At 39.6% G+C, this 126,764-nt stretch overlaps 4 protein-coding genes across 17 annotated transcripts; all 4 read left to right on the top strand.

The window, feature by feature from the left end:
• The first annotated feature begins 5,583 nt into the window (after positions 1–5,583).
• On the top strand, positions 5,584–17,856 carry TAGLN3 (transgelin 3). Of its 7 annotated transcripts, none has more exons than XM_068180821.1 (6): positions 5,584–5,602; positions 6,809–6,924; positions 7,355–7,536; positions 8,391–8,565; positions 13,689–13,791; positions 17,309–17,856. In XM_068180821.1, the coding sequence occupies exons 3-6, from the start codon at positions 7,357–7,359 to the stop codon at positions 17,448–17,450; spliced, it is 600 nt and encodes a 199-aa protein (XP_068036922.1). In that variant the 5' UTR covers positions 5,584–5,602; positions 6,809–6,924; positions 7,355–7,356; the 3' UTR covers positions 17,451–17,856. The 7 variants fall into 7 exon arrangements, with proteins under 7 accessions (XP_068036922.1, XP_068036926.1, XP_068036923.1 ...); XM_068180825.1 differs by having other exon boundaries at positions 5,586–5,602; positions 7,307–7,536; XM_068180822.1 differs by lacking the exon at positions 5,584–5,602 and adding an exon at positions 6,536–6,704 and having other exon boundaries at positions 7,307–7,536.
• A 6,563-nt stretch (positions 17,857–24,419) lies between these two features.
• TMPRSS7 (transmembrane serine protease 7) lies at positions 24,420–87,882 on the top strand. 5 transcript variants are annotated; one of them, XM_068180766.1, is made up of 18 exons: positions 24,420–24,589; positions 59,866–60,058; positions 60,785–60,915; positions 63,238–63,305; positions 64,333–64,526; positions 65,363–65,401; positions 68,167–68,395; positions 69,774–69,904; positions 71,090–71,202; positions 72,784–72,890; positions 78,269–78,405; positions 79,526–79,633; positions 80,244–80,354; positions 81,457–81,573; positions 83,555–83,732; positions 83,907–84,175; positions 85,413–85,549; positions 87,647–87,882. In XM_068180766.1, exons 2-18 carry the CDS (start codon positions 59,887–59,889, stop codon positions 87,815–87,817), a joined length of 2,412 nt encoding a protein of 803 aa, XP_068036867.1. In that variant the 5' UTR covers positions 24,420–24,589; positions 59,866–59,886; the 3' UTR covers positions 87,818–87,882. The 5 variants fall into 5 exon arrangements, with proteins under 5 accessions (XP_068036867.1, XP_068036868.1, XP_068036869.1 ...); XM_068180767.1 differs by lacking the exon at positions 24,420–24,589 and adding an exon at positions 24,818–24,899 and having other exon boundaries at positions 60,857–60,915; XM_068180768.1 differs by lacking the exon at positions 24,420–24,589 and adding an exon at positions 24,818–24,899 and having other exon boundaries at positions 85,413–85,447.
• Positions 87,883–87,975: 93 nt separating this feature from the next.
• LOC137468764 (suppressor of tumorigenicity 14 protein-like) lies at positions 87,976–112,797 on the top strand. Its single transcript, XM_068180782.1, is given in 18 exon segments — positions 87,976–89,636; positions 89,957–90,119; positions 90,775–90,899; positions 91,750–91,817; positions 92,797–92,975; positions 93,073–93,111; positions 93,880–94,099; positions 96,800–96,936; positions 98,389–98,486; positions 99,394–99,506; positions 100,200–100,333; positions 104,708–104,815; positions 105,847–105,966; positions 106,525–106,590; positions 106,593–106,707; positions 107,405–107,676; positions 108,889–109,025; positions 111,738–112,797. Coding segments are annotated over 18 exon segments (2,331 nt in total). The 5' UTR covers positions 87,976–89,558; the 3' UTR covers positions 111,897–112,797.
• A 974-nt stretch (positions 112,798–113,771) lies between these two features.
• On the top strand, positions 113,772–123,995 carry C2H3orf52 (chromosome 2 C3orf52 homolog). 4 transcript variants are annotated; one of them, XM_068180722.1, is made up of 7 exons: positions 113,772–114,155; positions 115,252–115,482; positions 118,387–118,510; positions 119,073–119,206; positions 120,038–120,108; positions 121,518–121,708; positions 122,645–123,995. In XM_068180722.1, coding segments are annotated over exons 2-7 (702 nt in total). In that variant the 5' UTR covers positions 113,772–114,155; positions 115,252–115,302; the 3' UTR covers positions 122,647–123,995. The 4 variants fall into 4 exon arrangements, with proteins under 4 accessions (XP_068036823.1, XP_068036821.1, XP_068036825.1 ...); XM_068180720.1 differs by having other exon boundaries at positions 113,781–114,155; positions 115,150–115,482; XM_068180721.1 differs by lacking the exon at positions 113,772–114,155 and adding an exon at positions 115,027–115,045 and having other exon boundaries at positions 115,150–115,482.
• The last annotated feature ends 2,769 nt before the right edge of the window (positions 123,996–126,764 follow it).

Here is a 126,764-nt window from a genome sequence, read left to right as displayed (position 1 = left end):
ACTTATCTTTGCAAGCATAAGCATTTTCCCTGTGTTCGTGCTGGAAATTACCAGAGTTTTGACAGTTGGCAACTTGGCATGTTCAGATGCCTGAAAGAAGGGGTAGTGATAACTAGAGAGATTTACATCCTACCTCTGAGCAGCTGTTGACCTACCAGGAAGTTTTGGCAATCTGAAATAATGTGGTATTCACATATTACAGTGTCATTCCAAATTGGTACTTTCTGTCCTCTGCGTTAATGCCTGGGGCAGTGCTTTTTTCTTTGCCAGTAGATGCCTACATAGTAATTATTTTCTGTATTAGTCGTGTTTAAAAACTAGTATTTCATTCCTCTGTAAAGATACTGTATTAAAATAGGATATTACACACTTGGAAAGCTCTGCATGACGCAGATTTTAAAAATCCTTTGTAATGAATTATGTTGTGTTTTGGGGATTTTTTAAACAAATTCCTGATTTGTTGACAAATGAATATTCTACTTGTTTTGTCTCTCCTCTTGTTTGGCTTTGTATTACACACCATATGGTTTGGGTTTTTTGGTTTTGGGTTTTTTTTAACTTAATTGTTGTTAAGTGTTTCATGTAGTTTCAGTTTAGCTAAGCTGTTTTCTCTTGCATCAACACTAAATGCAAAAAAGGCAGTGTTCACAAAAAAAGCCTGGCTGGATAGGACTTAGAAGAACCAACTCCTGCTGTTTCATTTTTATGTTAATTTTGGTTACATGCTCTCTTGGACATGCTGTTATTCAATGGGCCTAAAAGATTTATGGTACTATACTTCTCATATAAAATTAAAATGTGCTTAGAGAGGAACATTCAATGGGTGACTTGTCTGCAGCTGCTCAGCTATCTTCAGTGCTCCAGTCATGATGCAATACAGAGTTGTAACATCTTCTGAACCAGTGCTGTGGTCAGAGTTTCTACATTAGGTTTGTGCTTGTAATTTCTTTCTCCTCTGTCAGGAAAAAAAAAAAAAAAAAACCAAACAAGTGGGAGGGAAAACCGTGTCCTGGGGAGTAATGAGATTTGAACTTATTTTCTAAGCTACTCAGTTGCGCTGTTACAAAGAGACCTACCTTACTCTTTCATATTTTTTTAGTTTTCTTAAATGCTGAAAAGTGACGTTATACTACAGGCTTCCTAAGGGAAATAGAAGAGGGTTCTGTGTTTGACCTGTCTTTGAGATGAGCAATCTCTCTGCTTTGTATTGATGACCAAATTCATTAAGATGTGTATGAATGTAAAATATCACCAAGGCTTGGTGAAAATTCATCAGCTGTGTAAGGAATGCAGACAGAAATACCAAACATCAGTGTGCACTCTCACCCTTGCAAGTTTGTTCTCAAGCCCAGCAGGGACAGGAAAGGTAGATGGAACTCAGCCATTACATGAAATAGCAGCCAGCTTGCTGAGCATGAGGTTTTAATGCCCCTGTCACTGGCACTTTGCTCCTGGCAGGTATTTCCTAAGGGAAGATTTTACTGTTGGGAAAGTGAGGCAGAGATGAAGATCACAAATGCACTGCTCATAGATTTACTGCTTGTTGGTCAGTTTTTATAGCTCACATTTGTTTTGTGACTGTAGCACCTCATCTCTCTTCAATATGTATTTGCCTAGAACAGAAAAATGTTGTAGGCTTGGTCACATAATATGTAAAAGGAGTTACTGCGGTCTGGTTGTAGGCTTGACCTTTTATTTCTCTCTCAAGTCCTGCATATATATATGTTATGTGGTCCAGTGCTTCTTTTCCATTAAAGAGAAATGGGCACCCTCCATATGATGCAGTAATTGCAGCTCACAGGTAGACACATTTTCTACCTGCTACAGTCTCTCGATTTGTGTCTGGCAAGGAGCTTCAGGGAGCTCTGCATTTATATTTGGAAGGAAAAGCAAATGACAGTTCCTAAAACTTCCAGTGATTTGGTTCTGAAATTAAAATACATATTTTAAATCTTTCTAGGCTAGCACGTGAAAGGTTGTGTTCTTTTTCGGCCTTGTGATCTGCACCATGCTGTCCACTTGCCTCCCACTTGGCAACACGAGAAGGTCACTGCTGCCAGCTGGGGTGGAAGCAGGTGCTCGTGTCAGTGGCAAAGGTCTGCTGAACAGTAGCATGCTTAGGGATTGGAGTGATGCAAGTGGGCTGCCCAGACTGTATCCTGGGAAAAGCATTCCCTGAAGCCTGCCTAAGATCAGATCTCGACCATACAAGAATCCTCGGGTTTGGGCTTTAATTGATTATGGCTTGCTGGCAGAAAGTGTGCCAGAATGTGCTAGTCCTTGGGACAGTACCTCTTGAAAAAGTTCCTTAGAGCAAAGCTAAATCCCTAACCATAAGAAGCAGCATTTATGTAGTTAGAGGATTTGATCTTTTAGGGGGGTTTTGTCTGTAAATTCTGCTGTCTATTTTGACCTCTATTTCAGTGAAATAAAGATGTTACTTACTTTCTGTTCTACCGTGAATGTGCATTGCAATGTATCATTTTCAAACCAAAGTCATTCTCAGGAGGTACTGTTCTAGTTGGGGAGAGATAAGCAATTGATATGAAACCTTCTGGGTTTCTTTCAAAGGAGTCTGTCAATCCAGCTCAAAACTTAAGAGGTCCTGAGAATTCAGATGCACAATTTACCTCCAAGGTCATCTTGAGTACTGGGAATGCTGAGAATTACATGCACAGGAATTGGTTTCCAGTGCTAAGTGGTAACTGTTTCTGCTGGCAAGCTGCTTGGAAGGTGGTCAGTGACTTAAAAATTCCAAAAACACTCCTGTTCATGGCAGCCTTCTGAGCTGCCTTGTTCTGCAGACTGGAGTATTGGTGCATTCTCTATTGTCACACACATAGGAATGTCCTTTTTTTCCCGAATTACTTTTCTTTTAAACCCAAATTTGAGGTGTTCCAAGTATGCACTTGCTCGGGGTGTAATATGAGCTGACAAAGATACAGAGCTGATAAAGAAACCTTTTTGCAGGTGGAAGATACTTGCTTAAGTTAGCACGTTTTGTCTTCGAGGACCTTAGACTTGATCTTAGACTTCAAAGTAATGAGGAAGTTAGAATTTCTAAAATTCGTATTGTCCCCTGGTTCTGATAACTCTGCCACCTGTTTTTGCACAGTTAAAAGGAGGGCAATATTCCATTATTACCTTTTTCCTCTAGTCTGACTAGTGCTCTTGTGTAGAACATCTACAGCTATCTTATGACAAAGGCCATGCATAAAACCAAGGCTCTGCAGAGCACTTTCCTGCCTTGAAGCTCCCAGAAAAAGGCCCTGTACTTGAGCTGAGCTTGTACTGGACCTGAGCATCCTCTCCGCAACTCTAGAAAACCTGACATCACACATGGACATTCATGCAGGGAGGATGTTTGAGAGCTCTTTGGAGGTTTCCTTTTGAAGGGAGGTGCTGTAAACTTAAAGTTTTTGAAAACACTCTCTTTTTGTTTTGTTTGTTTGATTGTTTGTTTTACTTAATAGTAAAAAGTCCATTATTGTACAGTGGCATACCAGGGAAATGGAGCCTGGGCTTCACAATTATTGCTGGACAGCTTTGTGTGATGGGGATTCAACCCACCATTCTTTGTGCTTGGGATAGCTGAAATACCAGGCTCTTTCTAAGGAATTAATTGCCAAACAGTGACTCTGACAGAGGTTAATGATTTCTCTGTGGTAGGATAGGTTTTACATTTTCTTATGTATTCTAGTTGGAATACATTGAAAGCTATTGAGTTACCCTGGATCTACACGTGGGTAGTGAGCTAGTTAATATCAGTTGTTGGTTTTGGCAGCATTTATTTATAGCCTTACAAAGATTCTTTTAAATTTATAGGATAATATTGTGATTATCTGGGAGCATAAGGGGAGTCATGGTGCTTACAGACATTAAATGCTTCTTCAATTATTCAAGCTTCAGCCCTAGTTTTTAGTCATAAATTCTAGTCTTGTGTTGCCAAGAAAAATAAGAGGACAAAATCCATTAGAAGCAGTAGGTGAAGTGTTCTAATGGTAGTACCTTCGTGCTGTAAACCTGTCCCTTTCTTCCACATCCCATTTCTAACCATCAGGCTTTAATCTGCCTGTGTCTGACATAAGGAACTTGAGCTTCTTCAGTTTTTCTTAAGTTATAGGCACATGTGCTTGCCATTTCTTAACTTCTGGTTTTGGTGAGATAAACAGGTAATCTTTCTGATGTGATTACTGTAAAAGCTCTAATTTTCAATCTTCCAGTTACTGGAATCACTATTTAAATTTACTTTACTCTTCCACTCATTTTTATGAAGAGTAATTATCAGAACTGGATATGATATTCCCATTGCTGTTGGTGCACCTCTCATGTTTTATTCAGCCAAGCCCTTCAGTCATAGTGTCTTACCCAACATCTTCATCATCCTCTGCATTTTTTTTACATCTGTTTTGTCATAGGACAGAGTGCTGCATTCTTAAAAGTACTTTTTCAGTGATGGCTGGACTTTGGCTGCAATAAGACACTTTTTGTTTGCTTTCACATAGACTGCTTTCAAAGAAGTTTATATTTTTTGCTTACTCACATGAGCTGGGATCTTCTTAGGAGCGTGGGGGTTTTCATTGACGTCTAATAATATTAACTAGTTCAGGCCTGGGAACATATTCTTGTACAAACTGAATAAAATATACACCATCATTAATGATTTTTCAGTTGCAGTCATATTACAGGATCTACGAGTTAGCCAGCTTTAATCTCTCTAATGTGTCATGTTGCTTCAGAATTGGTTTAGTTCCCTGATCAGCATGTCATAGAGTAGCCAACCCTAATGTATTACAGAGCATTTAGTAAATTGCATCAACATTATCCCTTAAAAAAATTATTCCATTGTTTTCTCCAGGACTGATAGCACAGAAAGCAGGCTTATGATTTGTTTGGTGGTACTTTGGAAAATATTGGTGGGGAGCTGGCATTTTTCCAATCCTCTGCAGTTTCCCAGTTTTTCAAAGCCTTATTAAAAATTGATATTAATGGGCAAGCTTTTCAGCTTTCCCAGTGTGGAACAGTCCCTTGAGAACAGGTTGCATAGCCAACATCTGTGAAGGGGGAGACCTCTGCTCTGCAGCTTAGGAGAGTTAAATTACTCATCCCTGCCCCAAGTTAGGAAACAGAGGCTGATGCAAAGGTAGGTGACTTTCAAGAAATCTTGTTGCCAGTGAGCACTCAGCCCCCTGGTGTCACCAGAAACAGCCAGGCACCCTAGGTAGCTCCCTTCTAAACAGAAGAACACAAAAAGATCTGAAAGTGCAAAATAAAGCTTACTGTTTGTGGGACTGGCCAAAGAGAGTGAAGCCCAGCCCTTAACAGCTGCTTGAAGAGAAAGGATGTCAAATTCATATTCTGCCTCTTCCTGTTGCAGCTGCAACCTATTCCTTCTCTGATCTCCAGGCTTGCAGCCTTGGTTCCTGCGCATCCGCTGTGCCTTCAGCCTCATGCTCACTGAAACGGAAAGTGCTCAAGTGGTGGCCCTGTCACGTAGTGTGCTCTGAGTTATGTAATCAAGTGCTTCATGGGGTTTAAAACTACCAGTGCAGAGAAGAGAAAGCACTAAATGAAATGCCTGTGGAGGACAACAATGAATTAGGTTATCTATTAAATTTTTTATCTCTTGAGTCTGTTCAAGCCCAGCAGCCTCAGAAGCAGTGTAAGTCTGAGAATTCAGAATCTTAAAATGAGAAAGTAATGGATGAAGAGCCCATTATGAAACAGATACACAAGGAAGTGGGGGGATTTCCCCCCTTTTTTCCTTTTTGAATGCAGCAGAAGGACTTTTTTCGCCAAACTGATTATGTGTCCACCTTGGGTTTATCAACCTCCTTGCATATCAAGCTGAACATTAATCATTTGCCAAAAGTAAACTGTTTCATACCAGGGTGGATAATGCAGCATGAATGAAAGATATTTTACAGTCTCATGTAACTCGGAAAGAAGCAAAGTGATTTTATTTAATATAGGATTAAATCAGACCACAAGAAAAGTCTCATCTTAACTCTTCTCTCCCCTTCCACATTGTATGAATGGTATAATCAAAATTTAAATGACTGTACATGGGCATAGCTCCCTTCCTTTCGCTGGAGGTTAGCTGACTCATAGCAGCAGAAAGTAAAATCCTTATGCTTTATAGTAGATTTGCTCCTTTTAGTGATTTCCTCTTGTTTTCCGTGGTTTGAGTTGTTTTTCAGGACAGCATTCCACTATTTGATAGCCTAATATATACTGATGAGAGGGTGATAATAATAGTCTACTACCTGCCTCCTCTTCCTTCATTTTTCATCCTATTGTCTACTTGTTCAAACTTTTTATCAGCATTTGAACAGGGTAAAGGAGAAATTATTTGTCACACCCTTAGCCTATTATTGAGGTGCAGAATAGGGAGAAAAAAGGCTTGTTTCTGGCTTATGACTAAAAATAAACTAGATGTGTGATAATTTCCGTCACCTGTATTTAACAGAGTGCCTCTATTTGTGTTTCTGCCTATCTGTCACTGGAATGCTTGATGCAGTTTGGGTTGATGCAGACTAGGTGGAGTAAATCTGAGCCGGTGGGGTGAGCAGCACAAGGCTGAGGAAAGATGCATGAAAACAGACCACAGATGGGCGAAATAAACAGGATCCCTGGGCTGTGACTGAGGAGGCAGGTCTCTTTAATGGCTCTTAGCAACGCCCCTGCTCTGACCCTCCTCATATGTGAGGAAAATCAAATCAATACACTGTTCTTCAAACCACAATGCTGCAGCAGCAGCAGGGCATTGTGGCAGCCTTCATCTCTTAAATTCATCTTCGCTTTTCAGTGTGCTGATCTCTGGATATCCATCCTTGCATCTCTGCTGAGGAAGACTCTGACTACATCTTTAATCGGATTGCTTGAGCTCCCATGCACAACCTTCTTCTTACGAGCAAGTATTAGGTAGGCAATTTTAAAGTGCTTTTGGATTTGCAGGCAAATCAGCTGTACAGCAATCAGCTGTAACATTGATCTGACAACCCTATTGTATTCTCTGTAAACATAGCAGAAGCCTCTCTTTAAAACCTACTGTGTTTTAAATCTGGTTTTTCTTCTGTTTTTGTGGTTGGGCAGGGGGGACTGCTGTTTTTTCCTTCCTTTTAAAAAAGATGTATCTGATTTGTGCTTTTGGAAAAGGATATTCCCTTGTTGATCCCTCCCCTGTTCTGTGGAGCTATAACTCAGTGCCATACAATTACTTGCAGTGTTGATGAACATCTGTTCAACTGTCTAACGTTTAGCACAGGTTTCTTACTCTTTTAATTTTCCTGTGCATACTTCAAAGGTGTGGACTGGGACTCTGCCCACTAAGTTAGTTCTCCCTTGTTTCCAGAGATGGCTAACAGAGGACCAAGCTATGGCTTAAGCCGAGAAGTTCAGGAAAAGATTGAACAGAAATACGACGCAGAATTAGAGTCTAGGCTGGTGAACTGGATTATTGTACAGTGTGGAGAGCAGATAGAGCACCCTCCTCCTGGAAGGCAACATTTTCAGACCTGGTTGATGGATGGAACAGTGAGTGTTTTGTCCAGTTGCACACTTTCATGTTTTTATATGCACAGTGCTCCTGTGCTCTGTCTTCATTTAGATAAATTGATCAGAGCTCATCGTCAGTGCAGAAATATATGTCTTAGTATCTGATTTATTTCCTTTTGACCAAGACTCTTAATCTCAGAAGATAAATTATCCTACTAGTGCACAGAGATCAGTAGAATATTTATGATTCTTATGAGTCATGCATGTTTTATATATAAGTATGACTCATTCCTTCAGCATTTTTTCTCATGCAGTTAAATGAGATCTTTTTTAAAACTAGATGTATGCTTTTATTTTAAAGAAATAATCAGTGTACACAATGAAAGGCAAAGAGATACAGCAAATTTGAATTATAGGATTGTGTCATAACTGTCTTCTTGGGAATAATTCTGTAGCTAAAACATTGTATTCCATTGGTTTATTGAACAACAGGCAGATGCTGCTGTTTGCAGTAGCTGTAAGACTATGCTAATCATTGAATCTCTGCCAAAGTGACTTTAACAACATTTCAATTGACATTGCTTATTTTTTGGCTTGGACATGAGGCTTCTTCTCTGTTAGTTGTTATATAACCTCTACCAGTGATTGCTTTGTTGTTTCTAGCAGATTAGGATTTCTATAGTTAGGCTTTTGCCTCAGTTAATGAAAGCTTTAATGCTTTCCTAATATACTTTGATTATTATCAATTCACTTTTTTGTTTTTAACTGTAGAAATTATGTCCCTGACAGAAACTGGCCAGGTCAAAAACATTATGCAATATCATTTCATGTGCAGAAATTGCCTTCTAGTTTGGTGCCTGCTTTCTAATTTTGTTTCTGTCTTTATCTCTTAGCTCTTATGCAAGTTAATAAACAGTTTGCATCCAAAGGGAAATGAGCCTATTGCAAAGATCTCTGAATCAAAAATGGCTTTCAAGCAGATGGAACAAATATCTCAGTTCTTAAAAGCTGCTGAAATCTACGGAGTAAGAACAACAGATATTTTCCAGACAGTGGATTTATGGGAAGGTAAAAATAATAAACTGAAAGTCAGTTTACAGTCTTCATTTTACTTTGCTTTGATGTGCATTTGTCTAGGCATATTTTCTAATGTAATTATCTTTTGTTTCTGTTTGCCTTACCTCATTACCATGTTCTTCCAGTGCTGCATTATTTCCTCTGAGAGATTTATATTACCCTGAGGGCATAACAGAACCTTTCCAAGCTCATGTGTTATCCAAAACCCCATCATTCTTATAGAAATTCACAGGCCCAATAAAGCAACTATTCTCTCTGCTAATTATTTCAAAGTAAATAGCTCCTAATAAGAACATGGAAAACCCTGATTTTCTGATGACAAAATTTTATTGCAGATTTCAAATTATAAGCAAAGCTTAAATTGGAGCTAAGAAATTCATTCCCAGGAGCATATATGCCTCTGTGAAGCTTATGAGGGTTCATTTATGACTAGTGAGAAACAAAACTCACAGCTTAATGCCATGTTAGGTGACCTTCTCTCTCTAAGGAGACAGTCTTTAAAGAGAGGTCACTATGGCAACAGCAAAAAAACTCAGGGTGCTCCTGTGGTTTTACAGTAAGGCAGGTGAAGTCTGTCTTCATCCCAGGCTCGAAATGGAAACTGCTTGTTCTAGTTGCTGAAGAGCTGAGTCATTTGTGTATTCATGGGGCTGGTTTTGCCCACTTCTGTGGTGGTACATCCCATCCTGGTGCTCTAACCAAATACACACTGTATATCCTGCATCTCCCTGGACAAGGTGATGCAATGCTTTGGCTGAGGGCTCAGAGCAAAGACAGCTGCAGAGCAGTGAAAAGCACATATGAAAGGGCCAAAAATCTGGCCAGCACAGTTTGTGTAGTGCGGGGATCGGTGGTGTCCAGGACGGTTGAAGTTAGAGATCTCTGAAGTCGGGTTGATATATGCTGTTTATTAGAAAGGGCGTGGGTGCAAGGGCCCTGCTTGGAGCTGCCAGCTGCAGCTCGTGGCAGGCCCAGGGGGAGAGGGAGAGAGAAGGATGGGGAAGCGGGACAAAGGAGCCAGGGCAAGGAGCAGGGACCAAGAGAGAGGGGGGGAGAGCAGGAACCGAGAGAGGAAGGTCCAGGAGAGAGAGGGGGAGGAGAACAGGGACCAAGAGAGGAAGGTCTAAGGGAGAGCAGGGGAGAACAGGAACCAAGAGAGCGTCCCGTCCGGTCCCTCGGGCACACCTTATCAGGGGGCTTCAAGGTGGGCTGGAGCAGGACTTGGGCCAATGGGGTCACAGATACCTGATACTTCAGGGGAGGGCCACAGGTGTGGGATGAACCATACATTGGGGGTGAGACAGAGCATTCCATCTGACCTTTGGACCTATCTGCAGGTAAAGGGCATTGTTTAATCAGAAAGGGGGATCGCTTTCAGCCTGGCTATACTATTGTTTTCCAGTTATTCAGTAGTCAAAGTTTGCTATTTCAAATCTAGTTCTCATCTCAATGTCTGTATTTTCCAAATCTTTTGCCAGGCAATCATATTTATAAGGTTTTCCTATTTCATCTTCCCCAACAGTGTAGGAGTACACATCAAGAGAAAAAAGTGGGGTGTGTTTTCACAGACAGTAGGAATATATGTGGAAGAGATCACTAGTCTGAAGGACAGCTGGAGAAATGAAAGACTAGGGAGCTCTTCATGAATGGCTTAGAGGGAAAGGATATACTGACAGCTGGAGTTACTGGGTTCTGTAAATGTCTCAGAGTGCCAGATTTGCTTGACAAATCCTTTGGCACAAGGGCAGGATTGTTTCTTCCAGTTCAGTCTTTAGTGTTTTATGCACTCTATCTTTACATATCTTAAATGAAGGGATTTTCACTTCCCTGAAGTAGCACCTTCCCACCCCTCAGCCTAGCAGACTGTTGAGAGAGAAGCTCCATCTAACTTGTAAGGGATGATAATAGCTCATTTCAGACGTTGTTATTTACAGTCTTTTGCAAATCATAATGGCTTCCCACCATGCATGTGAAAATACAGTACATTGCTCCTTACCAGGAAAAGGACTTGCTTTGAAGACATAATGCTCTTAATGCTAGTGGCTGTCTCCTGATTTCCTTTCACTCACCACCTTTTCTCAACAGACATCAGGTGAAAAGATAGTAACTTCTGGAGGACAGGAAGTCAAAACACAACTTGCAATCTAGGAGGAAAACATACAAGGCTTTTCTTCACTGCTATTTTAAGCCTTCCCAAAGCTAATCTGTGACTCGTCACTTTCCCACTCCCTTTTCATCCTTCCTGCTGCTCATTTCAGTGCTGGGATGAAACAGTATGTCTCTCCAGCAGTGAGAGCTCTTTGTGTCTCACTGTAACTCTGTCCTCTGGCATCTGTGCTGCTTCAGGGCTGAATTGTCTGAACAGGGATGCCTTAGCTGGGCAGAAAGGACAGTCTCTATTTCACTGTTTCATAATTGCAGTACACCTACACTTCACACCATAATCTCTTTAGAAAGAGAGATGTCAATCTATGTTTATAGGGAAAGAAAAGTGTGTGACTGAGAAACAGCTGTCCCCTGGCACTAAGTGTTTTCCATGAACTTTTGCTTTGAAATTCTTAGCAATGATTAATGAAAATGTTTAAGGATATGATCTGCTGTTGGCTGTTTCAAACTCACTCAGTCCATCTGTTGCACTTTTCTTCATCCCTTTGGCTTCTTGATCCGGGGAAAGTATCACCTGTCTTTTGGCCCCTTCTTACACAAATGTACTGTGCTAAGCAGCTTTTTCTGATCCACACCCAAGACATGCTCACTGCCTTTCACAGATCCCTCCTTGATATATTTCCAGGCAGGCAAGAGGCAGCTGAACCACTGGGTATTTGTTCAACATTTACAAAAGAGCATTTCAGGAGTACTCTGCAGAGCAGTTCTCCATCTTTGTGTTTGAACCTTCTCCTTTCTGGACCTGGAGAGGAGGTCCTTCCAGATAGGTTTCTCCTAAAGAGAAAGGCTTAGCACAAGAAGTGAGCAGAGACCCCTTCCCCCTTGTTTTAAAAACAGTGCCAAGTTCCTCTATAAAGCTGTGCTATTCAAAGCACCCTGCAGAGGACACTGAGATGCAAGAGTGTCATCAGTTTGGGTCCCTGAAGAGAGGCTGAAGGTGTGGGCCAGGTGGGCAGCCCACATGGCTGTCAATAAACAAGTACTGGAGCTGAGGGAAGGTACTGACTACAATTTGCTGCAATACCAGAGTCAAACCTGGCTGTAAGGTGATTGCACTGGAAATTTAAAATGTTTCCCTGTATTTTTTTGTTTTTAATGCTGTCCATCAAGCCCTTTGTATCCTTTGCTGGAGGAGGGCAAGTGACACGAGACCACTTGGATTAAGGTCTTCCCTCACCCACAGCACTCCTCATATGCAACAAGGAGTCTCTGAAGAGCAGAGCCGTGGCTTTGTTTTGTCACGTGTCATTCAGCTCCCACTCACTCAGTTTTCCCCTGCAGCATCCCACTCGTCACTGACAAATAAAGCAGAGCTGAGCACAGAGAGTGGGGGGGCTGCCAGATGGCTCTACAGGGCTGATCATCATATTTCACTGTCTGCTTTTGTTCCTTTTGCTTTTTTCCTTCGCTTGCCATCATTATTCAGCTTTTAAATCCTTCTCCGCATCTCTTTTCATCCCAGGCAGTCACTGCTCTCCTGTTATACGGGAGGCATCCCAAGGACGTTGTATGTGGTATCTGTTCCAGCATATGGTACATCTGCTGCCCCGGGAGCTCCCAGGGCTCCTGCCTCACGGAGCGCCTGCGGACGTGCGCGGGGAGATGTCGGCTCTGCAGCCGCCCTCCCCAGCAAGGACCCCTCTGATGCAGTTCGCCTTAAATACAGTAAAGTACATCCGTTCTGGAGAGCTGACAATTTATTTTATGAGCAAATGGTCCCCTGCAGATAGGATCTTTATAAACTTTAGTAGTCTGTATGACAGCCACAGCTGGAAGCTGATAGATGTTTTCAGCTTTAGTATGCTGTCCTCACTTCAGCCACTGTGTTACAGAGCCCTGGACTGCATCTGCCTGCAATCAGGGTGAAGCACTACATAAACACAGAGTGTGCAGGGCTCCCTTCCCTCTGCACTCCTGCTCATCTACAGTGATGCTCATTAATATTGGTCCACTGGAGGTATTTCTGAATTCTGTTACCATCATATCTCTGGTGTCTCCTTTTTTCTGAATTGCTTGTTTTCACATGTGACGAGCCAGAATCAGATCTGTTAACTAGATACATTACTTTAGGAAAGAGGAAGAACTGCAGTGAAAGAGGAGAGGGGAGTAATAGAAATGCTTATGGAAGGATTCCATAAAGGAGAAGCAAAAGGCAGATTTCCAATAACTTACCACCTCGCACAACTGGAAATTCCTGCTGCAACTTATTTTTGCTAGAAAGTATTCCAAAAAGTAGCATGTCTGGATTGGGTAATGAATTATGTAACTTTTAATTGGTTAAAGCTGAGACAAGCCCTGACTTTCTGAACTGAGGAATGAAGTAACATAGCATAGGGAGAACATGGAAAAATAATGGACCAAATGAGAGAAATTAAAGGTATGAAACTGAATAACATCATAGTAAGTAGGAAGGTTTGGGAAGGTGCTTTGATGGTTAATTTGGGAAGGACTGATAAAATTTATCTGCACAGGAGCTCCCAGAACTGCTGTGAGCTCTGTTAGAACAGGATCAAATTAACTGTGGATAAACTGAGACACAGCATTGTTATTTAACATACTATTCTCCTTCAGCCACGTTTTACTGAGTAAATTACCATTATTTGTATAAAAAAATATTCTCTTCTTAGGAGAAAATTTTGTTAAAGGGATTCTATAGACTTAAAATGGTATGGAAGAAGGCATTAAAATAATCAAAGGCCTGGAAACCTAGAAATATCAGAGAAATTAAGTTTTGTTTTAACTCTATCCCTTTGTTGACTTTTAATAAGCTTTTGCATGTCAGTACTTCCATTTCAGCAATGCTGAAATAGCATTTATAATTCTATTAATGCACATCTTCAGGGACCTGGAGGAGTTAGTTAATACATGGGATAAAACTGGTTTTCAGTGTGCCAAGCTATTTGTTGTGCAAGGATTTCCTACATTAATTTCACTGTCTGGCTTTCTAGGGAAGGACATGGCAGCAGTGCAGAGAACCTTAATGGCTTTGGGCAGTTTGGCAGTCACCAAGGATGATGGCTGCTATAAAGGAGATCCATCCTGGTTCCACAGGTAAAGTCCAGAGCTCAGCTGCTCAGAGCTGTCTTCTCTGAGAAGCTGGTAATATCATCTGCCTTTAGACTTTAAGGAAATTTATTGGGAAAGGAAGGGAAGAATATTTCCCAAGTTTCCTTGTAATAGGGAGGTTTTTCTTTCTGGAGGCTAGAGAAGGGAAGCAGGAGAAGTGTACATTTGTCATCAGGTTTGCTCTCTCACATCAGATAGCAGACAGAAAGACTAAGGAAGACAAGGCTGTTAAGGATGTCTGTGAACCCCCAAGTAGCAACCCCTTCATGGAGCAAAGAGAAGGCATGAAGTCTCTTTACTTTTCTCATCAAACCAAAAATGATTTAATTTCCTAGGCTTCTTTATTCTTGGGGAGCACCACTTATCTGTGAAGAATTCTCTGTCTTGGCAAAGCTGTTTATTTGTTCTGAAATTCCATTTGTTCTGGCTAGGGAGGCTGTAAAGCAGGGACAGGAAGAAAAGGAAATCCTCCCACAGTTACTCTCCTGCCCTGCGGGCATATTATTGACATGAGTTTCTGCCATCCAAGAGTATCTCTTACAGAGAAATGTTGAAGGCAGGTTGGCAAAAAGAGTTCTGACTGCTTGCCTTTTCTTTGCTTGAATTTTCTGATGTCTAGGTGAGGTTCTGCAAAAATAAAGCAAACCTTACTTTTTTTGCCTTAAACCCTGAGCTGGTTAAAGTGAATCTGAGATTTGAATTTTAGATTAATAAATGCAAACTCCTATGCATTGTTTTTATGAAATCGGGTTACATTAACTTAATACACTGCACAAATAGAATTATATTTATGGAATATAATTACATTTTAAATTGATTTCAAATCCAGTTACATTATTTAATATAAACCAGACATGAAATCACTATGGCCCAGACAGACTTATTTGTTTTATGTAACTAAAACAAAGTCCCACACGGAAAAATTAATTTTCATCTGGACTCTTAATTGTGGGTGGGAACAGTTTTTGTTGGCATGGATGAAGATGTGATCACCTCCCTTCTCTTTTAGCTGTCTGTCCAGCCCATACTACTTGGATAGCCAACCCATATCCATTGCAGTCCCTGTGAAATACCGTGTCGCAGTTGCTGCCTTAAGGAAAGCTGGTGTTACAGCATGTTGCCAGCCAGGAGCTGTTTTCTGAGTAGCTTCCCTATCCCTTCAGGCAGACCAAACCCTCTCACTGCCACCCAGTGTTACTCATAATTCAGGGCTTTCAGGCTGATTCTTAATCACCTTAAGTTGAACTGAGAGACCAGTATGAAACAGCGTAAGAGTATCCGTACAGGGATCTACAGTGATTAGGATAATGCCACACTCGAGCTAAGCCATTGCCAGTGCCTCACATTCCCAGTGCCATCAGACTGATGTCCCTGTCCTTGAATAGCAAGATTCATGGATCCAGAGCTGTTTGTTATCCTGTGGCTTGGCAACCACAAGCACTAGTGTAAAGTTGGCACAAAAATTTGACAGATCTGGTGGGCTCAGTTTTGGGTAAGAGTGTTGCCAGACAGGCCAAACAGAACTTGACACAGTGTGAGACATGGCGGGTGAGTAGACTTGCCTTCATCTCTTTTCTTAGTCTCAGTTAAGGCTGTTTCCACTCACCTAAAAACAAATCTTGTACATATTATCTGTAAGACCACCATATACTAAATGTGGGGCTTGTGATGGTAAAAATAATACTATATGATCCAAGCCATATATGTAATCAATTTATATTAGCCTATCCAGGCTATCCTTTAGTCTCTCCTTTTATTTCTTCTTTGCAGTTCTATTTTTTTCCCGGTTTAATTACTTTTTTACTTTCTGTGGAAGTACTCATCAACATAGCAAAAAATTCTAGGAGGAAAGAGAAAAAACAGTAGAATGCTTTCCTGTTTTTTAAATTAAAATAGAGGCAGACACAGTGAACCTGAGATTCAATTAGGTAATAGGAATTGTTCTAAAAACTTCCTCTCATGGAGATCCTGGCAGTAGTTTGCTGCCTGTGTAAGTGTTCTGGAAAAGAAATTAAGTAGTAGTGAGAGGGGCCTGCTTTCTGAGGCACTGCAGTTCTGTGTGCCTCCCCCAAAACAGTGAGTTTTCTGGCAAGAGCTGTGGGATCTGAGAGCCTGTGGTGGGCCTCTATAAGCCCTCCTACTAGTCTGTACTTCACCACTTGAAGACTCATTCTGGAAAATGACTGGTCAGTCCTGGTGTCCTGTGGATCTCTCTCCCCCTTCCACTTTGCTGGGCTTTCACCTGGACATGAGTTCGTCTCCTGCAATTTCCTGAACACCCTGAGCCTAGCAGAGCATTTAAGTGCTTTTTTCGGACTTGAGCCAGGGTTTTCAGCACAGTGCAGGATCTGACCCTCACAGAGAGAATCATGTTGATGGTTTTCAATCACAGCACGTACCTAACCTAGTATTCTCATCTAGTGGAGGGGAAGAAAGGGGGAACTGTAACATGAAGTTACATTGCTGTGTAACCTGTAACCTGATCACAGGGCAAACAGACACAGCAGGGAAATAGATTCTACCCACGTGGGAGTAGGGTCTGGTAGATGGAAAGCCTCCCTCAGTCTGGAACTCTGCCAATTCTTATGGCTCATTTGATAACAACAGACTGATCCTTCTCCATCATAAATTGCTTGTTTTCCCCACCTAGTAGAAATGAAAGATGAATCCAAGATGAACAGTTTCCTGCAAGGCATTAGATTGGAAACTTTTCTTCTTCTTAGCTGCCACTTTGGCCTTCAGTGCTATTTTCAGGGAGAAAAAGGCTCCTTTTATGCTCCAACAAAGGTTCATTGATCCAAAGGTCTTTAGAGACCAGGGACATTGAACAAAAGTGATCAGTATGTTTTGACAGAAGATAAAAATCTGTCATACAGTTAAGACACGGGTGCAAAGGGCAAAGCCTATTGCTTAGGAGGTGAGAGATCTGGCAACAAAGCAAACATTCTGTCCTGCAGGCAACCAATGTCCCCTCTGCAAAAATGAGCAAGTCCCTTCTCTGACCCACTGCTGCTCTGGGTACACTCAGCTTTTATTTACTCCACTGAGTTAAATTATACCAGTTTTTACAGTTGCTCTAGATGGGTATCCACTTGTAGTACAGCACACGTAAGTGTCTCATGGGACAGATCCCATGGACTGCAGCTGTTAAGAGCTATAGGGCTCAACACAAAGTAACCCTTTTTTGTGTTTTATATGCAACACTGTAAATCGTTTACCTGTCACAGCTTCTGGCAAGTCCCTTGGGGTTCTGCAATAATGGGGACATTGAAAGTCTAAAGTATTGTAGGTTCGACTGGAGCATTACTTCTATCTGCAGGAAAGCAATTAGCCCAGACAGTATTGTCCAGCAGATGGGATGGTGCAAATGACTTATTGCATTACAAGGGATATGAGCCAATTTCAGATTGATTTTCATAATCATGATCCCTGTGTGATTTCATGATCATACACAGAATGATGGTATGTATGTATGTTGCTTATTTTTTGTGTATCTGGACAGGAAAGCACAGCAGAATCGACGAGGATTTTCAGAAGAGCAGCTTCGGCAGGGACAGAACGTAATAGGCCTTCAGATGGGCAGCAACAAAGGAGCATCACAGTCGGGTATGACAGGCTATGGGATGCCAAGGCAGATTATCTAAAAGCATCTCTGTCTGTGGAGAAAACACTCTTTCTGCAGCATGGTCTGTTAAAAAAAAAAAAAAAAAAAGATAAGAAAAAATGCTTCTTAGTTCCCTTTCTGCCTGGTTTTTAATAGTTAGTGCTCTCTAAGGTTTGAGGTACTTTTGGTTTGGTTTGTTTTCTTTGCAGCTGCAAGAGTTCACCTAGGAACTTGGGTTTTTGTGGTGGTGTGTGTCAGTTCACAGCACGTGCGCACTGCTGCCTCCTACTTTTCACTTCTGAACTATGCAAAGACAATTATTCTGTATTTATTTGCAAAGTGTTATTTTCCATATTTGTCTCACGCTGCACTTGTATTTCAACGAGTAACCTCGTTCTTCAATTCAGTGATTATATTGACTGAAGAATAAAGACAAAATAAAGATATCTCAAAGACTCATTATTTAAAGGAGGTAAAAGCCGAAACCAACAACCACATGGTACAGTGCAGATGAGTTAAATATTTTCAATGGTCAATCTCTCTTATCTCTAACCCAGAGCACTCTCTGCTATAGTGTTTACAGTCTGTGTTACATGTTCAATTTAGTATTTGTCTAAAGGCACACCTAAAGTATTTTCCTAAAAAGAAGAAAAGATTTATTATCCACAGAGTCTGATTCATGTAGTCCCAGCCACTTCAGCTCAGATTTTTCTTGACCTAGTGTGCTGAGTCATCTGCACCCCTCAAACTTGTGAAGCAAGCTAAAATCAGTTTTATAGGGAAAGCAAAAGCTGTGTGTGAAAACAAAGCAAAATAAGGATTAATTCATTATTTCTCATCAGCAAGTAGGCACTTGGCCACTTCCTGGAAAACACGGCCTCAGCATGCATGATGGTTACTTGTCACCACAGTTATTCCCTTCCTCCTCTTCCCTGAGCTTTTGCTGCTGACTATGACACAATTTGTATGGGATATCCTTTGGCCAGGTGGGGTCAGCTGTCCCAGCTGTGCATCCCCCATCTTCTTTTCCACTCGCAGCTGTGGGGACAGAATGAGAAAGAGAAAAGACCTTGGCAGTGTGCAGGCAGTTTAGCAGTAGCCACTACTGGTCAGTTATCAACTTCTTTTGTCCCCTCTCCAAAGCACAGCACCCAGCCAGACTCAGTACACCCAGCAGCAGGTGAGTCTCCAAACTTAGGGAATTCTCCACTGTGAATTAACAGTCTGTCAGACAGAGGTGAGAACAGGCTTCATCTTGTGATAGTTGCTACAATACCAAGCAAAGCACAAAAAAATGTTGTGTTTCAAATGCAAAGCAAGAAATAGAACAAAAGTACCAGAATGCTTCTGACCTGAAAAACACCCACAGTTCAAATTCAAATAATCTGTTATGCTCATTTATGAAGATGTGGCTAGTGGTTCATTTGGAGACAGTTTGCTGGAACGTCAATAGAAAAAGTGGCTGACAGAGTCACCTGGCCACCAAAGGCTACCAGAGCATTCTCTGAGTACTTGACTTGCCAGTCAGCACAACTGTCTTGGGGCTGTGCCCCACACAAACTTGAGGCATGCACACTATTTTCTATGCAGGTTTCCTTGCTATTGACTCTCTCTGGGCTTTCACTCACAAAGCCCATTCACCTCTTGCCCACAAGAGGGAAGGAAAACATGACAATTGTGAGTTTTTTCTTTTTAATTCATGACATTGTTCCAAGAAGGCCTGAAAACATACTATCTAGGCAGGTAACAAAGATTAATCAGTTCTGACAGCTCTCTGAGTGCCTATATACATAGATGGGGTGATTTCTCTCTGGCTTTGAATCCAGAGACACATGCTGACAGCTAGGTGTTTACTAAGTAGCCCTAGGGCCAGCCAGAGGTTCATGTGGCTTCAAAAATTTCAACCACCAAGTAAACTGAAAGGATGGTTCCTTCAACCCATGGGAAGCTCTATCTTCCCTGTCAGGAAAAGAGAAAACATCTCCCCACTTCAGCCAAGCACTGCAGAGAAAGTGATGTGAAGGTCACGTTACATCATTAGCTCTGAGTGCATCTGCAGTAGCTGCCACTGAAAAGGTCCTGTCCCCACTTGTACCTCCTCTAACAGCTGCCAGGGCATCTTGGCTCCTCCACTGTCCTACTGTCACACTGCTTTGTGTTTACTACCTGTTCAGGGCTATTCTTCTGTTACTTAGATGAATTAGCTCAGCAGGGGAGCAGATGACAACTCCAGATGGTGCACCTCAGATACGGGAGCTCACATTTTAGCTGTGGTAGAGCAGTAGCTCAGTGCAAAGTAACTTCCCCCTAGATATGACATTAGTTGTAGCATGAAGAGACTAACAAGTTTTCGTACTAAAAACAAATAAGCTGATTAAAGAAATCTGGGCTGATGGCAAGACAAATACCTGCCACCAGAAATTTCATGTTGGTGAATGTGAACAGCAGCCACCATCCTTTAATAGAAACTACAGTCATAGTCACAATGGGCGAAATGGTTGGATGGGAGGAGCTGGAAGAACTGCCTTGCAGGTAGATAAGAGGTCTGAGAGGTCCTAACCTGACCCTCTGCCCTACACCACCCTCACAGGGGACAGAGCCTGTAGGCCCCATCTGGAATTTGGTGATCTTGGCCTTCCCTCTCTAGCTGCAGAATTTTCATTCCATTTTCCATTCATATGTCCTCTCTGAAAACAACATTTTTAAGAGCTACATGACAGTTAAATTACCAGGATATATTACTTTACTCTATTTCTGATGCTAACAGCTTCATTGAAGTTATAGAAAACACTGTGTGCTTGCATATTAAAAAAAAAAAAAAGAGTTAAAAAAAAAATTTACCAACTGTATTAGGGAAAACCAGCTAAGTGCTCAAGGAAAGAAAATCTATACCATGTAGCTCCAGATACAGAACCTGGTTGGTGTGGGAATAATGGCCAAAAATACTGATTCCCCAGGATCTTATTTTTGGCAACCAATCCCCAAGATCATAACATATTCTTTCATTACCTTAATCCATCAAACTAATCTAGCTGTTAGTATCTGGCAGTCAATGCTGCAAAGTATACTTTATTCTGGAAGTTCACTTTATCCTTTTATATTCCCATACAACACATATAGAAATATTAATATTATTGTTAATTAAATGCTAATATGCCCTGGCCTACTAATATTCTTCTATTCAAATATCCTTACTACTAAGTTTACAAACATCCTAAGCCAAGAAGTAAATTAATACAGTACCATGTTAGTTGCAACCAAGTTAACAGAAAACATCATCACTTCTCTTATATTAGCAATAAGGCATTGTAAATTTGCTTTTACTGCATCAAAAGCATCTATGCAGGTTTCCCAGAAGGCTAATTAATTTATGTGACATCCTTGTGTATTGTTACTAGTTAAAAGCCTTGATATTCATTAGATGAAAAACGTACAGGAGCTTTGAACACTGAGGGGTAGATTGTGTGTTTGGGAGGAGGGGTTTATGTGTTCCCTCTCCTAGCTCTCTAATGCTTAGGGCAGGGTTCCCCTGCAGATGATGAACAGCATCTCACTGAAGGCTTTGGACTCAGTTTGACAGCAAGGGTAAGCTAAAACAAGATTTCCCACATGCTGCCTATAATCCTGTTTGAAGACTGGTTGTAACTCGATGAGCTATCTCAGGAATAGAATAGAATAGAATAGAATAGAATAGAATAGAATAGAATAGAATAGAATAGAATAGAATATTTTTGTGATTAAAAATAAAAAACATTGTAATATCATCCCCCTTCAACATCTGTCCTAGAGAAAGCCCCATCAGAGCAGGCTGGACCAGAAACACCTTAATTATTGTCACCCTTGAGCTTCAGTTTGCCATACTTGTAGACAAGTAAATGACATTTATCTGCCTTTATAGAGGTTTTGAGACGGTGACCTCATTATGGACAATTGCTAAATAACTTCTTTTTAACATTAAGTTGGCATCTAATGCCCTTCTGAAAGGATGCTCAACAGCTGTGTGAGGGAGGAAGAACTGCATACATGAGTATGGGATCCAACTTTATCTCCATGTATAAGAAGAGCAGAAAGAAAATGCAGTGCATAGAAAGCCAGTATTAAGTTCAACCAGTTCAATTAAGCTGGAGTTTGAGGCCTGTCAGGCTAACATAACAAGATCTCCTTAAAATAAAAACTATGAGGGTGAACAGCATGAAGAGGCTTCGCTCTCCAGTAAATCAGCCTGCAGCATCACTTTATAAGATACCTGTGCTAAACAGCATCTCCCACACTCAGCAGGGATGAGAGGAGAAGGAAGGTGCTCCTTGTGGCAATAAGCAGCAGCAGCCCTGTCCCTTTCACCTGGGAGCTGTCTGTGTGGGCTGTTCACAGGCCACAGTGCATTCAGACCAAGCTTTCTTGTTTTACTGACTTCTTACGTCAAAACAGAGCCCCCAAGGAGCAAGGATAAGGACTCAGGACATAAAAGTTTCATTTATATGTCTGTAACTGATTGCATTTGGCTCTGGCTGCACTGTTGGGATTGGCTACCTCTATTCCTCTAATGGGAAATGCTAACAATAGTTGTGGTTTGAACAGCTCAGATATTAATAGCATCTCTGATATGGTAATGTCTCCTAAATAGAAATAAGCTTTAAATATGTTGAGAAGGGAAGTGAGCACCTTTAGAGAAAGAAGTTAATTCATTTATTCTTTCTATTCTGTGATTGCCAAGGTAGGTCCTGAGCAAGGGAGGGAGAGGTTACCAAGGGTACAGATAAGCCTGTGTACACAGACTTCCAACAGCTATTTTCTATAAACTATTTTCTAGTCTTCTATAAACTTTAAGAGTAACATAAAAGCTGATAGTTCTAATGCATGCATGAGCTACCAAAGGAAACAATCTGCAACACCCTAAATTTAAGGCTGTCACCAAACAGAGTAACAGACAATTTTGTCAGCATGAGTTTTGTGCACAGTATGCTCTTGATGGGAAACAAAATATTTTCCTCTTCTATGGGGCTTGTAATCCTGCAGGAAGGGCAGGAAAGAAGACAGCACAAGCCACCAGCAGGTAAACATTCAGAAGCAGCCACTACTCCACACCCTAAAAAACTGATGTATCTATTTTAACTTTGCTGAGGTGGTTCTGCCCACATGAATCTCCAAAATAAAACCACCACAGTTCTATAACTAAGGCTAAGCAGTACAAAACCATGAGATAAAATGGCAGAGGGGGACAAAAAAAAAAAAAAAAAAGAATTAACTATTACCACAGAGGGAAAATCACTGCCTTGGATGGAAGGCAATTCTTCTGCTTTCACCTGCATTGTTTGCACTGCCACACAGTGTGTGTTGCTGTGCCATTCAAGTGAAGTTATAATGCCATTCCTCAGATGTAGAAATTGATTTGTCTGTGGTACTATTGGATTTATAGGGGATAATAGAAAGGTGACCTTTCTCCCTAATGAAATTTCTGTTAAAGGGCTCACTTAGGTAGAAATGTTACTCTGTTATTGGGCAGCAGTAAATCTTATGCTCCAGTGAGCCAGTGCTCTGCAGACCATGTGTCAGCTTCAGTGTTTATGTCTAGGTTCAGAAGAAGGGATGTCCAGAAACTCAGGAGTGAGTTCTACTTCCTTGAGATCTGCAGGGCCCAGCTTGCTGGCGAGGGGAGAGGCAGTGCCAGAGGGAAGGAGCAGGCAGCCCCAGGCACATGGCTGTCGGGGGCTGGAAGCAGCATGTCTGAGATGGGCTGGTGACTGCTGTTGCCTAGAATCAAAGAAAAAAATTTCCAAACAATATTAAAAAGAGTGCTTATATTAAAAGCAGATCTTTAATGAAATCTTTCAGATGCACAAATATGGCAAATTTTATAAGGTCAATTAATTAGTACATCTAGCAGATACATCCAGTAAGAGACCAGTTCCCCCAGCAACCCACCCTTGGGGTCTGCACCTTGGAGTTGTTCCAGGGACATCTTTGCCCTTTTTCTGGTTATGTCTTCTAAGTTCTAGTGCAAAACAGTGTCCTTGTTAGAATCCCTCTTACTGAAAATAAGACTAAACAGAATTTCAGGAATGTGTTAGACAGGGTAAGCTTATTTTTCTAAAATGTGAGACAAAGGGCAGGAAAAGTACTAGAAGCTATATAACTATGTATTAACAGTCTACAAAACTACAAGTATATGAAGAATATATGAAAAGCAAAAATCTTCAGGCATCACTGCTGCGTACTTCCAAACTGAATTTTAAGAAAGGGCATGCATTGTCATCCTGTCAGCAAAGATGTGAGGTGGATAAAAGCTTTTTTGTTTGCACAAGTATCTAAATGCTCTGTTTCTCTTATTTCTTGTCAAGACACGGAAAGGCCAGCAAAAATGAACAGGGCTTGTTTTTAGGAGCACATTTTGCATTAGTGTCATTATGAGTCAACGCTTCATTCTAAGTTTCTTTGTGTTACCTCTCACACATAATGTAAATGTAAGGGTAACTCTGCTGCTTCCAGCTCCTTCCAGCACTCAGCCCAAGCACTGTTTTGATCAGGTTCTCAAATGTGCTGGAGGAGTGCATGCACCCATGCATATGTCCCAGCATTCCCAGAGCTGCTGAGCACCGGACGTGTTTTTTGTTGGTGTTGTTCTTGGTTAAAGGGGGCAAATCCCCCTCCTCATCTTCAGGAAAAGTCACATAAATTCAGGTCTGGCTTTAAAGTGCTGGGATACTATGGCAACATTAGTTTTCCAAGAGAATAGGAAAACCTTTTGATTCAAGGAGGAAAAATCAGCAATTCAGGTTTGGAAGGTGCAAGTGGGAGATCAAGGGGCTCTGTGCATGTGCCAGGAATGTTCATCATCTTCTGGCATTCTTAAAAAGACTTTTTTGTGGATCTGCCACAACAGCTCTGACAGTGCTGTTAAATCAAAGCAGTATTTCTTAGATTCCTCTACCTCAGAAGTGTATTTTGGAGTATGGATAATGGTCAGACTCAATTAAAGTTCCCAATATTAGGGTGTTTTCCAACCTAAATGTTGGTATGATTCTTTGAAGATGAGCTACAGCTGGGTCCCCACACAAGTAGCAGCTGAAGAAGCTTTGCTACTGAAAAGCAAGAGCTTAAGCTGTAGCCAGGTGAATTTGGTAGCTGGAGTGCGTGAAGGATCTGCAGTGGAAGGTTCAGGCCTTCCTGAGCAGAGAGAAGGTGAGGTAAACAACACCCAGCCTCATGTGTGTAAGCTGGAGTGAACTTTATGGGGGATTTTGCTCTAGGGAACGTCCCTAGAAGGGCTCAGCAGGGGCAGGCACTGCTGGGAATGTGGAAAGCAGCTGCTAATCCTCCCTGGCTGTTTGTTACCAAGTGTGTTTTGTTGCTGGAGCTGTTGTTAACCAGGGTAGTGGCGCAGCTGAAGATGAGCCCTGCAGGTGGCTGTGCCAGGGGTCAGTCCCAAGAGCTGAGCTGGCTCCCTTGCACCAGCCCAGCCCATTCACAGTGCTGGCCTGCCAACATGAAGGTCAGTGCAGTGAGTTTTAGGGAACAGACCTGCAGCTTCTGAGTACTGGGAATTTCTTTTTTCTTGAGGCTCCTATGCATTCAGTTTCATTTTTCTACCTTTTTTTCTTGGAAATCTCTTTAGGGCTTCTTACTGCAATTAAAAAGCATTTCTGCTCAGGTCCCAAAAATCCACTAAAATCATACTGCGTTTTGTAAGAAATTCACTTGGCTCTTGAAGTCTCGTTTAAAAGCATAAATCTTTTTGTGTTGTGACATGTTTAATTATGTAAATCCTTCCCCCTGATGCATTGCCATAATGTGAGCTGGATCATGAGGTGTCAAATACAGTGGTTAGAACATAGAGATTTTGTTTGTTTGTTTGTTTTTGTGGTGGTGGTGGGGAGAGTTATGCATTAGTAAGTCATGTTTTTCCATAACCTTTCAAGAAAGAATATGAAGAGAAGTATTATGTGAAAGTGATTGTTGTGGTATATTTCTGTGTTTTCTAGATGTGAGACACCTGTAACCCATTGAATCAAAGTAAGTAGAAAAAAAGAGAATGCTTTTACAATAAGTACCTATTTTTCTTAACTTTTTTCTTTATTAACTTTGTCTTCTTCACTTTCTTTATACTTGGTGTAGGATGAGAATTGTTATAAACGCCAATCACTTGTTTTAAAAATTTATAAAAGTTTACTAAAAATAAAATGGAAAAAAAATTAATACAAGTATAGTAGTAAAGATTAAACAATTAGAGTTAGGACAATTAAAGAGACAATAACAGCAAAAAGTTACAGCCCGGGCTGGGTACCTCTCTCTGGACAAAAGTGAGCCAGGAGAAGGACCCCGATAAAAAAGAATTCCCTCCTTAAGAGGGGTAACCTGTTGCATACACAAATCACTTCATTAATATGCATGTATTTATTTAAAACAAGAAGTTCGTCCGGTACTTGTTGAGGAATTCCTGTTAATCCCAGGCGCCTTGAAGTCTAAGTCGAGTTTGGAGAAGTTCGGTTTTTTGTTGATAAGGAAAGCCATAAATTCCTTTCCTCTGGAAGATTTAGGGGTTTTTGTAATTGTTATCTCTGTGTGAAGAATTTCTTGATTATCTTCTCCTTCTCTTGAGCAAAAAGAATACCACACACACATATTTTCTATTTTAACTACTAAAGCTTAATTTCATTTACAAAACTACATTTACTATATTATTAAAATGTTACTACAGCATAACTTTCCAACCTAGCATAATACATATAGTAAATATCTGCGTAGAGCCATATAATCTGCATTTTTCACAATCCTTCCTCTTTCTTTTTATAATTACTTTGGCTCGAGCAATATTTACTGCTTTCTAGCCTTCATTTTTCGTTCATTTTCTTCATAAATCAATCTAGCTTCTTGAAAGGGGTCTTCTATATTGTTTCTTTAATACCATAATCTTTTGCACCGTTTTTGTTGTATCCAATTTTTGATCCATGGTCACTAATTGCATGCCTTGAACTACACTGGTGATGAGTCGAATGAAACAGGGGATCAAACAAGGAAGGAATATTAGACCAGCTGTAGCGCATAACAGGAAGAAATCTAGCTTTTTCCACCATTCTATTCCCAACACGTTATCCCACCAGCTAGTATTTAGCATTGGTTCCCACCTTTGAACTGGTACATGGGCTATTTTTCTGCTATCATTGACTATATCTAAGACAGCATCCCCGTTATCATCTATTTTCAAACAGCAATCTGATGTATTGAATTTTCCACAAACACCCCCTTCTTCCTCTAATAGATAATCCAAAGCCAGCCTATTCTGATACACGGCTGCTCTGATTTGGGTCTGTTGTCTTGACATTAATGCCATTGCCCGACCAGTCTTGTTTGTTATTATTTCTACAGCGGCTTGGAGTCTTATAATGCGATTTAACATGTAAATTGGGGTTCGATATCCCCAACTCCCATCTTGTGCCCAGGTGGCTGGCCCATATGTTTCCAATATACGTTCAGGGGGCCATTCCTCGTCTCCCCATGTTTGGAACCCTCCAATTAAGTCTCTCTTGTTTCTTTTTAGATCCTCATAAACTGGTATCCCTAAGTGATCCCCTTCAGACCCTGGCAAAAGAAAAAATCCTGGCTGTATGACTCCCAGAGTACAACTCCCTTTCCACTGAGAGGGAAGTTTTGGGTATGCCTTTTTTCCACATATCCAGAATAAGCCATCTGGAGCTTTCCAATAGTCAAATGTTTGCTCATCTATATTCTCCCAAAATTTAGAAATCTCTGGGATGCCAACGTAAGGATTTTTTCCTGTATCATTACACTGAAAAAGCCTGATTTCATTATTATACTCACAATTTCCTTTTTTTACTTTTTTCTGGGTCCAATACATGGTAGGTTCTTCTGGGACCCACCATACAGAAGTTCCATTACTGACCTTATATCTTTTACAGGGAGTTTTTCCTACTTCATGAAGGAACTTTTTCCCATTGCGCCAAAGACATTCTTCCCCTATGACTACTGAACTCAAAACCCACCCCTCTGGTCGGTTTTCTCCCCTTATACTTGTCTGGTTCCACTTAAGGAGCTCAATTGGGCCTAAGCTGCTGCCTTTCCATGGCCATTCTTCTGACATCAGAGCCCCTCCACAGACCCAACAATTGGTTATGTTAAGTTCCTTACTTATTCTTTCTCCCAATTCTACAAACTGATTTTTACCCATCCTCGAAATATCTATCTCTTTTTCTAATTGTTGTTCCAGTTTTGTATACAAATTGTCAAGTGAGATTGGTACAGGTTTAGGTAGTGGTGCCGGCTTAGCCTTTTTGTTTATCAATTGCTCTTTTACCAAATCCTGTGCTTTATTCCCAATAGTGTATGTGAAACAAATCCATTTTTCCCCTTTTGGGCATCCACTTCCCGCCCTGTTACCACTTATTCCTAGATTCTCAGTAATCCAGTACTTTTGTCCATTGTGCATGCAGTTTCCTAATCTGGATGGGTTATAACAGTGACTGTTGACATGAGTGTGCGAGATAAAAAAGGAGCCTCGGTGTCTTTCCATATACAGCTTCTGGTAACACCTGTAGCATGGCTTTGTCAATATCCCAAAAGGGAAAAGACAGAAAATGAGTGACAGAAAAAGGAGAGGTCCAGTATGGCTTATACTCCCACCTCCCATGCCTATGGGGTTGCAACCCACAGCAGGTGTATGTGATCTTCTTGGTGGCGATTATAGAGGCCAATCTGGTCTTGCCCTCTCTTCTTTTGTCACTTTCTCTTAGCTAATTTCCAGGCAAATCGTTTTTGACACTCCTTAACGGTGGTCTCCCACTGTTCCTCAGCTATTTCCCATTCAACAGGCACTAATAATTCCCATCCACAAAATAAAGTTATTATTTCGGTTGTTTCGAGCTCTGCTTGGATAGGGGATCTAGTTGACACTCGACACTTCTTGCAATGGGGGCATCGGTTGTGTGAACTACAATACCAATTATTCCCACAATTCAAACATTTACATTTAACCCAACTAACATGCCCAGTATTTGGGTGAATCAAACAGGGTATATTACGTGGCACAGATTGAGGTTGTAATTTGCCTTCCTCTTTGTATAAATCACAGGCTAAGGCCAAAATACAGGTGTTTTCTGTCCGAAACAGTCCTGATCCTCCTGTCTGTGGTGGCAGTATTCCTTCCCCAGGAGGATATTGGAGGCGCCTCAAAGTTTGTCCACGCGGTATTTGAAACCACTGATGTAAACTCGGTCTTACTCCCCAGTCAGGTGTGATCTTGTGTATATTTCTCGGATCATTTGGGTCTTCCCAGTTCATTACCACCCATTCCCCGTTTAAGAGTCAATTTTGTATCACCCGGTTCAGATGTTATTGTCCACTCCTTAGGTTCTTCCACAGGTCCTTTGATTCTGCTGGCGTGGATCCACCCTCGTTCCCTGGTCCGCATCGCAGCCTTGGTCGTCAGCAATACCTGAAAAGGACCTTCCCATTGTGGAGTTAAAGATTGTTCTTTCCATGTTTTTACCAACACCCATTCTCCTGGGTGAATATTATGGATTTTAAAGTCTAAAGGTGTGGTTTGGGGGATTATTCCTTTTAACCTTAAATTTTCAAGAGTTTTTGCAATAGTGTTCACATATTTTTTAACATTTTCTTCCCCTACCTCATGGGTAGCATTTTCATGTAGAGTAGTCAAAAAAGGTAATCCAAACATCATTTCATAAGGTGACACTCCCAGGTCTGACCTGGGTTGTGTTCGAATCCTCAGTAAGGCTAAAGGTAGGCATTGTACCCATGACTTTCAGGTTTCAACTATTAATTTAGTTAAAGTTCTTTTTAAAGTTTGGTTCATTCTCTCTACTCGGCCAGAACTCTGTGGATGCCATGGGGTGTGTAATTCCCATTTTATCCCCAAGGTCTGAATTAATTGTTGTAACACTTTTGACGTAAAATGTGTTCCTCTGTCTGAGTCTATCCTATTAACCATTCCATATCTTGGAATAATCTGTTCCAAAAGTGTTTTACTTACCATGTTGGCTGTAGCCGTGGCAGTGGGAACCGCTTCCACCCAATGAGTTAGATGGTCTGTTATTACTAATAAATACTTCCATCTTTGAACTTGAGGGAGTTCAGTAAAATCTACTTGAATACTTTGAAATGGCCTAAGAGCTAATTCCCGACCTCCCAATGTGGTTTTCCTCATTACCTTTTTATTTATCCTTTGGCAAGTTATACATTTTTCAATTACTTTTTTTGCTATCCCAAAAATCCCAGTATACCCATAGTTCCTTAGAAAGTGATCACACAGAGCCTGAGTACCCCAGTGAGTTTTTTTATGCATGTCTTCTAATATTCTTCTAGAAAGTATTTTATTAAGTAATTGTCTTCCATCAGGAAGTTTCCATTTCCCTGATTCATCTTGTTCACCTCCTAGCTTTTTTAATTCTTTTTCCTCTGCTTCACTAAATTTTGGAATTTCCAGTTTCTCCTCATTTGGAGTTAATATTAGCATAACTCTTTCAGTTCCATTTTCTGCTGCATCCTTAGCTTCCTGGTCTGCCAAATTATTTCCTCTTACTTCTGGAGTCACTCCCTTTTGGTGACCTTTAATATGTACTACAGCTATCTCTTCTGGTAATTTTAATGCTTCTAAAACCTCTAAGATGAGCCCCTCATGTACTAATCCTTTTCCCCTTGAATTAAGCAATCCTCTTTCTTCCCAAATTTTCCCAAAGATATGTACTACTCCAAAGGCATACCTTGAATCAGTATATATAGTTCCCTTTTTGTGTGCTAAATATTCCAGTGCCCTTTTTAGAGCATATAATTCACAGGTTTGAGCTGACCAGTTTGAAGGTAATTCCCCTTTTCAATGGTTTGCATGTTTTTCCCATCCACTACTGCATACCCTGACATTCTTTTTCCTTGTAGACACCTGGAGGAACCATCCACAAAAATTATCTCCCCTTCTGAAAGGGCTTGTTCTTCAAGATCTTCTCGAACCTTTGTTTGGTATTGGATAATTTCTAGACAATCATGTATTAGATTATCTGTTGGTTCCCCATATAAAAATTGAGCTGGATTTAAACTTCTGTTTACTTCTAGTGTTAAGTCATCACTGTCTATCAAGATTGCTTCATATTTTAACATCCTAGAGTCTGTCAACCATTTTTCAGCCTTTTGATTTAACACATTTCGTACTGCATGAGGTGTGCACACAATTAGTTTGCCCCCAAAAGTCAGTTTACGACTTTCTTCCACCAGGATTGCAGTAGCTGCTATAGCCTGAATACATACTGGCCAGCCATGACTCACTGGATCTAACATCTTTGATAAATAAGCCACTGGTCTCTTTACTCCCCCCCACTCCTGAACCAGAACTCCATGAGCCACCCCCTTTTCTGCATTCACATACAGATGAAAGGGTTTTTCTAGTGAAGGTAAGCTTAAAGCAGGTATTGAGGCCAGTTTTAACTTCAGTTCTCCTAATTTATCATCATCTTCCTTGGTCCATTTTATATCATCTCCCTCTGTTAATTTTTCATACAAAAACTTTACTGCCTGTGTGTATCCCTCAATCCATAATCTACAATATCCCAATAACCCAAGTAGTTTTCTGATCTCCCTCTTGGAAGAGGGAGGGGGAAGGGATAAAATTCCAGCAATTCTTTCTGGGTTAAGCTTCCGACTACCTTTACTTATTAAGTGTCCAAGATATTTTACCTCTGGTTCCACAAATTGTAGCTTCCCTTTTGACACCCTTAATCCTTTTTCCCCAAGAAAATTCAAAAGTTTTATAGTAGCCTCCCTGACTTCAGCTTCAACTTCCCCCGATAGTAAAAGATCATCCACATATTGGAGAATTTGTATCCCAGGGGGAGTGGGGAAAGCTTGTAATATTGTTTCTAAGGCTTGTCCAAATAAGTTCGGGGACTCTGTAAAGCCTTGTGGTAATTTCGTCCATCTTAATTGCTGCTTTCTCCCAGTTTGTGGATCCTCCCATTCAAAGGCAAAGATATCTCGGCTCTCTTTGGCTAATGGGCAAGCCCAAAAAGCATCTTTAAGATCCACCACACTAAACCACTGATGCTGGGGAGAGACCTTACTTAGGAGAGTATAGGGATTTGGTACCACTGGGTAGCGAGTCCGAGTTCTCTTGTTTACCTCCCTTAAATCTTGTACTAATCTGTAACTCCCATCAGACTTCTTTACGGGGAGAATAGGGGTATTGTGAGGAGACATACAAGGTTCTAATGTCCCATCCTCTATTAGCCCTTCTATTACTGGCTTCAAACCTTCCCGTCCTTCTAATGAGATAGTATACTGACGCACACGTATGGGACAATCTTCTCTCTCAATTGTAACTTTTATAGGATCGATATTTAATCCTCCCCTATTTCCTTCACCAGCCCAAACTTCCTTTTTAATTTTCTTTTCATCCTCCTGGTCTAATTTTAGCACTTTAGCTGTCATCCTCCCATCTTCTGGTATAACTCCTATCCCTAATTTCACTTGAAAATCTCGTCCCAATAAATTACTACCTGCTCCTGGGACTAACAAGACATCCCCCATCCAAAATCTAGTTTCTCCCTCCATTACCACATTTTTGATGACAGGAACAGTGAAACTCTCTCCTTTTGCTCCTGTTACTTTTACAGTATCTTTACTTACACTATAACCTTTTGGGATATTTAACAAACAGATTCTTTCTGCTCCTGTATCTACTACAAATTCCAATTCTTCTTCTTGGGGACCTACTTTTAAAGTTATCACAGGCTCCAGATGGTATCTGTCCCCTAGAAAATAGAGCCTTGGACACCCCTATTCTTCTTCGGTGCTCATCTCTTTGAAGATTTTCAGATCTTTTGCCCGCTTAGGACAGTCCCTCCTATAATGTCCTTCGCCCTGACAGTAAAAACAGACATTCCTAAAATGCTCCTGAGGTTTGGTTTGTATTGGGGTTTTATTCTTTTCTGTTCTTCTGTCTCTATGACCGTTAGGAGTAGAGTCTGTGTGTTTTTGATTTTTCTTGTACTTGTTTTCTCTCATGGTGACTGCCATAATTTTTGCCTTCAGTTTAGCTTTTTCTTCATCCCTCCGGACATAAACTTTCTGAGCTTCCTTTAATAAGTCATTTAATGGTTTATCATGCCAATCCTCAATTTTTTCTAATTTCTTTCTAATATCTGGCCAAGCATTCGTTACAAAGTTAATCCTTAACAAAGCTTTCCCCACATCAGTTTCAGGATCTATTCCTGAATATTGTTTTATATTTTTCCTAAGTCTGTCTAACCATTCAGTTGGGGTCTCTTCTTTCCCCTGCTGTGCCTCAAAAGCTTTTTTAGCATTTTGCCCTCGAGGTGCCGCCCGTTTTATTCCCATGATTATTGTATTGCGATAGTCATTCATAAGTTTTCTCCCCTCTTCACTATTTTGACGCCACCCCAGAGGTTCAGTTGCCATTATGTCTTCTCCAGAGGGCCCCTGTGGATGTTCTTTATTCCAGGCTTTTATGCCTGCAACTCTTATAATTTCCCTTTCTTCCTGAGAAAATAGTATCTTCATTATAGACTGCATTTCTTCCCAGGTATAAACATTTGGACTTAAAAATTGGTCAAGTTGTTCAGCTGTGCCGATGGGATCCTCTAAAATCCCTTTGATTTCCTTTTTAAAATTTCTGACTTCGGAAGAAGTCAGGGGAGCATTCACAAATCCAATCCCACCCCCTCCCATCGGGACCTCTCTTAGTGGAAATAGACCAATTTCTTTATTCCAATGTTTTTCTGCAGCCTTATTTTCGTGTGGTGAGGAAAAATCAGGAGAAAGCTGCCTCTTAACTGCACCTCTAGTATTTTTATAAGGAGCATCTTCCAGGGACAGGGAGTTCCTTGGAGCCGGAGCTGCGGTTTCCAAGGGAACGGAGCTCCGGGCAGGAAGGGCGGTGTGAGGAGGACATACCATAGAGGCCCGGTCCTCCAGAGGCGGAGCACGGGCGGGGTTTGCTGCCGGAGCTGCTGAAGGGGGGAGCATGTCCGGGGGATACCGGATGGGAGTGTGGTCAGCCTCCACATGGCTCACGGCGGCTGAGCCGGCCGCTCCCAGCAGAGGCAGGGCAGCGGCGGCAGCGCCCAGTGTAGCCGGAACGGGCAAAACCGCGGGGGATGGGGCCGAGAAAACCGCTGCGGGAGAAGCGGCCAGAGACGGGACAGCCGGGACTAACGGGAGCCCGCCGGGCGCGGCCAGCGAACCAGCCGCGGACAAGCCGGGCAGGATGGGGGAGGGGGTCGGTCGGGCAGCCGCGAGCAGCGAGGCGGGGGCCGGTACCGAAGCGGCAGGCGGCGAAACAGGGACCAGGGGGGTTGCTGCGGGCAGCGAGGCGGGAGCCTGCAGAGCCGCCGCCGCGGGTACGGGAACCGGGGCAGGAACACGCGGCGAGCCAGAGCCCGGGGTGGGCGCAGGCACCGGGACAGGCACCGACACCGGGGCTGGCGGAGCTGAGGGGAGCAGCTCGCTGGGCCCCGAAACCGGTGCTGGGGCCGCAGGTGGTGCAGGCGCGAATGGGAAGGGAGGAGGTAACATTTCTAAAGGATCCCATTCTTTTTCTTTTCCTCTTTTTTTCTCTTGCTCCCCTCCCTTCTCTTTCCCTTTTTTCTTTTCTTGTTTTGTTTCGGGGATTTCTGATACCTTAAAGATTTTTACTTTCCTAAAATCCCCTGTCCAACACGTGGCATATTCTCTTTCTTCTGAATTAAACGGTTCCTTTGAGTTTACAAATACATTTAAAGCCTGACAAATCCATTTCTCAAAAGAACCATATCTAGGCCAATAAACGTGGTCAGATCTTATTTCCTTTGTTGGCCATTCAAGCATACAAAATTGTATCATCTTTACTTTGTCCTTATTTCTTGTACAAGGGTTTTTTTCCCAGTTGGCTAATATAACTCCCAGGGGACTATCTTGGGGTATCTCTGTTGATAATTTCTTACTGGATTTCTGTCCCATTTTTCAAGATTTTATCTACTCACCCCCTGCCTCTGTTCCACCTTCCTCCCCCTACCCAAATATCACTTTTCCCTCGACTACACTCTCAAAAAAAAAAAAACCTCCTTTTTCTCACACCACCCCTCAACACAACACACTTTCCTCCAAGGAACTACAACAAAGCTTAAAATAAACAATCTGCATTACGTATACTTTCATTTGTCCCCATTCGCTCAAGTTTATTTTTCACTTACACACACAACAAAACAACCACAACAACAAGGTACCTTTTATTTTTCAACACACCTATTACACCTTTAGGTGTCCCTGGCCAGTCCCGGTGTTCTTGGATACCCCTCGATGTGGCTGAGTTGTTCCCAACCCCAGATTCTCTCGGGTGTACCCTCACTCCGACAAAATTTTACTCAGTCCTGGATGCTCTCGAAAATTAATATCTCAACCCAGCAGACTTTTATTCAACCCTGGGTGCTCTTGAGGATTAATATCTCAACCCAGCAGCAACCCTGGGTCCTCTTGAATATTAATCCCTCAACCCAGCCCATTCAATTCAACCTCCCTGGGGGGGATTCTCTCTTTTATCATTCGCTTCGTCTCTGTACTGGCCGCTTTTCTCGCGAAAAAGGCGAAAAAGACGGAAACGCAGCATGGGAGACTACAGCACTCACTTAGCAGGTCTGGGGTAACCAGCCCGCCTCTCATTCACACACATTCATCCCCCCTTATCCACCCCATTCACACACATTCATCCCCCCTTATCCACCCCATCCCAACAAATACTTACCTATCCCTTGTCCTTGGGTCTTTGTTCTTCGTGTACACTTTGGTCTTAGGGGCTAGTTACCGCTGTTTAGGAATTCTTTCCCTTTTCTTTGCTTTATTGTCTCTTTTTGTCCATCGGATCGTAACCTGCAGTCTGTGGTCACACCAGGGGAGCAGAGCGAGGCTGCCTAATCAGGGCAGGACGCGTCTTCTCACTCTAATTCTCCTACAGCACCCACAGCGAGGTATTAAGAACCATCCTCTGCTACCATTTGTTATAAACGCCAATCACTTGTTTTAAAAATTTATAAAAGTTTACTAAAAATAAAATGGAAAAAAAATTAATACAAGTATAGTAGTAAAGATTAAACAATTAGAGTTAGGACAATTAAAGAGACAATAACAGCAAAAAGTTACAGCCCGGGCTGGGTACCTCTCTCTGGACAAAAGTGAGCCAGGAGAAGGACCCCGATAAAAAAGAATTCCCTCCTTAAGAGGGGTAACCTGTTGCATACACAAATCACTTCATTAATATGCATGTATTTATTTAAAACAAGAAGTTCGTCCGGTACTTGTTGAGGAATTCCTGTTAATCCCAGGCACCTTGAAGTCTAAGTCGAGTTTGGAGAAGTTCGGTTTTTTGTTGATAAGGAAAGCCATAAATTCCTCTCCTCTGGAAGATTTAGGGGTTTTTGTAATTGTTATCTCTGTGTGAAGAATTTCTTGATTATCTTCTCCTTCTCTTGAGCAAAAAGAATACCACACACACATATTTTCTATTTTAACTACTAAAGCTTAATTTCAATTACAAAACTACATTTACTATATTATTAAAATGTTACTACAGCATAACTTTCCAACCTAGCATAATACATATAGTAAATATCTGCGTAGAGCCATATAATCTGCATTTTTCACAGGAATCAAAAGCAAAATTATTGTTTACAGCCTGTGCATTCTGTAAAATTAATCCATGAATGATTAAACAGTTTTTGTGCTGCTTGCTTTTTAAGTGGGAGCTGTGAAATAAAGCAAGCCATAGTACTGCCATGTCACTGAAGCAGGCTGCATGAGTGTACCTCACTCTGGCAGAATATGTTCTCTATTTAAAATGCCTGTCTCCGAGTAATATGATGAGTCCCTTAAGAACTACCTTCTGCAGCTGCTCTGTGAATTGCACCCCTACTGGAGTCAAGTATATCCAGGCAAATTGGATTATTAGCTGGGGATAAATGGGCCCAGGAAGAACTTAACTGCAGGAGCAATGATGCTCTTGCCCTTTAGCTAGGTATAAAAGCTGGCTCCTACAAAAGCAGGAGGGATTAAGGAAAGAGGTTTTAGTTCTGAACATTGTCCTCTTCCCATAAGAGGCTCTGTACTAGTTGTAATGTGTGAAAAATGCATATTTTATGATTGGCTTTTCGCAAATATTAAATTGAATACTATATGTATTATGTTATATTGATTAGAAGTGCTGTATTAACATTTTAATAGTATGGTATATGTAGTTTTGTAGTTAAAATAGAACCTATGTATGTGGGGGTTTTTTTACTAACTCAAGCAAGAGATAAGATAATGAAGAAACTCTTCACACAGAGATGACAATGAAGAGGGCCCATAAAGAATTATTGCCTCCTTATTAGAAAAGACAAACATTCTTCCACCTTCTCTCCGTCTTTATGGAACCACCAGGATTAAGGGGAAGAAGTTGACAAAAACCAGAAAAGTTCTTAATTTACAAGGAATTTATGCATCATGTATGAGATGTATGAATATGCAACAGGCTACTGCTTTTAAAGATTATTGCTTTGTTCACAAGGCATGCTTATTGGGCTTAAGTGCCCAAGAGCATCCGGACGTCCGTAATTCTTTGCTTTTTATTGTCTCGTAATTGTCCTAACTCTAAATTTTCATTACTCTAATTGTATTACTATTTTTATAACCATTTTATTATTATTAAACTTTTAAAATTTTAAAAAACCAAGTGATTGGCGTTTATAACAAATGGTAGCAGAGGATGGTTCCTAACACCTCCCTGCCGGTGCCTTAGGAGAGTCAGAGTGAGAAGACGCGTCCTGCCCTGATTAGGCAGCCTCGCTCTGCTCCCCTGGTGCTGCTGACAGATGCAGGTTACGATCCGATGGACAAAAGGAGACAATAAAACAAAGAAAATGGAAAGGATTCCCTAAAACCGCGGTAATTGGCCCCTAAGACCAAAGTGTACACGAAGAACAAAGACCCAAGGACAAGGGATAGGTAAGTATTTGTTGGGATGGGGTGGATAAGGGGGGATGAATGTGTGTGAATGGGGTGGATAAGGGGGGATGAATGTGTGTGAATGAGAGGCGGGCTGGTTACCCCAGACCTGCTAAGTGAGTGCTGTAGTCTCCCATGCTGCGTTTCCGTCTTTTTCGCCTTTTTCGCGAGAAAAGCGGCCAGTACAGAGAGGAAGCGAATGATAAAAGAGTGAGAGAATCCCCCCGGCGAGATTGAATTGAATGGGCTGGGTTGAGGGATTAATATTCAAGAGCACCCAGGGTTGCTGCTGGGTTGAGATATTAATCCTCAAGAGCACCCAGGGTTGACAAAAGGTACCTTTACTTGTTGTGTACGCGACGGTGGGTCCCGCACCAACAAGTCCCCTGAGGGTGGGGGCTTAGGCAAAACCCTGCAAAACTCAGGGCCCTTCCCAGAGGCCCAGCGGTACTGAAACCCAGAGAGGCTGCCCCCCAAGCAAGGATGGCTCAGTATCGTAGGACCTTTTAGCACCGCGGCTGCGTAGTCGTCTAACCCATTCCCCCTGGGGGAGGGGGTGTGGGGAGTCCAGATCGGGCAAGGTACAGAGGTCCGAACCCCTGACTCTGAGGCTATCTCTAGGGAAGAGGGATAGCCAAACCTCGGGGAGGTGGAAGGGGTCAGGGTGGGGGCTTACACGATTCACGATTCTCTGGCAACAGAAATCCCTTTGTGTAAGTCTAAGAGGTTTGCTAACGTTTCCTTCCTCTGCGCAATAAAATAAAGGGAAATGTAGAAGTATGAATGGACAGGCCTGAGGGTGTAGATGTGTGTGTGCGAAAGTAAGTGGAAAATAAAGGTGAGTAAATAGAAATTAGTGAAAGATATGCAATGCAGATTGTTTGTTTTGAGTTAAATAAAAGTGAGTAAGTGTGCACGAATGAAAGTATATGTAACAGTATTGTGAAGTTCAGAAGTATGAATGAACAGGCTTGAGGGTGTGAATGTGAGTGAGAGTGAGCGAGAGATAAAGGTGAGTAAATGGAAATGAGTGGAAGATATGTAATGTAAATTATTTTGAGCTTTATTTTTTTGAGGGAGGTGTATTATGTTGAATGGTTTGTGAGAGAAAGGATTTTTTGCATGGTAGTTGAAAGAAGGTAGTATTTAGGTTGTTAGAAAATGTGAGGAAGATTTTGGGAAAAAAAAAAAAATTAAAAAAAAAAAATAAAAAAAAAGGGACAGAAAACCAGTAAAAAGGAAAAGGGAGTGGAACAAGAGAGAACCACACCACTCGCAGTCGAGCCGCTTGTCCCGGGCCCTGGCTCGCCGCTTGTTTCAGCTCCGCCTGTCCCAGTCCCAGCATTTGTCCCAGGTCCCAGCGAGCCGCTCGTTTCGGCTCCGCCTGCCCCGGTGCCGGCGCCTGTCCCGGTGCCTGTTTCGCCGCCCGCAGCCTCTGTACCAGTCCCCGTCTCGCTGCTCGCAGCTGCCCAACCGGTCCCTGCCCCCATCCCGCCCGGCTGGTCCATGGCCGCTCTGCCGGCCGCGCCTGGCGGGCCCTCGTCCGTCCCGTCTGTCCCATCCTTGGCAGCTCCTCCTGCGGCTGTTTCCTCTGCCCCATCCCCAGCGACTCTGACCGTGCCAGCTGCTCTGGGCACCGCCGCTGCTGCTTCGCCTCTGCTGGGAACAGCTGACCCAGCCGCCATTAACCACACTTCCGGCTGGTATCCCCTAGAAATGCCCCCTCGTTTGGCGGTTCCAGCAGCGAGCCCTGCCCATGCTCCCCTGAGCTCCGTTCCCCTGGTAACCGCAGCTCCAGCTCAAAGAAAATCGCACCTGGAGGACGCCCCTTATAGGAACACGAGAAGTTCAGTTAGAAAACAACATTCTCCAGACTCTTCCTCACAACACGGGAGAAAGACTATAGAAAAAGACTGGGATCTGTTTCCACTAAGAGAAGTCCCGATGGGAGGGGGTGGAACTGAGTTTGTAAATGCTCCTTTAACTTCTTCTGAGGTCAGGAATTTTAAAGAGGAAATCAAAGGGATTTTAAAGGATCCCATAAGCACTGCTGAACAATTAGACCAATTTTTAGGTTCAAGCATTTATACCTGGGAAGAAATGTGGTCGATAATAAGGTACTATTTTCTCCAGAAGAAAGGGAAATGATCAAAATTGCAAACAAAGAAGCCGGGAGTAATAAAAAAAAACCACATCCCCTCCCTGGAGAGGACAAAATGCCAACTGCACCTCCTGAGCAGGGTCGAAATAATGAGGAGGGGAGAAAACATATGAATGAGTATTGTAATTTAATAATCAAGAGAAAAAAAGGGGCATCATCTCGAGGGCAAAATGCTGAAGGGACTTTTGAGGCACAACAAGGGAAAGGGGAGGCTCCAACTGAATGGTTGGACAGACTTGGGAGAAATATAAGGCAACGTTCCAGAATGGATCCTGAGACTGATGTGAGAAAAGCTTTGTTAAAGATTAACTTTGTGCTTAGCCAGATAATGGAAAAAATTGAAGATCAGCATAACAAATCATTAGATGATTTATTAAAGGAGGCTCAGAAAGTCTATGGCCAAAGCCAAACTAAAAGCAAGGATTGTGGCAGTCACCATGTGAGAAAACAATTACAAGAAAAAAATCAAAAACACACAAACACTACTAGATATGACAGTAGTAGAGACAGGGGAACAGAAAAAAATAAAACCCCAATACAAACCAAGTCTCAGGAGCATTCCAGGAATGTCTGCTTTTACTGTAAGAACAAAGGACATTATAAGAGAGATTGTCCTAAGAGAGCAACAGATCTGAAAATCTTCTGAGAGAAGAGCAAAGAAGAAGAATGGGGATATTAGAGGCTCTATTTTTTTAAGGGAAAAATACCATCTAGAGTCTGTGATAACTTTAAAAGTGAATCCCCAAGAAAAAAAAAAGGATTAGAATTTGTAGTAGACACAGGGGAAAAAAGAACCTGTCTGTTAAATATTCCAAAATATTATAGTGTGAGCAAAGATACTGTAAAAGTAACAAGAAAAAAAATTAACAAGGAAGTTTGGGCTAGAGAAGGAAATAGGGAAGGATGCTTCATACTGAGCAAATGTTTTAATTGAGCTGTTGATTCAGCTAATTCTTTTCCCATTACTGTGTACAAGTAGTTTAAATTATTTCTTCCAATTTGCATTGTGATTTTTCATCTTGAAATTTGTAACTTGCTATACTCTAAAGTTGAGAAACTAGTTTACAGCTGTGACATAACCAGACCTACTTTTAATTTATTTTGAATCGATGTGAAGCTGTTCAATCACATGGTTCTCAGTGTGTAAAGTTAAACTAAAGGTAACACCAGCTACTTGGCAGGTCAATGAGAAACATTTTTTTCTTCCAGCCAGTCCTTTTACATGTACCCAAATGTGTTTTGCTTTTTTAGTTTTTTGTTTTGTTTGTGTTTTTGGAAGTGCTGACTACTTGCAGTGCACCTAGAACAGCAGCTAGAGTTGTGCATGCATAGCACTTTTGAAAATAAAGCTCATTTTTTTAACCTCGAATTGGAGATGGCTACATATATAAATGGGAACACACAAAGCTGGATGAAGAAAAGGTTTCAGTATCTTCTAATGTAAGCTGTTAATTTGTTACTTTCAGCATCACTGTGGGTGTGTGACACACACACACACATTAAAAAAAAAAAAAATTGGTGGGGGAATCTCTGCTTGCTGTAGTTTTATTTCTGGAATGAGTTAGACAGCTATGAAGAAGTTGTGGGTTCCTTGTGTGGTTTACCCAAGCCTGCAGGGAGGGCTTAGTCGTGATTCCTTCTGTGCTGCAGGTAGCCCTGCAGCATGGCAGCAGTAGCTTGCCTCTAGTGAGTTTGCAGGCAGGGTGCTTCACCACTGCAGTGCTCAGGTGCTGTTTCCTATTGTGACATTAAAGCTTAAATTCAAGAGTGCCTCTTTCCATCCAATTATTGTTTGTAACACAGGAGCCTCTTTGAACAGCATTTCCTAGCAGTCAAATAGAAGGTATTGCAGAGACAAATTCCTTACTTTCTGTCTCCCCCCCACTGTATTCATGTTTTGTCCATTCTCATTTTAAAATATGGATTTGTAAAACTCATGCTCTGTGTTCTCAGATGCCCTTCCCAAATCAAACCTTGGCTTCGTTGCAAATTGCAGTACACTAACTAACATTGTCTTAAATTTTTTGGTACAAGTAGAGTCACTTTGGAAGTAAGTTGTTGTTTACCTTGTTCTTATAACCTTTTTGAGCTTGTGAATGGAGAAAATTGTGATAGAAAAACAAGTCTTTAGTTTTAGTACTGTGTTAGCTGTGAGTGGCTTGTAGCCTTGGTGAAGAGTGCCATGAATTGCATGCTTGCAAAACGCACATAACAAAAGTAATTTAATTTGTAAAGAAGTTGAAAAAGGGGGAGGGGTGGTTGGCAGACTTATCTCTCTGAGACATTAGAATGTAGAAAGTGGACTGATGCTGGAATGTGGATGTTAAAATGCAAAGAGAGAGAAGGAAAGGGAGAGAAAAAGAGAGAGGGAGGTGAAAGACAGAGTTAAACGCAAGACTGTTAAAATAAATAAACAAATAAAAGAAAGGGACCACCACTAGAGATAAGATCAAGGCAGAAATAGCTGACTTTCACAAAGTGATTTATTTGTTTAAGCAAGAACTCTTTTCTCCTTCTGGTTTTTTGTTGTTAAGAAGAGGAGGCTTTTTGTTCTGAAGAATGAGTTAAATGTTGCCCAAAAAGTAAAAAAACAAGAGATGTGATACATGTCGTGTTAAAATTGACCTGGTCTTTCTATTTAACTACTAATAGCTCACAAGAAGAATTGGCCTCTGCAGCTATTAAAACAGCTGGATACAAAAAGAAGAAGCAGCTGTGGAAAAAAAAAAAAAAAAAAAAAAAAAAAAAAGGCTTTTAGTTAAACCCAGAAAGTTTTGAAGAAAACTAATGGTAAAAGTTAATGCAGTATTGTTTTTCTTTTAACACTGTGTTATTAAGAAGTCCTTTCTAGGTACCACTAAAGCGGCAATCTGAACTACGGAAAGAGGGTGAATTCACGACAGCAAAATCAAAGAACTTGTGAAGAACCTTGAAGAATGGACTATCGCATCTAAACCGGGTGATATCAAATTGACTTTCGACTGGGACTGGGTGGTAATAGTCTGGGAAAACCCAAATGAACCAAGGAAACTACAAAAAATAACACCTAACTGAGAAATAAGGCAAAGCTTACATCACTGGTTTTAAGCACTGCCTAAATAAGTCCTCAGATGCCTCAGACACCTCCTTAGGAGAGGAACATTACCACTTCAAACAGGAAGAACAAGATTATTTTAATCAGAGTTCTCACATTCTGGCCTTAGCCTGTGACTTGTACAAGGAAGAAGGGAAATTACCATCAGTATTATACTGTATACTTTATTTGATTCATCCCAGTGCTGGACACGCTAACTGGGTTATAAGTAAATGTTCAAATTATGAGAATGATTGGTATTGGAGCTCACAAAATCTATGTTCTCATTGCAATAGATATTGAGTACTGAATCTATCCCTCATAGAGATAGAACTCAAAGCAACTGAGGTAATAACTTTGTTTTGTAGATGGGAATTATCAGTGCCTGTTGACTGAGAGATACTTGAGGAATGGTAAGAAACCTCAGTTAAAGAGTGTTGAAAAGGACTTGCCTAAAAATATTTAGTAAAAAGAGTAACAAAGGAAACAGAGGGCAAGCCTGGATTGACCACTGTACTCGCCACCGAGAAGATCACACATACCTGCTATGGGAAGCAACTCCATAGGCAGGGGAGGTGGGGGTATAAGCCATACCAGACCTCTGTTATTCCTGTTTCTGTCTCTCATTTGTTGTCTTTTACCTTTTGAGATACTGGCAAGATCGTGTCACAAATGCTACAAAAAATATTACATGGAAAGAAACCAAAGTTCCTTTTTTGTTACACACCCCCATGTCAACAGCCACTGTTATAACCCATCCAAACTGAGTACCTGCAGGAAAAATGGGGAAAAATATTGAATTACAAGGAACTTAGGAAAAAGTGGTAATAGATGGGGCATTGAATGTCCAAAATGAGAGAGATGGATTTGTTTTACATTTGATTTCAGGAATACAGTCCAAGATTAGGCAAAAAGGCCATTAGTAAAAAAAAAAAGTGAAATCAGCACAGCAATCTGCCTCTGTATTAAACCCAAATTATATACTGAATCATATTATAAGACTCCAAGCAGTCATAAAAAAAGATAACAAACAAAGCCGCTCAGGCATTAGAATTAAAGGAATAACCCAGATACCGGTCCAAAAGTGGGAAAACAATGTTAAAAACTAACTGATGGGATAATGTATTGAAGAATGGATAGTGGAAGAAATTAGGATTACAACTGTTCTGATGTTTCTTCCTTGTTTAATCCCATCTTTAATTTGATTACTAACATAGTCTAAAGAATGCAATTAGATAAGAAATATTGCTCAAGCCAAATGATTTATAAAGAATAAGAGGAGGGATTGTGAAAAATGCATATTTTATGATTGGCTTTTCGCAAATATTAAATTGAATACTATATGTATTATGTTATATTGATTAGAAGTGCTGTATTAACATTTTAATAGTATGGTATATGTAGTTTTGTAGTTAAAATAGAACCTATGTATGTGGGGGTTTTTTTACTAACTCAAGCAAGAGATAAGATAATGAAGAAACTCTTCACACAGAGATGACAATGAAGAGGGCCCATAAAGAATTATTGCCTCCTTATTAGAAAAGACAAACATTCTTCCACCTTCTCTCCGTCTTTATGGAACCACCAGGATTAAGGGGAAGAAGTTGACAAAAACCAGAAAAGTTCTTAATTTACAAGGAATTTATGCATCATGTATGAGATGTATGAATATGCAACAGGCTACTGCTTTTAAAGATTATTGCTTTGTTCACAAGGCATGCTTATTGGGCTTAAGTGCCCGAGAGCATCCGGACGTCCGTAATTCTTTGCTTTTTATTGTCTCGTAATTGTCCTAACTCTAAATTTTCATTACTCTAATTGTATTACTATTTTTATAACCATTTTATTATTATTAAACTTTTAAAATTTTAAAAAACCAAGTGATTGGCGTTTATAACATAATGGGATGAATCATAAACCTTAACATTCATCTAGACGGAATCTTTAGTTTTGAACACAATGAATTTCAGGAAAATGTTACATTCTTTATAGTGATTTTGAAATGAAAGGGGCATTTTAGCTTTGTGTTGAGGAGAACAACTGTAAAATGATAGTTTAATAGTATTGTAGGTGTAACACGTGATCAAGGCCAGCAGGGAACAGTTAGCATGTTTTAAACTTCAAAACCTTACAGTGGTATTTTTAGAGTATGAGAAGATGTGGGATGGAAACAGCTGGACTTATTTACTTGCTTGCTGTGTCATGGTGGTGAGATGTGAGCACTTACAGAGTGCTGTGTGGTCAGCAAAACCTGCAGGGAGCTGAACTGCTCTGGTCATGGCTGGCCTAGCTGGGGCTGAGGAATACAACACCCTCTAATGGGCAGAGAAGACAAGAGATGGTGTTTTTGTTGCTCTTGGTTTTCTTACTACTCCTGGGCACCTTGCTTAACTCTGAAAAGAGGAGCAGATGCAGTCTGATAGTAAATAAAAACTAAATGAAAACATTTCCTACCTGCTGCTAGCCTGCCTGTTTTATACATGTTGGTAGGTCTTTAGGGAAAAAAATGCAAATTAAAAAGAAAAAAATTGAAAGAATACATGGTTTTAAAGCTGTCTTTCCTGTGAGCAGACTTAAAATAACCAATGAAATGCAGGAAAATGTAACCCATAAAGCACAGGAAAATATGGACAGAATAAAATTCTTGGGAACAAAAGACTACAGTGGAGCATAACCAGCTGTTCCTTTAGAAACATTTGGGAGAAGAGGGACATGAATGACCTCTACAAATGGAAACATAAACCAGTCATATTTAATATCATCAATACCACCTCTTCTGTCAAAGGTCACCAGGGGCCTTGAATTTTAGTTGTTCCTTTGGTCAATGTTTTTTTAGGCTCAGTTAATACTTCTAATTTAAATCTATATACAGCAAGTGAAGGTGCAAGTCCTGTCACCTTGGCTGGGAACGAGGGAAGGCAGATCTTTATTCCCATTAGTGGGAAGTTGTTCATAGCAGAGACTGATAATGTACATTGCTTAAAGAGAAATGGCATTTGCTTGTTTACTTGGCTGTCTTAAAATAAGATTGAATGCACAACAAAATGCACATGCTGTCTCCAGATCCTCCCCTCTGTGCAGGCAGAGCTGCTGTGCTGGGAAAAACTGTTCTTGTGTCCAGCAGGAGCTACTGAAACAACAAAGAAATAAAAGACAGTGCTCTGAGTAAGGTGTTTTTATTCCAATATAGATGAATGAGTATCCATCAAAAGGTGACCAGGACCTCTAAAAGAACCTTTTATTTAAAATCTGATTTTTAAGAACACTGTTTTGCTCCTTGGAATTAGGAAAACTAATTCCAAAAATAGTTCTGTAAAGAACATCACGAGCTGGGTGCTTCTAACTCCACTTTGTCCTTTGGGATAAAGGATGTGGCTATAACCATTTGCTCAGTGTTTTACAGAATGAATCATGTTTCCTCCCTTAGGATTCATTACAAATGCAAAGCACTTCTCAGACTTATTATTGTGTCTGGGAGTTCTTTATAATCATCATGAGGTAGGCTGCACTGAAAATGCAGGAGTTTATGGAGACTCATTGAAAAATACAATATCTATAACCAGTTTGAAATCATGTACATACAGTTATGTGTCATGTCCTCACCTCCCCATGTCCACCCCCAAAGGGAAATTTGAGTTAAATATATTCTTTAAAATATTATTAGAAAGAAGTTTGAGAAATGATGAGGCAGAGGCAAGCTCCAAGATTTGATGTGTTGAACAGGATCCCAACCATGTGATGGGTTCAGTGTGTAATGAATACTCTGGAGGAGAAATATTGACCGCCCTGCATGTCACTTGTAAAACTAAGGGTGGACACAACATGAGGGTGCACAAAATTCTTAGCTGTGTGAGGAGAGGTCCAAGCTGTCCTTATAGAAGTGTACATGGTTTTTGTCTTGTTTATATTGTTTTGTGGCCGTGGCAGTAAAAAAAGGTGGCTCTGCCAGAATCTCAGATGATCCTAAATTAGTTCTCTGCTGCTTGTGACTCATCAAAACACCACGAGGAATCCATCTGGCCTCTTAAAATAAATCCACTACAAGTCTGAACAAGCAAAAGGTAGGTAGGTATTCTGTGGTATATTCACAGAAGTGAATATAGGGAGCTCCCTGTGTCTGAAGGTCAAGAGACACAGACATTCAGCATTACTGTGTTACATGCAGGAAGTGCAGTCTTTGCATGTTCTGACATTACTGTACACAAAGGATTTAGTGTGGGGATCTTATCCCATGCTTTCCAGGCAACAAAGTCTACTGAAATTTTGCTGCAGTGGGCTGGTGCGGCTTAGGTGACCAGCTGCCCTTACTAAGCACTGTGCTTGTACATGTGTGATCAGCTTGCGTGCTGTGATATCCACCTGAGCCTTAAACAAATCTCAGTTGGCTTGCCTGATTTGGCAAATTGCTGATGAGACTGATTTCCCTAATGATCTTGATTAGCTTCATTTTACTTTTCACAAGGTGATTGGCTCTAACATTGGGAGAGTTGAAGCTTCTTGAAGGAATATGGGATAGGAGCTGCTTATGGGAAAATACAGTATTTAAATCCCAGGTAAAGCTTTTGTCCAAAAAGCTGGCTCAAGTGGGGTTACTGTGAGATGTTGAGTGAAGGAGCTGGATAATATGATGGTGCTGAAGAAAGGCTCACAAGCTCTTTGTGTTGAGGCTGTATGGAGACACAGCAGCTGGAAATGGTGTTTCTGCTGACCTTCTGCATGTCAGACACAAAACATAAAAACAAAACCAAATCAGTTCAGCTGTAGTTCAAACTACACTAAGATTTTAAATTATTTTCAAGTGATTATACTGTAAATGAAGCAGACAGGGCTGTAGCTCCCTCCTGTTTAGGGTTCCTTAGTTCTTACAATTTCTTCACACGGCAGTGAATGTGTAAGGACATTGCCATATGCAGAACATGCCCATATCCAACCCTTGAAGTCCTGCTTCTCTAACCAACATACCAACAGCAATCTCTGTAATGCAGAACCTAGAAGCAGGCAAGGGGGAAAAAGCAGCTTTGTGGATCACAATAACAAGTTTTATATTTAGACTTTTATTTTTTTCAATCAGTCCAGATCCTCTTAACTTCTGCCTGTTATTTCCCAGCACTCAGCCCAAGGGCACGAGCAGGTATTCAGCTGGTGATCAACTCCTAATGAAGATTAGCTGAGATAAAGAAATTGCCTGCCAGTACCCAAAGATGTCAAGGTCAAAGAAAGCTGCAGTGACCCAGGTAGAACATCAAGAGCATCTCTGGAAAAAAATAATAAAATTTTAGTATGGCAGTTTGGTCAATTGGACCCAGTGCAAATCCTGGTCAATTATATTCATGGTTAACAACCCTCATGAGCAGTTCATCTTGACAGACTTGTCTGTGCTTCCATGTGGTTTTTATTCGGAAAACCAGATTTTCCTTGTATGTTATCTGGGAACATAGCAGAGCTATGTTACTCAAACACTAAAAATACTTTTGTGTAAACTTTTCTTTGTCAGATTAGGTTGATTAACATCCTGGTGCCCCTTCCTGTCAAGTATGCTTTTTCAGTTCTTGAATTAATCTCTTTATGGCTTCTGGGTACTCTACATATCAAAATCTTTAGTGCGTGAGGGATGACAACAGCAGTGTCAGTCACTTCTAGGGATGAAATATCGAGCTGCTTCATAACTCCTGAACAAAGAAACTGAAGCCCCAAACTCACCAGACTCAGTGAAATAGCTTGTTTAATAGTTGAAAGTGCAAATAATCTGACTGTTTATTAGTAGATTAGTTTGAGTTACTTGCTTTAAAAATAAAGAAAAAATCTGTATTGCTCCTTAACAGTTTGAAGTTGTATGTGCTTGCCGTATTCTCCCTGCCTGGATCATAATGTGGAAGGACTGATAGAGTAGAAATAAAAGTATCACAGGTGGCATCAGTGCCCTCCTGAAGTCTTTTGGGTAAAAGTAATAAAGCCAGAAGAAACTTGAGGGATTGAGCTTTGTTTGGATTTGTTGGGGTTTTTTTTCCTCCAGGCTTTTTTGGTCTATCCTACTACTTAGAAAGGGATCAGAGTAATAGAAATAATCAAGACGTGAAAAGAAATGGCATGGGTAGGTTTTTGAAAGAAAGAGGAAGGAAGACAAGGAGTTAAGCTTCCAGTGCCGGTTTTCTATCAGGGTATCCTAGATCTTCTCTGCCTAATTGCAAGGAAAATGCAACTGTGGAAAGGCAGAACAAGTAGATTACATTAGCATTTTGTAGGGCATTTGTTTGTGGCAAACACTGAGGCTAGGTTGGCATGGGGCTTTGGGTTTCCTGGGGAGATAAGCATCAATAAGATGTTTGTGGTTTGCTTGCACTAAACATTAGACTCCCATCAGCTGGCATCTGTTGTGTCAACAGATATGCCTGCTAAGAAAGTAAGAGAAGGGCTGTTTTCCTCTTTGCTTTCCATATGGCACACATGATTTGGTGATAGAGAACAGGGTATCCATTAACCATAAAAGTTTCTGGAGGTCTTAGCCTCATGGACCAGTGCTTTTGTACAGCACTGCCGACAAGCTGAAGCCGTGACCTTATAAATCTCATCTTTGTTCACTTTTAACCAATTAAGGGCCAAGTCACCAACTGAAGTGTGATTTGCAGGGACAGGCACAGAGACTTGCACCAGTAAAAGTGCTTTAACTTGGTTTGTCAGACCCTGCTCAAGTCTGACCTATCCAAGCACATGTCACTGAGCATTCTGAAAGATGGGAGTTTGCACATCAGGAAATCACCTGAAAAGCTACAAATGTGGCTTTTGCTTGGCTGAAGAGCTGCCCTGACTTGGCCTCTGTAGAGGGTGTTACCATTGGTTTCAGTGCTACTTCAGCTCGGTCAACCTCATTATAGCAGAAACTCTATTTTTAATAGTATATATTTCATTTTAAACACAGCAGGTTTCATACCACTGTGATTGTCCTAATAAGTCATATTTAATCTAGTAGTATTACTCCATGTATGCTGTATCAGTATTGCTTGACTTGTTCCTTGCCCTGCTACACATAGCAATTTCATATAAGCAAGACAGAAATGGAGAGTAAAATTAGCTAGTGGCACCAATGAGCATTGAATAGTGCACGACCATTAACTGATGCAATAGAAGGGCTTGCTGTCCTTAAAATGGCACAGACAGATAAATGGATGTTGTGTCCAAAAGATGTGCTCACTTAGCGTTTTAAATTTAATTTAAATTGATGATGCAAATCACTAAGCTATTCTCAGTCTGTGTTTGAGATTAAATAGCTCTATTAGTGCTGCTATGCAAGATGGTCAGCTGCTTCATTTCAGGTGATGTACTCTGCCAATGGCAGTTATGTATTTTTTCTGGATCCTTGAAGGCAGCTCAATTGCCTGTAATTTCTAAAGTGATTTTGTCTGTTGGGAAATGTTTTGTTACATCAGAGACCTCTAGTGCATAGTCAAGCATTGTCAGCAATCAGAAATTGAGTGAGAGGTCAAGGAGAAGAAAAAATAAATACAAGTACTATGATTCCAAGTTGCATCTCTAGATGACAAAGACCTGGAGAGCAAGCAACATGGTACTCATTCAGTGGAGGAGGGGAAAAGAGGTTCAAAGTTGATACTGAAACGTGTTGCTAGACAGTTATTAATAATTTAGTATTTAGTAATCGTCACCCACTTCCATACTTTGATAAAAGATCACTTCATTTTGTTTGCAATTTCAGCTTTCAAAAAATTGAAATAACATCTGTTGTGTGCTGGTTCTGTCTTCAGTGGTAGAAGGGATGTATTCAAAATGTTAATGCACACTTGCCTGTGTGTATACAGATTTTCACACACTACTAGTACCACAGTAGTTATTAGTATAGGCATTTAGAAGGTATAGGTATTTGACTTTCTCTGTGTTCAAAATGAAGCTGAATAACAAACTCAGCTGGCTTATTAGGAAGGACAGCCAAAACCTTTCCTTTCTGTGTTGGAAGTAATTTCGTCCGTAATTTGAAGAAATTATTGGAGTGACAAAGTATGGAATCATACTTTGATGATTGTGTACCAATGAAAATTGATTGATTTAAGAATGTTCATGAATGCCTCCTGAAAGGTTGCTACAAATTGCCTCTTAAACGCTTGTTTAGTTTTCACAGACATGTTAAAATCTGTGCTTTACCTGAGTTTTGATTAAAGAAAAACAGATACAAGCAGTATGCAACAGAATTCTTACAGGCTGTAGCAGAATTAACTTTGCTTTGTGCAGGGACTTTCCTCCATTATTTCATGCAGCTTGTTAGACATTTCTGGTAAGTAATGGAAGATCCTGCAATACAAGCAAACTCTGTCACTTCAGATGTATAGTTTGGAAAAAATGTCAAGCTGAGGTTAGTAGCTCTATGGAGCTCCCTGCTGTGTTAGTGGGTTGATGCTGTCAGGCTGGTTGTAGGCTCCCATCAGTTAAAGGAGCAAGAAGGCCTCTGAGCTGAGCATGAAGACAGCTTTAGTCAGAAGGGAAACATTTCTATTACACAGAGATGATTTTATAGAAGATAGGTTTGGTAAGATAATTGCCTCTTTTATCTCTGTACCCTGTGGTGAAAGTGTCATTCATCTTCTCTGTTTCGAATGCTTCTCTGTCACCATCATGTATAGACTCAGTCTAGAAAACAAACTTGGATTTACATGCCTAACTTCTAGACAGTCTAAAACAGGTGAGATGAACCCTTCCTCCCCCCATCACAACGTGCTGCATAAGACAAGCTTTTTGTTCTAGAAGGCTGAACTGCTGGTATCCCAGCTTCCTCCAGGATACATCTGTGTAATACAGACAGACATCTCTGCTGTGGCTTGAGGCTGTTGCGTGGATCCTCTGCAACCTCTCCCTTAATCAGGGACTCAGTGGGCTGGGGCGTGTAGCACAGAAGTTGAGGGAGAGTTCTCAGCCGGGTGTGAGAAGCAGGACACAATCAATGTGTGCACGATTGTGATTAGATTTATTGCTAGTACAGTATATAAATATTGCCAGTGCAGCATATAAAGAAAAGCTTTATGATCTGTTACAATGGATTATAGTACCTAAAGGGTTATAAATATAAGGTTTGTCTAGAAATGTTTACAGTTTATGTTTACAGCCTTTGGCCCTGTAGAATTCTCAATTATAAAGCAAGAAAGCACCTACGTAGTTAATTCAAGTTTATATCTCTGTTTTTATCAGGATCTTAGCACTTTTAGTCACTCATCCAAAAGTGAGTGTTCCCTGTCTTCCCTGCTAAAGGAATCCACCCTGAAGTGCTGGCAGCTTCAGGACAGCTTATCCTCAGGACAACTGTCCTCCTGGGTTGGTAGATGGTGTCAGGGAGCAGAACAGTCCCCCTGTTATCCAGGAGGAGGCAGTCAGAGAATTGCTGAGCAACTTGGATGTTCATAAATCTATGGGACCAGAAGGGATCCATCCCAGGGTGATGAGGGAGCTGGCAGATGAGCTTGCAAAGCCACTCTCCATCATTTACCAACAGTCCTGGCTCACTGGTGAGGTTCCAGATGACTGGAAGCTGGCCAATCTGATGTCCATTCATAAAAAAGGTGGGAATGAGTATCTTGGAAATTACAGACCAGTCAGCCTGACCTCAGTACCCGGTAAGGTTATGGAACAGTTTATACTGAGTGTCATCACGCAGCACTTACAGGATGGCCAGGGTATCAGACCCAGTCAGCATGGGTTTAGGAGGGGGAGGTCATGTTTGACCAACCTGGTATCCTTTTATGACCAAGTGACCCACCTGGTGGATGCTGGAAAGGCTGTGGATGTTGTGTACCTGGACTTCAGCAAGGCCTTTGACACTGTCTCCCACAGCATACTCCTGGAAAAGCTGGCAGCCCATGGCTTGGACAGGAGCACTCTTTGCTGTGTTAGGAACAGGCTGGATGGCTGGGCCCAGAGAGTGGTGGTGAATGGTGCTGCATCCAGCTGGTGGCCAGTCACTAGTGGTGTTCCTCAGGGGTCTGTGCTGGGGCCAGTCCTGTTCAATATTTTTATTGACAACATGGATGAGGGTATTGAGTCTTTCATTAGTAAATTTGCAGATAACGCTAAGCTGGGAGCATGTGTCAATCTCTTGGAAGGTAGGAGGGTCTGCAGAGAGACCTGGAACGGTTGGATGGATGGGCAGAGTCCAATAAGATGAAGTTTAATAAGTCCAAGTGCCAAGTCCTGTATTTTGACCACAATAACCCCCTGCAATGTTACAGGCTGGAGACAGTGTGGTTGGACAGTGCCCAGGCAGAAAGGGACCAGGGGGTCCACAGCCAACTGAACATGAGCCAGCAGTGTGCCCTGGTGGCCAAGAAGGCCAATGGCATCCTGGCCTGTATCAGGAATAGTGGGGCCAGCAGGACCAGAGAGATCATCTTTCCCCTGTACTTGGCACTGGTGAGGCCAAACCTTGAGTGCTGTGTCCAGTTCTGGGCCCCTCAGTTTGGAAAGGATGTTGAGACACTTGAGCGCGTCCAGAGGAGGTCAACAAGGGTGGTGAGGGGCTTGGAACACAAGCCCTGTGAGGAACGACTGAGGGAGCTGGGGTTGTTTAGCCTGGAGAAAAGGTCAGAGGTGACCTTATCACTCTCTACAACTTCATGAAAGGTGATTGTAGTCAGGTGGGGAGTGGTCTCTTTCTCTAAGCAGCACCTGACAGAATGAGAGGACACAGTCTCAAGCTACATCAAGGGAAATACAGGTTGGATATTAGGAAAAAGTTTTTTTACAGAAAGAGTGATAAAGCACTGGAATGGTCTGCTAGGGGAGGTGGTGGAGTCACCATCCCTGGATGTGTTTAAAAAAAGACTGGATGTGGCACTCGGTGCCATGGTTTAGTTGAGGTGTTAGGGCATCGGTTGGACTCGATGATCTTGAAGGTCTCTTCCAATCTAGTGATTCTGTGTCTATATATGACATCAGTTTGCCCAGATTGCCTGGTCTCCAGTGGCATTTTATATACCCTTTTGTGAGCCAGTGTGCACCAATATCAATCCAAATATCCCAGCTCTCCCATCTCTGGAATCCATTCATTACATGAGTTTCCTCCTGCAAATACCTGTCTGGTGCTTTCATCTTAGGACAAACTACATTGCCCATCAGAGTGGAAAGGGAGAGAGGTGTCTGTGTGTGTAAGGAAGGATGCGCCAAAGATCCAACTATGTTTTCTTCACTGTCTTTTTATTTTTTGGCACCATCATGGGAGGTCCCAGATTAGACTGTCAAGCTGCCCTGGTTGTGTGAGGGTCTTGATGAGATGCAAAAAAGAAAGTCAAGCTGCCAAACAGATATTCATGAGGAAGTTACTCCCCTAAGTGAGAATGATGTGAATAAAACCAAGTGTTATCCGTCAGTGTTTGAATGATCTGAGAAGTCTGTTGAAGTTTGAATTTTTTTAATCTTCAGATTTCTTTTTTTTTATATATAGGGAATATGCAATTAATTAAACAGAAGAAAACAATGTTTGCTTTCCTAAGATGGTTTTATTTCTAATGTGTTTCATATTTTATTTGTTTGTCAGTCTCTTTATATTAAGTGCATTCTCTTTCAAAGTAAAGATATCAGGAACAAAACTCATACTTTTTAAAAGGCAAGGAGGGGAAAGTATGTACTAGGTACTGTAACAGTGCATGGTTGAACCATGGCTATCAGCCAAACTCCCACCCAGCTACTCAGCCCCTACCTCCTCTCCTCAGCAGGATCAGGGGAGAAAATGGAAAGGGGAAATGGGAAGGAGGGGAAAATGTTTTCTGGTGAAGACAGGGAGATTATTTGTTAAATACTGTCACAGGCAAAATAAAATCAGTTTGGGGAAAATTTACTTAATTTATTGCAAGAAAATTGAAGTATTAATGTGAGTAGTGGGAAACTAGAAGGTGAATATTGAAACAACATTGTTCCTCACTGCTTTCCCAGGCCCACTTCTTTGTTTGCTGCTCTTCTGCTTACCCACACCCTTTCACCTCCCAAACCCTGAGTAGTGCAGGGGGATGGGGACTTACCTGTCAGTGCTCTTTCAATCTATGGACTAGCTTCTGAAATAGCACTTACAGCATAGTAACTCCCTGTGCATGGGGCAGTAGGAGACTTTGGGGAGTTACATTAACACTTTAAGAGACCAGAGAAGTCCCTAAAAGTTAAGCATAATTAAATAAAAACAAAACAACAAAAAAATAGGGACTTCAAAGCAATTAAACATAGTAATATGGAGTACATGGATAGATTTTCCTATGCTGCTAAGCTTTAATATGGCCCAGAGCTTAACATATCACTTTGTATGCTTAAAATACCTTGCAGTTCTAGATCAAGCAGCAAGGACTAAGGACAGTAATTACTGTGCCTCAGGGCATAAGCCAAAGATGACTCCTGATAAGAAGTGTTTAGTTTGATAGTACATTATCTAACTGTAGGAATTTTTGCCTTGTAGTTGAAGTAATTTATTGGTTACATATACAGAGCATAGATCACAACTGGAGCCCACTTGCTATAAGTTCCGAATACATCCTTTCTATTCTACACCTCTATTGTAGTGCTTTTTAAAAAAAAAAATTCTAGTCTAGGTTTTATGTCTTCAAAGATAAATTAATAGAAGGGTTATTTTTAAAATAATATTGGAATATCTCCAGTACCATTTCTGCAGTTGATTCAAGGAAGGCATTGAGATTGTTAATCACTTAAAAGGAAAGACAGCTCTATACATAGCATCCATTGAGGAAAGTACTGGTTTACATCCTCTATAAAAATTTAATTAACAAAGACAATAGGATGGAACTGTTATAATACCAGTGACTTCCTGCATCTGATTACAAAATGGATTCTCAGTTTGAAGCCTGACCTATTTTAATAATATGAAGTAAGTTGCCTGGAGCAGTTTATTTTTCAGTTATAATAAAAGAACCAAATTTGAGTGTTCAACAGTGTACATTACACAATTTTAGACGAGAGTCCAAATGCTTGTCTTGATTTGCTGTTGTTATCTGTGATTTTTGACACTCTTACTTAGGGTGCTTACATTTCTTTTCCTTATTTTAGCATATTTTTGCTCTCACTTTTACATTTTGCTTGCCACTTTTCTTGTTCATGTAACTAATGTTGTGACATTTTCACAGAATCATAGAATATGTTGAGTTGGGAAGGACCAATGAGGATCAGTGATATATAGATTTTAGCACTGCAGTTTTGTATTTTAATATTTCAACTTTATAAAGACCATGAAAAGCCTATTTTATCTAGTCTGAATTTGGAGTCTGAAGTTACATGATAGCAGTCTTCTAACATTTGCAAAGGTGTAGTAGGGCAGATGAGATTACAATTGGAAACTCATTGAAGTAAATTGATGCCTCTTTTGGTCCTGGATATAGCAATTAGCTGTCCTCACCTTCACAAGCAGAAGGGGTGCCTGAGAAAAGGTGTAAGGCTCTTTCTCAGCTTGGACAAGTCATAAAATTAATTCTGCTTAAATGGATGAAAAAAATGATCCCCCAACAGCCAAACCTGAAGATGAAGTAAATGTAAGTAGGCGACTTAAACATTCTTGATTTTCTATACTTCTTGACATTATTAGATGACTTGTGATCTAATTCTCAAGTGTTAAACTGAATATGATGGTTAGATTTGGTATAATTTTCTGGTTTATAGCTCAGTCACATTTGAAATAATGGACTTGTCAGTGTGACAACATAAAAGCTTATATTTGTGTCATGCAGCATTTTTTCCCAAAAAGGTTAACTTCCAGGCAAGAAAGGCAAGATTAAAGGAGGCAACATATTTTGCTTATCCCAGAGAACATAGGGAAGGGGGTTGTGGTATGAGTGCTAACCCATTACAAAGTTGTAATTAAATAATTTAGTGTATGTTGATAGTCAAATTGCAATGTTAGCTGGAAACCTAAGCTAGTTCTTAGCTAAGAACTAAGTTGCAGTAGAGGAACGCTGAATTGAGAATTATGGTCCTTATTGAGGGAAGGGAGCAGCTTAACTTTGCTGTTGTTTTCCTTACTATAAAATGTTGATGATAAATTAATAAAACCTATAGAAATATTGATAATGTAGCACACAGCATTCAATATTTCTATGAATCCCATGTAACAGAGAACTTTGTCATGGAAAGCTTGATACATGAATTGCTTTAAAAAATAGAAAAGATGAGGATTACAGTAGATGCAATGAAGACATCAGTTGTTTCAAGTGCCCCCTTATATATCCAGTGATGTCAATTTTGAGTAATTTTTAACAATACTTGACAGCATCTAATTTTTAATAATAAATCTGTCTGTTTAGGTCTAGAGCCACAAAAAAGAGTTACATGGGAAAACATTAATATAAAATATTATTGTGGGAATCTCGATGAAAATGACCAAAATTTCCTAAGTCAGAACTCAGCATTCATTGAGCTGCCTCAAGCTGGCCTACTGAACACCTGAGTGTATAAAGGAACTTTGTGACAATCCAGAGTTTTAAACAAACGTTCATTTTCATCCTTAAAGAGACTCAGTAAGGTTTGTAAAAAATACAGATGATGGGTAAATCAAGTGGGGAGCACACAAAACAAGTGCAGTTCATTACCTAGATAGAAGACATGAATCTGAAATGTTCCAATTCTGTGCTTAAAGATTTTGTTTGAGGAAATTGTAGAGGGTCATACCTAGTCTTTTAACTCTACTTGTTATTAATTATTACCAAGTTTTCTTCTCCTTTTAGAACATACTCCACTCTGAGATCAAAGATAGCTATCTGTTGCATTTGACAATGGGACCAGCAGGATATTTGTGGGGATGTTACTTATGCGTCCTCTGAGGATACACAGAGGTCTCTTCTTGATAGTATTACTAGTGCATAGTATCAGAGAAACATATCAAAAATGTGTTGGTGAAGGCTTCTACAGGTTTTTACTTTTTTTTTTTAAGAACAGGGATAACATCAAAACAAGAAACAGATTTATTGGAACATTGATCCTCTGAGGTTTGAAAAACTCCAGGCATGGGTGTTCCCTGACCTCTCTGGGCATGGCCCAGGTGCATGGCCTTTGTGGTGAAATACATTCTTCCCCCTCCCACAGTGCAGCTGGAATGTCCCCTGCTGCTCCCTCTTCACTGTGCACCTATGAGGAAAGTGTGGCTCTGTCTTCTCCATAGCCCACTTTAGATATGTAAATCTAGAATTAGATTTACTCACGCTATCTTTGCATTCTTGTCCCCTGCTGAACAACCCTAAGGCTCTCAGCTTTTTGCTGTACATCATATCCTCCAGCTCCCTACCTCTGTGATCTTCCCCTGGAATCACTCTGGATAATCAACATATCTCTTATCCTGATTGGCCCAAAACACAGATGGGCATCTCCTACTGTTGAGCAAAAGGAAAGAAGCACTTATTGTAGGTTATTTTGCAGCACCACTTTTGCAAATGGCTGGCAGTTGTGCTTGTCATTTCTTGAGTGTCAAGCTGCATCCGCACCGAGCTTTTCTAGCTACTGTATGAAACTTGGCATCCCACACCAAAAACTCAAGAGTGAAATTCTCAGCTAGTTGCTTCCTGACTTTCATGGTCTTCTTTCTCATCAAGTGTAATATAATTAGTATGGATGAAAAATGACTGTTGTGTCCACACATTTTAGTCTACAACAGGTCGCACACTCTCTGTAAGGTACCTTCTGGGAGGCTTCAAACAATGCAATGCTGGAAAATAGGTGAGCATCTGGTTGCACCCTTTCTCCTCATCGACTACCTGCTGTAGCTCTGCAGAGGCCTATTGAGCACAGGGAACAGCTAGATCTGTCCAAGTCAGGGGCTCTGCTGTTTAGTGTGTCTCTTCTAGTGTGATTGTGAACAACTCAGTGTATTTTTGTGTGGGCAGAGAAGGGGATAGGTGATAGGACAGTGGTTTGTCCCTCAGACTGAGGCTGTCAACATCTTGAGCAAATCATAGACCAGTTATCACTGGTTGTTGTCAGAGCTTTTTGATTTGCACTGCTTAGAAATGATGTACCACTTAGAGAGGCCTCTGAGTGGCACAAATTCAGCTGTGAGGTGAGGGAGACCTTCTTTGAAGATGCCGTTAAAGTGAATCTAGCTGTTCCAAAAACAAGGAAAAATACCTATTTGTTTGGTCCTCATCTTTAAAATGGTGAAGTTCAGTTTAATCCTCATATATATGAGCTCCTGAGCCACGCCATTTTGTCTAAGACTGTGTTGTGCTTCATAGAAGACTGCACTGAAACCCTTTCTGCTGATTGCTGACTGATATTTCTTGACACCTCCTGTCATGGACAACCTATAGCTTCCTAAAGCCACTCCTTGAGAACTTCCCTCTCACTGGCATCAACATGTTTTTAGTGTATTTTTCCTGAATGCTCCTTTTTTATGTAGCAATATTATCTAACTTATGCTATAATTTTTATGTAAGGAGGAAATGCACGGTGGGTTTTGGTTTGTTGAGGTTTTGTTGTGGGGTTTTTGGGTTTTGTTTTTTTCTTGTAATTTAATTCTGGTGCAGCTGGGTGTAACAGCTAAAACAGTATTCATATCTAGTACATGTGGTTAGTAATACTCTGAGTGGTCCAGGAATTTGCCAGCTAAACTCTGGAGAGATAAGACAATGAATTGACTTGAGAAATGTGATTGAACCTCTAGCTGATCTCACAACAAGCCATTTGACTGTGACAGGAGATATCCTAAAGAGAGACTTCTATGAAGTGCCAGAGACTTCTTCAGGCAGCTCTTGCTGTGCCTGCAGCAACTGATAAACATTTTTTGTCTGCTTAAATGTGATGATTATCTTCTGCAGAGGAAAATGCCTGAGGCATGGTGTGGTGTCTGGTACAAATGGGCTTTCCAGAACAGACAAGCTGTAGATACTTTATAGGAAGTGGAAACTACTCCTTCAAATATATAAATGGTCATGTAGTCTTTTTTACCTAGATGAGATGGTCAGGACATGTTTTGGATCCAGCTTAGAAAATCTGAGACTGTAGTTCAAAATAAACTGTCAAGCGTTTGGATATCCAAGTGATGATTTTGTGCAGGTCCCATCTCAGCAAGACCTGTGCTGTGCTCTTGTTTTCACTGGAGGTAACTTCTCAGAGGGACCCAGATATGCAGGAAGAGCCTGTCCATAGCCACTGCTCCACAGCCTGAAGGAAGTGGAGACAAATTCGTTGAGACTTGTTGATCAGTCAATTCCTGCTAAAAACACTCCATGATTTTTGTTGTCTTTCACCTTATTTTAGGCAGCCAACATTTCAGTCCGAATGGTATCTGCAGAAGACAAGTTGGCAAAGAGGATTCTGGCAAGGAAAAAGCATGACAAATTGAAGAAAAAAGATAAGTTGCTATGGAATTTTCAAAACAAAATAATTCTCTTTACCCTCATTCTATTCATTTTAGGAGTTGTAACCTGGACATTACTGTGGCTCTTCATTGGTGAGTTGCTGAAAGTTCATGCCAACTCCATATATCACTATCACTAGTAGTACTTTCAGATGACTTTAGGATCTCAGTTGTCCTGAAGGCTATTTCCTAAGTAAACCTGGAAATTTTAAAATGCAGTCTGAAAAACTTTTTTCTTTGCTAAGACTTAACAAGTAATTAGAAAAAGCTGTCTTTAGGGAGCGGGACTTTATTTCAGAGGTATGAAAAGCATTTTAATTTGCAAGCTGATTTGCACAGACCTGAAAGGTTTTTATGAGCTTGATTCCTCAGAAATTTTGCCTTCCACTGTGTTTTTTGACCTTCTGAAGTTCAGGTTAGTACATTATTTTTCAGAATAGATGTAAGGAAGTAAAAGGGAAATAAAATAAATATGTGTGTAATTAAGCATTAAAAGCTATGTTTTCCTCTTTAGGCCCCTGATACTAATACTGCCTAAGATACCTTAGGGATGCTTCCAAATCTGGATGTTGATACTGCCTTCAGTTATGCTGGCTTGTTTGTATGGTGGTATCTTATCTTGTGTGTAGGTAACAGGAGCTCAGTTAACCATAATTTGGTACACATCTAGAACAGTTTGGCTATAGAAGTGTAGTGCTCTTTGGGTAGTTGTTTCACACTAGAAAGTAGATTAAGCCAAATAGATTAATTTGGATTCAAATTTAATAAAAAACCTTCATTGTTATTAAAAAAAAGGCTAACTGTCTTTGTTTCTTGCAGATCAGGCAGAAAACAAAGATGCGTTGTATTTTGTTGGACTGTTTCGTGTTGCCAACATAGAGTTTCTTCCAGAATATAGGCAGAAAGAGTCAAAGGAATTCCTCTCAATGGCACAGACTGTGCAGCATGTGGTAAGATGGGTGGGCTGCTTGGTTAGCAAAAGAGATGAGAGCTGTGAACAAGTGATGTTTAGATGCCATTGAGGCATAATGTGCAAGCAGTGGCTGTCTGGAGGTAGGAAGGAAATGACTGCTTTCAGCTTGTTAATCACAAATTGAGTTTTGAATGGATCTGTTTTTTACATTTGACTTAAAATTTTATGTACTTTCACCCATAAATTATGATCTGTGACTAAAATTCTACAAAAGTCCTTAAACTCAATTGCCACTTTGAAACATCAAACAGACGAAATCTCGAAATCTTTTGAATTTACACTGATATCTTCTGCCTTAAAGCATCTATAATTACCCTAGGGATCGCAAACATATTTCAGAAGGAAATTTACATTTCCTTCTGATACTAGGTATTCTAAATACCATTATACTTCCCAAATACTTTGCATCAGTCAAAGCAAAAATAGAACTCTGGATCAATAGCTGCTCTACAGTGGGAAGAAAGTGGGGAGGAATCTTGGTTAAAAGGGAATTTGACTTTAAAGACATTTGGTGTAGGGAGGAAAAATACATTTTTGTCAGGAACTGCAGTACTGTCCACATAAGGATTCAAGCAACTGTAATGACAACTGCTAAACAAAACCAAAAAAAAAAAAAAAAAACCAAACAAAAAAAGTTAGATGCAGCCAAGAAATTTTTCAATAATTACTAAGTTTTTGTCACCTTATAATGTGAACTAATGTTCCTGTTTTCCAGCTCTTTCCAACTTCTGTATATTAATCGTTGAAGTTCTTTCAGATAACCAGTGCAGGGCATCACCTTTCCCTGCTCTCGATGGAGCAGCTCTAATGTCCTGTATTCCCTGTGTCTTGCTCTTGTCTCAGAGCATCCTGCCCTTGCCATACATAGTGGAGAGAGGCAACAGACAGAAGGTGTTGAGCTGCTAGTATCACCACTGCCTACTTAAACATTACTTGGAATTTATTTTTTATCTGTGAACTTTGCCTGAACTCATCAATGGATTTTGCATTGCTGAAACTGTCAGCCTTAACTGTTGACTGAAATTGTTAGTAGGGAAGTGGAGGATTGGGGATTTTGTTTACTCTCCTCAAAACCCTTTTGCTACTGGCTGCTGACCCAGAGACCCCAAGTGGTAGTAGAAAAACCTCTCAAGATAGGTTCTTTCCTTTTGATAGTAACAGTAATACATAAAATCCCTTGTACCTTAATCTAGAGCAAGATTGAGCTCTACCCACCTTATTTAGGCCCTTAAAATGATTGTTTAAACTTCCTGTTTCAAATTGTAAAAGTTAGGAATTAATATGGATGTGATTTTTACAGCCTTTGCAATATTCTGTGTCATAGTCCTTTGCACATTAGTTTTAATAGTAAAGCAGCAGAGTAAGGTCCGAACTGCTTGAGGTACATGTCACCTTGTGGCTTTGAACAGGATGGGGAGAGGAAGGTTATTGTCACACCAGTGTTATCACAGCCCAGCAACAGGGAGAATCAGGAGCTTACTTTGCCCAAAGGCAGTCCTTCGGCAGGGAACAGGCAGAGATTTTGCTTCTCCGCGTTTTACACTGTGTAAAGAAAGAAATGTGTATTTGAAAGAAATATGTTAACACTAAGCTGTTGATGAAGAAAATAGACACAAAGGAATCAAAGTGAAAACAATTCCATGGACACATTAAAAAAAATAATTCCTTAGCTGTGAGGGGAATCCAGCACTGGGGCCCTCATCCAGAGAAGGTGTGGAGTCTCCATTCTTAAAGGTAATCAACTGGGAATGGCTCTGAGCAATAATATACGTGGTATAGTCGACCCTGCTTTGAGCAGTGGGATTGGACTCGATTCTCTCCAAAGGCCCTTTCCTATCCCAATCTTTCTGTGATTCTGTGGGAAAAGCTCTGGTATGTGCTGTTCACTGCACCTTAGAAACAACACCAGAAAAGTGTTGTGAGTGTGTGTGTGCATTTCTTGAAGTTTGCCAATAAGTTGCATCAGGACAGGGAAGCTCTCTGTGTTTGGGATTTTCTGGGTGAAGGATGTGCACTGTTGTCAAAATTCATTTATATGGAAAGAGCATTATTGTGTATGCCACCTGGCCATGGGCAGAAGATTTGATGTTTCCTGAGAAAACTGGATTTGTTACAGGTGCATTGAAGAGCTGGTCTATTCATTTCCTATTCTCCCTGTCTTGGCTGATGTATGTCTGGAAGTGTGCATGTTGCATAATCTTGGTGGAAAATAGGTTGCTCCTAGAAAAGCCTAGGCATATAGCATCTCTAGCTATGACTGGTTTTCAGAATGCTAAATTCTTTATACTTTGTCTTTCAGATGAACTTGGTCTACACAACTTCTTCTTTCTCCAAATTTTACAAGCATTCCACTGTCTCAGAAGTCAGGTAAAACTGTGGTTAAAGTAATTTATTTTCTGCTAGGCAGTAGATAAGGTAGTAAGTCCACAAAACAAGCTTATTTTTAATAGTTATAATTCAATGCCTTTGCTATGTACTTGAACTGATAGCAAAATAGCTTTATAACCTACTCCGATTCACTTAACAAAAGTAAGGGCAAACTAAAGTAAAATAAGCAGTTTCTTGTCTGCCAGAAATACAATGAAAGATGAACAGAAATCATGTCAATAAAGAGGTTTTGTGATCCTTTGGGTCATGTAGAAGTTTAACCACTTAAACATGCTGTTGGAGCACAACTCTGTGTTATTGACTAAATTGCACATATTTTGTGAGTAATGTTATTGAAATAAAAGCATTTTCTACTTAAGAAGTAGGAAATCTATGTAATAAAATATTCTTACTCCAATATTAATGTTTGCAGCTAATGTTAGAAGTTTAGTTATTTCAATCCTCTAGAACCAAATACAGTTTTGGTTCAGAAACTGCAAGTTTTTAGGCTGTGTTTGATTTCAAGGTCTTTCTCCCCACTAAGGAGGTAGAGATCAGTGTGATCATACATGGCCTCTAATGTGTTACCTAAAGAGTCTAGGAATCATTTCCTACATACTACAACACATGGTGCAGGGTGAGATACATACCACGGCAGAGCTCTGCATGTCTGGAGATGATAATTCTATTGTTTCTGTTCTAGTATTTCTGTTTTGATATTTAGGAAATAGTCCAGCTCTAATTCATGTGTAGACAATGTGATTTCCATAGATCTCTAAAGTTAGGAGCTCTCAGGAAATTAGCTTACTGCATATTCCCAACTGGATGTGAAGAATGTGTTTTGGTGTTTTGGGATGTCTTGCTTGTTTGTTTTTTTAAGAGGAAAATATACATTCACTGGGTTAAAGTAATTATAAAATATGGAAATGAGCCACGCACTTCTGAATTTGTGCTTCAGAAGCTTGGGCTAAGAATCTAGTCATCAGAGAACTTCCAATAGGATGATAACCTGAGCTTTTTATTTCAGTAACAACAACAATGGAGGCCTTCTTGTTCATTTCTGGATCGTATTTGTGGTACCACAGGCGAAGGGGCAAGTGCTGTGTGAGGATTGTGTGGCTGCCATTTTAAAGGATTCCATTCAGACAAGTATCATTAACCGGACTTCGGTGGGAAGCCTTCAGGGCCTTGCAGTTTACATGGATTCCATTGTCCTAAGTGGTTAGTACTAGAACATATCCATATCCTTGAGGAAACACTTCATTAAGCAAACATTTTTACCTTGGAGTAGCAAATTCTATAAATAAACTAAAATCTTGAGCCTACATCTCTAGCTTCTATTACTAAAATTGTAATAGAAGAAAAAAACTGAGAAGGAAAATAAAAATGAGATTTGAGGTCAAATCAAGGTACAAATTATCCTTGTAAACAGTGATTGCAAAACTTCCTGCATTGGGAGTGGTTATGTTCATAGTCAGGAGGTAAAATGGATACCTTTATAGGCAGATTTGGGTTAGTCTGTGATTTTAAAAGCATAAAAACATGAAGGGTTAAGGTGGATCACTTCATTGAAAACGAGACTCTTATCACTCCTTTATTAAAGATTCAAAAACAGATTATAAAGGTACTCATTTGTTAAATAACTCCTGTCTGGGGAACAAACAACGTGTGATTCAAGCATGTTTAATGTATTTACCGACAAAATGTTTAATGATTTTCCATTCTAAGGACATCAGACAGAACAATTCTGTTGAACTGAAAGATGAGAGAGGAGAGAGGCTTTGTGTCCAAGGATGAGAAAATTACCTGCTGGGTACCTCTGTCTCAGTCCTTCAATTGACTTTGACTGCTTAATTGCCATGCAGTCTCTTCTTGCCTCATCTCCAAAACTGCTTGCAGAATTTTCAGAAATGAAGGGGGCTAGGGCAACCCCCTTCACTAAGAAAAGTGTTTTTTTCCTGCATGTTCAGGGTAAGGACTCAGGTGTGATTGAATTAAACCCTGAATTCTGGATTTCAGGCAAACAAGAAGACTCACACAACTCTTTTTCTATGCAGCAGGTCTTCGGTCAGATTATTGGTCAACAACAGGAACAGGTAATTCACTCTTTTGGCAGCTTCCTGCAGAGGAGAGGTGAAGAACAAAGCTTTTCGTTCATGACTTGGACTAAGATACTGTTCAGTGTTAATTTAAGAGGTCTAAATTCAGCCTTGGCATTTAAGAATGCCAATTCATCTTGGCATTTCTTACTAAAAGAATGACCAAGAATCTTGCATGTAAAAATACAGGAACTATCTACCTTTGATCTGCTTGGTAAATTTTTAGATATACCTAGTGACACAGTAGGAAACAAACTAAGGTGTTTGCTACTCATTGTGTTGACCAGCAGATTAACCTTTTCTAAATGGGACCATAATGAATTTAATATGCTGAACAAGACCATGTGTTCTCCATGCTTTTGTCCATCTTTTATCAACTTAACTCTCTTTTCTCCACGGTTAATGGTGAGTTATCCTTTTGAATTAATTCTCTAACAGTAATTACTTTAGGCAGTTGAGTTTGCCAGGGTTGTGGGAGACACTATTTGTACACCTGCTTGGTTTCATGTTGTAAACCTCCCAGAAGGGTTCTTTGCCAGTGTGCAAAGTGCTGAACAAGCAGGTCAAAAGTACGGTACATCTACCTTCACTAGCACATAGTGTAGGTACCTAGAAAAAATGTGCTACTAGGCTGAGCAATAGTGCTGCACCTCTGATGGAGGCACCTGCTAAAACTCTGTTGGGCCAGCAGTTATCAATCAGCTGGGGATGTGTTGGCCTCCCTTGCTACTTGACATAGACTGACTCTTCTTAAGAAGAGAGAGAGAGACTCAACTAGAGAAGTTGCACTGTTTTGGTTTTTCAAGGGCTTTATAGCTTTCCGTGTTTGTATTTTTCTTTCCTGAGACATTTTGTTGCACTTCTACCTGTGATTTTTCACTTCTGTAACCTTGCAAAGATTTTAGCTTGCATATTTTTTTCGGAATCCAACAACTACTTTTGCCATGCATCCAAGTCATGCTCTCCTAGTTCTGAGGTCCACAGGTGGACTTCAGGTCACAGAGCATGGTCCAGGGTTTGCAATGTTCATATTACTAACAGCCCATATTTTCTCAAAACTCAAGTCAAGTTTGCCACACACTTTTAACATTTGTTAAAAGCCTCCCAACTTAAACTGCAAAGCATAACAATACTGGCTTCTATCCCATCTCATTAATGTGCATTTTATTTCTATAATGAGTTTTATTTATTGGTGTTTACTTGCATAGCGATTTCATTTCCCAGTTCAGTGTTCCAAAGCTTTTAATAGTTTTAACTGTAATTCATTTAAATGGAATGTGACCCTTACTGATTGTTCATAAACATTCATAGCATTAGTTTCAAGACTGTAATTTAGAAGTGGAAGTTGGATAAAGCCTGCCACTTCCTGTCTTGATTAACTACTGGTTAAAAGGTCAACATTTAATTTGAGTCAACAATTGGTAGTAAACTTTCACAGTGCTCTAATTGGTGTTCCTTGATGGTAACTATTTCAGAGACTTATGTTTGTAATAGGCAGAAATTAATGCAAATATTCACTTTGGATCTTACTCTCCCTAATTTGCATTTTTCTTCCTTCTCACCTTTCAAAGAGCTATGTTAAGAGTTTTAGACATGACCAAACAAAAATTATCTAAGCTTTTTGCTGACTGCTAGCTGGAATATTGAATTGAAATAAAGACTTCTTTATATTTTATTTGGAAATCGCAGTTGTTTCCGCTTAATTGGAAAATTGGATGCAAGTAGGGTAATATTCTTCTTATCCTTGTCTAAATTATGACACAAATTTTTACCCTTTTTAAAATAAATGTTGTGTAGGGTAGTTACATATTTTTTATTTCACAGTGTTTCCATTTCTAATGGTGATTTTCAAAACTGGGCAGAACAAAGTCTTGGTCTGAATTAATTTTGATCCTGCTTTGAGCAGAATATTGAGCTAGAAAACTCCTGGAATCCCTTCCAAACTGAAGGACTTGGTGAATCTGAATTTGTTGCTAGCACTTCTAATTCATGTCGTGATAAAACACTGAGAACCTTGACACGTGATCGATAAAAAGGCTGGGGTAATACAGACATGCAACTGCATTTTTGCTTTGATTTTATTTTATGTATTTTAAATTTTAAATATCCTCATGTCCATAGGGGCAAGCAGTATATTTATGCTTTGAAAGTAGATGAGTATGTCCCAGTGAAGAATTAAGTAATTTATCCTCTAGAGACTCTGCAGAACTTTAACTGCAAATTGTACAAAATGGCACTACTTTAGTGCAAATACCTTGCAAGAACTGAATTACAGCACTGTTGGTCATGCTCTATACTTTTTATAAATAGGTTGTTCTTGGACCATGGAGTTGTAACTAAGATGAAAACAGTGAGTGACACAGCCAGAAAGGGAGTCTTCACAAGGTCAAGGGGGAATAGCTTTAACCTGAAAAAGGATAGGTTTGGGTTTAGGGTAGGAAAAAATTCTTTACTGTAAGGGTGGTTGCCCAGAAAAGCTGTAGATGCCCTTTGGAAGTGTCTGAGGCTGGGTTGGATGGGAGTCTGGGCAACTTGGTCGAGTGGAAGGTATCTGCCGTCATGGCAGAGAATTTGGAACTAGATGATCTCTTACAACCCAAACCACTCTATAATCCTAATATTACTTTGTTTTCCAAGTTAGATATGCCTTCATATTTTGCTTTAGTTTAACACAAGCTTTAGGATTTTTTGTTTTAATGCCATGTGGATTTAGGAGTTTTGGAGTGATTGTATCCAGTGTTGAAAATGTGACATTTTCACAGGAACAAATTGCATGTATGATCTCTATGCTGACCAACTACATGAGCACTTTCCTCTGGATACTCAAGCTACCTCAGAGGAAACAATCTGCTATTTTAAGCTTATTGCATCTGTGGGCCATGTTGTCCGCCTTTCCATAATATCCCTTCAGATTGAAGCAGATAACTGCATCACTGACTCGCTCACCATTTATGATTCTCTGATGCCAATCAAAGATACGATACTCTACCGGTGAGTATAAATTTCTATTACAAATTAATTGACAACTGCTGGGTTTTTTTCTGAAGACCTGTCATCGTCATTTTTTTGGTTAGTTTGGTTTTGTTAAAATTGCTCTGATCTTCATGTATTACTCACAAAACACCTGACAAATTAAAATTTCTTGGATAAGTTATCTTGCTAATAAAAGGGAAAATTTTCTTCAGTTTTTTTTCTCTTTTTTTCAACTGGAGTACATCTTCACCTAGCTACAGAACTATGAAAAATTTGCACATTACTGGGCAAAATTTTCTGTTTCTTATCAGGAAACAGATGCTGACTGAAAGAGAATGTTAAAATTTCCTCCCTTAAGCAAACTATTCTGTATTAACATTAGTGCTTTTCAGATAAATACTGAAGTTCTGAAACTAAGTCTTGTGATTTTCACTTACTGGCACTCACTAGTTCAGTGCTTTTTTTGTCTGCTCTGTTTAGAGGGTTACAAAAATCTTGACTTGAAGCTGTGATGGGTTGAGGGATGTGGACTATTACATTTTTTCTTTTCCTTGTCTCTCTTTAATGATCCATTATGTTTGTTTAGGGATTTTTTTTCTTTAAAATCTCTGATAATTAATTCCATAGGATTCTCCATAGGTACTCCATGGGTAAATCAAAAGGAAACAACAGTAACAACAGGTTACTCCATAGGTAAATCAAAAGGAAACAACAGCACCTCCACGAAGTAGACAAAGGCTCAGTGTTTTCACCCCTGAAACCCTTTTCTCTGGCATTTCAGTCTGTGTAGAAGTCTCAAAACCAGAGTCAGACAGAAAGGCTTTTCAGTCCTTTTTGAGAGCTGTCCTGTACTAATCTGTATCTCCAATTGACCTGGATGGTGTTCACTTACATTTTAGTATCTGTAGAGGACTGAAGATGTCTGCTAGGTAATGCATATGGGAAGTTTTGGGTTTTTTTTAATGGGACTACTTGATTGGCTCAGGTTCTTAATTTCTGACTTGAAGAATAACTTTGTCTTTCCCATTCCCCAACAAGAAGATAAAACTGTTGGTCTAATAAAATAAGATTTCTCTCTCTTCCAGCTTTTTGTTAATTTTGCCTTCATTCATTTTTACTGGGAATGAAGGCTGAAAGTCATTATCTCATAGAGTGAAGCATTCCATATTCATTTTCATGCAATTTTTTTCATTTTTGTAAGAAAAATTTCCAGTACTGAGTTTCTAACTGGCCTTGTAACAGGTACTTTTTTGCTCAAGAGCATGGAGATTTTACTGGACTTTGAAATAGGTAAGATGTGAACCAGTGGAAAATTTATGCATAGAGTCAGTGTAATGTGTTAAGCTTTTTGCTTTTTAAGAGATTGCTTATGTATTTGCTCTTTCTTCCCCCTCAGAGCCTGTGAACCATCTGATTCATTGGTGTCACTTGTGTCCACAAATAATCTCATGTTGGTAATATTTAAGGCAGCACAAGTAAAGGAACAAAAGGAATTCCGTGGCTATTTTGAGGTCATTACACAAGAAAGTAGGTTTGTTCTGTGTTTGGAAGTGTGTTTATTATGTTGTTTCTTCTAAGATCCTGAAGTGTCTGTCATGTTTCTGACATGGCAAAATGATTCCTATATGAGTTTATTTTTTTTACAGCTGCCTGTCTCTCCCCTTCATCTCCTCTGCATTACTCCTATTGAGCAATGTAGTCTCATCAGACTAGCTGAAAGCAGCCCTGAATGCAGTTGGCAAAGACTGCAGTGTGCCAGTAGATGGGGCTGTTATTTCAGGCGTAGCAGTGATCTCCCTTCTGCCTTGGGACTCCGGGATCTTGTTAAAAGTGCAAGGATGTCAGCACTAAAAACTGCTTTCAGAAGATAAAGGTTCAGTTGCTTTGTCTGCATTTGCTATCGGTCCCTGCCTCCTCAGGAACACAAAAGAGTCCATAACCTTTCTGCATCAAGTTCATGACTTTATTGCTTTAATCTTTAAGAAATGGTGAGATCATAATAACAAATAGTGCAAGGAATATCATGCTAGTGGCACAAGGAGAAAGATCTCACACAACTCAGTGCAAGGAAATTCAAGCTGCTCAAAAAGATGCTGCATACTTTTCATGTCAACAGTAATTAAGCATTAATATGCCATCATGAAAGCATGTGATAAATTCTCCATAAGAATTAACTTCAGGTTCTATTCTTTGTGGGTTGGTTGATTTGTTTTCTTGAAGTTCAAGTCTGGGTTTTCTTTGTTTGTTTCTCTGCATGTGTGAGTTTGACTTTAATGAATTCTGTAAATCCTTTGAGCCGTCATCCAAGAAAGTTTTGGTTTCCAGGAGGCTGATTAGTTTAGTATGTTGTCCATTTCACTTCTAACTGGCTGCATTCTAAGACTAGAGGTCCTTGTGTAGTTCTGCACTGTAGATGTATTGATATTCTTGTTTGTAAAACGGTCTTCAATGAAATAACATAGATAAACTTTACAGTGTGTTCTGGTCCTGCAGAGACCAGCACTCATCCCTGGATCTTTACATCCTTTGTCTTCTGTGTGCATCACTGGGAAGGGTCTCTTTTTACAACTTTAATCCAGCTAAATATAATTCCTGACCTGCCCAGCTTTGCAGTGACAGACTTCTGATAAATTTGGATGCTTTAACCCACTGAATAACTTTACAGAAAGTATATCAAGGTTTGCCAATTGTTGCCTTATTTTTTTCTCCTAGGGTGTGGAAAAGCAATAGTGACGAAAGAGGTAACTGGCTATGAAGGGAGAATCACAAGTCTGTATTACCCAAGCTATTATCCTCCAAAATGCCTGTGTGCGTGGAACTTCCAGGTAGCATGATTCTTTCTCTCTTAGGCATTGCTGTGTGTTTTGGCCACATAGAGCTTAAGTAAGGCAGAAGTGATTGAGTTGGCAGTAACCTGCATCCTTACAGATGTAGTAGTTTATGGAAATGGCATTGCTGAATAGCTGGCTGTGCTCGGGTGTTTTGTATCAGTTTTTTCTCTTCCTGAGCACTCGTTTTTAAGGAATAGAACATAGTACCTAAGCTGTCCTATTACAAAGGTAAAGAGTTAAGATACGTTTTGATGTTTAGCCTGCAGAATTGCTTCATGGTAGGCAATATTAGACTTGACTGTTTTTAACTCCTCTCTTCCCACCCCCAGAAATCTGGATGAAAAGTATGTACAAAAAACTAACCTAGTTATTACTGCCACTTCTCTGGTATCTTTTCATATGCCTAATACATTTAATTTGTCTTCAGAATGGTCTGTCCTATCAGCACAATCTTGTGCTGGTTTCTTTAATTTGGTGTCCTTTTTCTGCATCTTTTCATGTACTCTCCTGAAAGCAAATTGCTGAAAGTTGACATTGTTTTAAAGTACTTCTGTTTTCTCTGACTTGAGTGTTTCCTTATTAGTGCTGCTGAAATAAGGTCTCTGACTTAGGGTTTGCCCTTCAGTGTTTTCCTCTCTATGGAATGTAGCAATGGATATTATAAAGTCCACTTTTTACCCATCTTTCTGCTTATGGTACTCATGACTTGTTAAGCTAGTGACTGCTCACAATGAATCACAGCAATATAAATTAAGTCCAGCTAGCCATAATCTGCAGCGTCTTCCTCTTCTAGAATGATAAGGCAATTTTGGGGGGTTAAATTTACTGTCTTCAGTTCACTCTGGACTTCTGATAGAAAGGTTTATTGCTCAAACCAGTTTCATTTTCAATATTGTATTTTCATGCAATATTGAAACTTTGCTCATTTCCCAAGTTATATTTTCTGTAACAGAGAGGGAGAAAACTTTCCATTTCTGGTTTTTTGTCCTGAATCAGCCCTTATTTTTAAATGAACCCTGCCTTGCCTTGCAAAAAAGGTTCTGTTCCTTTTACGTAAGGAGTTTCCTATTAAGTATGAACACTTGTGATTTTGCTGAGTTGAAAAATGTTTTCTAAAATACTAAAGAATGCATGGCTGAGCAGGTGCTAGCAGAAGACTATAATAATGTGGTAGAAACTCCTAGCATTACAAAGGTGACACAAGTATTCCAGGCAGTATCTTAACTCTAAAAATCTTCTGGGGCTCTGTGTCCCTACACAAGTACATTTGGATGTGTTTGAGTGTGATACAAAAGCTGCTTTCTATGGCCAGTAGCTCTCTGAAGATGAGAAGGCTATTGGCTAGAGGGGGAGAAAGCCTGCAGCTGTGGTGGGGCTGTGCCAACCCTTGACTCCGGACTGAATAGCTGGCAAGTGTGTAAAGTGTTGGCTGTTGAGCTGGTGAAGCCAGCACAGCTCCCAGGGTGTGGCAATTCCAAGCTCTGTAATTCCTGAAATATGTTTATAGACTTTTGTGTTCTGTGCCCACAAAAGGAAAAAGAAGACGGCTTGCACTGTTTTTCTTGCTCACAACAGACTCCACAGAAAAGCCTTGGAATAGCTCTGAAGTTCCATAACTATACCATTAGTGAGAAGAATATTAAAGGCTGTGAGCGAGGATGGTGGAAAATTAATGAGCACATGTAAGTACACTGCATGGATTATTAATGTAATGGTACCAAAATAAACCATCCCATTACTACTACTGCAGCTCACTCAGAAAGCTTCTGCAAGAACAGAAATAATTCACGGGGGTGTCCTACCATGAATTCTTTAATTTTAGCTGATGATGTAACAATCCTTATAAAATAAATATGTGTGTGTGTGTATATGTTTTTTTTTTTTTTTTTTTTTTTTTTTTTACTGAAAAATACCAGAAAGATGAGGACAAGAGTCTTTGGTACTCTCTGGAGAGAGAGAAATGGAAAGAGTTGGATGAAGATTGATGTCCTGTGAACCCTAAAATAATTCTGAGTTTTCTGGGGCCATTAAACAAGGTCTGTTTAAAGCCCTTTTAAGTGTAACTTAATTCTATGATTGCTCAAGAGGACAGTGAATCAAATTAATTTCTTGGTGAAAGCCATTGCAATGAGATGACTAGGAATAGAACTGTAACTGCTTCCTCATTCCAGTCTCTTGAAAGAGAAACTGCACAAAGTGGCTTTCAAGGAACCACTCTGTTTCTGAAGTATTTTTTTATTAAAATATTGCTGCTGTTTTTTAATTAAGATACTACTGCTTTCCTAGCATATTGTCCGTCCATGCTTTCCTCAGTTTTGAAGTCATCTTTGGAATGCTGGCTGATGAGGCAAGGCTAGATTTAAAACATCCCTTTTTTTTTTCCTAAAACTTCATTCAAATGGAAACCTCAGTAAGATTAGTCTTGAAACTGAGTTTCTGAACTCACTACTGGAACTAAGTAAATTAGGCCCTTAAGAGTACAACTGAAAGAATTACAGAGAGAAGAAAAAGCCTCATCTGTTCTTTAATAACGTGTTGTATTTATAGAGTGAAAATTCAGTTTGAATCTCCTACAACTGTGCCTTGATGGGAATTGGTTGCTGGACTAGAGGAGTGCATAAAAACACCAGTCAAAACACACCATATGTAGCGTGTGTGGTTTGGTGGTCTTTTTACAACAGAAATTGAAAGATTTGTGATATTTGGGATGGCTGAGATAAAAAACAAGGGCAAGATCTGGAGAAAAAAATGATAATAGGATCATACTGAGGAATTCTCTGACAGAGAATCCTGAAAGAATATGAGCAGCTTTTAGACAAACCTGTCCATTATGTGTTCCACAGAAACAAATGTCCGTGGTATGATTCTTCAAAGTGCACTCAGGGTTACTTTGGAAGTACTGCACAAGAGCACATGCTCCTGCTCTCTGACTATAGTAGTAGATCAAGACAAACTTTCCTGCGAAAGAATGTGTTTTTCATTGAAAATAAGGCTTTTGAACTTCTGGTTTACTGTTCTACATTTACTTTTGAAGGGGAAAAAATATGACTTCAAGCATGAAACATGGTGACGTTTTATTTTCTTTTTTTGTTTTCCAAATTTTAATTGTTAATGAAATGGGGTGGGGAGGTGCAGGCAGGGGACCCCCGTTTTTAAACTTCTTGTAGTTACAGCCTATGGGATGCTTATTCTGTTATCTTAGATAAAAATTGTTGGAGAACTTTTGGGATCCTGATATCAGTAAACACTGCAACTAAGCAGGTGGTGCAGATAAGGTTCCATCAGACCTCTAGGGAGCTTTCTCTAACCAGACACACTGAACACAACCATGCAGTTCTTCCTTGTCTTTCTTCCAGTGGACATACAATGCTTCACTGCCTTGTCAAAGAAGTTACACCTGATGAACTTCTCAGAGGCAGGAATACCAATGAGTGTCCTGTGAGCAGACCACTAGAGGTTTATGTGAACACAAAGGTGCTTCATTTGTCTTAAAACTGTTAGTGCAATATCCCATTGTTTCTATTACAACGTGCATGTATCTGTTCATCCTCTGAAAAACTATCCTACTCACTTCAACATATGGGACAGGATCCCCTTAATCAGTTTCTATCTGGAGCAATGGCATAGTTACAGATGGTGCTTTGCAACTTCCATTTGCCCTGGACCTGGATATATGACCAGTAAAACACCAGCAAAAGGCTCCTGAGGGCCTGTAGCTTTGTTTTACAAATCCCGAGAGCATATGGTATTTCTCACTGTGTAAAGGAGATGTACCTGCTTCAGCTTTTCCACAGATGGGCAGTAATTTCCTCTGCTTTTAGTGAGATGAGTTTGTTTTATGTGTCTGAGAAGGGGTCAATGCAGACTTCAACTTTTGTTTGTTTGTTTGTGGTTTTTTATTTGTTTGGGGTTCTTTTATATTGCTAGGGTTTGTTGGAAGGAAGACTGTGTAAGTCATTCACAGAAGAGGAAATGTAGAAAATGTCTCTGAGCCAGTTGAAGGGAATCAAACGGCAATGGTAAACGGCATTTTGCTGTGCACTTTGACAGGCTGTTTTAGGTTGAGAGCATTGGTGATGAATACTAAAATTAGTGACAATTAGACTTCCTGTTGTAGGAAGTCTGCACTCAACACTGATAGATTTGGTGGGTGTACTGGTTTGAAGGCAAACCAGCAGGAGGAATTAACTCCACACAAATATTTTGTAAGAGCTTCCAAGTCAGAGCTCCAATTTCATAGGAAAATTACAATAAAGGCAATAGTACAGAAACACTGGCTTAAACAGAGAAAGTCAGAATATGACCTGACACCCTGTTGGTCAGGGTGGCAGTAGCAGTCCGATTAAATGGTGGCTGCAGTCCCATTGGAGGATGGCTACAGTCTTGTCGAAGCAGTGATCCTGTGAAAAGGTCTCGTCTCGTCTTTCTCTGGAGATCCAGCGGTGGCTGTCAAGAGCTCTTGTCCTCTGGGTGTCAAGGGGGGTGGTGTTGTGGTGTCTCAAGCCCCAGATTATATACAGGCGGGACTGTTTGGTACATCCCCCAGGGCAGGGAATTCCACAATGGGATAATGTAATTCTTTGTGTCATTCTGGGGAGTCCTTGATGATCCATTAGCAGAGATGGCCCCCTCAGAGTGGAGACTGCTTCCCGGGAGGGAGTTATCAGGGCTGAGTCATGGAGAAGGTAAAGAAACGCTGCTCCTCTCATTTTAACAGCTCATGTCGATGGTAGTAGAAAGACTTACTTGTGGTTACACCTTACATTGTAACCCAAGATGGTGGTTTGTGGGTTTTTTGTTTTTTTTTTTTTTTTTTTTTGGAGGGATTTTTTTTGGTGGTTTTTGTTGTTGTTTGGTGGTGTTCATTTTTTTGGTGGGTTTGTTTTGGATTTTGTTTTGGGTTTTTTTGGTGGGTTTTTGGTTGTTTGTTTTTGTTTTGAGCGGTTTTTTGTTTGTTTTGTTTTGAGGATTATTTTGCTTGCTTCTTTGTTTTGGGCTTTGTCATGGTTTGACACTGGTGCCATGCCAGCACCCCCATGAAAATGCACTTTTGCAAATAATTGCTGTGAGATGTGATCTGGAACAGAGCAGAGCAGGCCCAAGCTTAATAACAAAAGAAAAAAACTTTATTAAACTACTACTACTATAAAAACACAAACACTAAATCTCGGATTAAGACCTTCGAAAACACTCCTTCTCCTCCCACCCAATTTCCAAACAAACCCACAGTGAGACACCACCCAGGATTCCTGATCAAGTTGCTACTCTTCAGATAATCAATACTCAGAACCTCAAAGGAGAGAGAAGTCTCTCTTGCACCACAGACTCCCCCAGGAAACACAGTTGCCACCCTTGTGTTTCCATGTCACACATGGCAACCACCCGGAGAAAATCTGCCAGTGTGACACTCTCCTTTCCATGTCACAGTGCTCTCACCACCGTGCATAGACAGACTACTCGTAGGGCTCCTTTAAGGATGCTTTGCCAAGGACCAAAAGAAACAACAGTTCAGCATCTCATCTCGGGACTACAGTCCCCCCCATTTCCCCGTGGGGCCAAGGGTCCAAAAACCCTTCCTCTTGGAAGGATTCCTCTTCTCTTCTTCTTCTTCCTCTTCTCTTCTTCTTCTCTGAAGACAGAGGGCCTCTCTACACCCTCTTCAGCTTTCCTCTGTTCTCTCCATTCCTCTGTTGGTAGTCACTGCAACAGGTCTCTTGGCTTACCACTGCATCCCCCTAAATGCAGTCTCTGTTGCAGGAGAATTTGGTTTAGTCTATGGTTAACAAGAAAAGTCCAGCCACAAGCCACTCTATCATCTCCTCCCACTCAAAAATTTCTTCTTGCAGCATCTCAGATCCCAGACTGTCTCTCTTCTACTTCAAATCAATGAGGAGTAGTATTTCACAAAGCCTTCATTTCCCAGGAAAGGGTTAAAAGTTCAGACTCCCTGGATGGCTGAAATCTCTGCCCAGAAGCCAATTCCCAAGGCCAGGGCTGGGCACTTCCCTCCCTTCTCCTTCTCCTCCGCCGACAAAGTTACAGGTGCTGTCCGGACTCTCTGTCTCTTCCCTCTGGGGCGGGGATGACAAAGGCATCTCTGTTTCTCTCCACCCTTCCATCCACAGGAGCTGGCTTGGTTCCAGTCCTTCTACCCCTCGGCTCACCTCGACCAGGCCTCATGGCTTCCCCTCCCCCACCCAGCCCGTGGCTGGGCAGGGAAGATCTGCACAGCACCCTGACTGGAACCAAAGAGAGAGCTCCCCTGGGAGTTCTTGCTTTTAACCCCCTGTGTTCTCAGAAGCATGTCCATACCTTCAGTGGTCACTCCAGGTGCCAATATCCAAACCTGACCACTGATTGGTTTGACCCAACTTCCTGAAAAAATTCACTTCCATGTCAAACCACGACAGGCTTCTTTTACAATTAATTTTCCTAGAGTAAGAAGCCATAAAATTAACTCAGATTTTTGCATCTGCATTCAAGATGTCAAAGAGAAGTCTTGTTTTTTTAATTGTTTTCTTCCTTTATTTTTCACATTGCTGGAACAGAATCTCCTAGATCTGTTAACAGGATGTTTGATTTTAGTACAGTGAAATAGGGCGTACATGAAAACATAAAGATTCATATGTACTTTGATTTTGGCAGTAATATTAAAGCCAGATGTTTTTCTTTTAAGTGTTGCATTTTTGAGGCATTTTTGTTGAGCAGAGAAGAGAGTATTTATTTCCACTTCTAGAACAACCTATACTGTTGATGTTCACTGCTTTACTACATTTAAAACTGTCTCCATTTTTAAAATAATGATCCAGCAACCTTTCCCTTGTCAAAGAGGCTTTGTTTGGTTGTGGGTTTTTTTTGCTTTGGGGTTTGTTTTTTCTACTTTGCTTTTTTTTTAATCTAGGTTTTTTTGTTGCCCACCCCCAACCCCCTGGTAGAGACTGTCATATTTATAGTATGGCAGCTGACTGTATTTCTGAATTTCAGTGGTGTTGACATTTAAACTGTATGTAAGGCAGTTTTCCCATGAAGGCTGCTCTAGAACTTGCCTGGACACTTTCAGGTACTGTGGTTACTATGTCGATCACCAAACAGTGTTCCACGTTACAAGTTCTGCTGTCAGCGTGGAGCTGCAGTGCAGTTCAAAGGTCTCTGAGAAGCCCCTGCTGGTGGAGTACGGCAGCTATGACATCGGCCAGCGTAAGACGGATTTTATCTCTTTCAACCCTTCTTTGCATTTCAGATCTCTGAAGCAGCATTTTTTGGGTCCAGTAGGACTTAATTAAGTTTATGCAGGAAATTACCTGTTGGGTTTCAGTTCATTTTCTTTTCTAATCTCACTAAGTCAGATGACTAGCAAACAAAGAACCTTTTCTAGGCTGTGCATCTAAGGTTTGTGGGCATGTGCAGCATGCTCTGCTTTCCTGCATGCACACTGGTCTCTTCTGCGCAGTCCTCAAAGCTTCTTGCGTGGCTATGACCACAGTGCAGTCAGTTGAAGTCTGCTGTTCCTGTTTGTTTTAATCCCCAACATTTTGTTTGCAATGTTTCTATTGCTATTGCTTACGGATAATGAAAGGAGTACCAAATAACCACCTGCTTATTTCAGTGTTTCCATGTATTTACATATAGTGTGTGCAAATCTGAAATCTGAGCTGAAAAAACAGCTCAAAATATTAATAAACTCTGAGACCCTGAGGATTTTTTCCAGTCCTGAAACATACAACTTGGTATTTTTTCACCAGTGTTAAGTCTTATATATTCTTTTTAAGGTAGTAGAGAAGCAGTGGTTTCTAGACATAGTTACTTGTCACATTAGAGATATTCAGTGTATATATGTAGAGTATGTAAAAAGAGGATAAATTTTATTATTTTAGTTTATAAGGCAGAATTATGTAGTTCATACAGCACCTCAATGCAGGTTATTTACCAAAGTTGCAAAGTGCTGCAAATTTTGGTTATTGGAAGTGAGATTGTTCTTTAAAATAAAGATGGCCTTCTAAGCAGTCTTGTGTTGCACCATAAAACACTGGCTTATTTGTTCCAGCCCTAGAGAGCCTGTGGTACATATTCCAGGAACAGCTGAATTGGAAATTTAGAGACATTTTTTCTTCTTCTTTAATTCCCATTTGAATTCAATTTAAGTGCTGGCAATGTATACAGACTATTAAATTTAGATCAATGTTATCATTCCTTGGAGCAGCTTAGTGACTGTAAATTGAAACAAGCTGGCAATATTTGTGAAAAGGAAATTTTTAGGTTTGGTTGCTTGGGTTTTTTGTTGTTTTGTTTTTGTTTTTTTTTCCTTTTTAACCTCCAGCATGTCCACCTGGACATTTCAAGTGTTCTACCGGCTTATGCATCCAGCAGATGCAGCGCTGTGATGGCATAAACAACTGCTTCGATGAAAGTGATGAACTCTCTTGTGGTTTGTATTCACTTATTAGAGAACTTGACTGGAAAACACAGCGAATGTATTCTCTAATCCTAGAAGGCAGCTGAAACAAGGTGAAATTTTTTTATGGGAATAACAAAAGATGTTTTCAGCTTCCTTTGTGCATCTGGGTACAGACTATATGTCAGTCTCTGGAATGCTTAATTCATAGTTAATTGGCAAGGGACAAAACCAAGAATAAAGCAGGTATGGCACTGGAGAGCATGAGGAAGAAATTTAGATGTGCAATAATAGCTGTAGTAGGATATATTTAAGTATGTGATAAAAGCTGGCAATTATTAATGAAGTTCTATCCCATTTTGAGATGAGTTATTTTGGTTTTGCAGAAAAATGACAAAGGAGGGGTTCACAGAGTAGATGAGAGGGATACTAAGCATCTCAACCTGGGGCACTCACTGAACTCCTTTGTACTCTATTTTCTTTATGCGTAATGTAGCACTGATGCCCATCCTTGCATTGGAATGTATTGCCTTGTATTGCCTATCCTTGAAGGAATGAATGTTGTATTCAGACATAGTCAGAAAGGGATGTGTTAGCATTTACAGGAATGTTTCTGTACCTGATTTGGCTTATATTTTTAAAGTTGCCCCTGAGTGGAACTGTAACTCCAGCTTTGCAATACAGGATAACTTGCTTGTCTGCAATGGAGTAAGTGATTGTGAGAATGGAAAAGATGAGCAGAACTGCACCCACAGTAAGGCTGCTCTCCTGAATAACTTTTTTCCTCTCTTTTGTCATCTGTCTATTTCTGACTTGAATTCTGGATGCTGCATTCAGAAGGTTAAGAGACACTGTCAAATCTCGTTTAGGCTATATAATTCCATTCAATTCTTCTGATACACTTAGAAACAAGATGTTACAGATTTTAAACTATTTCTTTTTAATTACCTCATGAACATCTGTTTCTGCAAAATACTGGCAGAAGAATTAAATACATTGGGTGCATGATGGGGATCTAGGGATTTAAAGCTGAATCTGAGATTTTATCTCTTTACAGCATAATCTGTGAAAATTAATTCCTGGATCCGTTTTACAATCTGTAATATAACTATTAAAATGATGCTTTCTCTGTAGTAGTTTTCGGGGTTATAAGGTTAGCAGAATCCATAAATTTAGCATTAGGCATATGAAAGTTTTGAATCAGAACTTTCTTGAACTTTTTATACTAAATGGATGCTAAATTTTAGACATATGAATGGGACTTATGAAAGGGAGCACAAAGTGCTGCAAGTGACTTTTTTAAAGAAAACTTTTTTGATTCCTCTGACAAGACAGTCTGTGTAAATGATTGCAGGATACTTTTGTGCATTGCCAAGAAAAATGGATTGGGTTTGAGTGCATATATTGCAAGCCACAGGGAAACAGGAAAATGCTGAGTTTTGGGCTGTTTTACTGGATACAGTTAATAAGGCTGTTTTCACTGCAATCTTTCATTTCACATTTAATACTGAAATACGAAGGAGAGCTCTTTTCCAGAGTACTGGATGTTTTCTCTTGCTATCCTTACACTCTACATTTAATTTTCACTATTATATCTGCGTGTGTTAGTGCTGTGGGAAAGGATGGGAAGAAATCTTTGTTGGGACTTGGCCAGGTAAATGCACACCCAAGTACAGATGCAGTTCTATTTGAATAGTTCATTCTGTTTAGAGGTTAAGCCATCCCCACCAAAGTGCTTTTTTTGTCATATTACTTCCTATCTATTAATACATGTACATCTATCTGTTCAGACATGTCTTCATGTGCTAAGCTGAGCCAATGGTTTTTTTGGGTTTTTTTCCTCACAACTATTTCAGGTATTCCCTGCACCAACCACACATTCAAGTGCAGGAATAACATTTGCATTAGGAAACAATATGCAAGGTGTGATGGATCTGTGGACTGTGTTGATGGAAGTGATGAAAGCAGCTGCAGTAAGTTCCTCTCAAATATTCATCTTTCTGAACTTTGAACTTTTTGCACAATAAAGACCTTTATTTCTTCCTGTTTTGGAGTGGGTACAAGTCAGGCTGCAGGTACTGAATTTTTATTGCATTCTCCCTGTGATAGTTGGGTAACGATCAGCTGTCAGTTTACCTCAGATCTGGTTGCAGAACTTGCCAGGTTCCTGCGGGAAGGTGGGCTTACAGTTATGGGGAGCCTTAGAAAGCTGTACTGCTTATTGCAGCTGTGCTGAGGATTAGGGCAGCAAGGTTAATTACAGAGTGAACTTGGTTAGCTGGGGAGGCAATAACTTTGTTGTCTGCAGCAATGCCAGGCACTTCATTGAAGTCAGACCATATTTGGACTTCAGGAGTGATACAGCTGCAATGAGAAAAAAAACCACGAACTTTTCACTTGTCTGACTCTTCCAGGTGGTGAAGACCCCCAACACCTCATAGTATCAAGTCGGGGTCTAGCCTTAAATCTTCCTAAAATAATCTCTGTACATGCTTTTCAGTTTGTTTTGATGTAAAGCAAATAGATGATTGTCACTGCAGTAGCAATAAAAGTGAGGTTAGGATTAGTTGCTTAAACTGAATGGTCTCAAGTATAGTACATAACATGGATGTGTTGGAACAAGTCCAAAGGAGGTTCATGAAGATATCTGTGGGCTGGAGCACCTCTCCTGTGAAGACAGGCTGAGACAGCTGAGGTTGTTTAGCCTGGAGAAGAGACAGCTTTAGGAAGAAGGCTCTTAGCATCTTCCAGTACCTAAAGAGGCCTACAGGAGAACTGGAGAGGGACTTTTCACAAGGGCATGTAATGGTAGAACAAAGAGGAATGGCTTTAAAATAAAAATTGGTAGATTTAAATTAGATAAAAGGAAGAAATTCTCCACTGTGAGGGTGGTGAGGCCCTGGCAGAGGTTGCCCAGAGAAGCTGTCCATGCCTCATCCCTGGAATTGTTCAAGGCCAGGCTGGATAGAACCCTGAGCAACCTGGTTTAACGGGAAGATGTCCCTGCCCATGGCAGGGGGGGTTGCAACTAGATGATCTTTAAACTCCCTTTCCAAACCAAACCATTTTAGGATTTTGCCTGGCCCTCAGCTGTCTCTGGCATGCTGCCTCTGGCATGCTGCCTGTATGTCAAATCTGTCAGCACTTGCCTTGGATCCAGTAGGATGTCTTAAAAGACTAGCCATATGCCTGTTTTTATTTGGAAACATTAAAGCTGCATTTGACTTTCTGGATGTGTTCAGGAAAGGGTCCAGAAATATTAACACCTATGTGTGGGAGTGTGGGACTAAAACTCCTGAGCAGAAACTTTATGTGCAAGCACTAGGGATGGACAGGAGGCTCTATAGAAGTGTCTTTCTTCCTTGCTTTTCAAATTAAGAGTTCAGATTTTTGTGCTGATGAGACATGACTACTTCACCTGTTAGTAATATACATTGTCAATCAGTTTTTTCCATACAAAATAATGATTGTACCGCCTTGTTTGTCAAATAAAAGTCCAATCTCCACATACATTTTTCTTGTATCATTCCCACTGTTTTGGCAAGAAGTAAGTGTTCTGATGACATTGAACTTCTTTGTTGATGTTATCCTTTCAGGTCAGGGTTGGCAGTATCAAAAAGAGATAAGTGTGCCTATTTGTATATATTCATTGTGATGCTTATTAAATCAATGGATCCTTTGACATTTCTGACACAAGAAATATTTAGAGGCTAATTTCTGTAGCAGAGCTAGAAAAGGGACTTATTAAAATTTCCAGACTGGTGCCTTTTTATGGAGTCATCTCTGATTTAATTGATAGGGTAGACAAAGAGAGAAGTTTTGTGATTATAGCAGGGGAATTAAATAGATTTCAAAATATTTCAAAGTGCAATATTCTTTCATGCCATGTGTCGGAAGCCCCCTCATTAAAGGAAAGTACTGGAGATGGGGATTACAACCTGAAATATCTTGCAGATTGTGGCAGTAGCAAGATCAGCAGCCTCATCTCTCGGATTGTGGGTGGCTCAAACACTGAGGAAGGTGAATGGCCCTGGCAGGTCAGCCTTCATTTTGTGGGAGCTGCTTACTGTGGAGCATCAGTGATATCAAAAGAATGGCTTGTGTCTGCAGCCCACTGCTTCCAAGGGAGCAAGTAAGCAGTCTTTCCTCTATATCTGTCCCAAACATGGCCAGAATCCACAAGTGCCTTTGGGTTCCAGAGTTTGAACTGCATGGAGGTGCTGTGCTCTGCTTTCCCAGCCCTGCTGTCAGTGGGTGTTTTGAGGTACTTTTTTTAAGACACAACTCTTTGTTTGCTCCCACCCAGGCTGGCTGACCCCAGAGCATGGCGTGCCCACCTGGGCATGCAGATGCAGGGCCGTGCCAAGTTTGTGTCTGCGGTGCGGCGGATCGTAGTGCACGAGTACTACAACAGCAGGAACTACGACTATGACATCGCGCTGCTGCAGCTGAGCACGCCCTGGCCGGACACCATGGGCCACCTCATCCAGCCCATCTGCCTGCCTCCTTCTTCCCATAAAGCCCTCAGCGGGGACAAGTGCTGGATAACAGGTTGGGGCCAAAAGCAGGAAGCAGGTGAGTTTTATCCCTTTCATTGAGCTGATTTTGTTCCCAGGAGCCTTCACAGCTGGGGGAGTGTGCATGTACCATCATATACTCAGGAAACCTGGCTGCTGGTCCCATGGATCTGAATGTCTTCCATATTGTTCTGTTAGTGTAGGGAGCTACACTTACCCCAAAATATCAGCAGTGTTGTCTTTCCCCTCTGTTCCCCTTGGAGGTGTGGGACACATGGCGTGGTTTCTCTCTTTGGGCTGCTGGTTAATCATATGTAAAATTTATATCTGGTTATTTGAAAGATAAATGTAATGCCTCAAAAAAAAAAAGGTGAGGCATGTTTTTTCCTGTTTCCCCTATTCCCTTTGTCAGCTTCTATAATACAAGTGCCAAATCAATCTTGTAATATCAAAATATACTTTATTACATACTAGCTTTATCAAATCCTAAAATAAAGTTTCATGATTTAAACCAGTGCTGGCATATTTTAATATGTGAGGACTTTTTGGCTATAACCAGATTTTGAAAGGATCACCTGGTGATGAGATTGGGCCTGCTGTATTGAAAGGAGGGGAAACTTTAGGTTAATTCGGTTTTCATTAAAATATATATCTTATGAAAAAGAGGTGTTTCACCAAATCTTGACAGAAAGAAGCAAATGTGGGAATTGGTTCTTTATGCTGTGAGAATTCGCATTCTGAAACTGACTCATTATCTTAATCTTGAATTTCACTTCTTCAGATATGCTGCCCTCACTGCAAATCTATCATGTGATCATCTAAATATCTTCGTAAAATTCTGTTTCCTTTTTGAAATAAAAAGAGAGCAAATTAAGAAGTCTTGAGATGTTTCAAAAAAAAAAAAAGAAAAAACTTTTTGGTCAATCCTAGTGATTATGCCATTGTATTTGGTGTGGCTGAAGGATCCAGATCAAATCACACAATTGCCTGATAGTTCAAAGGGGCTTCCTGCTCTGCTGCAGTTAGTTCTTTGGAATGTGGAATAACTCAATGGTCTAAAGTATCTGTGGATATTTTCTGAAGACTTCTTGTTTTATATTTCAATAGATGAGTAAAATGCTAAGCTCTGTTGAATCACTCTGCTCTGAATTTGTTTTCCAGACAATGAAGGTTCAGCAGTTCTTCACAAAGCAGAGGTAGAAATTATTGACCAGAATTTGTTTTCCAGACAATGAAGGTTCAGCAGCTCTTCACAAAGCAGAGGTAGAAATTATTGACCAGAATTTGTTTTCCAGACAATGAAGGTTCAGCGGTTCTTCAGAAAGCAGAGGTAGAAATTATTGACCAGACACTATGTCATTCCACATACGGGATTATCACGGCCAGGATGTTTTGTGCTGGGCTATCGTCTGGGAAAAGAGATGGATGTAAAGTATGTACCTCAGCAAACTTTGCAAAGAGCTTATCTGGTCTTTCATTGCTGCATGAGGAGGTGTAAAGTTGACTGGCAGACCACTTTGTGGTCAATATGTTTCAGTTCTGAAAAAGAGCAATATAAGAATTGTTTGTCAGCAAATCTCTTCTGTGGGTGATTTCAGAGTTCTGCTGCTTTATGTGCATGAGTAACATCACTAAATTTCAGTTGCAGGTCAAGAGCCAATCAAATTGCAAGTCCCAATAACAAGTTGAAATCAGGCAATTTTCATCATAATAGGCTCTCAGCTGAAGAAAAAAACTGAGAGACTAGCTTGTGTCTTTTCCGGATCCCTCCCCTCCAACTTGGAACTACAGGACTGTGTGATGAGATGCAGACAATTAGGCATAAATTTGCAAATGTAAGATAAATGTAAAGTGCTGAATTTACTTCTGGTGAATAGTAGTAAAACCCCATAGATACACAGTATCTATCTATATGACACTGAATATTACAGCTTTTATATGCCATATTATATTATATTGAACTTACATAAAGTATACACATTTACTGCTAAAACAGTAGTACCTTTACTGCTGAAATAATAAAACCATGTTTTTATGATGTAGATCTGGAATCTTCAAGATATTCTAGATTTCACTGATCTACATAAAAATGAGTGACCTTCAATGGCTGAAGGAGTATAATGCTCCAGCTGTTTTTTAGAGGTTAGCGAGGTCATTGATATTAAGTATCATTTTCAGTAACTGGAGAATTTTTTTGTTTATGGCTGCTCAAGATATTGCCAGGGAAAGACATAATTTTGGCTTCATTTTTGTAGAGGCAAATGATTTGTTTCTGTGTCTGGCAGTTGTTAGAGCTAATCAAATTGTGGTATTCCTTTTTTGTGAAAAGTGCTGGTGTTATACTTTTATCCTAGGAATGAAAGAAAATACTTGCAAATTTTACTCTCTAAATGTGAACTCTTATTTGTCATGGAAGGAAAAAAAGTCTTCTAAATTCTTAACCTTTTTTGAGGTAATTCAATATAATCCTACTTTGAGGAGTGGGTGGCACCTAAGCACCTTGGAAGAGGTCTCTTCCAACCTGCATATCCCAAGAACCTATAAAGTGAAGGCAAAATAGTTTTCTAGCTCTAACAAAATATTTGTCTAGAAAGAAAGCACTTCTTTTGCAAAACATCTGAATTTTGCCAAATGCACCTTTTGCTTTTAGAAGTTGTTTCTTGCACCCAGTATTTTCATAAAGTTTAATTTGCCACTAGGTGTCTTTTTCAGAGATGCTGTGTGTATAGCAGAGCCTTACAGGGAAGTATCAGCTTGGTTTCCCCAAATGGAAAATTTGCATTTGGTGGCAAATGGTTTTATACCTGATGCTCTGCCAATGTATTTCTAAAAGAACACCCTGTAAAGGAAGAGTCCTAGTTGCTTTGTCCTGTATTACAGCATTATGAGATCCTGTAATAAATTTTGAAGTCTAGAACAGACTTCATTTTAACTGCTCTAATTACAAAGACGTTATGGGCCCCTAAACATTATATGCTGACTAGTATCTGCTAGAGGACAATCCTTAGGCTCTTTTTCTTTCTATAAAAAAAAATCAAGAAAAACCCCAACACAAAACAATTAAGGGATTCCATCTGTTTCCATTCACTTTTAATTTGAAATAAGTCATACAATTATTAATTACTTTATTGTATTTACCTTATTTTATTTTAAAATATTTTTTAAAGCCTACTATTTTTGAGTTTTAGTGTGTAACCTATGAATGTACATACATGTTAAGTAGCAGATTTGGGGTTTAGCTGTAAGTGTGAAGTTAGGGAAAAAAAGTGAATTTCAAATATAGTCCATGAAAAGTATTATCTTTATTAGCGTCTTTAAAGAGTGAGAATTACCTTCTCTCTTGTGAAAGCGCAAACCTTGGTAAAATTGTGCAATGTCATCTACTTGAAAAAAAACCACTATCAATTGTTTGAACTATGTGAATATGAAAATATAGTCACTGGAATTACACAAAATATCTCCTGTGGATTTTTCCCCAGCTTTCATAATTCATATTGTAAACACATATAACTCGATGTATTATTTTTAGGGTGATTCTGGTGGACCACTGTCATGTCAAAGCAATGGAGATGGAAAATGGTTTTTGACTGGTATTGTGAGCTGGGGTTATGGATGTGGAAGACCAAATTTCCCAGGTGTCTACACAAGAGTGTCAAATTTTGCACCATGGATACACAAATATGTGCCTTCAGTCCTGTAACTTGAAAACTTTTCTTGGAATAAAACATGTCCTGGACATCTTCATTAAAATCATATTTGGAGAAACTGTTCAGTTGTGGAATTTCTTTGTATGTCTCTTGCTGATTCTGGAATTCACATATGGGGGTAATAAATACCAGTGTTTAAAGCTTTGGTGAAAAAGGAGAGGAGGCTGTTCCTTGTGGTGGTTATTCCACACAGACGTCTGGAGACATGGGTGGAGGTGCAATAATAAACCTAATTTTCAAGGCACCAACTAAGTGCAGGTGCACTCACCTGTCAGGAAGCTGAAGATACAATTGATTGTGTAAACAGAGAGCTTGAGGCTTACTCATCATTTCTTCTGAGATGTGTGCAGCCAATACAGAAGTAACAGTGAAGTAGCAGTGGGCTCTTTGCACTCTGGCAAATATTACTTTCCCTGCCTCTTCCACCAATGATAGCTGACAGGGAGGAAGGGAGAGGAGACACTGTAAAAAGTGAACTCAATCCTTTCAAATCCATAGTACCCTAATTTTTGAAGATCAGAAATTCTGCTGCTATAAGTGATTTGTTGCATGCTTATTCCTTCTCCTGCTTTCATTTTAATTAACTGCATGATATGGAGCTACTAACTTTTATTTCCTGCTTTCATTTCTTTATTTTCAAGTTCATCCACCTAAGAATTTGAATTCTTGAGCTTCAGGCAACCTTATCAAGATGAATAAACATAGTGATGTGTGTTATTGCAATGATTTTGTCCTTGATGAAATAAAACTGGTGTTTCTAAAAGATCATGATATAATTTTTATGCAAAAGTGGGTTTGTTTCCTCTAGGCTTTTTTCTGTGGTTTTCTTCTCTTTTCCATGAAGGAAGGGACAAAGTGTTCAGTCAGCAGGTTCTGTATGTGTAGCAGAGACAGACTGTTGAAAAACAGAGGACTTGAACAAAGCCATCTGTCTGCAGCTGTAGTTTGAATTTCTGAGCTGTGAGGATTGCCTTCCAGTTAATCCCTTTTGCAATCTCTGTGTGAACTGTTCAGATTTGTATGTTCCCTTTGTATTATTTTTCTGGGGCTGAGATTTCATCTCCTTTTGCTTTTCTAGATTCTGTTCTTTGTGCTCTCTCTTTCAACATGTAACAAACATGTTATTTCTACACACACATCCTTGAGTTTCTTATTTTGCATGCAGAATATGCTGAACTTGATGGTTTGCTGACTTAAAGCTGCTTTTCCTTTCAAACAGGAAATGTAAGCATAAATTGGTTTGCAATTTATTTACCACATTTATTCTGTGGTACTGTCTTGAAGCTGGAAAACTAAAGTGATATGTGTAACTGAGCACTTCTCTCTTACATATATTTCTATAAATTCCCCAGGGTGTTTATTAGAAGTTGCCTCATTTATATTGTCCTGGGACCTTTTATCTGTAAATTGGTTGCATATCCTTTGCGTTGTGTCGGAAATTATTTCCCTACTGTTGTATTTCTGAAAGAAGTGATCTACTTTCAAATTATGGGATCCATATCCTACTTAGCCAGTCAGGTGAACAAAGAGTTACAGTGATGGTAATTTTCCTGCCCACCTTCTTTGACTGCAGATCAGCTGGCTCCCCATTCAAGCAGTATGGTAAAGGTGAAATAAGAGAAGCCTGGTGTGTGCAGTGGGGAGAGCAGCTATGAGAGAGAACCCTGTTTTAAGAAACAGGGTTCACTTAGGGGGTTATTGCTAGCTTTGTCAAAAGGCATTTGTCACGGCATCATGCTGCAGGCTTTTCCTCCCGGCCGGATTTCTGTGTACAGCATTCCAGCTCCGGATGCTGAATGGGCTGCAGGGCAGGTAAGAGCCACCAGCTAAGCTTTGTAGTAGGAACACAGTAAATAAATTATCTCTGTCTACTCCTGTGTGTGCCGACCCCCATTCTTCATAAATTGCTTTTAACTAAAGTGATAAAAGTTCCCCCCCCCACCACTTTCACAGCTTGAAACGCATACAAGAAGGAAATAGCCCAGAGAGATGAGGATTTCATGTGTGACATAGCTGATAACATGAAAGATCTTATCTCAATCTCTTTAAAACTATGAGAGTAAATACACCAAAATATACAACAGCTCTTCTTTTTTTCTTACTAATTGATGCTATCCATGGTCTTTCTCTAGGAAAGTCTGTGTGTTTGCAACTGCCCATCCTACCAAGAAGGTAGGATGTGTCGTTTCTTCAAATGGATGAAGTTGTGTTTCTGGAGGAGATGTCTTCGAGGAATATTACCTACAGTTTCTTTAACAGTTGCAGCAATTGTGCTACTCCTGCACTACTCACTCTAAGTGTTACTCCCCAGCATGGTCTGGGTGGGATGGATGCTTCGCACTGTGAAAAGATCTGCACTAAGCAGCTGAGCACATAATCTGTGTATATAAACTACTGACTTTCCCTTCTCCTTAATATCTTTGCTAAAGCAACAAAATGCACAGTAATTAGCAGTGAGTAGTTGTACAAGAATGTTGAAAGTATGCATCTTATCGCTAATTATTTTTTGTCACTGCTCGTGAATACCATCGTTACTGCTATTAAGTGTTATCTTTTGCAGGAATCTATAGGAATTATTTGTCTATTTTCTCTTCACTTTTTTAAAAACCAGAATGGGTTCCTAAATTGTTTATGTACTTTCCCAAATGTCAGCACATAGCCATTAAAGCCATGCCTCTTCAGGAGGAGAGTACTGCAAAAAAATTGGAAGCTTAACAATGAAATCTTCCTAGTAGAAATGCCTGCCTAAGTCTTTTTTCACCTTCCTTTCTTTTCCTGCTGGGCATTACTCTGTCAGTGGGACTGAGTCAGTGATCTAGTTAATGCTGCATGTTTCTCCTAAGAGCTAATACCTGCAAATGCCAAGGACAAGCACATACTTCTGCAAGTGTCTTGCTCTGTAACATTATTAGGTGCGCTAAATTTTTTTTTTTTCTTTTTTTTCTCGCAGCTCCAGCTTTTTCCTTTATTTGTATCAGTGGAAGTGTAGAAATTCCTAATTTGACTTATACAAATGATCTCAATGATCCAACATCAGAGAAGTTCATCCTGCAAGCAAAGGCAATCCAAAATTATGTAAGTTTCCACATAAGTAGAGCAATATTTTGTGAGTATTTATACAGAAGCAGTTGGGAATGAGGAGAGGACTCAGGTTAGCCATTTTTTATTTCCCTTGAAAATAGTAAGTTTAAAGCTAGGAAAAGCCTTGGCAGTTTTCAGATTTAGAAATGCAGCTAGACAGATGGGGCTGTGTGTCTTAGAGTAAGGTCAATATTTTCTAGGTAATAAGGTTTCAGGATTATGAACAAATTACTTGTCTTGAAGGAAATAGGAGAGTGAATTTTATTTTAGTTTATTCAAACTCTCTTCCTTCTACATTTTCCTTTTTCTTTTTAATTTTACCTCCAATTCAATACTTCACTTTTTAAGTTTTCCTTATCACTCACAACAGTGCTTGCTTTCTTGCCCTTCTTATGAATTTCTATTTGTGAGATCAGTACTGTTTCCTAGGTACATGTGGAGAGCAGTTTTGAAGACAAAGCTGTCCTCTGTTAGCTTGCATTTCCCAAAAGAACTAATCTGGTGTCTCAAAGCTGCATAGCCAATACAAGTTGGTGATACTGGAAGTTTAAAGACTGAAACAAAAATATAAATGTAATCATAAACACTTTCTTCACAACTAATTATCAAGAACTGTCTCAATGGCCTTGAAATGTGATGTGAAAAAGCAAATTTTTAGTGGTATTTAATGCACATTTATGATCCTTATTTAATACATTTTGTGAAAATTATGGACTGCACTTGTAATGTGGGAGAGGGAAGTGAGGAAGAGGAAAGAATGAAGACAAGCACTTTATAGTACTAGAGATTATGTTGGCACTAAAATATAATTTTATATTTTCGTTTACTACTATTTCATTGTCAGTTGGCAGAAACATATGAATCTTCCTTCTTGGGAAAGTACTATTTGAAGTCTGTAGTGGCTGCTTTCAGGTAGGTGCTGTTTCAGCATATGGTAGAAATTTGAGATATTCAGCTGTGTTTTCCTCTTTTTCTTTAATGCATTTTAATTTGCAATCTAGAAGAAAATGCACATCTCTGTAAGAGAATTAAAAATGCAGAAATGCATTTAAGTATATGATCTCAGCTAATAGTGTGACTTCTGTCCTACCCTGTAGAATTGCTGAGAGAAATGAAGTCTGATTAATTGTTCCTGAGTTTATGGGTTGTTTTGTTGTCTATTAATCTACTTTTAATTTTTGAAATAACAACTCAGCAGGATCTTATTTTGGTTTTGTCCATTCAAATGAAGTTCTTTTTTAACATCTGAAAACAAATCCTTAAATGTGTGATTTGGGGCAAAGCACTATTTGAGCTCCTTGTAAGAAATGTAAATCCATTGAGTAGCAGGTTATTACAATCCTGGTAGTTTCTGAAAACCCTGAAGGGTCAGTGCACAGGCAATTTCAAAAGGATTGTGGTGGAATCACTGAAGTAATAACTTGTATGTGTATGCTCAAGGATTCTTTATTTCAACAAAAATTGTGTGAAATGATGTATCAAAGTACCAGCATAAAATTGTGCTGTTGTATGGTGCTAGCTTCCCTTAAAAAAAATTAATTGCAATGTGTCTGGAGCTGTTATATGATCTTAAAAGTGTATAATTATACAGCAGGGATGGTAACATTCAATTTCACAAAAACTATTGCAGGATTTCAAGGTGTGGTTTTCAGTTTCAGTGTGTAGCTGGTTAAGCTGCATATGTCAAAAATAGTTTTACTGTACAAAAATGCAGCAAAAATAATTATTAAACAAGAGAGCTTTTTGTCACCATGTTTAGCAGCAACTATTTGGGCACAGAAATTCAGCTGGCTATGAAACTGTGCCAGGTAAAAATGCAGACCAGTGAAAACCATGTCCAAAATAGTAATTAGACTGTATTTATAGTGATTTTTTTTTTTACCTTTCACAGTGAAGGAGAATCTGGACTATGAGCTTACTTCTGGAATACATTCTGGGCACCACAAGATATGGTCGCTTCTCTTAAAAAACTAACCCCAGTGGAACAAAAAGAAATCTGTAATAAACAAGCAGTTCCCTTGTTCAGCTCTGGGGAGGAAGATTTTGATCTTGTTACAATGGAGCTTTTTGGTAACAATGTACCTGTCATTTAATACCTATTCTGTCTATTTTTCTTTTTTCCACTTTGTGTCTTTAACTTGTGTAGCTGATAATTATTACATTTCAGTTTCAGATTCCACAGAATATGATATGATGCTAAGATCAGGTAATTATGTTTCAATCCTAAGTGATACCATTTTGACAGGGAGTGGAATTCTGTGATAGAAAAATGGCATTTTTTGAGTTATTCTTATATCTGTAGGGCTTATGAACTAAACTAGGCTATGGAATCTCCATGTCTTGTGTTTCAAATGAAGGCTGGATGAAAATACCTTACAGCTTTTATTCTGATGTTCCGACTAGAATGGTTGAAATTTAATAGTTCCCACTGAATTGCAGTGAGCTGTGGCTCCTATTTTTGCCATTTCTAAAAAAAGAAAAAAAAAAAAGTCAAAAAACCCCCACCCAACAAAATCTCTAAAAATTGTACATAATTTGGCTTGTGATTAGACAATTTTGGTAATATGTTGTTAGTGATCAGTCAAATAATGTAGAGCTTTAGTTCACTTTGCCTAATTTCTTCATATCAAGCACAACTCGAGATTTGTCTTCATGTACTTAGAGTTCTCATTGCACAGAGAAGGAAGAGAAAATGACAAAGAAAGCAGTAGATGTGAGGCAGATATTGTAGCAATTGCAGCTGAATCAACTCCTGCTCGTGATGGTGAGGCTTTGTACTCCTTTGGCCAGAGCAGGAGAAGGTGATGCAGTCTGATAGGGAAAAGGGAACAGAGCTGTAAACATAAGAGCAAAAAGGGAATAGAGGAGTCAAGAAATGTGGGTAGGTGATTGTTTCTACCTTGTCTGAAATCTTACCCAAACTTATCTTTCAATCTAACAGTTTCTCCATACTGATCTACACTCTTTTTTGTAGCAGTATCCTTTGACCTGTATGCCAAGCCAGGTAACAACAGGACTGTAACTCTGATGAATCCAAAAAAGTCTTTCTATCAATGGAGACTGAGAGTTCCTTCTAATTACGTGGTGAGATTGGTAGTTATCACTCAGCATGGTGTCACTCCAGAGAGCTGTACATCACACCACTTGTCAGCATATGATTTCCTTCTTCCACTGCAGAACAAGATCATTACCAGGTAAGATACAGAGCAAAGATGCTGTACAGAAGCTCTCTGAAACTGTACCAGATGGATATAATGTGAGATTTGAAATACAACTTAATTAAAAGTCTTGGATAGCATAATAAAAAGATCTTCTAAAACAGTTAAAAGGGACTGATAAGGGTTTCAAGTCCAACTCCCTGCTCCTCAGAGGACTACCTAAAACCAAACCATCTGATTAAGAGCATTGTCCAGATGTTCCTTGAACTCTGACAGGCTTGGTGCCATGACCCCTTCCCTGGGGAACCTGTTACAAATTTCTGTGGGGTTTATTCTGCACTATGACTAATTCTAATGGGTTCCTTTCCATAAAATTACTCTCACAACTCAAAAATATAGAGACTTTATTTTAGAGTATTATATTCTATTACTTTCAGAAACTGTATGTTTTATGGCAGTCCAGTCACAGCTGAATTCCTGTTCATAATAGGAGACTGGAAGGCTCCATCCTCAGAGTCATTGTGTAGTCTATTTGAATGAGTGAGTTCAGATGGTATTTGAGTGGCTACACTGCTCCTTCTTTTCAGAGTCAAATTTCATGTCTGAGCACAACGAATCTGTCTTCCTCAACCAAATAAATAAACAAGCTGTAGGATCTGAGGACAGATAGTTTCAAGAGGGGAACTTTACTTAATTTTTAGGATCTTTCAGGAAGAGGTTAGCTGGGCATGAAGATTCAGCTAGGAAACTGAAATGAACTTGTTTAGGAGTGCTTTAACTTAATTGAGTAGTGGGTCCTCTTCAGCTCTATTAATGTACTAATTGCTCTCTATGCAACAAGACATAACAGATTGCCATTGTTGGCATGGAATGGACACAGGGTTTTTGTCAAGAGTTACTCTCAGACTGTAGCTCAACAGTTTAGTAAGAAGTTTTGTAAGGAGTTATACTCAAACTGTAGCTTAACATTCAGGAGAATCCCATTCCTAATGTGGGTCTGCATCTGTTCTGCTACTTATAATGGATTATTGCTGCAACTGCTACTCCATTGTGCATTATTACCACTGGCTCAGCTTTTTAGGAGCCATAAATGTAGAGCTGGCCATGAGCATGAAAACACCTGGAAGACAGCAAGACCAACACAGGTGTCTGATGTAACATATTCAGAGAACATTGATGCAGTAAGCTGTAAGTTCAAGAATGTTCATTGATGTCTGTCTATTAAAGAACCAAAACAGAATTTGATGACTGAAATAATGTTAAAAGCCTGATGGTACCTCAAAAAAACCTGATTTTTGGTTGCTTTTACTGCCACCATAGAAAATGTGTTGTTTTGCATATGTCAATTAGTTTTGTGCTTGGGTCAAAAGCAGCCTAGTGACATACCTAAGACGTATACAGTAGAACTAATAAAAACAGTATGTCCAATATCTGTGACAGCCGGTAACTATGGTAGCCATTATTCCCTGATGTCAAGGTCTAGGGTCACATATGGTGACTGAACTGATTCTCTCCAGTTTCTGTAAACTGCAGTAACACATCTGTTCAGTGACAAATCCTAAAGCCTGTTCAAGCTGAGATGGTGAGGTGTAGTGTGAGAGTAAGCATCTCACATGGACAACTCTTTTCATAGCTTGCCTTGCTTTTTTGATGATACTGTGACAGAAGGCACAGAGATAAGATAAGCCAGGCTGTCAACTGGGTTGAGGAAGACGCTGAAATATTTCCACATGGCAATCTGGAGAGAACTTATATTGTTATTTTATAAATGTTTTGTCAGCTATTATGATAAAAAGGATTGAATAATGTCTGCAGGAGAGGCAAAGCCGAGATTAATTTACTAGTGCCTCACTTCAAACACATGAAAGGAATAGCCTGCTAAAGTAGAAGACAATTACTTTCAACTTAAGGTTAAAAAATTTTATTTTGAAGCTGCCAATCTGGATCTCAGTAACATCAAAGAACTTGATGCAGGGCTGTGATGGAAATAATCTGTTACTGTGAGGTCTAATCTTAATTGCTTTCATTTGCTGTGCATAGAAAAAGAGAAACCTGTTGGAAATTTTTAATGTATAGGTCCACAGATATGACAGAATATTCTAAGTTGGAAGTGACCCACAAGGATCATCAAGCTTTAAATAAATGAAAAAAGTCCTAAATATGATGTGGGTTGCAAAACAGAATAAGCATGAGAGTGAATTACAGATGCCAGAAACAGCATCTCACATTACAAGTAAAAGAACAATAGGAAATAATAGTTGCCAAGCATGGGGTGTGATAGCTTTTGTGACACAAAACCAGGCTGAACATGGATAGATTGAAAATGTTTTGGGTTTGTTGCATAGATGCTGCTCAACACTGCTGCACTGGCACTTGCTGCCTTTTCATTCCTAAGCTCTGCTTCTCAGTGCCACTATCACCACTGAAGTAACATAATCTGGCATTGCCTTTCTGATGCTTTTATAGGTAGGAAAACTCCAGGGCACTTGTTAAGCAAGAAAACGGTCATGTACATGCAGAGTGACTACCCTCAATGCTGGGAAGCCCTAGCATCCCATGTACTATCAGCTGGGTGGAGAAATAAAAGGGAAGTGGTAGCCAAGGGAATGCTTCTGGAACACAGATGACCAGATCAGTGTTACTTCTGCCCAGTTGCCCAGCAAAGATGACAGGAATGTGGGAAATGTTTCGGGGTTACTTTTTTTAACTCTTTTTTTTTTTTTTGTAATCTTCCAGATGGTGTGGGCCTGGGGCCTGGACTCCTGTTCTGCATTTGACTTCATCAAGTAATGTGATGTTGCTTACCTTCTCACTGGACCAAAAAGGAGAAAGAAATGTATTAAAAGCTCACTTTCAAGCTGTTCCTAAAATCAGTATGTAGCATCCGATGAAAACACACTTATTACTAGTTTTGCCTCTAAAAAAGTTGAAATTGCCTTGAATATATCTGGGGGAGGGAATGTTGGCATATAAAGCAGGGAATTATCATTCTGATCCACTTTACAAAAGACTAAGAATTGAACAAAAAAGAGAGAACATCCTTTGGTCTGGGAGACTTTATCTTCCTGCTAACTACTCAAGCCTTACTTGCCAGTCATTGCATGGGTAACACCAAGCAGTGGCAGAGGAGCAGACAGACAGACAGCTACACGTACTACCTGTCTGGGCAAAGGAGATAGCCCCAGTGAGAGAGCAGCTACTTTTGTCAGTTTTGGCAATGTATCTACAGATCATAGAACATGTGTTTAAAGAACATGGAAAACAAGAGCAAACACTTCTAATTCATCTTTGTTCTTTTTCTGAATGCATTATTCAGTGTAGTTAACTGAATAAGAAAAGTGTGTTCCAAACCTAAGACGTACATTCCAAACCTATGAGGTACTATGGATTTTACATGAGTGCTGTGTGGTGAAATATTTTGAGTAATGCTAAACTGTAGTATTAATTTTAGAAGAGATAAAGGGGCTTCACAGGGTCAAGTTTAGCCACAGTTATTTGGTAAGGTACAAGTGAAAGAGTTTTGACAATGAAGCAAGTGACTAATTTTTAATGTGTGGACCAAATCACTGAGGACAAACTCCTCCAAAGCTGCCACATTTCAGCTTATGTCTCTCTGCATGCTGCTTGTCCAAATACTTATCCCATGCACATTACTAATTAAAATGGCTTTATTGTTCTGAGGATGGGTATTTCAAAATATATTTAGCCCAGGTTTTGCTACAAGATTTTTTTAAATTTCAAAATTATCTTATTTTCTGTTATATTCATATTTGCATTCACAACATTACCTAAAGGGAACCAAAAGCACTAAGGACTGGATATCTAAGAGAGTCCTTGGTAGAAAATACAGCTTCAAAGGAATTGTTCAAATATGGCATTTTCAAACTGAGAATTGATACACAAACTTCCTTGTCTACATGAAATTAATCAGTTTTCACTTCACTGGACTAATTGCATTTTAATTTTGAAAATACCTACAGAAAAGTAAGAAGTAAATTGGAAGGGGGAGGTTTGTTGCATCCACACCTGGTTGCTTCTTTTACTTACATGAAAAAATGCTTTTTTAAAAAAGAAAAACTTCAGTCAGAGGTTTCTTTGTACTTACCCTTAGTTGTAATTTTATCCAAAAAAAAGGGAAATTCAGTTTTATGTGGAGGTGGAAGTTAAATGATTTTCAGTTAATACAGGAAAAACGTGAGCTGAATAGTGTCACAGTGTATACTTCTAACTCTGTACATAGAGAAGGGTCCTAGCAAATGAAGTAGACTCTGCACTTTCGTACAGCTGAGATAATTGTGCTCCTTGCTGATGTATTTCTCTCCTAGTATGTGGTGGTCATTACATTTCCTGGAATGGGACACTGAGTTCCCCTTATTACTCAAGTTACTACCCACCAAACATCGACTGCACCTGGATCATCAAGGTATGTGCTGGGAACTCTTCTGAGTTCTGATGACTTCTCTTTATCTTATGTAGACACAAAATTGGGAGAAATGGCTTTTGATGTGGATGAAACAGAGAAAACCTAGTGAGACCACTGAACCTGACTTCTTCTCAGGCGTGCATTTCATTCCTGTTCTATATACAGGTGCCAACTATGGGAGGGAAATATTTCCAGCTTCCAGAAGTTCGAGCATTATTTGTGACAGCAACAAATTAATGTGTAAGATGACAAATCCCAGCAGCCAGAGAAAATTAATAATATTCAGAGCTTTTTTTCTATGAAAAAAGAAAAAAATGGTCATGTAAATCATGCCTCACATGATGGATACCACCATGTATTTCCCTGAATTCTGCAGAGCCAGGACCTTCTCTGGCTCAGAAATTCACCTCTGAATTTCAAGCAAGTTCTTTGGCAAGACTTAAAATCTGCTCATGATTTCTACCAACTGCCTAATGTGTCAGTCTATTGCTCCTTCCAGCATTTAACTACTCTTTTAGTTGCCCTGGTAAAGAAGACTTTTCATGTATATAACTTGATAATTCTCTACCTTTCACAGTATTATTAGCACCTTACAGAACAAAACTCTTACCTCTGTGCAGAAGTGGAACACATGGCATTACAAACCTAGCATGAACCTCAGATACAGTGCTTTATGCTGGCTGCAGAAAGGCTTACACTCCTTCATCAGTCACAGTCTAGCCAAAGTTGGGTCTAAAAAGACTTCCATAGATGTTTAAATTAGCAATGTTTTTTGGTTCTTCAGAGGTGCTAATTTCAATAATAGAAATGCAATACTCTCAATCCCGTAATAGGTAGAACAACTTGAAAGCAAAGGCTGTTTTCATTTTATTAATGCATGTCAGGGTTTTTCTCTTTTGATTTTTAGGCACCATTGCCTGGCTACAAACTCTCAATAAAAATTCTTGTAATACAAATTCAAGAGAAGTCTCCAGGGTCCAGTAAATGTGATAAAGACTGGCTAGAAATTGATGGAGTTAGGTGAGTAAATACATTATTTTCTGGCATATTGATTTCCACTTTGAAGTTCTGCACATTTAAGCATCCTGTTTTTTTCTTACAGGTATTTACTTTTTCCCTTGTTCCCCTTAGAGCAATAATGTAGAAAACTACAGGATTTTATGCAGCTGCAGCTGAACTGTAAATTCCTGGCTGTGGTCTTGATGTGGGTGAAGAGTTTGTGTAATCAGAAGTTTCATTTTCTTTACCACTTGCTCTTCAGTGATTGCAATTTTTACACAAACACTAAAAATAATGCTATTCAGAGAAATTTGTCTCTTGGACGGAGCATATTGAAATAAGCAACAGCTGTTGGATTTGGCTGAATGATTTAATCCTTTCCTGGATGTGGAATGTTTGGGTTTGCAAACCTAAATGGGCAATCTGAAATCAAGCATGCTTGAAGCAGTTTGTGTTTACAAGGTAGACCCTGATATTGATCATCTTGCTGTATTTTGTTTCCTGTAATCCCAAAAAAGTTACTGAGTGGGAGAAATTCATAAATAGGCTTTCTAAAACTTCTGTTGGGTAGTTTTTAACACCAAAATACAGCTGATCCTTATTGCATTATCTTAAAGCTTTTTGACATCACTACCACTCAGTAAAAGGAGACATAGCTGGATAGTAGTGGTCAGTTTGGTTAGAAATTAATATTTCTCACTTTTGCCTTGCTAGATACTGTAAAGCTCTTTCAGAAAACAACAGAAACAGAGAATATGGCTATTCTGTTGCAATCAACTTCCATTCTGATGAGCTGGTCACCCACAGAGGGTTTTATATTGAATACAAAGGTTTCAGTCACACAGACCGTAAGTTGTTAAGTACACAATTTAATTTTTAAGGAGAAACTTTTGAGAAACCCAGCTTGACAGACTAATTGTATACAACTGAACCTACCTATTTTCTTGACCTTATTGCAGGAGACAACATGTAAAATGTTATGTCTTTGGTTGACCAGATAGAGGTACAAATTTAGATATAAGATACATTTAGAAGCTAGTACTTATTTTCTAACTTTTATCAACAATTCTGTAAAATGGGCAGTAACATTTCTCAGTTTCTGTAGATCTGTTATATGGCACTTTGCTGACACCTTAAAATAGCCAAGTTGCAACATGAAAATAGAATGGCAGAGGGCCTCTAAGCATGACTCTTTTGCCAACCAAAGTTAACCATGAATACTTAATCTTCTCTTTAAAATCACAACTCAATGTGATCTAGATCAGTTTCCAGGTTTAGACAAACTATTTAAGTTTTTCTGGCAGTCAAAGAGGACCACTTGCTAGAAGATGTTGCAGAAATATGTCTGGGTTTTTTATGGGTCTTTCCTAACTCCCCGGTCTATGTACCTCTAGATCAATGTTAGATTTTGAGGGTCTTCCAGATGGTGGAACAGGAATTTTCAGGAATTACTTGTGACATTTCTTAGAAAAGATGCAATCTCGGATTTTTTAAACCTGTTTTTTTTTTATCCAATTAACATCTAGCTAGCTAAAGTTCTCTGTGATTTCACAAGTTCAGTTCATTTTGAGAAGCCTCTTCAAAACCTCTGCTTGCTTGTCAAAATGTAGTTCTGTTCATTGTTGACATAGAAGCATTTAAGTATTAAGGTTTCTGGTAAAGATTTTTGTTTTGCGCCTTTCACTCTAAATAAGTGGCATGCTTTGTGGTCAGTCATTCTATAAGACACAAATTTTCAGGGATTTCTTCTTCCACCAATGTGGGTCTCTTTCCACCAGAAAAAGTTACCAACTATTCTTAGTTCTGTGGTTCCTCTGGTTTTTGCCTCAAAAATGTTTAAGAGTCTAAGCCTAGGAACACCTTTTTTAAATGAGAAAATCCAGTCTTTACTGCGTGTATCTGCGTGCTCTGTTCCTAGCACTGAGGCAGAAGGCAGATGGTTCAAAGTTATTTAATCAGTTCTTAGTCACAAATCAGGAGGCTCTGTATAAAGACTCATCAGGAGGCGTGGAATGGCTGTCATGTGTCAGTATCAAGTTGATGCAGTAGTTTGGGGAATGCTGTCTGAGATACCAGCATGGATTGAGAATGCCGGCCTATATCAACCTTGCCTGCAGCAGTAGTAATAGGAGAAGGAAAAAACTAAATTCATGTTTCCCCACATCTAAAGTGCCTGCAGTCACCCACCTGAGGTTAGTTTTTTCCCCATTGTTGGGTGCCTATCAAAGCACAGCTATTAAATATCACAGGCTCTGCTCTGAGCTGACCTGGAAAGCAAATGCCAGCCATCAGCTGGATAACTCCAGAGAGAGGTGACAAGAAAATGCAGACACTCCTGCTTTTAGCTTGTGCTGGCTGGGTGGTGTGTGCTTTCCTCCCACTGACATCACATGCAAGGCAGTGAAGAGGACTAATTTACTCCAGATTGGAACTGATTAGACAACTGTGGGACAAATGGATTTGGTCCTTCTATCTGATGTAACTCTTAATTTGCCCATGGTGCTAAATGGGAGAAAATTTCATTTTACTTCACTTGGGCAGGAAGAGGAGTGGTTTGAGCTACTTAGTCTTTCAGAGACTTTTTTTTCTTGCACATCTAAAAGAGTCAAAGAGAACAAACATTTTTAATATACTGTAAAGAAACAACTTACCATCTGTACTACTAATTAGTTTATTTGAATGTGTAAGAAATTCTTGGTCAAGGGCTGTTGCATATGATACTGTGAGTTTTGAGAAGTGTTTGATAAAGCACTTATTCACATCAGACATTGAGTGTAGTAACAGAGAGATTAACTTCTACAAAATTTTAATATCAGGAAATATGTATTTGTAATACTAAAGAGAATGCCTAGTTTTGTTTTTATTTTCCTTTTCCTTAGATGGTCCTGTAATAAATACATTCCCTTAACAAATTAAAGAAATGCTTCCTATCAGTAATTGTGTATCTGTGGTGAATGACTTTCAACCCTTAGAGTAGAGGCAATTAATGTGAATTCAATTTGCTAAGGTTATTTAGGTGACTCATTTAATTAAGACTGCATGATAAAAATCTTTGACAGATTGTGGCAAGTAAGATATTTCTTTTTTAATATTCAAATTATTTTACAAATGACACAAACTTTAATTTTTAATAATTTTAATATTTCTTCATGGTAGAGTCCTGCATTACTTCATTTAGACTGTATCAATATTTCCAGTGTCATTGATTTCTTATTTTTCTAGCTTGTCCTTAGATATGCAGACACAATGTGCATTCCTTCAAGAAATCAGTTTGAATGCTGGAAAGGCTGCCCACATGGTAGTGATGAATTTGGGGTAGAGCAATTAATAATAATTGCTAATAAAAATAATTAATAATTGATTGGGGTAGAGCAATTATTTCTTGTTTGTTGTTTTCTGTAAAGAGTTTCTTCCACAAAGTTGAGAGATGAGTTGAAATTATCTCTAAACTACTGCTGGCATTCTTTAAGATCACATGAAGCATGTGGGTGAGGATGTAAAAGTGTGGAAAAGAGGCTGTGTAATGTGTCTTTTTAAAGAGTGGGAGAACAGAAAAATCAAGAGGGAATTTTAGACCAATATTCATAAGTTAATCTTCCAAAGGAAGAAAAACACACAAGAAGTAGCCAAAGTAAGCTATTTGTAAATAGTGAAAAGAATATTAAAACCAGCATGGAACTTAAAATTTTGCTTTAGTTCCCTGCTGTGAGAGGATAAATAGATAAATTGTACTTTGACACTGTTTTATGTGTCAAGCTAATCAGAAAGGAAATGTGGGGAGAAAAAAATACAGGAAACTGTTTCCATAGAATGACTGGTCAAGACTCATTGCCAAAGAGGAAGGATATTTTTTATGTCATTCTGCCAATATTGTTACGGAATGTCACATAATTTTAGTTCATTATCTAAATTATGGATTAGAGTAGATGCTTATGAAATAGGAAGTGTTGCACAATAGAAAGATGGATGTATTTAAGAGGAATGTATTTTGAAGTGGTCCTGAAAGGCTGTAGAATATATATGGAGAAAAATAAAAACAAGAATATGAGCCAGCAGTGCCCTGACAGCCAGGAGGGACATCCATGTCCTTGCAGGCATCAGGCCCAGCATGGCCAGCCAAGCAAGGGAGGGGATTGTCCTGCTCTGCTCTGCTCTGGAGCAGCCTCACCTTGAGTGCTGGGGGCAGTTTTGGGCACCACAATACAAAAAATAAACTATTAGAAACTGTCCACAGGGGCATAACAAAGATGATGAAGGGCCTTGAGGGGAAGCTGTAGGAGGAGCAGCTGAGGTCACTTGGTCTGTTCAGCCTGGAGGAGAGGTGACTGAGGGGAGACCTCACTGCAGTTACAGCTTCCTGGTGAGGGGAACAGGAGGGGCAGCTCTCTGATTTCTGCATTCTGGTGACCAGTGACACTCCCGAGGGAATGGTCTGAAGTTGTGTCTGGGGAAGATTAGGTTTGATATTAGGAAAAGGTTTTTCACCCAGAGCGTGGTTGGTCACTGGAACAGGCTTCCCGGGGAAGTGGTCACAGCCCCAAGGCTGCCAGGGCTCAAGAAGTGTTTGGATAATGATCTCAGGCACAGGGTGTGACTCTTGGGGGTGGTGCTGTGCAGGGCTGAGAGTTGAACTGTGAAGTTGATCCCTTTCAACTCCGAATATTCTGTGATTCTGTGAATATATGAATGGAGATAATTAAACAGACATGTGGACTGCCTAAATTGCTTTCTTTGCAAAAAACAAATGGCTGGGAGGAAGATTGTTGCTCAAAAGCTGACTTGTGAGTCAAAGTCACAAAATACTCTTTGTGAGTTTTGTTTGTATTTGATGTTTTGTTGGTTGGTTGTCTTTGTTCTGGGTTTTGGTTTTTCGTTTTTTAAGTGTGTGGTGTCACACTAGGATGTAAGACAGGAATTTGAAAATCACCAGTGGGTGATCTACAGTAGTCTTGTACCAGCTAGAGTGATATACCTAAATTAGGCACCGCATGTCAAAGAAGATATGGAACATCCAAAAGATGCCAGAAACAGTGACCAGAAGGTAACCCAAGGTCAGAGAGTACAGCACAAGTCTCTCTGTCACTGGATACTATCAAAACCAAGGTAGATAAATGTCTGACAGAAGTGGCATAGAAACATCCAGGTGACCTCTAGTAGGGAGTGTAGCATGTGGCTGTTGGTCTGCTGTTTGTATTAGAAATTTACAGACCATTTTTCTTCAGGTTGTAATCCAGAACAATTGAACTGTGGTGATGGGAAGTGTAAACCTCAGTATAAGTCTTGTAAAGATGATGACAGCTGTGGGCAGGACAGTAATGAAAACAACTGCTGTAAGTATGTATTTTTAGGTATTTTCCAAAAGACGGTAGAAGGCAAAAGCAGGAATATACATATTTTAACGGTTATATGTGTTGTTTCTAGATTTTTTTTTTTCCATGGCACAAAGTAAAAGTTTCATAATAGTGAACATAAGTCATGCAGAGTAAAACTAGGTTTTGGGAGAGTTTAGACAATTAATGAAGAAAAATCCACGAAAACAGGGATTTTAGTAAGAAAACCAAGCCACATTTTGTTGGTGAGCCTGTTGGAAGAGCACATTTCCCCAGATGCTGACAGATCAGTATCACATAATTTAAGGAAGAGAGACATAGTAGGCTGGGGACTGTTGCCACAATGATGGTCTTTTTAACTGCAGATCACGATGGTTGTGGACATTGCTGGTACTACCAATGGCCCCCTAGTGACTTGCTGCATTTTGCTTATGTAATTTTTGTCTTGCTTTCAATCTTGGGATAGCCAGGAGTAAATCTTTGCTGAAAAAAACTAACTCCCACTGTTTAGAGGCCCTTGTAAACAACTGGTAATAAGAATAATAGTAATGGAAGTCAATTGCTGAGATCTCTTTGGATTCTCACATAGTAAACTGTGATAGTCCTTAGTCAGAAATTTATTGGAGGGAGATATAAAGCTCTTCTGCAGTTTTCTCAATTTTACTTGAAAATGAAAAGATGCTGCGAAGATTTATGATTTGTAATACCAGTAGTGCTGGTGAAGGAAAAAGAACAGATCTGAGAAGCCACACTTACTCAAGTTAGAGTTATGTAAAATGGGATTGTAGACAGTAGGAGGGTCTTCTTTTTTCTCAGGGACAGTGGAGGCTGAAATTAGTGAGATCGTTAATTAGAGTGGATCATTCCCCTGTCCCCTCTCCATAGAGGGACCAGTTTACACCAATATAGACTATATTTCAAGCAGACTAGAATGTGTAGCTTTGAACAACTTCCTGAATGTGCAAGGTTTTGTTAATAATTTGAAAGCATTACTCCAAACATATGACACTATCTTCTCTCTCTTATTTCAGCCTACAAAAGTTGCTCCCCTTATGCATACAAATGCCTCAATGGAATATGCTTGCTGAAACCAAATCCTGAGTGTGATGGGAAAAGAGACTGTGCTGATGCATCTGATGAAATGAACTGTGGTGTGGTAACATTTATTTTAAGATTTGTTAGTTACTTGGGAATCTAAATCAGCAATTTTTGTTATTATTAATCATTACTGGATTAAGAATTGGTTAAATAAAATATTAATTTTAAAAAATAAATTTCCTGGTAATACCGTATGCCAATGTCTGTCTTGAATTTTGCACTTTTCTTTTCAATCAACTAATCCATTCTGTCTATGATGACTTATTTCAAGCAATGTACTTCCAGGATAAGCTGGTAGGTCTTGCTGCTTTTTTGAGCTGAATGAAATACAGTAAAGCTGTGTTTGTAAGAAGAGAATGGAGACAAGAATGATTCAAATGAACTCTTAAATTTTGTTTAACCTCTTTTTGAGTTATTCAACTCTTTAGAAAGCTACACAGAAAGATAGACAATGACTGCTTTATATCTGACCTGCCCATTGAGTGAAAACGAGCAAGTACTCACCTTTTTACCAATTGCACAGTAAGGTCTAAGGGTAAAAATTTGTGCCAAGCACAGCGAATGAATTAACTGGTGGGTTTTTTACTAATTTATTAAATTATTTCTGTTAGCTTGTGGAAGATGCCAACTTAAGAAAAACAGAATTGTTGGAGGTGAAGATGCGAGATCAGAAAAGTGGCTTGGCAAGCAAGTTTACAGATGGGGGCACATGGCCACGTGTGTGGCGCATCTGTGATCTCCAACAAGTGGCTCATATCTGCTGCCCATTGCTTCCTGGATTCTGATTCTACAAGGTACGAGGAAATTATACTGTTCTAGAGAATTTGCAGTTTATTAACCTTACAATAGTTTGCAGAAGCTATTCCTTGTCTAGATAAGTTGATCCAGGTAATAACTTGGTGATATGACCTCACTACGTAAACACTTGGTGTCATCTGTTGGCTTCAAAAGTCTTCAGTTTTTGAAGTTATTCTTTGCTTCTATTGCCAGTAAATCCTGCATGACAGAACACTGTTAGATGTAGGGTAGATGTAAGGTAAACTTTTTTCCCCCTTCTTTTAAAAAAACAGGAGTTTTCTGAGTAGAACTGTGGCCTTTTATCCCAAAACATGTCCTCTATATTGATCAATGAGCGAGAACCTCATTGATGTTCAGTTTAGGTAGTGAAAATTGAAAATGCATACCGCCTACGCATGTTAAGGAGGAGATAGAGTTTAAGAATATGCTTTTATGAGTTCCAAAGCATGATGCATAGCAAGGAGTTGGTCTTATAGATCCAGGAAATTAATTCATTTCATAATAGCAAGTAAAAACATTGCTTAATGTTTTAGCAGACAGAGACTAGAGTGCATCTGTCTTCTGAAGTCATATTCTACTCCATGTACTTTAGTTTTGATGAATGTCCTCAAATACTGAAAAGTAGTTAAAACAGAGTGAGCTAACATTGCATTGCTTTCCAATGGGATGTTCTAAAACTAGGTTTTTTTACAGATACTCTGTTCCAATGGGATGGAGAGCATATATGGGCTCACATACTATTAATGGAAAGAGCAATCGTGTAGCTATGAGATCAATCATAAGGATTATTGTCCACCCACAGTATGTCCAATCTATCTCAGACTATGACATTGCCCTGTTGGAAATGGAGACACCTGTACTCTTCAGTGAGCTGGTACAGCCCATTTGTTTACCCAGCACCTCTAGAGTGTTTCTTTATGGAACTGTCTGTTATGTAACTGGCTGGGGAGCCATAAAAGAAAATAGTATGTTCATTTCTTGGATATGCTTTTTGCAAGTTTGGCTTAGTTTTAAACTCTAACAATTGAATATGTATACTTGTAAGCAAAAAAAAAAAAAAAAAAAAAACATGTAGTTTACTTAGTGTGTCTATAAAAACCAGAAAAGATCTCCTTAGCTACAGTCTGTGAATTCTGAATGGTTGCTTGGATAGCAGGTGATAAGTGACAAAATGCATACTCAGGTGTCACAGATCACTGAAAAGCAAGTGATTATAGATTTACAAAAATGTGCCCATTTTCATGTTCATGACCATTTAATCTGATGAATAGAACCTTGCAAGAAAAGAGATTAGTAACTATTGCAGAGAAAGAATTTGTTTCTGATTGACAACATGGAACCATAAGCAGCAATGATTGAAATTGCAAAAAAAAATGTGGAGGATCTTTCATTTTCTCTGTCTTAATCAAAGGCCTCATAAAGAGTTCTGCCTCTGTGTAGCTTGGAGCAGCCAGCTGCAGTGGGAAAGCAGAAAAAAAGCACACTCAGACAGGGGTGGCCTGTGGGATGCTTGCCCTGTCTCAGCATTACACAGCTTGAAACCTGGGCTTGGGCAGCATCGCAGCACAACAGAGATGTCAGGATATTTAGCTCACAAGGGCATCTTATGTCAATACCATACTACAGAATTAAAGTCTTAGCATCATTTGTGAGTTACAGACTGTTCTTTGGAGTTTTTTAAAAATTGTATGTTTTTCCACGCTCAGCTTTATTCCTCAGTTTCTTCCCTAGAACTGAGAGGATGGAAAACAATATAGAAATTGCATTTTGTAGGATTTGGATGTTGTTTGGAGCACAGCCATGGTTTAAATAATAACAAAAAGTTTCAGGCATAACTTGAAATAGTTTTCAAATTTAGTCACTCTGTGTGCAGTCTTATCTTAAAATTTGCATGGCACTTTTACTACTTTCTGGCAGAATAATGTCATAAGGATAAAGGCTAGGGAAATGGAGAGGTGGTCCATTGGAACGTCTATGGCTATAGGGCAGTGTGAACAACAGCTTTCAAAAATTTGAAAAACAGCAGACACTATTTGAAGGGAAGGGAATTACTCTGCTGTCATTATCTGGGTAGATTTTGAGTGGGAAGCAATTCTCTTTTGTTTTGATAATTGGTATCTCTATAAGAAATTTGTGCCACCTTAATCTCTGCAATACCCTTTGTATTTTTTTTCTAGGTCATCTTGCCAAAACACTGCAGGAATCTCGAGTGAGAATGATTAACCAAAGTGTTTGCAACAAGCTCTATGATGATCTTATTACTTCACGTATGCTGTGTGCTGGGAATCTTAATGGTGGTGTTGATGCATGCCAGGTAATCTGGAATGGGTGGGAAAACTACAAAGGAATGTTTGCTTTCACTGAAAACTCTTCAGAGTTTTAGGTTGTTTGTGTGGTGAGTTGGTTTTTTGTTGTTGTTGTTATTTAGGGTTTTTTTGGTTTTTTTTAATTGAGTGTGAGTTTATAGTTAATATAACATAGCAACTAAAAGCCCACCAAAATAAGGAATAAAATTCATCATAATCTCTGACTCTCTCCCTCAATATAATTTTGCAAACGCAAGGGGTAAAATGTGTCGAGAATTCTTTTTCTTCTTCAACAGTTATATTTCATACTAGAGAACAAAAATATAAAGATAAAAGGACTCATCTGCAATAAAAGGTCCACCTGTGAATTATGCTATTTGTATTAATTTCTTTTTATCTTTTTAAATATCTGGGTGTGGAATTGCTAAAATACTGTAAAAGTATGACAAGTAATGTATTGTTACAATTGCAAACATGAAAGGACAAGGTTTTGGAACTGCAGCTGCAATGGTGCTTTTTAATTTCAAACATTTATTCATGTGTATAATTACAAGTTGTGACTACATCACAGTAGTGTAAATTATAAACCCCGGCTTGTTTACACACACAATCAGAAACTGCTTTTTGGTCATACTTCACCCGTCCTGACTCTGCCATCTTTCTCCTAGTACATTAGTTGTGTACTTCATTGGTGTTCAAACTTCTGATGATGACTATCAACTTTACAAACATGTTTTTAATATCACTTACCATGTAAAGGGGATAGAAATTTGTTACTGAGTATTAGACCAAATTAGAGGCAATCTGGTACAATTTTTGTGTAATATTTTATTATTTTAATGCAATAGGATAACTTTTGCAAGATTGTAGCTCATGATGGCTCAAACTTCTTTAACACAATAGACTATTTCTAGAATTTTCTTGCAGTGTCAAGGACCTAATTAAATTAATTATTATTTTTATTATTATTCTGTAGAGTTTGTCTGCAAACTTTGACCTTGGAATTGTTTTGCTAAAATATGTTAGAGGGGGTGGTGTTCCTCCAAAAAATGTGTTGCTTAAGTAATGCCCTTGAATTTTCAGATGGGCATTTTTAACCAATTCAACTGTATATCATACTGGCCAATTTCCAGCATGATATACTGTGTCTGAGTTCTAGCATGTTGGCCCTTCAGGTCTTTAAGTTCTTAATCTGGGTAGCATCTGTCCTTCTTTATGGTTGGGTGGTTTTTTTTGTTTTTTTTTTTCCTTTCTGTCACTAGTATACATATTATGTAATGTATAGTATGTGTTTCCTGTACAGTGCTAGAGAGGAATGACACTGGGAGTTCAGGAAAGCCCCACAGCATCCTAAACCCCCTTTACTATGCTTTCAGACTTGTGAGGTCCTGTTCTGTTTTACTCCTTCCTGGATATGTAAGCGGTGCGTATGTTGCACAAGTTATGTGAAGCTTCCAAATACCTTTCATATTTAGAGGACCTGATACATGAGAAATAAAATATTTACCGTTTCAGACTGTTTTCTTATCACTCTAGGATGTTCTTTGATCTTGGTCCCTCTGTTTAGGATCCTTCCTCTCCCCACTGATATGCAACCCCTTTGGTCTTTCAGAACTGGCTGAGTAATTGGCTGGACTACATAGCCTCCTTTCTGAAATCACTTTGACATCAGTCTCCTGGATTATCAACATTTCTAATATGACAGCAGCCTGAGAGAAAGGAAGAACTCTGGCTTCTTCTCTTATCTGTAGATAATTTTGTACCACCATAATAGATAATTTTGTTTGGTTGGGTGATGAAAGCTTTCTGTTATTACTCTTTTCTCAGTATGTGGCTTTCTCTGACCTCTTACATGTTTTGGCTCCAGCTGGGGGCTCAAACAAACCCCAGGGTCAATTTGGAGGCTGCTGACTGCCTTGTGTGCATTAGGAACAGCTGCAGACAGGAGCTGCACTGTAGTTGCCCAGAGCTCTGTCAACAGACTAGCACACAGAAGGTTAAAGTAATGAAAGGCAAAAAAACCATTGATGAGCCCAAATGCACTTTGATCCTGTGAACTGAATTGAATGGGAATTTTTATTTTTCTGCATTACTGAGCAAACCTGCATGTTGCATTTGAGAAGCCAGTTCTTATTTGCACATTCCTTAGTCTTTGTTCCTTCTTCTGCCTCTACAAATGAGTCTACTGTAGACTCAGTCTTGATTACAAAACTGCTGATAATACTTAATTATTCCTGGTTTGTTTGTTGGGTTTGGTTTTGTTTTGGTTTGTTGGCTTTTTTTTATTTGGTGTGTGTGGTATCTTTCTGTTCCTATTTAACACACAGTAGAAGAGATCCGCCTTCAGCCTGTGAACAATTTATAGTAGATTTCAAATTGTAGTAGAATTCCCTATTTCCATCCCTTGTCTTCTTCTCTCCCTATTTGGGCTGTGGTGAGTTATTCTATGAATGCTGAATTGGGACATTTTCAAGGAGTAATTTTATAAACTGCTTCTTTCCATTGGCTTTATATTGATAAGTGTGCTACATCCATAAGCTAAAATAATTGAATAAATATGACATCTGGCTGGGTACATTATATCCAGAAGTACATTTTAATTAATATTAAGTTTTAACTTGAGAAAAAGAGGGGCAGGTATTTACTGTTTTTAAATAACCTAGTTTTTTGTTACAGTGCTCTGTGTGTGTGCACTAATGGCTGGACTTCCTTCATCTTAGGGAGATTCTGGAGGTCCCTTGGCCTGCACAGGGAAGGGCAACAGATGGTACCTTGCTGGCATCGTGAGCTGGGGTGAAGGATGTGCTTGGTGCAATCGTCCTGGTGTGTACACCAAGGTGACAGCACTATATGACTGGATCCGTCAGAATACATACTGATGAGCCAAGGAGAAAATGCAGATTGCCTCTGTGTGAAAGCTGCTTCCTACTGTAGTTAATTTGATGATACAACGTGAAAATGCCATTGACTGTTCCTTGGTGAAAGAATACACTTTTTTAATGAAGAAACTATCATTTGTGGTTCATCTAGCAATAACTGTTCAGCCTCAGAGGAACTTCAGATTCCTTATGGATTCATCTTCCTTATGCCTATTTGCAGAAACAGCACTGCCTTAAAAACAAAATAAAATGGATTATAACCTGTAACAAAAATCCAGCTATAGCTCATTAGTAATCCTTCTCCTCTCCTTCCTTGTCCCTTGTTATCTATATTTGTTTCCACATATGCATATCTGGATAAAAATGGCCACATGCCATATATATTTGACTCTTTAGGGATGTTACAGGATTATAAACATAAATAATTATTTCATAGTTCTCAAAAATATAAATAGTGTATTGTGTACAAAGCTGAGATTAATTCTTTCTAGCTATTGCGACTGCATGACTTTTACTTTCTGGGCTGTAACTTTTGGAGTATCTACTGTGTTTTCTTAAAAGTACCAGATATGTAATTCAAAAATGCTAGGATGCAAGTAATTTTCATTAAATAACTGATAAGTATAATTTAGGTTCTTTGGGATGATGTCTAAATAAAAGGAAAGAATGAATGAATGAGTTGTAATTCATTAAACAAAAGGAAACTATAATGCTTTCTTAAATTCTCCTTAGAATTTGAACTAACTGTAGGGTTTAATATTTGCAATATGTTACAGGTCTATTTCTCCAGCTCTGGCTCTGGCATCCACTGTGACTTTTTGGCATGTTCCTGGTAGGTTAGGATTGGTTTTCATCCTGTCCTTGGTCCACAGTAAGCAGAGTTTCAGGCTCAGGAATTTTTTTTTTTATCTTTCTGGGCTGTGCCCACAAGGCCACACTAAATTGAAGTGGACATAGCAGGAAAATGGATTTATGTGGTTGGATGCATCCTTGGGCTCAAAGAAAGTAAAATAAGAAATGACAGCAACTTTCCTTTAACCCTGGTAGTAAATCTAGGTTTTATAATTTTAATCTCCTGATGAACTTATTACTCCAAATCTAGCCAATTTAAGGTTTCCAAAGCTGTTTATGGGACTTCAGAATACCAGTACTTAGCTTAATAAAATAATTGTCTAGATGGCCTGAAGACCATTTAGATGGTCTTTAAGCTGTGCTCAGTATTTGGAAGTGTTTAGCTTTCACCTTTAATATATATATATATTTAAAAATTAAGCTGGCAGTTTGTACACCTTTTCTTGCTGTCCACACAGCACACTTACTCTGCAGTACGTAAGTATGTGATCTTTGTTTAATGTAAGACCTACCTTGACAGCGTGAGGGGGAAACATTGAAAACACTGTAATCTGCATGCAGTGAGATTCCTCTTTCTAACACTGCTATTGCGTTTCCTTCCTCTCTCCTGTTGGGCATCTTGCCCCAGCTCGTGTCAAACTTACAGCACAAGCACTATATTCAAAGCACAGCACTTACAGCACAGCACTATATTCAAACCTGTATGTTAGGAGGGTTGTTTCTTTAGTGGCTACTCAGTTATTTGCATCTTCCTTTTTAATAAACATGTGCTAAAACTGCAAGGGGTTATGTTTTATTTGTTTGGATGTGCCTCTTAAACTCTAAACTCCAGGTGTAATCAGAACTGCATTGGTGCCTTGGACTTTCCTGTTTTTGAAAAGCTGAAGGGTCAGAATTTCAGATGGAAGAAATGCACCAAGTGTGGAAGTTAGATCCCCCAGATGAAAGAAAGCCTTCAAGCAGCTTCTTCATAAATATATAAAATAAGGACTTTGGCCTTAGCATGGTGAGATCTGTATAATCATTAACTCTTTTTCTCAGAGGAACAGTTTTGGTTTCAGATAATCCAGTAAGAAGGTCTGTTGTGAGTAGAAATTAAATAAATGAACCTGATATCCAGCAGGAGTAGTGAGAACAAGATAAAGGTTTTTCTAGTGTAAGATGTCCTACATAAAATTTTGTGGATCCAGATACCTGTTCAGATCTTGATGACTGCTCAGTTTCACCCTCCTCCAGAGTTTTAAAGATTCTCAGAGCCAAAAGGTGTGGGGTATACAATTTGTATTTCTTTATACTTGTGGAATAAACCTAAGACATGCTCAATTTCATGGAGTGCCTTTGCCTGGATGGGTGTGACGTGACATCATGAATGCAAACCCTGGGTATGCTTCAGGCAACAGAACCAAGGTGAGTTGCACAAAGAGAAAATTGGAGTGGTGAGGTGACGGGAGAGGACCCTGAGCTTTTGGCAGGAAAAAGGAGTGGTGCTGTGAGTGGCAGCAGGAAAGGGGGTCGGGAAGAGAGGCTCTGTTTGGTTCCTAATGCATGATACTCCCTGTGCAGTGACAAAAGAGTGAGGAAGGATGTGGTTACCTGCTGTTTGCTCAGACCTTTTGAGTCAGAGGGGAGAGAGATGCTCTGTGGGAAGGAAGGAGAAACATGGGGATGGAGTGTGAACAGGAGAAATAAGAGGAGGGAGGATCAAGGGTATTGAGGAGGCTGGGGTCATAATCAGCCCCTGGCTACAGTAAGCTGCTGTGAGTGACTCCAAGTGCACATGAGAGTTTGTGTGGGAAGCTAGTGCAGACCAAATCACCACGGTTGTTTCATGTCCAGTAGAGCACTGGTTGAAACTGAAGGCCATCTTTCTCTTCTCTTTATCTATGTCCTTTGGAGGTTTTTTACCTGAAAGCAGCTTCTCAGGTTTAGGTTGGATAATATGTTAAAGGACATAAATGGTTCTTTAATACTAGATATGATTTTAGGCAGTATAATACCTAGAGGGAGAACAATTTACAGCACAAAAGTCAGTAGTGTTCATTTTTTTTAATTGACTACAGAGGGAGACTAGAATCACAAGGGTTGACAGAGTCCCAGCCCAAGCAAACAATATGCTCTATGAACTTCTACTCTGTTCATGCTATTCAGCACTGCATCTGTTCAGCTGAATGGATAACAGTAATAACATTTTATTGTTTTGGCTGACAGCAGCAGAGAAAACACTCTGGTTCCTTTCAAAATTGTCCCAGCATTGCTGAAGGTTTAGTCACTTGCTTGTCAAGGGCTGGTACAGGCAGGTAGGCAAACTGGAAAACCTAGTATTGCACAGCTGAGAGTCAGAGTTCTCACGGCTATACAGCTATACAAATCGATACTTCCTCCGCCTTCCCTTTCTCTGCAGCTAGGGCAGCTGACTTTAACTGTTCTTCCAAGGAATTCCCCTAATTTAACAGTATTTTGAGACCTCTCCTATGAAAACTATCCCCACTCTTCCTGTTTCCAGCCTCGTGTCAGAGCTACTACTGACCATAACTGCAGCTGAAACAAGAAGGAAATGAGTTGGCTCCACGCTCACTTCAGAGACAGAGGTCCTCGCAGAGGACCCTCTTCAGAGACAGAAGCAATGAAAAGGCAGAGCTGTGCTCAGGAGCATGAGATTATTGAATTACAGGAACATAATGTGGAGGAAAGTGAGACTGATCGTGACAAGCCTCTAAATGCTCAAACAAGAAAGGTAGGAATTTCATTTGGTCATTTGATCCTTCCGGTGGGGGATGTATTTCCCCAATACTACACAGCAAGAGAAATTACACTTGAAGGAACATTTTGTAGGGATGATTTAATTTGTTGTTTGAGGTAGAGAGAAAAAGACTAAAAAACCATTTAGGTAGGTAGAGAGAAAAAGACTAAAAATGTAATTTTTTTTTCTTATCAATGAAGTGCTCTAATATGAAAGTGGGATTTTAAGCTTTAATTTAGGAAGTGAAACTGTAATTGGTTCTCTGAGTTTGTTTTCTCTTCTAATGTGTTATCAGTGGGATTGGTCTCAAAACCAGAAAAGAGAAAAGTTGAATTAAGTTTTAAAACCAGTCTTTCTTTCAGTAGAAATTAACTAGGAAACAGTGCTGCCAAACAAAAATAAGATGTCGTCGAACAGAGCATGCTGGATTCTCTTTATCTCTGAGTCATTTTCAGTTGCTAACCATTATGAATTTGTATTAATAGAATGCTCCAAAACCTCAGTTAAGATCAGCATGTCAATCCTACGGGAGGTAGCTCCTAGTCCTTAGTTTAAAGCTACGGAACAGACTATTTCTGGCAGAGGAATATCATATTCACACGTGACTGTTGTACAGCGAAATACACGACTTACTGCAGTATTTGTGGCGGAGCGAAGACGCTTCCCGCTTTTCTGCGGGCACGGCTGACCCCGCCGGGAGCTGGCTGCCTGAGGCACCGCCCGTCCCTTCCCGCTCCGGGGAACGGCACTGCTTCCTTTGGGGACCCCGCTGCTCATCTCTGGGGCTGATCCATTCCGCTGACAGGCAAAAGCCCCCTTTGTTCGCTTGTGTCGGGGTCAGTTACTTCTCCTGTGGTCTGGAAAGCTGAATCAGCTCGCTGCAGAGCCAGACACATTCCAGGAAATGCAAAGAGGAGAAGCAGAGAGGGGAGGAGAGGCAGGGGTCAGCTAGATCTGCTGGACTATCTTGAGAAACCTCACCCTTGGGCTTATCCTTCTCCTTTCCAGAACCGAGTTTTCTTTGAGCTCTCTTTATGCTGATTATAGTAAGTGGCTTCCCGTCCTGCACAGACTGCTGAAGTCACCATGCTCTGCTTTCTGCTCAGCTGGCAGGTTAATCAGAGCTGCCCTGCCCACCTAGGAGAGACTTTCTCGGCTGCTGTTGCTTCCCCGCGGCCTATGGGCAAAGTTCGGAAGGTGTTGGATTAGTTGTGGAGCTGAATGTTTTCTTGGGATCAGGCCAGTTTGCTATGTGTGATTAAGAGTTGTGTTTTATGATAGTCTAAACATGTGGTGGCTCAATCAAAATTTGGGCTTGACAGCTGCCTGTCTCAACTGATGAGGCTATGGCTGATTTCGTAGTTGCACTCTAGGCAGTAGTTACTGGCTTTTAAAAATTTTTAAAATACAAAATGATATGCTAGTGTAAAGTATTAGATTGAAAATCATACTTCTAAAATATTAAAAAAATCAAACTAAAAAAAAGTGTGATCACAGCTGAAAGCATGTTGTAAACAAAACCATACTCAGTGTTTGCCTTTCATTCTCCTGCAGAGCAAAGTTCTGTGCAGAGGTGTCTACAGAGAGTGTTTTCCTTTTTCTGCTTGTGCTCCTGGAGGAATCTCTCTTGTAAGCTCTTTCTCTGTGTGTCTGTTTTCTCTCCCTGTTCCCCTGCCACCCACACAAAAGCTTTTAGCCAGCTGTTCAATTCAGTTAAATTCAGTGACAGCCTCTCTCTTATTCTGTGTTCTTAGAAAGTTCAAAAAGTAAAGGAAGGAAACCTGGATTAGTGCCTCCAGCAGCAGCTGGTTCCTGCCAGTCTGCACGTGTGTGGCCCAGACAACCTACAGCACGTGTTTTTCCTTACCTGGTACTGATGACAAAGAGGACATAGAGTTTACTACTACCTTTATGGTGGGTGGAGAGGGAGACAAAGGAGTAATTAAAAAGACAGCATGGTCTGCTTATGAATTCAAGCCTTGCTTCAGTCTTCTGATTCTCCTGGAGAGAATCTCCTCTGTGGAGCAAAACAGATTAAGTTATCTGTTTTGCCATTGCCTAAGCTTGCTTCTTCTTTCCCCAGCTCCTTTTTTTTTTTTTAATATTCATCCTGCTGGATTAACTCATTAAAAGACTAATTTCTGTCATGGTTTTCAATCTTACTAAAAATTAAATCAGAGGCAAGGTATTGTCCTTTCTCTCCCATAAGAATGTACATACATGCACAATTACTTTGAGTGAAGTTTTCTTTTGACCTCATAGAACAGGTGAGATTTGCATTAAACTCTCTGTTAAATATACTCAATAGCCTTCAAGTTTGCAATCTTCTGAAGAAAAAGTAAGTCAGCTATAAAAGTCTCAATTATTTTACTGAGGGTTTAACACAATAGTATCTATTGAATAGCATTGCCTTTGCATTGGATGCTGGCACCCAGAAGCTTTGCAGGTTGACAATGCTGTAGAGGTGAATGATTTTGGAAATTCCTCCAGAGATGCCCTTTTAGTTGGGAGAGATGACAAACATTATAAGGAGAGCTTGTGAAATATGCAAATTTAATTCATGTAGTTTAAAAAAAAAAAAAAAAAAAAAAGTGGAGCCAAGAAATCATCTTTGCAGTACTATTGCTTTATGGGCCATTCAGAAGTTGGAAATTCTGCACAAAGGGGAATGATCTCTCTCAAGTGAATGTCCTCTACCTTCTCTAGGTCTGCATTTTCTCCTGCAGCAGTAGTCAAGGCTGGGAACCCCTGATGTAGGGCATTGCTTACCAATGAGGCTCTCCCATCTTTGTGGGATTTTTGTTTCTAAATGTGACAGTAGAGACATGCTTCAGTGTTTGGTTTTTTTTTTTCCTGCCTTATTTGATTAATCAATATGCCCTTCTCTTTTATACCTAGGAAAGAGATCCCTGGAAATCATGCAGGAATGTAGTTTTCTGGAAGTGTAAACTATGGATGGTTATATCTATGATATTTCTAGTGATCTTCCTGGTCATTCTTATCAGCCTAATTCTTTATTCTAGTAAGTATCTCACTCTTGGTTACAGTAATACAAACATGAAATATGTACACTCTAATAGAACACAAATGCAACAATAACACCCTTTAATGTTCTTCAGTAAACTGCTGAAGGAGCTGGGATACTGATTGCAGAGGTTTGTATTGTAGTTCAGTAGTTGTTGTGAATGCTTTTATCTTAGCAGGCAGCAAGCAACTTGTATCCTCATCAGGTGGCAATTCAATTTTGTAGCTAAGTGAGAAAATATGACAAGAAGAGATTTGGATATGAGGATGGAAATTGTTTGTATTGTTGGAACAAGTGCTGTGGATGACTTAGGTCCCATGGTGTCATTGCCTGTCTGACTCCCAGAGCAGATGACTTTTGCTAATGGAGGTGGGTGATTGACCTCCAGGTGCTGTCACTTTTTTCAGATGACTTGCACTTTCTTTCTGTCTTTCCTAGTCAGTCCTTACCTAAGAAGTCTATGAGAAAGCCACCCTGGAGAAAGCCAAGAGAGTTGTTTTTCAATACTTCAGCTATCTGAAACTTTTTTCTCCCCTTTCTATCTCCTTTTGATTATTAGATATTTACACAGATGAGGATGACTACTGGGATCCTGATGAATTACTAAGCAATGGAAATTTTCACAATTTTTCAGGAACATTGGAGTTAATGTGTGGTCTCCCATACTTCTCCTCCAAGGACATTACTAAGAGGGTAAGTGTTTATCTGATTCTTGGCAAAGTTGATTCTGTTTAGAACATAGTTTCAGTGTTTTGCCTTTTAAAAAGTTTCTGTTTCTCTGCGTAGAAACTCAGTCATTTGCAAGTCCACAAATAAAATGTGTTGTACTTTTTAAAGTTGCAATCTAGAAAAAAAAAAAGAAAGAATTGTCTGCTTTTAAGCACAAGAAAGCGTTGATTTTTTCCCATAAATTTGACCATTTGTTAAGACACTGTCTTCTCATTTTTCATAGAATCATTGAATAATTTAGGAGAGGCCTGTGAAAGTCATCTAAGCATAATATGGGCTAAACATCCTATGTGCTGCATTCTCTTATGAGTACATTATTACAGCCTGGGTTTATAGCTGTGATTTCTGCTGAGCCAGCACAGCTCTGAGTTACAGCTGAAATATGCTCAGCATACATGGCAGTGATCATTTGGACATGGTGGGAAGGCAATCTCAGGACAGAGACCCTCCCCCCCACAAAGTAAGAGTAACTTAACAGCATTAGTTGCACATGGCAACATGAGCACATGCTTTTAGTTCACCTTCAGTAGCAATCACTTAAATGCACAATTATCTTGTCTGTCAAATTTAAATTACTCTCTACATTTTCCAGGGCAGATATTTGCTGTTATTTGACCTTCAGCACCTGTTTTTGTGCTCCTTAAAGCACTTTGAAAGAAAGATTTGCTGTTGGGTTTTTGTTTGTTTGTTTGTTTGTTTTTGGGTTTTTTGGGTTTTTTGTTTGTTTGTTTGTTTTGGTGAGGGCAAAAAAGAGATTGAATAGAAGAAACATATTTTTTTTCCTCTCTCTCTCAGCTAACAGAGGTCTATAGCTCTTCTCCAGCTTTAGGACGTTACTTTAGGTCAGCTCAGGTGATTTCTTTCAGGTAAGCAATTTCTGTCACCAGAGTTATCTGAAAATTACAGGCTTTTGATGAGACATACATGTGCTTATGTAAGTATGTACAATATTTAAATCTGTGAAAAATAGGTTGTTTGGGGAAAATTATGTGTATAGGCAGTGAAAACTGGTCAAAGGATCATCTTGTGTAATTGGTAAATGCTGCTAAAATTCTGTAATGACAAGAACATATTGTTGATGTGAAGTATCATCTCTGTTATCTTTGGTTCCAATTGCAGCCCTTAATAAACATATTCAGGGATATTTATTAAAAAGAAAATTAATTGCTGGAGATGCTTAAGATTGATGTAGTTTAAATAATCTTAAATAAATAAACCAGGGTTCATGGGGAGGAGAGAATAATTTTGTTCCAAAAATAGATAAAGGCAAGAGGAATATACAAGTCTCCTGTCATGGAGAAATAGCAGGGAGACAAGGGAAGACAGAGAGCTTTCCCAAGGACTTCTGAAAAATGACTTTTACAAAATAAATTAGAAAGACAGGATAAAATCAAGGGAAGTAGTTTTGCAAAGTCCCAGGTCCTTTGAGATAGCAATGACTGAGGAATAGCCACGTGGCAAGGGGCAGTCATGAGGATACTTTGCTCCTTCAAGGAATATGCTCCCTTGCCCTGCCAGCCTTGGGCATGCCAGCTTTGTTCAGCAGTGAACTGTAGCTCCTTGGCCTTGTGGGTACTATCTATGATTTAGACCATCAAGTACAAAGCTGTAGTTCTGCACATATATTGATCAGCTAATAACTCTTTCTCTCTGCCTTTTTGATGTCTCTCTTGCTGTCTTCCTCTCTTTCTTTCCTTTTATTTTTCCCCATTCAAGTATTTTTTGAAAATGTTTTGAATTCTCTGAGTACAAAAGGTAGCTGTTGAATCGTAGTCAGTTTTGGTAGACCACAAAAAATTAAATCTCCAGAGATGGTCTCCAGTTCACTGGTTTGTGTAATCCACTCCAGAGCTGAGTCAAGAGCACAGCTGTGTGGTCCCAGGTACTGCTGGCAGGAAAACAAACCTTCCACCTTCCTACGGGTTCCTAGTGAAACTATGCACAGGATATTACAACATCTCTTATCAGTAGCTCCTTGTGAAGCACCAGTGCTGAAAAACACATCCCATCAGAACACGTGTCCAATTGCCCCTTGTGCATTTGAAAATGTGTCTCTGGCTGGCTTTATGTACCCAGTTTCAAGAGCTGTTCTGAGAAAGGAGGGGGAGGCAGAAACTGGCATCATTGACAGTTTTCTTTCATAATGCTTTTCTTGGGGAAATGGTTTGTTTTTAAAAAAATCCATTTCAACAGTGATATGAAAAGTTAGTCTTTCAAAAGAAAAAAAAGATCCTGTTGAAACTTGAAGACATTCATCCCTGCCTTTGTTTTTCAGTAATGAAACCTCCACTGTAATTTATCAGCTAGTGTTTTCTGTACCACCATCAACAGAGGGATTTATGGAAAACAGTATGAACCCAGATTTTATAAGGAACATTTTACGTCAAAATATTTATGATGAAAATACTCTTAATCCTGGGACATCTGAATGTGACAGGTTAAAGCTCAACCCAACTTCTCTCACATGTAAGTGCTGTACATTAAAGAAACTGTTTCTTTACAAAGAGCAGAAGTATCTCTGGGAAAGGAGGGAAATACTTCTAGAAAGATATTGAGATTCATTAGTATACATGATTTGCATAACAGTATTAAGACTATTTTAAAATAGCTTTCAGCAAGTCTTGATATGCTTGACTTAAAACCTGGGACTCACTTGTTTGGTCCTCTGATGAGAAAGGAAATAGTGATAAGACTGGTTAGCTGTGGACTCTAACCAAACTTTTCTGATCTAATATGGCATTTTATCTATACAGAAAAATCCTCCTCGTATATATGTGCACCATAATGGGGAGACAAATAATTTAAAATGTTTCTCCTTATTATACATTTGGTTTTGAATGATAACAAAACAAATTTTAATCCAAGGGATGAAAAAGACTCCTGATTTTTGTCTTTCTGTAGATTTTTGGAAAGTTTATTATGCACAGAAAATACCTTTAAAGGAAACAAATGTTCATTCTTACGGGTTTTCTAGGCAGTGATTCCAATGACTACCAGCAGCTAGGTAGTGATTCCAATGCATTTATATTTGTCCTGGTAGAAATGCCCATATAAAAGTCGCATGAGCTTTGAAGCTGCACTAAAAACAATACATAGAGCTGCCTCCCCCCAGCGCCAATACACTGAGTCATACCTATGTGCTTTTAGAATAATGCTAGGCTAACAATTCAGCATTGCAGTGTAGGCAAGCAAGGTTTGCAATTAACTCATATTGGTTTATCTTGGCATGCTTATCAAGGGACAAGAGATCAACAGCTCATGAGTTTCAATTTTTGGAAGCATTTTTTTCCTTATATATTGACAGGATTCTCAGAAAAAAGTAGTGTAAAAGGAGACAGGAAAGAATATGTTGAAATAACTATTTAAAGTTTCATATTAATATTGTACTGCTTTTACTTTCAGAGAAATTATGGAAAGATTCCTCATCTTCATCACCACCTAGAAGAGATGGGATTCCCTATCTATAAGTAATCCCAGGGCAGGAGCTATTCGTTAGGTAGAAATGCTTCTAAAATTGTTGTCCTAGAAATACTGCCTGTGGTGCAATACTGTAAATGGAAAATGTGGTATATTTATGACAGTGTTGTATTGCTATAGCACCACAACCTCCTTCTTCTATATCTCAATAATCCGTTTCACCCCTGAGAAAATAATGTATTTGATGCATGCTCTCTTGGCTTTGAAAGCTCTGCTTTGTCTTGCCTTATGATTAAATCTGAATGCTCTGTATGAGCTTTAAAAGCAGTCTTGCAGATGGCTCCTTTCTTTTTCTCTTGGCTTATGCAAAATTGTCTGTACAGCTTCATCCTCAATGCTCACTTCCACTCAAACTCATATCTGTTATTTTTTTTCCTCCAAACTTCATATACCACATTTACTTGTTGTTCTTTCCTTGTAAAACATACTGAAAACCTAAAAATACATATGTGTGTGTGTGTATATATATATATATATGTATTTGTATTCTTTAATTACATGCAAGGCATTTGCACTAGCTTCTTAAGAATGCTTTAGCTCTCATAATTTCCTTATTCTTCCTACAGTCTCCTTGGATAAGGTGCTCTTTGCTCTGTTTTTCTCTTCTTCAATGTGAAATATGAAAGAAGAAAGCAATAGCATGAAGAGACATGTCTTGTTCACTAACACAGCTGAATGTCACAGGAATATTTAAAGGCTAGAATTATCAGTGTGCTTTTACAGTTAGCTACTACTACTAGTGAATAGACAGATACTTGATCTGTTTTTGTAAAACTGGAGACTACTTCCTGCCCAGCACTGGTGATAAAAATGAACACATGTAAGGTATTTGCCTTTATAAGGCAGTAAATAGTTGTTCTTGTTGATGAGAGACCAGATGAGATGAATCAGTGCCAAGAGGAAGGTGCCCAAGCAGAAGATGTAGGCCAGTGTGGCACAAAGGTTACGGACGGTAACTGGCTATAGCATAAAAATTAAGCATTAACTTTATGCAGAATGGAACATATTCACTACCATGTGAGTGAAGTGAATCTTGTCATTTATTTATAGTCTTATAAATGTTAGTACTGTTGCATAGAACTTTTATTTTAAGAAGCATTTTGTATTGTAAGAAATATGTAATGGAAAATTGTTTTTCTCTTTCTAATATTACAAGTTTATTTAAGGAGTAATCTGACAATGTTATTGTGCATTAAATTATTTATTTTTACTCTTAACATGACTGTTTTCATTCTTTAGCAGCTCTAGTCTTTCAGCCATGTGAGTTGGAAAATAGCCATTGGAATTCTAAATCCTGAGCTGTATGAAGCATGTCTGACAGAGCTGTACGCTCAAACCCATAGTTGTTGTTGCATGTGTTTAAACTGAGTTTGGGAAAGGTTCTGGACCAAATAAGTACTTTTTATGACTCTCATGTTTGCAGTTTATTCTGATTCCCTCTTGGTTTGTAAGATACAGGAACTATAATTTCTCTTGCTATAATAGTCTATGCAGCATACAGGTAGAAGAGAAATTCCTTTTGATTCTTACGCTGGGGAAGGATAAACTTCATGGTTTATATGGCTTGTCCCAAAAGCAGCAGGTTATGAAAGTACCAGCAGCAAAGAAATAAATTGCGGTTGAGATGCTGCTCAATCTTACTGCTCTCACCAAGACACGTGATCCTTTCCTTGAACACTTCCATATCTTGATTCTAGGAACGGAAAAATAATGTAATGATTAAACTTCTTTATGGTGATACCCACATGGGCATTAAGAGTTGAGAAAGGAGTTAAGCATTCATTTTTTTCCCAGCCATCCTCCTCTATGTCCATACCTTTACCCCAGAACCTCACAGGAAAAAACAAGGTGGAGCTGTAGTAAGATGTCATATTCAACAGAAAATGTCTGACTTTACAGACTGCATGAAAAAGTCGTTTCTGGTTATATATCTATGAGGTAAATTGATCATGTAAAAGAAAATTAGAAAGTGAATTAATTATGACTCAATTCATTAGGGACACAGCAGTGTGAAAACACATTATTACATCAAGTCAGATATTTTGTGTGAATGATCAATATTAATTTTAATTGAAGGAATGAGAATAATACTTTAATGACTGAGACTACTGAGACATTGTTTAAAAGCAGCTTGTGGAGTGTACAATCAGCCCTTTAAAATCCTATGGCAGGTGTCGTCTGTGTGGCCACAGCAGCCAGTATGAGTTTTGGGCAGATTCAGCTGCCTGCTACAGCAGTGATACCTGCACATACTGGCAGCATGTCCATCCACTGCTCTGTGCACTTGCCCATGGGACTATCCCCAGCATGGAAATGGCAGGTGGGAGTCACAAAGGCACTGCACCACAAAGCCAGGGCTGCAGCCAGCAATCATATACAAAGGAAGACTTAAAATCAGAAAAACTGTTCAATGTTTTCTTCCAGACTGTTTTGTTACAAAAATGGAAGAAGTGAAAAAACATGCTTAAGCAAGAACACAAGCACATAATCACTTTGTGAGCTCTGGTAAACAGCTGAATACCTGCTTTCAGTCCTTTGCACATGTCCAGAAATGCTGCTTGCAGAGGGGTGCTGGGCTGTGAGGAGGTGATACTCTAGCATTGCAGAAATCCAGACTGGAGACTCCAGAAGGGAGTGAGCTGTGGAAGCATTGTATCATGGAAGCAGCACCTGGACTTCTTCCACTGAGAGGTGGTTATCACCTGGGCAGCATCAGTATCAACTGTATTCTCATGGGTGTAATATTTGTTTTGCATGCAGTTTATTGTTTTGGGGCTTTTTATTTAATTCCAACTTTAAGACTTCACACTAAGTAGTATTACAGTAGAAGGGGGAGAGGGGAATTTGAAAAATTAGTTATTTATAAAAATTGTACATTGTATAATAGTAAAAATCAAGCATGTCAGAGAAATTTTGGACAAGAGTAAGTCCATCTAACACAAGGTTTATGCTTTCATTTAAAACATGAAGCATTCCCTAAACAAAAAGAAAGACTGCGTTATTATTGCATTTTTGAGATTTATAGCAATTGTTCCTTAAGGACCCTTTAAAAAAAGAAGTATTTTAAAAGTCCAGAAAAATGTACAGCCTCGGTTACTTAAAATATTGTAGCTCCTAATTTTCTATAGAGGAACATGGTCATATGATGGCAGTTGATACTGATTCCCCTGGTTTAATTGTCAAGTCCTGTGCCCAGTCCATGTTTCTTTCTCTGATCAGCTGTTCATGGACAGGTTTGTCTCATAGTAAATGACTGGTAGACATAGCCTAATGAGTAAGAGAGAGATATTTATTTGAAGACCCAACAGCAGAGGTGGGATGGTCATCATGGCTGTACACACTCAGGCAAAATAATACCTTCTAAGTTACCAGGACATCATCATATTCACTATGCTCTTCTGGGCTGGTGACATTTGCCTTCTTCTCAGGCACACTGATAAGTGCATATTCTGTCTGACTGTTGCTGTCAATAATAGAGATTTCGTGTTTTACATCATGGCTGACAGTCGAGTACCACAATTCGCTGGAATTCGTAGAATCTTTTTTGGCAACATGTTCCTGAGGGGGAGAAGGGGGAAAGAGAAAGAGTGAAGCTTCGGTATGGTTATACCCTGAAGAACTTTGGAGATGTGAGCAGGTCTGGTGTAGCCTGTAGTCGTGCAGTTGACAAATACACGCAGTGTTAACTTTGTAAATCCACAGTCATTTCCCAGCTGTCCGGGCTGTGGCTGCACACCTGGAGAGCCCAACAACCTACGGCCCCGCTTGGCGGTGCTGACACGGTGGAAGCTCATCACCACATGAGGGACCACAGCAGTGCCAATGGAGCCGGGCAGCCTGCATCAGCCCGAGCCCCGGCTCCCCCGGGGCTGTCCCGACAGAGATCATCCCTGTGGCAGATCATCCCTGTGACATCCACCCAAGCAGGGAATGGAAGCTGATGGGCAAGAAGGGAAAGCTTAATGGGACATTTTATTGATGCATGAGAAGCTAGAGCATTTGGGATTTGAACAAGACTTAATATGGGGTGTTTAGGGAAAGAACT

This window comes from Anomalospiza imberbis, chromosome 2, assembly GCF_031753505.1.
Source record: "Anomalospiza imberbis isolate Cuckoo-Finch-1a 21T00152 chromosome 2, ASM3175350v1, whole genome shotgun sequence".
In the NCBI taxonomy this organism is placed as follows: Eukaryota; Metazoa; Chordata; class Aves; order Passeriformes; family Viduidae; genus Anomalospiza; species Anomalospiza imberbis.
This window is presented reverse-complemented; position numbering and strand designations above follow the sequence as displayed.

Bases quoted from the DNA above. Each gene is read 5' to 3' on its own strand.
- TAGLN3 (XM_068180821.1), top strand. From the start codon at position 7,357: ATGGCTAACAGAGGACCAAGCTATGGCTTAAGCCGAGAAGTTCAGGAA. The intron at 8,566-13,688 runs GTAAAAATAATA...CTGGCTTTCTAG, and splicing joins GACAGTGGATTTATGGGAAG to GGAAGGACATGGCAGCAGTG. The intron at 13,792-17,308 runs GTAAAGTCCAGA...GTATCTGGACAG, and splicing joins GATCCATCCTGGTTCCACAG to GAAAGCACAGCAGAATCGAC.
- C2H3orf52 (XM_068180722.1), top strand. From the start codon at position 115,303: ATGAGTTGGCTCCACGCTCACTTCAGAGACAGAGGTCCTCGCAGAGGA. The intron at 118,511-119,072 runs GTAAGTATCTCA...TTTGATTATTAG, and splicing joins CAGCCTAATTCTTTATTCTA to ATATTTACACAGATGAGGAT. The intron at 120,109-121,517 runs GTAAGCAATTTC...TTTGTTTTTCAG, and splicing joins GCTCAGGTGATTTCTTTCAG to TAATGAAACCTCCACTGTAA.
- TMPRSS7 (XM_068180769.1), top strand. From the start codon at position 56,103: ATGGATGAAAAAAATGATCCCCCAACAGCCAAACCTGAAGATGAAGTA. The intron at 68,396-69,773 runs GTGAGTATAAAT...CTTCCCCCTCAG, and splicing joins AAAGATACGATACTCTACCG to AGCCTGTGAACCATCTGATT. The intron at 69,905-71,089 runs GTAGGTTTGTTC...TTTTTCTCCTAG, and splicing joins TGAGGTCATTACACAAGAAA to GGTGTGGAAAAGCAATAGTG.